The sequence below is a fragment of the Muscardinus avellanarius genome (genome assembly GCF_963383645.1).
Source record: "Muscardinus avellanarius genome assembly, chromosome: 4".
Taxonomy (NCBI): Eukaryota; Metazoa; Chordata; class Mammalia; order Rodentia; family Gliridae; genus Muscardinus; species Muscardinus avellanarius.
The window spans coordinates 134,834,275-134,976,686 of NC_137789.1; the positions used below are offsets into that span (position 1 = coordinate 134,834,275).

At 46.7% G+C, this 142,412-nt stretch overlaps 4 protein-coding genes across 13 annotated transcripts in view; 3 read left to right on the plus strand and 1 right to left on the minus strand.

The window, feature by feature from the left end:
• Window positions 1-23,344: 23,344 nt before the first annotated feature.
• On the minus strand, window positions 23,345-37,337 carry LDB1 (LIM domain binding 1; the record flags this gene model as incomplete). 2 transcript variants are annotated; one of them, XM_080694684.1, is made up of 11 exons in its annotated part: window positions 23,345-23,575; window positions 24,290-24,438; window positions 24,734-24,857; window positions 24,950-25,033; window positions 25,706-25,828; window positions 26,444-26,616; window positions 26,768-26,870; window positions 26,978-27,053; window positions 27,163-27,207; window positions 27,328-27,430; window positions 37,268-37,337. In XM_080694684.1, the coding sequence occupies 11 exons, from the start codon at window positions 37,290-37,292 to the stop codon at window positions 23,345-23,347; spliced, it is 1,236 nt and encodes a 411-aa protein (XP_080550810.1). The 2 variants fall into 2 exon arrangements, with proteins under 2 accessions (XP_080550810.1, XP_080550809.1); XM_080694683.1 differs by having other exon boundaries at window positions 24,296-24,438; window positions 37,268-37,292.
• Window positions 37,338-47,043: 9,706 nt separating this feature from the next.
• On the plus strand, window positions 47,044-71,125 carry PPRC1 (PPARG related coactivator 1; the record flags this gene model as incomplete). 4 transcript variants are annotated; one of them, XM_080695205.1, is made up of 14 exons in its annotated part: window positions 47,044-47,196; window positions 58,514-58,702; window positions 59,263-59,409; window positions 59,535-59,636; window positions 59,750-62,615; window positions 62,900-62,953; window positions 65,611-65,668; window positions 66,898-66,968; window positions 67,901-68,618; window positions 69,773-69,913; window positions 70,020-70,086; window positions 70,202-70,323; window positions 70,509-70,660; window positions 70,938-71,125. In XM_080695205.1, the coding sequence occupies 14 exons, from the start codon at window positions 47,044-47,046 to the stop codon at window positions 71,039-71,041; spliced, it is 4,944 nt and encodes a 1,647-aa protein (XP_080551331.1). In that variant the 3' UTR covers window positions 71,042-71,125. The 4 variants fall into 4 exon arrangements, with proteins under 4 accessions (XP_080551331.1, XP_080551332.1, XP_080551334.1 ...); XM_080695206.1 differs by having other exon boundaries at window positions 66,901-66,968; XM_080695207.1 differs by lacking the exon at window positions 47,044-47,196 and having other exon boundaries at window positions 58,620-58,702; window positions 59,364-59,409; window positions 70,026-70,086.
• Window positions 71,126-74,995: 3,870 nt separating this feature from the next.
• Window positions 74,996-84,061, plus strand: NOLC1 (nucleolar and coiled-body phosphoprotein 1; the record flags this gene model as incomplete). 6 transcript variants are annotated; one of them, XM_080693694.1, is made up of 13 exons in its annotated part: window positions 74,996-75,115; window positions 78,523-78,578; window positions 78,697-78,839; window positions 78,939-79,075; window positions 79,865-80,030; window positions 80,818-80,936; window positions 81,061-81,196; window positions 81,754-81,882; window positions 82,303-82,437; window positions 82,527-83,198; window positions 83,374-83,465; window positions 83,639-83,731; window positions 83,903-84,061. In XM_080693694.1, 13 exons carry the CDS (start codon window positions 74,996-74,998, stop codon window positions 84,059-84,061), a joined length of 2,157 nt encoding a protein of 718 aa, XP_080549820.1. The 6 variants fall into 6 exon arrangements, with proteins under 6 accessions (XP_080549820.1, XP_080549821.1, XP_080549823.1 ...); XM_080693695.1 differs by having other exon boundaries at window positions 82,315-82,437; XM_080693697.1 differs by having other exon boundaries at window positions 80,827-80,936; window positions 82,315-82,437.
• A 57,593-nt stretch (window positions 84,062-141,654) lies between these two features.
• The window catches only part of ELOVL3 (ELOVL fatty acid elongase 3), a gene marked incomplete at both ends in the record, with an annotated part of 3,051 nt that continues 2,293 nt past the window's right edge, over window positions 141,655-142,412 (plus strand). Inside the window, one exon of the mRNA XM_080694502.1 lies at window positions 141,655-141,746. Within this exon, the coding sequence (XP_080550628.1) occupies window positions 141,655-141,746 (92 nt within the window). The remainder of the gene's footprint in view (window positions 141,747-142,412) is intronic.

Consider the following 142,412-nt stretch of genomic DNA (forward strand, 5'->3'; position numbering starts at 1 on the left):
CTCAGAACTAAAGAACACCATTAATCATATGGACCTGTTGGACACATATAGAATATTTCACCCAACTACAGTTGAGTTTACATTTTTCTCAGCTGCTCAAGGAACCTTCTCCAAAATAGATCACATCCTAGGACACAAAATGACCACTAGCAAATTCAAAAAATGTCACATACTTCCCTGTGTCATTTCAGACCATAATGGAATGAAACTAGAAATCAACTATAAGAAGACCCAGAGAAACAACATAAACATGTGGAGACTGAACACCACACTTTTTTTTGGTGGTACTGGGGTTCCTGGAAGCCCTTCTACCTCCGGGCTACACTCCCAGACCTATTTTATATTTTTTTTATTTGGAAACAGGGTTTCTTAAGCCAGTGAGGCTGGCTCCGAACCAGCATGATCCTCCTGTCTCCAACTCCCAAGCACGGGGATTACAAGCATGTACCACCATGTCCTGCTGAACACCACACTTCTGAATGAAGAATGGGTCATAGAAGATGTAAGAGGTGAAATCAAGAAATTTCTAGAAACAAATGAAAATAATGAAATGACATATCAAATCTTCTGGGACACTTTGAAGGCAGTATTAAGAGGAAAATTTATAGCACAGAGTACTCACATAAGAAAAATAGAATATTTTCAAATAAATAACCTAACAACACGCTTCAAAGCCCTTGAAAAACAGGAACAATCGAACCCCAAAGCCAGTAGAAGACAGAAAATTATTAAAATTAGAGCAGAATTTAAGGAAATAGAGAATAAAAAACAATACAGAAAATCAACCAAACCAAAAGCTGGTTTCTTAAAAAAATTAACAAGATAGATAAACCACTAGCCAACCTAACTAAAAAAAAAAGAGAGAATCAACCCAAATTATGAAGATAAGAGATGAAAAAGGAGACATTACTACTGACAGTGTAGAAATCCAGAGGATTATCAGAAACTACTTTGAAAAACTATACTCCAACAAAATGGAAAATCTCAGGGAAATTGACAACTTCCTAGATAAATTCAACCTTCTTAAATGGAGTCAAGAAGATATAGAACACTTAAACCAACCAATAACAATCAAAGAGATTGAAACAGCAATAAAGAGCTTACCATCAAAGAAAAGCCCAGGACCAGATGGTTTTCCAAGTGAATTCTATAAAACCTTTATAGAAGACCTAACCCCAATACTCCTCAAACTATTTTGTGAAATGGAAAAAACGGGGACTTTCTCAAATACATTCTAAGAAGCCAACATCACACTAATACCCAAACTGAATAAAGACAGTTCAAGGAAGGAAAACTACAGGCCTATATCTCTGATGAACTTGGATGCAAAACTATTAAAGAAAATACTAGCAACACACATTCAAAACCACATAAAGAAAATCATAGCCGGGCGTGGTGGTGCACGCTTGTAATCCCCACGCTTGGGAGGCAGAGACAGGAGGATCATGCAGGTTTGAAGCCAGCCGCACTGGCTTAAGAGACCCTGTTTCCAAATAAAAATATAAAAAATAGGTCTGGGAGTATAGCCCAGAGGTAGAAGGGCTTCCAGGAACCCCAGTACCACAAAAAAAAAAAAAGAAAGAAAAAAAGAAAATAATATATAATATACCATGACCAGGTAGGGTTCATCCCAGGGATACAAGGCTGGTTCAACATACAAAAATCAATCCATGTAATTCATCATATAAACAGAATCAAATACAAAAATCACATGATCATTTCAATAGACGCTGAAAAAGCATTTGATAAAATCCAACATCCATTTATGATAAAAACACTGCAGAGAATTGGAATAGGAGGAACATATCTCAACATCATAAAGGCAATCTACAATAAGCCCACTGCCAACATCATATTAAATGGGGAAAAACTTCAAGAATTCCCCCTAAAAACAGGAAGAAGACAAAGATGTCGCCCGGCATGGTGGCGCAGGCTTGTAATCCCTGCGCTTGGGAGGTGGACACAGGAGGATCGTGCAGGTTCTAAGTCAGCTGCGCTGGCTTAAGAGACCTTGTTTCCAAATAAAAATAATATAAAAATAGGTCTGGGAGTGTAGCACGAAGGTAGAAGGGTTTCCAGAAACACCAGTACCACATAAATAAATAAATAAATAAATAAATAAATAAATAAATAAATAAATAAATACAGGAACAAGACAAGGATGTCCATTATCACCACTTCTTTTCAATATAGTACTAGAGACTCTAGCCAGAGCAATAAGGCAAGAAAAGGAAATCAAAGGAGTACAAATAGGAAAAGAAGAACTCAAACTTTCACTATTTGCAGATGACATGATACTATACTTAAAAAACCCAACATACTCAACCAAAAAGCTTATAGAACTGATCAACAAATTCAGCAAAGTGTCTGGATACAAAATCAATCTTAAAAAATCAGAAGCTTAGAGCCGGGTGTGGTGGCGCACACTTGTAATCCCCGCGCTTGGCAGGCTGAGAAAGGAGGATCACGCAGGTTCGAAGCCAGCCTCAGCTATTTAGTGAGGCTCTCAGCAACTTAGTGAGACCCTGTTTCCAAATAAAATATAAAATGGGTCTGGGAGTATAGCCTGGAGGTAGAAAGCCTCTGGGTTCCGCCCCCAGTACCACCAAAAAATAAATAAAAATAAATAAATAATAAATCAGAAGCTTTCCTACACACCAACCATAAATCCACTGAAAAAGAAATTCAGAAAACACTTCCACTCAGGATCTCCCACAAAAAAAAATAAAATACTTAACCAAGGAGGTAAAAGATCTCTACAAAGAAAATTATAAAACACTGAAAAAAGAAATCGAAGATCTTAGAAGATGGAAAGATCTTCCATGTTCATGGATTGGCAGAATAAATATCATTAAAATGGCCATCCTTCCAAAAATGATCTACAGATTCAATGAAATGCCCATTAAACTACCAAGATCATTCCTCACAGACAGAAAAATCAGTCCTTAAATGTATTTGGAATAACAAAAAGCCCAGAATAGCCAAAGTAGTTCTCAGCAACAAAAACCATGCAGGAGGAATCACAATACCTGACTATAAACTATACTACAAAGCCATTGTAATAAAAACAGCATGGTACTGGCACAAATCAGATACATAGACCAATGGAGCAGAATTGAAGACCCACAAACAAGTCCACACACTTTCAGCCAATTGATTTTTTACAAAGATGCCAAAAACATACACTGGAAAAAAGCCTGTTCAACAAATGGTGTTGGCAAAACTGGTTAACCATATACAGACATTTGGAAATTAATCCCAATTTCTCACCCTGCACAAAAGTCAACTCAAGATGGATCAAAGACTTGGAAATCAAACCAGAGACCTTGAAGCTCCTTGAAGAGGGCATAGGTCCAACACTGCAACACATAGGCACAGATAAACACTTTCTCAACAAGACCCCAAAGGCACAACAAATTAAAAGGCAAATCAATACGTGGGATTGCATGAAACTGAAAAGCTTCTGTTCAGCAAAGGTAACTATCAAGAACCTCAATTGAGAGCCAACAGAATGGGAGAAGATTTTTGCCACATAAACCACCGAAAGAGGACTAATATCTAGAATATATAGAGAACTCAAGAAACTCAACACTAAGAAAACAAAGCATCCAATAACAAAATGGGCAAGTGAACTAAATAGACACTTCATGAAAGAAGAAATTCAAATGGCCAATAAATGCATGAAAAAATGCTCAACATCATTGGCAATCAGAGAGATGCAAATCAAAACTACCCTGAGATTTCACCTAACTCCAACTAGAATTGCAATCATTCAAAACACAAACAACAACAGATGCTGGCGAGGATGTGGAGAAGTGGGAACTCTAAAACATTGTTGGTGGGATTGCAAATTAGAGCAGCCAATTTGGAAAAGAGTATGGAGAATCCTCAGAAGAATGGGAACAAATCTAACATTTGATCCAGCAATACCACTTCTGGGTATCTACCCAAAAGAAAAGAAACCAAACTACCAAACTAATGCATGTGTATCTATGTTCATAGCTGCACAATTCACCATAGCCAAACTATGGAACCAGCCAAGATGTCCATCAACAGATGAATGGATTACAAAACTGTGGGATATGTACACAATGGAATTTTACTCAGACATTAAAAAAAAACACCCAAAAAACTCAATTACATCATTTTCAGGGAAATGGATGGAACTGGAGGACATTATGCTAAGTGAGATTAGTTAGTCACAAAAAATAAGAAATCAGAGCTTTCCCTAATATGTGAAAGCTAAGAAGAAATGGGTCATAGGAGGAACTCTAGATGAAAAAGGAAATCCTATAGAGGAGCAAACAAAACAACCTAAATGAGGGGATGGGAGGGGAGAAGAAGGAAACTCTCTAAAACACACAATGTACTTAAACATATCGAAGTCAACCACTAAGCCAAGCAAGGGAAGGAGGGATGGGGAGGGAATGGGATGGGAATTGGGTAGGGGTTAAATTGGTGATGTGTACATGTATGTCCACACAAGGTTTTTACCCCAATATGATGTATGAATATAATGACACAAGGTTTTTACCCCAATATGATGGATGAATATAATGCACCAATAAAAAATTTTAAAAAAAGGATGAGGTGCCTGGTGTGGTGGTGCACGCTTGTAATCCCAGCATTCGGGAGGTTGAGACCTGAGGATCACGGTTCGTGGACAGCCTCAGCTACTTAGTGAGGCCCTCTGCAACTCAGGGATACCCTGTTTCAAAATAAAGAATTTTTAAAAAATGGGGCAGGGGGTGTAGCTTGGAAGTCAAATGCCTCTGGGTTCCATCCCCAGACCCGCAAAAAAAAAAAAAAGGATGAGGTGTGGTGACAGTATTTGGGAAGTTGATACAGGAGGATCTCAGCTTTGAGGACAGTCTCGGCAATTTAGTGAGACCTTGTTTCAAAACAAAAAATAACCAGGTGTGGTGGCGCACACTTGTAATCCCAGATTTGGGAGGCTGAGACAGGAGGATCCCGATTCATGGACAGCCTCAGCTACTTAGTGAGGCCCTTTGCAACTCAGTGAGACCCTGTTTCAAAATAAAGAATAAAAATAGGGCTGGGGGTTTAGCTTGAAGGTAGAATGCCCCTGGGTTCAATCCCCATGACCATAAATAAATAAATAAAAATTTAAAAAAAGGATGCCTGGCGTGGTGGCACATGCTTATAATGCCAGCTTTCTGGAGGCTGAGACAGGAGGAGCAAGGCTCAAGGATAGCCTCAGCTACTACTTAGTGAGGCCCTTTGCAACTCAGTAAGACCCTGCTTCAAAATAAAGAATAATAAAAGAATAAAAAATATGGCTAGGGATATAGCTCAGAGGTAGAATGCCCCTGGGTTCTATCCCCAGTACCGCAAATAAAATAAAATAATAAAAAGGAGCCGGTCATGGTAGCACATGCTTGTAATTCCATTACTTGGGAAGCTGAGACAGGAGGACCTGAGGTTTGTAGTCAGCCTCAACTACTTAGTGAGGCCCTCTGAAACTTCATGAGACCCTGTTTCATTTATATATAAAAATAGGCTGGGAGGCTAAGACAGGAGGATGGCAGTTCAAGGGCAGCCTTAGCTACTTAGGCCCTTTGCAACTCAGTGAGACCCTGTTTCAAAATAAAGAATAAAAAATAGGGCTGGGTGTGTAGCTCAGAGGTAGAATGCCCCCTGGGTTCCATCCCTAGACCACAAAAAAAAAAAGAGGGGCTGGGATGTAGCTCAGTGGTAGAACACCCCAGTGTTCAATTCCCTAGTACTTCAAAATAATGATAATAATAAAAAGGGGTGCAGATTGTACATGTTGTTCCTGAGGGAATATCTGCAGAAAATGGCCTCATATAGCTGTTCTTTCCTTATGGAAGCACAGATGTTAGCCAGGCGTGGAGGTACTCACCTATAATCCTAGTATTTGGTAGGCTGAGACAGGAGGATCACAGCCAGCCTTGGCAATTTAGCGAGGCCCTCCACAACTTAGTAAGATCCTGTTTCCGAATAAGAGATAAAATTGGGCTGGGGGAAGCAGAATGCCTCTGGGTTCAATCCCTAGACCCTCCCCCCCCCCAAAAAAAAAAGCACAGATATTCCAGCCCCTGGGAGAGAAAACTGAAGATTGTGTTAGACTAGGGAGAGGGGTAAAGAGCCCAAAAAGGAGAAGAGAGTCAGAAACAGGTGGAGGTCTGGAAGTGAGGAGGGAATGGGTGGAAATAGGGAAGTCACAAATGAGAGAGGAAAATGGAAGAGGGGTCATGGCTAGAGGATGTAGAACATGGACAAGGATTCATTTGGAGGTGTTCTGATTGAAAGGGGACAGCTCTGGGAGAGCTGAGACAGATAAGCTCAAGTAGGGAAGGAATTGCACAGGTGTGGAAGGTGTCCCAGGTTAGGACTGGATCTCCCTGAGGAGATGGGAGGTGCCCTTATCCTGAGGGATTAGCAGTGAGAGATTAGGAGTAGGTGCTGGGTAGGAGAAGGGAGCAAGGGGAGTGTGGTCCCAGCCAGCAGGAAGCCGCGGGCCAGGTGGTGGTGCTGGGAACCAGGCCAATGGAACAAGAGATGCTGCAGAAACCCACATGGTGGCAGCAGAACAGGCTAAAACCAGACAGGAAGAACAGCAAGCAGAGATGAAGACACAGGCCAGCACAGCGCGTGCCAGCAAACCTCGTATTTCATGACCAGGGAGGAACTGGGTGCAGTGGTGTGGTCCCATAATCCTAGCCCCAGTCAATACCTGGGAGGCTGAGACAGGAAGATCAAAGGTTCAAGTCCAGCCTTAGCAAGATCCTGTCTCAAAATTAAAAACAAAAAGAGCTAGGGGTATAGCTCAGTGGTACAGTCCCCCGGGTTCAACCCCCAGTCCCAGAAACAAAGACCTGGGAGGGGCGCAGAGAAATGTGGTCTTGGGCTTCAGCTAGACACCAGGGCACTGCTCATGCATCTCCTGAGTGTACAGAGCGGGGAGGCAGTGGCCACAAAAGAGACTGGAAGCAGAGTTCAGGGTTTTTCTCCCCTCATCTCTTTCTTTTATTTATTTTTCTTTTGGAACTAGGGATTGAACCTAGGGATATTCTACTTCCAAACTATACTTCCAGCACTATTTTATTTATTATTCATTTATTTACTTGTTTTATTTACATACATATATACGTGTGTGTGTGTGTGTGTGTGTGTGTGTGTGTGTGTTACTGAGGATTGAATCTAAGGGCATTCTACCTCTGAGCTACACCCCCAGTCCTATTTTTTATTCTTTATTTTTGAAACAGGTGTTATACTCAAAGTCCGGGACCCCAGGGTGACAGAGACCACCACCACACACAATAATGGAAACACAGGAAGGGGTTTATTGGGGAACTAGCTCGAGCTGGGGTCCAAGTCCCTCCAACACAGTGGAGTCTTGACAAGGACCCCGAGTCTTTGTTCCAAGGCAGTTTTATACATTTCAGTCACTAGGGCTGTGATTTACAAAGGAGTTATCTTTAAACCAAAAGGAATTTTTACTGCTCTTATCACAAGCAACTGACAGGATACTTGGTGCCTCCCATTTGGTTCGTGCCTCCTGGGGTTGACTGGGAGTTTTTCATCCTGACCCAGGTGCCAAAACTGGCACTTAACTGTTAGTTGTATTCTGGGAAACTGAAATTTAGGCCTAGCATGTTTACTGTATGGATGAAGCCTGTCATGGCTCCACTTTGGTCCTACACAGTGTGTCACTAAGTTGCCGAGGACTTCACTAAGTAGTTGAGGCTGGCTACAAACCTGCAATCCTCCTGTCTTAGCCTCCCAAATACTGGGATTATAAGTGTGTGCCACCAGGGCCAGCTTTTTTTTTTTTTTTTTTTTTTTGGTACTGGGAATGGAACTCAGGGGAATTCTACCTTCAAGCTATACCTCCCAGCCCTATTTTTGTTTTTGTTTTTGTTTTTGTGGGTCTGGGGATGGAACCCAGGGGCATTCGACCCCCCAGCTACACCTCCTGCACTGTTTCATATTCTTTATTTTGAAATAGGCTCTCATTAAGTTGCAGAGGGCCTCACTAAGAAGCTGAGGGTGTCCATGAACCGCAGTCCCCCTGTCTCAGCCTCCCGAATGCTGGGATTGTAAACTAGCACCACCATGCCCGGCTCCTATTTTTTATTCTTTATTTTGAAACAGGGTCTCAAAGAGTTGCAAAGGGCTCACTAACTAGTAACTGAGGCTATCCTTGAACCATGATCCTCCTGTCTCAGCCTCCCAAATGCTGGGATTACAGGTGTGCACCACCACACCCAGCTTTATTTTTTTTTTATTTCAAAACAAGTTCTCACTAAATTACTGAGGCTGGGCTGGGCATGGTGGCCCATGCTTGTAATCCCAGCATTTGGGAGGTGGAGACTGGAGGATACAGGTTCAAAGACAGTCTTAACTACTCGACAAGGCATTCACAACCCACTGACACCTTGTTCAAAAAATAAGAATAAAATATAGGACGGGGTGCCAGGTGTGATGGTGCACGCTTGTAATCCCAGCATTCGGGAGGCTGAGACCAGAGGATCGCGGTTCGTGGACAGCCTCAGCTACTTAGTGAGGTCCTCTCCAACTTAGTGAGAACCTGTTTCAAACATAAAAAATAAAAAATAGGACAGAGGGTGTAGCTTGGAAGTCAAATGCCCCTGGGTTCCATCCCCAAACCCATAAAAATAAATAAATAAATAAATAAATAAAAATAAATAAATAAAATGTAGGATGGGGATGTACCACAGAGGTATAATGTCCCTGGTTTCCATCACCAGTAATACAAAAATAAAATAAAATAAAATAAAATACTGAGGATGGTCTCGAACATGTAATCCTCCCATCTTAGCCTCCAAAGTACTGGAATTACAAGCGTGTGCCACCCTGCCGGGCTTGCTAAGAGTGTCACTAAAAGCTGGGCATGGTGGTGCACGCTTGTAATCCCAGCATTTGTGAGGCTGAGACAGGACGATTGTGGTCCAAGGACAGCCTCACCTACTTAGCAAGGCCCTTTGCAACTCAGTGAGACCCTGCTTCAAAATAAAGAATAAAAAATAGGACTGGGGACAGCCGGGCGTGGTGGAGCATACTTGTAATCCCAGCATTTGGGAGGCTGAGATCAGAGGATCGTGGTTTGTGGACAGCCTCAGCTACTTAGTGAGGCCCTCCCGCAACTTAGTGAGACCCTGTCTCAAAATAAAGAATAAAGAATAGTGCAGGAGGTGTAGCTCAGAGGTTGATGCCCCTGGGTTCCATCCCCAGACCCACAAAAAATAAAAATAAAAAATAGGGCTGGGGGTTTAGCTTGGGGGTCGAATGCTCCTGGTTTCCATTCTCAGACACACACACACACACACACACACACACACACACACACACACACAGAGTTTCACTAATTTGCTGCAGCTGGTCTTAAACCTGCTATCTTTCTGTCTCAGCCTCCTAAGTACTGGGATCACAGGCATAGACTACCATGCTTGGCCAGTTCCAGTAACGGTTTATGAAAGTTCGTCTTTACTTGCTCCCTAGCCAACACTGCACCAAGCTGATCCTTTACTACGTGGATAAATAAAAATACTATTAAATTATTGGTTTGGGCTTTTTGTATTATTTTTTTTTTCCTGTGGCGCTAGGGATTGAACCCAGGGACATTCTACCTCTGAGCTACACTCCCAGCTCTACTTTATTTTAATTAATTAATTAATTTATTTATTTATTTATTTTGCGGGTCTGGGAATGGAACCCAAGGGCATTTTACCTCCAAGCTACACCCCCTGCCCTTCTTTTATTCTTTATTTTGAAACAGGGTCTCACTGAGTTGCAAAGGGCCTTGCTAAGTAGCTGAGGCTGTCTGCGAACCGCGATCCTCCAGTCTCAGCTCCCCCGAAGCTGGGATTACAAGTGTGCACCACCACGCCCGGCCTATTTTTTTTTTTTTAAACAGTTTCACTAGGTTTATGAGAGTATCACTACTTGCTGAGGTTGTTCTCTAACCAGCAATCCTCCTATCTCAGCCTCTCAAGTACTGGAATTGCAAGTGTGTGCCAATATATCTGGCTTCTATTTTATATTTTATTTTGAAAGAGCATCTCACCAAGTTGCAGAAGGCCTTGCTAAGTTGCTGAGGCTGGCCTTGAACACATGATCATCCTGTCTCAGTCTCCCAAATACTGGAATTAGAAGCATGCACTACCACACCTGGCTCCCAGGGAATTCTACCTCTGAGTTATACCTACAGCCCTTTTTACGTTTCATTTTTATTAGTAGTACTAGGGATTTTATCTCTATGCTATACCCCCAAGCCATTTTTGGTAATATTATTAATTTTTTTGAAACAGGGTCTCACTAAGTTGCAGAGAGCCTCTCACGAGTTGCTGAGGCCATCCTCAAACCTGTGATCCTCCTGTCTCAGCCTCCCAAGTACTGGGATTTACAGGGATATACCACCATTCCCAGCTAGTATTCTCTTATAATAAGGTAAAAACAGCTGGGTGTGGTGACACATGCTTGTAATCCCAGTACTTGGAAGACTGAGACAAGAGGATGTGGGTTTGTGGCCAGTCTCAGCTACTTAGTGAGGCCCTTCACAATTTAGTAAGACCCTGTTTCAAAATCAAGAATAAAAAATTGGGCTGGGGGTATAACTCAGAGGTAGAATACCCCTAGGATTAATCCTCAGCACCACACAGGCATACAAAAAAATAATAAGATAAAAAGGCAGGGTATGCTGGCACATACCTGTAATCCCAGGACTTGGGAGGGTGAAACAGTAAGATCACAGGTACAAATGACAGACTCAGAAAGTAGTGAGAATCTCATCAATCTAGTGAGACCATATTTCATAATAAAAATAAAATAAAGTCCGAAGTGGTGGTGCACGCTTGTAATCCCAGTATTCGGGCTGAGACAAGAGGATCGTGGTTCGCGGACAGCCTCAGCTACTTAGTGCGGCCCTTCATAATTTAGTGAGACCCTGTTTCAAAATAAAGAATAAAAAACAGGGCAGGGGGTGTAGCTCGGAGGTCGAATGCCCCTGGGTTTCATCCCCAGACCCGCAAAAAAATTAATCAATTATTTAATTAATTTAATTTAATAGGACAGCTGGGCATGGTGGCACATGCTTGCAATCTCAGCATTCAGGAGGCTGAGACCAGAGGACTGTGGTTCGCAGACAGCCTCAGAAACTTAGTGAGGCCCTTTGCAACTCAGTTAAACTCTGTTTCAAAATAAAGAATAAAAAATAGGGCTGAGAGCCGGGGCGTGGTGGGGCACTCTTGTAATCCCAGCATTCGGGAGGCTGAGACCTAAGGATCGCGGTTCACAGACAGCCTCAGCTATTTACTGAGGCTGTCCACAACTTAGTGAGACCCTGTTTCACAGGTCCAAGATTACCCTTAGCAAGTAGAGAGACTTTCATCAACCTAGCAATACCCTGTTTCCAAAAAAAATAAATAAATAAATAAGGCTTCAATGCCCCTGGTTCAATCCCCAGTGCCCCCCCACAAATATTAAAAAGAGTAGATTTGTGTGTGTGTGGTACTGGGGATTGAACCCAGATGTAATCTATCTTCAAGCTACCTTCAAATCTCTCTTCTTGCTGAGGCTGTCCTCGAACCTACAATCCTCTTGTCTCAGCCTCCCAAGTACTGGGAATACAGGCATGTGCCAACACAACAGGCTAAAAGGAACTGGAATTTAAAAAATTCCTACAGGTATTTATAAATAGAAAATATAAATATATAAAAGAAAATTATGGATACCTTGGGAGAAGACTGGGAGGGGGATGGATCACATAATAGATTTCAGTATTGCCACGGACCTAGCTTCCATGATGAAGAGTTCTGTGACTGTATAATAAGCGAGGTGCACTGTGTGTGGTGCAGTGACGAGCGTGTGTTACAGTTACTTCTACACACCTGAGGTGCAATAAAGGCAAAGGAGAGAAATTATATCTACCTCTTCCATGCAGCCTTAGTTACGGTGGGGAAAAGATTCTTCTCACAACTTCTGGGACTTTGCTCCGGGGAGTACCAGGCGTTTTCTAAAGGGAGTCCCCTTCAGTGGAGCTGAGCTGGTGGCTTAAAACTGAAGCAACAGAGAGGGGAGTCATCTAAGGTTTTTTTTGTTGTTTGTTTATTTTGGTGTGTGTGTGTGTGTGTGTGTGTGTGTGTGTGTGTGTGTGTGTGTTACTGGGGATTGAACTCAGGAGCATTCTACCTGGGAGTTACACTCCCTAGCCCTTTCTTTTCTTTTTTTCATTTTTTGTGGGTCTAGGGATGGAACCCAGGGGCATTCGACCTCCGAGCTACACCCCCTGCCCTATTTTTTTTATTCTTTATTTTGAAACCGGGTCTCATTGAGTTGCAGAGGGCCTCACTAAGTAGCTGAGGTTGTTAGCGAACCGCGATCCTCCCATCTCAGCCTCCCAAATGCTGGGATTACAAGCTTGTGCCACCACACCCCACTTTTGCCCTTTTCCTTTTTTTTTTTTTTTTTTGGTGGTACTGGGGGTGGAACCCAGAGGCTTTCTACCTTTGGACTATACTCCCGACCTTTTTTTTTATATATTTTATTTGGAAACAGGGTCTCACTAAGTTGCTGAAAGCCTCACTAAGTAGCTGAGGCTGGCTTCGAACCCGTGCGATCCTCCTGTCTCAGCCTCCCAAGCGCGGGGATTACAAGTGTGCGCCACCACACCCGGCTTTTTTTTTTTAATTTTGAAACAGTCTCTATTGGTTGTTGAGAGTCTTGCTACATTGATAAGGTTGTCCTTGAACCTACTATCCTCCTTTCTTAGCCTCCCAAATAGGGATTACAGGTATGGGCCACCAATCTGGCTCTAAGGTTTAGCTACTTCAGAGAAGGGTTCAGGAATTGGTGGGAAAATATCTTCTTCCTTGCCAGGCGTGGTGGCGCATGCTTGTAATCCCAGCATTCAGGAGACTGAGACCGGAGGATCGTGGTTCATGTACAGCCTCAGCTACTTAGTGAGGCCCTCTGCAACTCAATGAGACCCTGTTTCAAAAAAAAAAAAAAAATAGGGCAGGAGGTGTATCTCAGAGGTCGAATGCTCCTGAGTTTCATCCCCAGACCCGCAAAAAAAAAAAAAAAAAAAAAAAAAGAGTTATATACAATAGCGTTTCATTTGAACCTGCACAGCAGGGCTCAGGAGTAGGTCAGGAGTAGGTGCAGTTCTTATCCTCCTTGTAAAGATTGGAAGACTAGCTGGGTGCGGTGGCGGTGCACACTGCTAACCATAGTTCTTGGAAGGCTAAGACAGGAGGATTGCAAGTTTGAGCAACTTAGTAAGACCCTGTTTCAAAATAAGAAAAAAAAATGAGGCTGGGTGTGATGGCGCACGCTTGTAATCCCAGCATTCGGGAGGCTGAGACCGGAGGATCGCGGTTCGTGAACAGCCTCAACTACTTAGTGAGGCCCTCTGCAACTCAGTGAGACACGGTTTCAAAATAAAGAATAAAAAAAGAAAATAGGGCAGGGGGTGTAGCTCGGAGGTCGAATGCACCCGGCCCTGGCTGACATCTTGAGAGATAATAAACTAGAACCACTAACTAAGCAGCTCCCAGATTCCTGACTGCCAGAAACTGTAGAAAACTTTTTTTAGTTTTTAGGCTACCATAATTTTTGGTAATTTGTCAGACATCAATAGATAACACCAGAGCTGGGCATGGTGGCGCACGCTTGTAATCCCAGCATTCGGGAGGCTGAGACCAGAGGATCGCGGTTCGCGGACAGCTTCAGCTACTTAGTGAGGCCCTCTGCAACTCAGTGAGACCCTGTTTCAAAATAAAGAATAAAAAATAGGGCAGAGGGTGTAGCTCAGAGATCGAATGCTCCTGAGTTCCATTCCCAGTACCTAAAAAAAAAAAAAGAAAAAGAAAAAGAAAAGAAAAGAAAAAATTAAAAGAAAGCTTCTTCCTGAGGCTGGAAAAGGAACCAGGAGGTGTGGATCATCTTCTGTTCCCAATTAGCTTGTCCTGGTCCCCCAGCTAAGACTACAGCATGTGCTCTCCCACCCATTTTCTTGAGGCCTTCTGAAAATTTGTGAGACCCTGTTTTAAAATAAAATATAAGCCGGGCATGGTGGCACACACTTGTAATCCCCGTGCTTGGGAGGCTGAGACAGGAGGATTGAACAGGTTCGAAGCCAGCCTCAGCTACTTAGTGAGGCTCTCAGCAACTTAGTGAGACCCTGTTTCCAAATAAAGTATAAAATAGGTCTGGGAGTATAGCCTGGAGGCTGAAAAACCCCTGGGTTCTACCTCCAGTACCACAAAAAAATAAACAAATAAAATAAAATAAAATAAAATATAAGCCGGGCATGGTGGCGCATGCTTATAATCCCAGCATTTGGGAGGCTGAGACTGGAGGATCCCAGTTCGCAGACAGCCACAGCTACTTAGGCCCTTTGCAACTCAGTGAGACCCTTTTTCAAAATCAAGAATAAAAAGTAGCCAGGCATGGTGGCGCACGCTTGTAATCCCCGCGCTTGGGAGGGAGAGACAAGAGGATCGTGCAGGTCGAAGCCAGCCGCATGTGCTTGCTTAGGAGACCCTGTTTCCAAATTTTAAAAAATGTAAAAATAGGTCTGGGAGTGTAGCCTGAAGGTAGAAGGGCTTCCAGGAACCCCAGTACCACCACCAAAAAAATAAATAAATAAAAAATAGAGCTGGAGGTGTAGCTCAGAGGTAGAATGCCCCTGGGTTCCATCCCCAGGACCGCAAAAAAGAATAATAAAATAAAATATAAATTAGGAGCTGGGTGTGGTGGCGCATGCTTGTAATCCCAGTACTTGGGAGGCAGAGAGATGAGGATCATAGGTTCACAGCCAGCCTCAGCTACTTAGTGAGGCCCTCCTCAATTTAGTGAGACCCTTTTTCAAAACAAACAATAAGAGCCGGGCATGGTGGTGCACACTTTTAATCCCCGCATTTAAGAGGGTGAGACCTGGAGGATCATGGTTCGCGGACAGCCTCAGCTACTTAGTGAGGCCCTCTGCAACTCAGTTTCAGTGAGACCCAGTTTCAAAATAAAGAATAAAAAATAGGGCAGGGGGTGTAGCTCAGAGGTCAAATGCCCCTGGGTTCCATCCCCAGACCCCCCAAAAAATAATAATAATAATAATAATAAGCTTGGCATGGTGGTGCATGTTTATAATCCCATTACTTGGGAGGCTGAGAAAGGAAGATTGAAGGCTCATGGCCAGTGTCAGCTACTTAGTAAGGCCCTCTGCAACTTAGTGAGACCCTGTTTTCAAATAAAACAAAAAAATAAGGGCTGGGGGTATAGCTTGGAGGTAGAATGCCCCTCGATTTAATCACCAGCACTGAAAAAAAAAAAAAAAACACCAATAAAAAATAGAGCTGAAGGTGAAGCTCAGAAGTAGAATGTCCTTGGGTTCAATCTCCAGTACCGAAAAAATAAACAAAATAGTACTAGGGAGTATAGCTCAGAGATAGAATGAATGCCTGACCAAGGGCCTCAGTAATTGTTGCAGGTCTCTTTGCTAGCCTCCATCCTCCTATCTCAGCCTCCCAAGCACTAGGATACAGGCATGTGTGACCAAACCAAGCTTACTTTATTTTTGTTCTGAAACAGTGTCTCACTGAATTGTTAAGGCTCAAATAAATCCTCTTGTCTCAGCCTCCCAAATTCTGGGGTTACAAACACATACCACCATGCCTGGCTTGGGGTTCTCCCTTTGAAGAAGGGTTAGAGGTCTGATTGGGCTGAGCTAAAGTTATCAGAAGAGCTGGAGGTCTTGCTGGACTAGAGTAGAGTCCTAGGAAAGGGTCTGGAGCTCAGGCTGGATTAGACCAGACCAGGAAACTGGGATCAGATGAGTGGGAGTTGTGGTTGAAGGGAAAGAGCTTGGGAGATGTGTTCAGAGCCAAGCCTCTGTGGCTCAGGGGCCCTGGAGGGTACACAGTCAGGCTGAAGCGTCTTTCAGCAGCCTGGCCGGGACTGGGTCCACACCTGCACCTAGGAATAGAGGACATGAGGGCCAGGGAAGGGCTCTCCCTTTCTTTACCTCAGCAAATAGTCCTCACCAGGGGCCTCCCCACAAGGCCTGCTGGAGGAAAATGGGGAGGAGCCATATCTGGGACTCCAGAGGAAGTTGCTGGCCATTGTGCTTCCTGGGTTCAAAGAGTGGGCTCCCCCATCTCTCTGGCCTGCCTCCCTCCCTGAAGCGTGGCAGGGTCCAGGCCTGGAAATATACCTCTTCCCTGACCTCCTCCTATAGATACACACATAAGCACACGCATTCAGGATATGTACCTGGAAATGCCCAACCATCATACAACTGCTGCCCCAGCAGCCAGAAACCAAACATGGTCTCACTCTCAAGCCATGTTTTTTTTATTTTTGGTAATAGGGATTGAACCCAGCGGCATTGTGCCTCTGAGCTACACTCCCAAACTTTTTATTTTTTTATTTTTGTGTGTTGTACTGGGATGGAAACCAGGGGCATTCTTTTTTTTTTTTTTTTTTTTTTTTTCCGGGTCTGGGGATGGAACCCAGGGGCATTCAACCTCTGAGCTACACCCTCTGCCCTGTTTTTTATTTTGAAACAGGGTCTCACTAAGTTGTGGAGGGCCTCACTAAGTAGCTGAGGCTGTCCATGAACCATGATCCTCTGGTCTCAGCCTCCTGAATGCTGGGATTGCAAGCGTGCGCCACCACACCTTTGAGCTACAACTTGTGCCCTAGTTTTTTCTTTTCTTTTTTTGGTGGTACTGCAGTTCCTGGAAACCCTTCTACCTCTGGGCTTCACTCCCAGACACCTAACTTTTATATTTTTTTATTTGGAAACTGGGTCTCTTAAGCCAGCGAAGCTGGCTTCGAACCTGTGTGATCCTCCTGTCTCTGCCTCCCAAGCGCAGGGATTACAAGCGTGCGCCACCTCACCCGGCTTTTTCTTTTTTAACAACCAGCATTTTGTTTTCTTTATTATTGGTGGTACCAGGGATTGAATCCAGGGTGTTGCACATGGTAGGCAAGTGTTCTACCACTGAGGTACATCCCTAGCTCCTTTTCTTTTCTTTTCTTCTTTTTTCTTTTCTTTTCTCTCTTGTGGTACTGGGGATGGAACCCAGGGGCATTCTACCTCCAAGCTACACCCCAGCCCTATTTTTAATTCTTTATTTTGAAACAGGGTCTCACTGAGTTGCAAACGGCCTCAAAAGTAGCTGAGGCTGTCCACGAACCCTGATCCTCCTGTCTCAGCCTCCCAAATGCTGGGATTACAAGCATGTGCCACCAAGCCTGGCTTATTCTTTTATTCAGGGTCTTACTAAATTACAGCCTCACCAAGTTACTGAGGCTGACCAGGAACCTGTGATCTTCCTGTCTCAACCTCCCCAGTACTAAGATTACAGCATGCACCACCACGCCTGGCTTTATTTTTTATTTTGAAACAGGGTCTCACTAAATTGCTGAGGCTGACCTCAAACCTGTGATCCTTCTATATCAGCTTCCCAAGTACTAAGATTACAGGTGTGTGCCACCAGCCAGGCAATGCTTTTAACAACATGTCGTCATTATATACCCATCTTCTCTGCTTACCCGGCTGTCATGCTTTGTCTTGTTCAACACCATTTCCTCAGCACCTAGAATTGGGTTTGGTAAATAAACATTTAGAAACCAACTGACACATATGTAAACATGCATATACATGTCCACATGCATAATCACATGTATGCACTCCCTTACATACACTCATATATCCAGGCCCTCTCCCAGCTCTGTAAAATCATGCATACACACACTGACATACACTCAGGTAAAAAGCTAGATGTGCACCCAGTGCCAGACCCAGAGCCCTACAGGGGTTACCAGGCACTCTTGGAATGAATTGGTAGTACTAGCTGGCTGGCATGTGTCCTTGTTAGGCTAGGCCTACAGCAGAAGGGTGGTGTGCAAATACAGTCCTTGGCTCAGCATGGCGGGCACACCTATAATACTAGTATTTGGGAGGCTGAGACAGAAAAATTGCAGGACAGCCTCTGCAAGTAGTGAGACTCTCATCAACCTAGTGAGACCCTGTTTCAAAATAAAAAGGGATGGAGGGTGTAAGCTTGGAGGTAGAATACCCCTGGGTTCAATCCCCAGTACCACACACACACACACACACACACACACACACACACACACACAATGTAGTCCTTGGAGCCAGGCATGGTAGCACATGTTTGTAATTCCAGTACTTGAGAGACTGAGACAGGAGGATCTGGGTTCACGACCAGCCTCAGCTACTTAGCGAAGCTCTCTGTAACTTAGTGAGACCCTGTTTAAAAAAAAAAAATCAGGCTAGGGGTATAGCTTAGAAATAGAATGCCCCTAGGTTTAATCCCCAGCACCACATACACACATAAAAAATGTAGTCCTTGGTGTCCTGAAGCACTGGGGCTAAGAGGAGGAGTGGGCTGGCAGCAGACCCTGGCCAAATTATCTATGTGGATTGGAGAGGGGTGGGGCAGGCTGGCCAGTAATTTTCTCCTGTCTTCCTGCCAGCTAGGGAGGTGAGGTGGAGGTACACAGTTCTACAGTTCTATCAGGCTTTACTTCAGATTCAGAATTTTTTTTTTTTTTGGTGGTACTGGGGATTGAAACCAGAGACATTCTACCTCCAAGTTACAACCCCAATCCTGTTTTTTATTCTTTATTCTTTTCTTTACCCCACCATGCCCAGCTTTTTTATTTTTGAAACAGGGTCTCACCAAGTTGCAGAAGGCCTCACCAAGTCCCTGAGGCTGTCCTCAAACCTGCAAGACTCCTATCTCAGTCTCCCAAGTGCTGCGATCACAGGTATGTATCACTGCATCCAGTTTTATTTATTTTTTGCGGTACTGGGCTTGGAACCCAGAGGTATTCTACCTTTGAGCTATACGCCCAGCACTATTTTTTATTCTTTACTTTTTTTTTTTTTTTTTTTTTTTTTTTGCGGGTCTGGGGATGGAACTCCAAGCTACATGCCCTGCCCTACTTTTTTATTCTTTATTTCCAAACAGGGTCTCACTAAGTTGCAGAGAGCCTCACCAAGTAGCTGAGGCTGTCCGCGAACCACGATCCTCCACATCTCAGCCTCCTGAATGTTGGAATTACAAGCGTGCGCCACCACGCCTGGCTTTATTCTTTACTTTCGAAATAGGGTCCCACTGAGTTGCAAAGGGCCTAAGTAGCTGAGGTTGCCTGCTAAGTGTGATCCTCCTGTCTCAGCCTCCAAAATGCTGGCTGGGATTAAAGCATACGCCACCATGCTCGGCTCAGCTTTATTTTTAAAATATTTATTTATTTGGTGGTATTGGGGATGGAACTATTCTACCTCCGGGCTACACTCCCAGACCTATTTTATATTTTATTTGGAAAAAGGTCTCTTAAGCCAATGAGGCTGGCTTTGAACCTGCGCGATCCTCCTGTCTCTGCCTCCCAAGTGTGGGGATTACAAGCGTGCGCCACCACACCCAACTTATTTATTTTTGCAGAACTGGGGATGGAACCCAGGGGCATTCAACCTCCAAGCTACATCCCATGCCCTATTTTTTTATTCTTTATTTTGAAACAGGGTCTCACCGAGTTGCAGAGGGCCTCACTAATTACCTGAGGTCCTAATCCTCTGGTGTCAGCCTCCTGAATGCTGGCATTACAATCATGCGCTGCGCTGGGTGTGGTGGCGCACGCTTGTAATCCCAGCATTTGGGAGGCTGAGACAGGAGGATCGCGGCTCGCGGACAGCCTCAGCTACTTAGTGAGGCCCTCTGCAACTCAGTGAGACCCGGTTTCAAATAAAGAATAAAAAATAGGGCAGTAGTGTAGCTCGGAGGTAGAATGCCCCTGAGCTCCATCCCCAAACCCGCAAAATAAATAAAATAAATAAATAAATAAATAAATAAAATCATGCCCCACCACGCCCAGCTTTTTTGTGGAGGGGGGGTACCAAGGATGGAACCCAGGGGCATTGTACCTCCGAACTATACCCCCACCCCTATTGTTTAAGTCTATTTATTTATTTATTTTTATTTTTGCGGGTCTGGGGATTGAACCCAGGGGCATTTAACCTCCGAGCTACACCCCCTGTCCTATTTTTTAATTCTTTATTTTGAAACAGGGTCTCACTAAATTGCGGAAGGCCTAAGTAGCTGAGACTGTCCGCGAACTGCAATCCTCCTGTCTCAGCCTCCTGAATACTAGGATTACAAGGCTGTGCCACCACACCCGGCTTCCCTGCCCTATTTTTTATTCTTTATTTTGAAACAGAGTCACTGAGTTGAGGAGGGCTCAGGTCCTGATCCTTCTGTCTCAGCCTCTCAAATGCTGGGATTACAAGCATGTGCCATCATGCTCGGCTCCTATTTTTTTATTCTTTATTTTTTATTTATTATTATTATTTGGTGGTACTGGGGTTCCTGGAAGCCCTTCTACCTCCGGGCTATGCTCCCAGACCTATTTTATACTTTTTATTAATTTGGAAACAGGGTCTCTTAAGCAAGTGCGGCTGGCTTCGAAACTGCGCGATCCTTCTGTCTCTGCCTCCCAAGCGTGGGGATTACAAGCGTGCGCCACCACACCCGGTTTATTCTTTATTTTGAAACAGGGTTTTGTTACCTGGCAGTGAACCTGTGATCCTTCTAGACTTAGGCTCCCAAATAGAGATTACAAATTACAAAAAAAAGATAAAGCCAGGCACACCTGGCTCCTGGCTCCATCTTTTTTTTTTTTTTTAAAGGATCTCATTGAGTTGCAGAGGACTTAACTAGTTTTGAGACTAGCTGCAAACCTGTCACATTCTGGCTCAGCCTCCCAACTACTGGGAATGAATACACACATGCACCACTTCTCCCCATTTATTTGTGGTACTCAAAAAAAATTAATTTGCAAGCCGGGTGTGGCGGCGCACGCTTGTAATCCCCACGCTTGGGAGGCTGAGACAGGAGGACCATGCAGGTTTGAAGCTAGCCTTAGCTGTCTTAAGAGACCCTGTCTCCAAAATAAAATATAAAAATAGGTCTGGGAGTGTAGCCCAGAGGTAGAGGGGGCCCCTGGGTTCCATTCCCAGTACCACCAAAAAAAAAAAAATTTTTTTAATTTGCCAGGTGTGATGGCGCACGCTTGTAATCCCAGCTAAGACAGGAGGATTGCAGTTCGAGGACATCTCAGCTATTTAGTGAGGCCCACTGCAACTCAGTGAGACTCTGTTTCAAAATAAAGAATAAAAAATAGGGCTGGGGGTGTCACTCAGAGGTAGAATGTCCCTGGGTTCCATCCACAGTACTGCCAAAAAAAAAAAAAAAAAAAAATGCTGAGGCTGGCCTCAAACGTGTGATCTTCCTGTCTCAGCCTCCACCTGGGGATAAACTCCAGGATTGGGGTAAATTAGTGTGACTCAGTGAAACAACTCCAGAAGAGTGACTAGAAATGTGAGACGGGAGGGAAACTGGGTGCAATTTATACCCTCCTCCAGTAACTTTGTGTGTGTGTGTGTGTGTGTGTGTGTGTGTGTCACTGAGGATTCTATCTCTGAGCTACAGCCCCAGTCATATTTTTCATTTTATTTTGAAACAAGATCTCATAAGGTTGACGAGTCTCACTACTTGCTGAGGCTGTCCTCGAACCTGTGATCTTCTTGTTTCAGCCTCCCAAGTACTGGGATTACAAGCTTGCGGTACCACACTCCCGGCTTCCCAGTGGCTGTTCTTAGGAACTGCCAAGATAGAAACAATTTTCTTGAACTGAGTCATTATTAGATATCAATGACCAACCAGGACACTCTCAAACCAAAAAGTCTCTTTATTAATTGGTACCATACATGACTCAAATGGCCAAAAAAAAAAAAAAAAAAAAAAAGTATTACAGTTGGGTGCGGGCCATCCACCTTCCTCACTCCTTCCCTCAACTCCTGACTTGGTACCTTCCCCTAAGTGGCAGTTGGAGTGGAGGAAATGGCATGGAGGACCCCATCATCCACAGGGAAAAATGAGAGGGACGCGGACACTTCCTAGAACTAGCCACAGGAAAAGGCAGCCAAGCTGCGAGCTGGTCCAGCCTCAGGAGCCCGGCTCTCAGCCACCCGATCGATGGTCCCGAGCTTCCGCACGTCTCAGGGTGAAATGGAGCTGAGGCTCCTGGCTGCCCCCTCCTCCCCTCTATGAGGAAGGAGGGGGAGGAGGTATTGGGTGATGAAGACCCTCTACCTCAGCTGGGGGGACAGAGGCTTCCCCCTCCCTGGTGGGCCTAGTGCTAGGATGTCTTCAGAGGCTCCTTCCCTCTGTGGAATGAGGAGTGAGATATGTATTTGAGGGGTTGGGAGAAGAAGGTTCTAGAGGAGCAGATGAGCCCCTCTCCCATCCCATGCCTGCCCAACTAAGACAAAACAAAACACACAACAACAAACATGGCTGCTCCCTTCCCTCCACACTCCCTGAGGGAGGACATCCAACACAGCTGCTCTAGTGGAGGACAGGTAAAGAATATACACGCCATGGGGTGGGGGGGACAGAGGGAGTCACACGTACCAGGGCAGGCTAGACTCCTGGAGACGGGGAGACAGAGACAACAGCAGGGGACTGTCACCAAGATGTGGCCATCAGTGGCCCCCACTCATGGCATGCCTTCCCCAGCTCGTCATCCCAGAAAGGGAAGAGATGGCAAAGCGTGTCCTTGGTCTGAAGCTCTCAAACTGTATAAAATGGTATGCATGCCCCCTGCCCCACGGTTACCCTCACCTAGACCCTAGGCCCTTCGTCTCCCAGGAGAAGGGAGATAGCTGGATTTTTAATAAGGGGAAGAGGGGAAACATGAGTGATTTTTTTTAAACTTACATTTTTAATAATATTATTAAAAAAAAAAAAAAAAACTTGGAGTTGGGATAAGTGGCAGAAGGGATGAGGAGCCCAGAGCTTTACCCCTCTATTGTCAGCCACCTAGGGGGAGGGGCATTCAACCAAGCCCCATTAACCTTAAGCCCCTAAGGGCCATGAGTACAGACAACCCCGGGTTTGAAGGGGCTACTTCAGGAGGAAGGGGAATCCAGAACTTGGGGTAAGGATGGAGGCAAACACCCTGGGGGAGGGCAGGTGGTCGGGACATTTCTCAAAGGCCCAGGGTCCACACAGGCATCCATATGAGTACCCCCTTCCCCCAAAAAGGCTCTGCAGGGGCCAGGCCCAGCCCAGGGCCATAGGGGGGCAAATCTTGGCACCTGCCCCCAGCGAGTCCAGTTCCTCCCTGAAGTGGGTGGTTGGAGGATGCCCATTTCAGATGCTTAGTCTCTTCTGTTCTGTCTTCTGCTCCCTGGGGCTACGAGGGGTGGGGCAGGCAGGCAGAGCGCTGGGTGACCATGGCAGGGCCTTTACTGGGAGGCCTGTGACGTGGGGTTTTCTGATTTGCTTTCTTGGCTGGACGGAGGCTTGCTGTTCCAGGGGCTGTTGGCGCCCAGTGCAGGGGAGTTGTTAAAGCTGTCCTCGTCGTCAATGCCGTTGGCCGCGTCAAACTGGGTGTTCTCCAGCCGGGTGATGAGTCTCTCGTCCTCGTCCCCGAACTCCCCGCCCATCAGGGTGGGCTCCCCCACCACCATCACATCCTGAGAGTGGCGGAGGTCCCCAAACATAATCGGGGTAGGGGCTTGCCCGGCCCAGGGCAGCAGACACCCCCAGAACCCCCAAACCCACCCTGGAAGTTCAAACAACCCCCACCCCCTTCTCATACCAACTCCTCTGATACCCTCAGCTCCTGGAATCCTTCCCTTTGAAGGACACCAGGGCACCATGGCCTTTAGCCCACATCCATCACATTTGGGAAGATACATCAAACTACTCCCCTTGTTCCCTAATCCATCTCCTGCATATTTTAGGGGGCTCCTAAGCTTTCATCTACATGTAAGAGAAATGGAACAGATCAAAAATATGAAGGAGGAAAATGTGTGTGTGTACGTGTGCATGTGTATGTTCTCAATATCTGCAAACAATCAAGTCTGCGTGTCCCTCCATCAGTGTGTGTGCATTTCTCATGGTGTGTGCCCCAAGCTCTCTGCCCTGAACCTCCATATGTTTTCATGGCTGTCTTCATCCCTTTGTGCTGCTCTATGTGCCTGTGCCCGTGGCGGGGTCTGTGTAATCACAGCCATGCATGTGCCTGCCAGGGATTCTCCATCAGTGAAAGGAGTCAGCTCATGCTGGCAGAATACATGAGGAAAACTGTCTTTTCTTTTATGCCTGCTAGTGAGCTCAGGCTTGGACCGGGGTCAGGGGTGACTGGTGGGGCAGCCCAGAAGAGAGAAGAAAGCCGAGATGCTTACAGGTACCTGGCTGGAGAGGGCGAAGGTGCTGGCTGGGCTCTTCTTCTTGCTGTTGCTGTTGTTGGCGTTGCCACCCCCAGAGCTCATGGTGCTGCCCCCTGACATCTTCCGTTTCCGCCGTTTGCTGGGCTGCTGCCGCGCAGGCTCCGCTGTGCCAAGAAAAGGAAACTCAGGTGGGAAAGTGTCCTGTGCTCCAGTTCAGGACCCTTTCTGGCTACTCAGGAGACTGAGCCTACTCTCTCAAGTGTGAGTGAGTGTGTGTGTGTGTGTGTGTGTGTGTGTGTGTGTGTGTGTGGCTATGGGAATGTGCTATCATGTCCAGCTCTCTGTCCCCAGTTTTGTAGACCTGGGAGCAAGAAAGGGACAAAAGAAATGTCATATGAAGATAAGAGAGCTTTGGGGAACTGTGTCAGGTCCTAGTAAGAGCAGGTGCAAGGCACTTACCAGGGGGTGCTACCATGCGCTGCCACTTCTGGAAAAGGCAGGTCTTGAGGCAGTCTCGGGGGCTGAGGCTGTAGGTCTTGTGGCGGGACATGAGCTCCTGCATGGGCTCGAGTATCACACAGAGCTGGGGATAGACCAGGAGGCAGTTCATCAGGGGAGAGCCACAGAACCAAAACCAAATGGAACCGGGCAAAAACGAGGTGATCGGAGACTCACTCGGAGGTAGTTGAGAGTGGAATTGGATAGCCCACACCGGGTGATGTTTTTGGAGAGCTGATCCAACATCTGAGGATCCTGGGCCTAGAAGGGAGGAAAAAGAACACTGGCTTCTGGGATGCCTCTGCTCACTGGCCCTATCGTGTGAGCATCATGACACTCCTGAGAGAAGGGCTAGCATTAAACCTGGTGGGGTTTGTTTGGGCCCTGGGTATTGAACCCAGAGGCCATTCTATCTTCAAGCTATACCCCATCCCTTGTTATTTTTTTTATTTGAAACAGGGTCTCCATAGGTTGAGAGTCTCACTACAGTGCTGAAGTTCTTAAACCTGTGATTCTATGTCAGCCTCCCCTCCCACATACTGAGATTACAGGTGTGCACCACCATGCCCAGCTCATATTTGTTTTTCTGTGTATGTGTGGCATGCTGAGAACAGAACTCACGGGCATTCTACCTGCAACTTACACCCCCAGTCCTCTTTTATTTTTCATTTTGAAACAGGTCTCACTAAATTTCTGGCAACCTCACTAAGTTGCCGAGTCTTGCTTTGAACCTGCAATGCTCCTGTCTCAGCCTCTCAAGTACTGGGATACAGGTGTGTGCCACCACACTTGGCTTTAGGCCTGTTTTTCAAGTGAAAAAAACTCCTGCCCTCTAAGGCCACAGCTAGGAAGCGGCCTTCCCGCTCCAACCTTCCCGCTGCCAGCCTTCCCGCTCCAACCTTCCCTGTGTCTTGGGTCCTTTCCACAACTCACATGCATGGCAAGGATGCTCCGCGGGATGAGCTCTCGGTGCTGCCGGATGCTGAAGTGCCACGTCTTTATCCGCATCATGTCATCAAACATGAACTCCAGGTACAACCGGCCTTCCACACATACCTGGGGATAGGCTTGTCACAACCTTGTCCCATCCCCACATAACATACGTGAAAATGTGCCTGTTACAGTTTTCTCATTTATTCACAACTCTCCCACTGCATATACTTCTGCTACCTGCACATAAACCTGGATGCACAAGTTATCACAACATGGCCTCGACCCTCATACCTGGCCCTTACACACACATACATGCACACAGGAGGAAAGCTTAACACCGGGGCCCAGAAAATTGTCACATACAAAGCTGATGAATGTTTGCTGAAAGCTGCAGCATGCCTGCCTTCCCTTCTTCTTCTTCTTTTTTTTTGGTGGTACTGGGGTTTCTGGAAGCCCTTCTACCTCCGGGCTACACTCCCAGACACCTATTTTTGTGTTTTTATTTGGAAACAGGGTCCCTTAAGCCAGCAAGGCTGGCTTCGAACCTGTGTGATCCTCCTATCTCCGCCTCCCAAGCGTGGGGATTACAAGCGTGCGCCACCACGCCCGGCGCCTGCCTTCCCTTCTTATTCTGCCACTTTCCATTATGCCTCCTTGAAGAACAGCTGGGAGTGTATGTTGGAGATAGGAAATCAAACCCAGATACCCCTGTGTTCCACATCCTGCTGGATTGCTGACCTGGGTGAACATGGGTTTGCCGTGCTGGGTCACCATGCTGCCCTGGTCACAGTCGAGGGACACAAAGTTGCTGTGGAATGCCTCCTTGGGGTGCTTAAGCACATAATACAGCTCCGTAGCACCCCCCTCAAAAATGCTGCGGAAGTAGCGTGGGATCAAGGTCCGGCCGATGGCTGCAGAAATGGGACAAACTTTAGGACTGAGGGACCTCAAAAGGGGCTAGGCAGATGCCTCCCCTGCCAAGATAGAGTCTTTGGCACTTCCAGACTCAAAACTATACAGGAGGTAAACATTCCCTGAGCAAGAGCCCCAGGGGCCACTCACTATATCTCTTTGGTCCATCCTCCAGGCAGAAAGTGATGGTCAACATTGCATCGTCCTCAAAGAACTCAGTCGTGAAAGCATCCCACCAGAGATTGTCACACTCCTAGGAAGCACAGGGAAGGGGGTGTGTATGTGTCCTAAGACATCCCGCATGGTGCCCAGATGGGGCTCCCACTGCTGAAAGTAGTCTTTCTTCTCCCTTGGTCATACCTCTGTCCAGTTCTGAAGCCGTTTGTTAAGTTCAAATATTCTGTAGTCAGTTTGGTTGCCATACGGTGTATGCCTCCTGGGAAAGTGGAGAAGGGAATTCAACAGGAACACAGCCATCCCACACCCCTTCTCTTCTTTCACCCAGGTAATGGAAAGCACCTCCTTTCCTGCTGGACTCCACTTACCCAATCCCAGGCTCCAGGTACGTAGGCGGGTACATGGGAGTTGGGCTGTGTAAAGGAAGAGGCTATGAGAATGGGATGGAAGATAGGAATGATTGGGGGGCACTCCCTTCCCTTTCCTGGCAGGTTCTCATCTGAATAGAGATGAGGAGTTGGCAAGGGACTCACCCCACATCCCGATCTAGCATGGTGCCGGGATGAAAGGGAGGGAAGGCGTTGCCGTTCGGGGGCTCCTTCGGCGAGTACAGCTTGAATGACTTTGAGGAACAACCTAAAAGAGAAAGAAAGAGTGAGTTCCATAAACCCCTCTTGGGAGTTGTCTGGGAAGCCTGCTGGACCAGATATACAGACTGGCAGACTAAGAGAGGGGACTGCTCTAGGGAGCACCTATTACTCCATGTAACTCTAGCTCCAGTCTTGCTTAATTAAGAAACCAGGAGTGGGGTACATGTCTATGAATGGTAAAGCACTTGCCTAGCATGTATAAGCCCTGGGTTCAAACCTCAGAACTGGAGCCGGGCGTGGTGGCGCGCGCTTGTAATCCCCGCGCTTGGGAGGCTGAGACAGGAGGATTGCACAGGTTTGAAGCCAGCCTCAGCTACTTAGTGAGGCTCTCAGCAACTTAGTGAGACCCTGTTTCCAAATGAAGTATAAAATAGGTCTGGGAATATAGCCCGGAGTGGTAGAAAGCCAAAAACAAACCAAAAACAAACAAACAAACAAACAAACCTCAGAACTGCACAAAAACAAAAAAATGAAGTGTTTAGCCCTAATCTCAGTCCATAAAATGGAGTATTTAGCCCTAATCTCATTCCATACTCAAGACCCTATTTCTTCATTTGGCTCAGCCCTAAATGACAGAACTGAAGCTAGGAAGAAATGTCAATATCAATATCATAGAATAAATAATCCTCTAAATATTAAACCCCAGCTACCTCCTGAGGCAGGAAGACTGCAAGTTCAGGGCCAGCCTGGCAACCTAGTGGAACCCTGTCTCAAAATAAAAAATAAGCTGGGCGTGGTGGCGCACGCTTGTAATCCAAGCATTTGGGAGGCTGAGACAGGAGGTCGCGGTTCGCAGCCAGACTCAGCTACTTAGTGAGGCCCTTTGCAACTCAGTGAGACCTGGTTTCAAAAAAAAATAGGGCTGGAGGTGTAGCTTGGCAGTAGAATGCCCCTGGGTTCAACTCCCAGCACTGCAATAAATAAATAAATAAATAAATAAATAAATAAGTAAGTAAGTAAAATTAGAAAGGGCTGAGGATGTAGCTCAGCGAGAGAGCACCCTTGGGTACTATACTAGTACTACAAAAAAATTAAATTAATTTATTTATTTTTGTGGTACTGGAAATCAAGCCCAGGGCCATTCTACCTTTGAACTATCCCCCAGCCCTATTTTATTTTTTGTTCTGAAACAGGGTCTCACTAGGTTGCCAAGAGTCTCCCTTCCCTATATTGCTGAGGATGTCCTCAAATCTTGACTTTCCTGTCATAGCCTCTCAAGTACTGGTATTACAGGCATGTGCCACCACACCTGGCTTAGAATTCAATTTTAATAAACTGCCTTTTTTGTGTGTGCTGGGAATTGAACTCAGGGACATTCCTCTGAGCTACACCCCCAGCCCAATTTTATTTCTTATTTGGAAATAGGATCTCACTAGGTTGCTGAGAGCCTCGGTAAGTTGCCGAGGCTGGCTATGAACCTACAATCCTCCTGCCTCAGCCTCCTAAGTACAGGATTACAAGCATGCATCACAACACACGGCTAATAAACTGCCTTTTTATCTACATTCAATCATCACAACCACCCTGTGAGGCAGCATGATTGACAGTAGCATTCCCATTTTATAGGTGAGGCAACTAGGGGCTCAAAGGGACTTGCCAAGATCATAAAGCCAGTAACTGGCAGAGCCAGGACTTGAGCCCAGATATTCTGATTCCCATATGCCATTTCTTTTCTTTTCTTTTCGTGTGGGTCTGGGGATGAAACACAGGGGCATTCGACCTCTGAGTTACACCTCCTGCCCTGTTCTTTATTCTTTATTTTGAAACAGGGTCTCACTGAGTTGCAGAGGGCCTCACTAAGTAGCTGAGGCTGTCTGCAACTGCGATCCTCCGGTCTCACATATGCTGTATTGCTATCATCCAACCCCTTTACTGCCCTCTGGAAACTAAGATGGGGGAGGAAAGGGGGAATTTTGGGAACTCTGTCCCTTCCACCCCAGGGTCTCAGGAGAGCAGAAGACAGAAAGATAAAGAGGAGTGGGTGCCTGTTGGGTGTCTCGCACCAGATAACCAGTAGAGCCTTCAGCCTCCCCCACCAACAGCCACTCCCTTATCAGCCCAGCCCCCAAGCCCACACCCACCATGGGTAAAGTATTGTCTCCCAGGAGAAGCCCAAGCCTCAACCCCCTTTCTCTAGAGACTTGCAGTGAGGGAGGGAGGCTGAAGTGCCTCCAGCAGATTGTACTCAGGAGTGGAGCACAGGAGGCCTGGGTACAAGCCTAGGTTCCATGAGGCTCAGTCTGGGAGGCAGGTGGTAACTAGAAAGAGGCCTCTGTTGTATATCTGGGCACGTGCACATGGAAGCTCAGCCTCCACCTCATATAACAAGCATGTACAATTCCTGGCATACTATTTCCTGACTGGAAGAGTTAAGATTCACAGTTGAACAGAAGCCAGGTAACCATGCAATGCTATTCTTCCTATCCTCATCAAAACGGGAAACTGAGGCAAGACCCCAAAGATTCTGGCCCTAGTCACATTCACTTTCTCAGGTGCCCAAAACTTGATTGCACGCAGAAGGGTAGCTGCACCAGTTGTATGGCTGTATCTGAATCTCCTTCTCAATTTAGATACAAGATCTATTTTGTTCCTTGGGGGGAAGAGACAAAGGAAGACCCTGTGCCAATATGTGTCATTTAATTCTCTCCCCAGGGGCCCCTCCTCATGCTGTGGGCAAAAGGAGGGTCCCAGAGGGGCCCAGGCTCCATGGTCCCTGAAGGTGCCAAGAGTCCAAGCCTGTGTGTGCCTGAACACGTGTGCCTCCATCCTGCCTAGCAAGCTTCCACCCTCAGCTCGTCCCAACATGCCTACCAGGGCTGGAACCTGGCCGCCCTGGGCAGGATCAGGGTGCCCACAAAGGCCCTCACACCACCATATATGAACTCTCACAGGCCACATCCACATGTTCCAAGCACAGCACACACTGCCTCCACATGCCAGGCTCACACTGAGCCCGTGTCTCATGAAAGTCCCTACCCAGGTCCACAAACAGGTGGACCAAGGCTACCTAGGAAGCCCATGCTCATGTAGCCCACCAGAAGCCAATTCTTAGGACTGGCCCTCATCCCCTAACCAGGCCATCCTGTCTTCAAAAGCAGAACTACTCCTGCCCCCTTAGTCTCAGGGCCACTTGAAGAAATGTGCCAGCTCAAGAACCTGCAGAGAAGGAAAGCAGAACACCTGAGTTCCTCTCCAATCCCCAAACACCTCAGAGCCTTATTTTCTCTTTCTAGAGAAGGACAGGCATTGTCTGGGGCTGTGTAATAGTTCTGAGGAGCTAAAGCCTAAAGTTCTGGGACCTCTATTTACACCTCCAGTGAATGGACACAAATCTGGCCTTTCTCCAGAGCCATAGCAACTCCCAGTAGCCCCAGCACAAGGGGCTGGGAGTGAGAAGGGGAGGGACACCACCCAGACCATCTGTCCCAGTTGCTGCCTATCCCCAGCAGCAGGGGTAGAGGGAGCAAGGTGGGGGTGGGGGTGAAGGGAATGTGTCATCCAACCAGGGAGTCAGACACCCCCCTCCCAGCAATCTGGGAGGCTTTAGGAAGGGGGAGAGGAAGAGAGTCCAGGACTAGCAAAGTTTTCTCAGGATGGCAGCTGCATCCTGGGCCGAAGTGGGTACCTCCAGTTGGGCATTCCCATGGTAACCAGTCTGACCTAGGGGCAGGCCCCCTCCCATTAGGGGCTGAGCAGAGGTTAGCAGCCCCGGCCTCTGAGCTGGGGCACTTCTCTCCCTGCCAGCACACCAGGCCTGGGCCAGACGGAGGGCCTTCCGCCCACCCCCGACAAGCTTTACAGGGTGCCCAGACTTACCTGGGAGAACTGAGGGGGCCAGGAGAGGTGTGGGGAGCGTCTAGAAGCCAGAGGGGCCCTGGCAGGGGTGAGGACTAAGGTGCAGCCAACTTCAGCCGCTCATGTCCCGAGTGGGACAGGTCGGCCTGGCAGGGAGCTCCACTCCGCCGGCCGCACAAAGACTCTCACGCACAGCCTCCGCCCGCCCCGCCGCGGCCACAGCCCCGGGGGAAAGTTACAATGGCCACAGGGCCGGGGGCCGGGGGCCAGGGGGCCGGCCTGGGGGGCGGGGGGCCGTGGGGAGTCCGGAGCCTTCTTTGTTTGCAAGGTTTCCCTCAACAATGGCTGCTCCGCTCTTTCCTCTCTCCTCCTCCTCGGCTCTCCCCGCCGCCGCCTCTCTGCCTCTGCCTCGGAGCAGCCCGCCCGCCCTCCCCAGGCCACCGGGCCCGTCCGCTGGGGGCAGCAGGAGAGGCAGGGCCCAGCACTCACACTCACTCACACTCGCACACTCAGACACACGCAGCGCCCGCCGGCTCCTTCCTTTCTCCCTTTCTCTCCCTCCTCCCTCCCTCTCCTCCCCGTTCGCTCTCCCAGCTTCTCTCCGAATGAGGCCCCAGGGCGGGCGGAGGGTGGAGCTGCCCCGCCGGCCCCGCCCCCTCCCAGCGAACGAGGAGGAAGAGGAGGAGGGAGGGAGGAGGGACTGCTGAGAAAAACAAAAGAGAGGCGAGGAGGGAGACCGGGACGCGGAGTGGGCCTGGAGGGACCTGGGTGGAGAGGCGGCCCGAGGGGCCAGCCGCGAAGAGCACCCACCCCTGTCCCAGGCGCAGTGCTGAGGAGTGGGCAGGGGAGCCAAAGCCACAGGCAGCGATGGAGGAGGGTGCTGGCCTCTGCGGGATTCTAGTATCTTCAACCTGCTTGCCAACCCCCCCCCCCCAAGTGTCTCCTGCTGGCCTCAGTGATCTCTCGGGTTGAAGGCCAGACTGGGCTGCCCCTGGTGAAATCCCGGAGCAGCTGGGGGCAGGCTCCCGGGGGTTATTTTTGACAGAGACACTGTCTGACTTCAGCCCGTAAACACTGATTGGAGGAAGGGGGAACACTTCAGTGTTCGCCACCCCCAACTAGGTAATTTCCAAGCCCAGGCTTAGATCCCCTTAACAGGAAACAACGGTCCCCAAGACCACCCTGAAGCTATGTGGGTGCCGGGGAAAGAAGAGTTGTCAGAGATAGGGAAGGCAAACTTGCCCATCCAACCATCTCCAGAAGGGGCTCCTGAGTCGTCCCCAAGACCCCAGACTTTAAAAAGTCTATTAACGTGGTTAATAGGGTACATTTGACTGTTATCCAGCCCAACAGGAGGTAGCTCAAGGGAGAAGATACTTGTGAAACTTGGGTAGTTGTCCAGGCTACCTAGACAGGGAGAAACATATGTGCGCACACATGGGAGGGAGAATTCCTACTTTTTCTTTGCAATTTGAGTGTCCTCCTTACTTTCCACCTCCCTCCAAAATGTACTCACACATAACCCCAAGAACAGGATTTCTTTCTTTTCTTCTTCTTCTTTTTTTTTTTTTTTTTGTACCTAGGATTAAACCCAGGAGCATCCGACTTCCAGCTACGTTCCTGCCCTTTTTTGTTTTGAAACTGAGTTACTGAGGGTCTCACTAAATTCCTGAGGCTGGCCTCAAACCTGCAATCCTCTGGTCTTAACCTCCCAAATACTGGGATAACAGGCAAGGACAGGATTTCTCACAACATACACACTGGTTAACTATAATATTGTACCTGTGAACATCCTCCACACATAAATAACACTTCTTACTGTCACATCCATCAGTCCTGATACACACTTCCACCTGTGATATACTTCAAACCCTAAAAATGCCCCAAACCTGGATACAGACATGCAGACAGACACACATATACATGGTCTTTGTCAGGTCCTGACTTCTATATACATTGGGACCTGTGACAGGCAGCCTGATCCCACTACACACACCAAAACTGTTATATTCCCTAAACCTATGTATACCATCACATACAAAGAGTGCAGGGGAGTTATTTATGATTATATGTTATACAGAGATTTATCCCATAAACCTCTTTCTTTCTTTACTTTGTGGTACTGGGGATGGAACTCAGGGGCATTCTACCTCCAAGACCCACCACAGCCCTATTTTTCATTCTATTATTGTATTTATTTTATTTATTTTGTGGGTCTGGGGATGGAACCCAGAGGCATTTGACCTACAAGCTACATCCCCTGCCCTATTTTTTTATTCTTTATTTTGAAACAGGGTCTCACTAAGTTGCAAAGAGCCTCACTAAGTAGCTGAGGCTGTCCGCTCCGCTAACAGTGATCCTCCTCTGTCTCAGCCTCCCAGATGCTGGGATTACAAGTGTGCTCCACTACGCCTGGCTCTTTCTATTTTTGAAACAGGGTCTTAATGGGTTGCAAAGGGCCTCACTAAGTAGCTGAAGCTGTCCAGGAGCTGTGACCCTCCTGTCTCAGCCTCCGGAAAGCTGGGATTACAAGTGTGCGGCACCACGCCTGGCTTCCGTAAACTCCACTCTTGAAACGTGTACACCATTCTCTATTGCAGCCTAGCTAAATGGTGTACTCAGCTTACACAAACATTGAACTAACTCTATGACATTCTGCCATACCCTACAACACACAGCCAGCTACCTGGACTTAAGACATTCCTCCTGACTCCCAGCCCAACTCTGGAATAGCCACACTCCTCCACTGACAGGACCATTCCTGTCAATGTTTTCTGCCTTTGAACTTTTCAAAGTGTGCCGACAGGTAGTGCCTAAAGTGGCTGTTAGTGTGCTACACACACAGTCCCTCCACAGTGAGACAGGAGGGGCTGAGGTTGGAACCTTGGACTTCTAAGTCCACTTGATACCAGTCAGCCTCCCGGCACTGAAGCCTAGATTCCCACTCCTGTGCCCTCCAGCCCTCAAATGACTATCCGCACTGAGGGGAGAAGTGTGAGCTCTGGCTTCTGCCTGCAGCCCAGAATCCCTACTCAGCCTGTCTCTTCAGACAGAAGCCACAACGGGCCTCCCCTCTCACTGTGGAGAGGGCCCCTCAATGCCAAGACCACCAAGATTCGGCGAATCATTCAAAATGGGCGCCCCCTCAGTCCCCTTCCCTAGTGTGTCTGCTCCTGCTCTGACCCAGTTCCCCCAGTGCACAGGGCAAAGAGGTCCAGCTAAAGGGAGCAAGTCTGAGTTAGAAGGCTCTAAAATTGGTGGTGGTGGTGGGGGGGGAGGCAGCAAAGAATGACAAAGGTGATGAGGGAGAGAAGCTGAAGAGTACTCCTCCTGGAGGCGGGAACTCAAAGCACAGCAGCCAGGCCCCAAGCCACAGGATGAGGTACCAGCACTGCCCCCTGCCCGGGCCCCTGACCCAGGCCTCCAGTGTGCCTGCCCCCCTTCCTTTGTCTGTGCCCGGCCTCCCGTTGGCCTGGCGCTCTGCCATCCTCCTCTCCTGGCTCCCAGCCGCCACCACTGCTGCCTCCTCCCCTCCCCCTACTCCTCCTGCCTTAACCCTTCTGAGCCAAGGGCTGCCCCAGACAGGCCCCGGCCACCTCAGCATCCTGCCCAGGTAGATGCCCCTTAGCAGAGCTTGTCCCTGCTTCTGGCCATTTCAGCCCCAGAAGCGTTTCCCACCCCAGGAGTACTAAGGGAGCTGGGGGTGTGTACGCATGTGTACCTTGTAGTGTTTCCGCATGTGCATGTGTGTGGGTCTGCATGTGCTCTGGCTTCCCTCAGTCACATGTGTGGGGCATGTGCTGTCTCTGCTGGGCTGGGGGAGGAGGAGGAGGAGCCGGGAGACAGCAGAGCACAAAGGAGAGACTCAGACAGGCAGGCAGGCAGGCAAGCGGCAGGAGGCCTGCTAGGGTGCCTGGGCTCTCACCCCAGGGCTGCACAGGGGTGCAAGATGGTGGTGAGGGCCTTTGGGTCAGAACTGCTACATGTTGCCAGGCTGCCCTTGTGTTAAGCATGTGCTTTCCCACCCACCTACCTACCTACCTGTGCAACTCTGGTTCTCTCTCTCACCCCAACTTCTACCATTCCCTCTGGCCCTTCGTGAGCCTCTCCCATGTGGTTCTCCTTGAAGTCTAACCTCCAGCCGTCCTCTGTGGCATCCACCCATAAAACTTCATCACAGCCAGGAAAGACTCCCTACTTTTAGCCATCTTTTGACCCCCATTCCTCAGCCAGGCCACCAGATACACAAAATGAACTTGCCTTTTGAGACACTGACTTAAGTCCCCCCTCCACAGGCACACCCCTGGGCAACGGCCCTCTTTCTGTCCCCATGCTACTCACAGAGAGACAGAGGGTAAACTTTTTCCTCCTCCCACTGGACCTGGCACCCTGTCACAACTTAAAAGGCCAAGATCCCATCCACCTCCAGCCTGACAACCCCTCCACACACATCCCTCACCCACTATTTGTAGGAACTAAGAATCAAAATTTAAGGCAGCCTTCTAACTTGTTTGAACCTTAGGTTTTGCTTTGCTCATGTGTGCTGATAGAGTGTCAGGGCCTGGGGTGGGCTCTGAGCTTAGATGGATCTGAACTGGGGCACCCAGCACAGCATGGGCCAGTTATAAAGGATAAAATGTGTATACAATGTGCACCCCAAGCTGGCAGAAGGAGGGATGGTGGGGCCAGGCAGGATTCCAGCTTGGCAAGCTCTTCCCTCCCCTCCTCTTCCCCACCCACAGCAGGAGCCAGGGTTCCCACACCCAGTTATTCGAGGATCTTCAGGCTCTCCTAGCCCTCCCTCTGGGCCCTGTGCCCCTTAAACGTCAGCCTCAGCGGGCACTTGAAATGTGTGCCCAGCAGCCCGGCCCAGCTTGGTCTGGGTCACGTGATCTTCAAGGAAGCTTCTGCACTGCCAGCTTCCCTTAGAGAGAGAGAGAGAGAGAGAGCGAGAGAGAGAGAGAGAGAGAGAGAGAGAGAGAGAGTGTGTGTGTGTGTGTGTGTGTGTGTGTTGGGGGGTCCAGTTGTGGAGTATGGGCCTCCCAGAGAACAGGACATCTAGAGCGGCAAAGGGTCCAAAAACCAGGCTAGACTCAGGGACATTGACTTCCTGGAGAAAGCTGAGTCTAGCCTGTGATGGGAGGGCCAATATGAAGACCAGAGTCCTGGGGATGGAGATAGACAGTGTTCTGAGGCCCTCTGTAGACAACTGCTCCAGTCACATGGCTCTTCTTTTTCCTCCTGGCAGTTGAGGTTAAGCTACTTCTCCCCCAGGAAAAAAATTCAAACATAGGCTGTCCCTGGCAAGAGGAGTCAAGTGTTTTGGGGAAGCAGGGTCCTCTCAAGTTCTCACGTTGAGGGTCAAGCTTTGCTCCCCCTAACTCAACTCTGCAGATCACTATTTCCTAGCCTTCCTGGAGCTGCCACGTTGCCCCTCTCACTAAAGCAGAAATGCCAGACCCAAGGGCTTAATTATCTAGCACCCCAGGAGTATCTCCTGTCCCTTAGGAGGCCCAACCTTCCCTAGCAACAGGCAGGAAAAGTTGGAGGGGGGTCAAGATGGGTCCCAATCAACCCTTCCCCCAAAACAGCGTCCTCAAAAACAGCCAGAGGGATGGGTGTCACAGGATATTAAGAAGCAATAGACAGCATCGAAGGGGGGGGTAACCCAAACCAACCAATCACAACTCCATGATGACCTGAGGGGGGGGTCAAAAGTCCAGAGTCACTTCTGATTGGCTAATATCCTGGAATTCTGGGAATTTCAGTCCCCCCCAACACCTTCTCAATTAGCCTCCCCCACCAAAAAAATAAAACACCATACTCACAAACTCCCCAGCGCCCCCTCCCCGTGCCTCTGGGCTGCTGCGTATTTACACGGTGGAGAAAACCCTTCCCCCGACCGAGGCCCCGCTAACCCCTTACAGCTCCCCGCCTTCGATGCCCCCCACGCAAGTTCTCGCCAAACAAGGGGTGGGGGCCACGGGGAAGGGCAGGCAGGGAGGGAGGCCCGGGCGCCCGCACTCACCAGGACAGGCACAGCCCACTGACATCTTCACATCGCCCGCCGCTGGGGGCCCAGCCGAGTCACGGTGCCCGCCCCTCGCAGGGACAGGCCGGGCATGAGCCGCCGCCGCCGCCCGCGGCCCCGCCGCCCTCGCCCCGGCCCGGCCCGGGCGCCCGCCTGCGGAGAGGGCCTGTCAGGCGCCGCGCGGAGGAAGCCCGGCAGGAAGGCGGCCGCTGCGTGTGCGTCCCCGGGCGGCCGCGTGTGCGCGTGTGCGTGTGCGTGTCTGCGGCCCGCCGCGCCCGCTCGCCGGCGCCGCCCCCCCGCGCTGGGCCGGGCTTATTAATATGCTAATCGCCTGCCGGTGGGAGGGGAGAGCGCGTCAAAGTGACCCGGGCGGCGGCGGCGGCGGCGGCGGCGGCGAGGCGCCGAGCGGCCCGGGGGCGGCGGGCTGTGACGCAGCGTAAAAGGAGCCGGAGCCCGAGACCCCGGGCGGCGGGCGGCGGGCGGCGCGCCTGCGGGTGCGGGGTGGCCGCCGAGCGGGAGCGGGAGCCGGGCCTGGGGGAGGCGGAGCCTGGCGGGGCAGTGAGGTGTAGCTTTCTCTCCACCCCGGGCCGCGCTCGGGGAGGCGAAGGACCGCCGACCCCTGCCCGCACGCCCGGGCGCCTCCAGGGCTATTCTAGAGACCTCGCGGGGCGCCCCCCCCCCCACGCTGGGTGGGAAAAGAAGCACTGTCCCTGATGCGCCACCCTGGACTCACCCCCTCTCTAAATTAACCATTCCTCCCTTGCCTGCTAAACCTGTTGGGGCTGGAGCTAAAGGGGTTAATTAAGTGGGGTACCCGCCCTCCTCCGCCTCAGGGTCTAGGATCTGCGTTTTGCTGGGGGGAGGGGGCTGCGGAATGACCACCAGGTCGGACCTGGGAGAGGGGATACGCAGGACGTCCTTCCCCCTAGCAGGCTGACGCACCAGCCGAGAAACTCTTCCCTTCCCCCTATCTCCATCCAGCCTTGGCGCCTTCTCTCCCCGCCCTCCGCCCCCGGCCTAGAAGCTGCTCTCTTCGGAGGGCTTCGGAGATTCAAACAGGAAGCCGACCCCTCCATTGCCCCCTACCCATTGAGGCAGAGGCCATGGATGAGTGTGTGTGTATGTGTGTGTGTGTGTGCGCGCGCGCGCGTGTGTGTTCTGTGTAAAAAACGCTCCTAGGGAGGAGCCTCCCAACCTTCAGGCACTCCTCAAGGACTCCCCTACCCAGCCCTAGGAGGGGAGGGGCTCCATCCCTCCCAAACGCCCAGCCCTAGCTGCCTCATAAACAGGAAATACCTATTAGCAGGGAGGAGGGAGTGGAGGGTAGCTGTGCGGAGAAGACAGTTCCTGGGGGTCTCCAGCTGCTAGCTTCTCTTCTTTAAGCTTCAGGGTGGGCTCCGAGGGTAGACACTAGGGACCTGGGCTAGTGTCCCTTCTAGGGCATCTGGCCCAGACTAGGTAGGAGGTCCTCTCCTTTGTTACTTTGTTGGTTGAGAAGTCTGATTCCCTTGCTCTGACTCGGAATCTGCACAGCTGGCTTGAATAGCTGGGGGAGGGTTACAGATGTGGAGGCTGAAGTGTTTCATGAGACCCCCTTCTCTCCACCTTAGATTTTTGCTGAGAGAGCACAGAATGAGGGAAGAATGAAGAGGCAGGAGATTGAAGAGAAGGCCTGCCTAGGAATGGGGACCCCCACCTCTTACCACGGCGAAGCCCCGCATTGTGGAGCGAGCCACCTCCAGCTTTCCCCGTCCCCACCAAGGGCACAAAGGGATGTGACTGAAGCCATGTACGATCAACATGAGTCTTTCTTTGGCAGCGTCCCTTGTCTCCCAGACAGAGGTCAGCACTAGAGGAAGCAGAGGGGACCTTAAGCAAAGAACACTAGCCTGGAATCCTGGATATCCAGGTTTGAATCCTAGTTTTGCTTCTCACTAGCTCAAGGACCTCTGAGACAAACAACTGCTCCACTCTGAGCTTCTGCTTTACCATCTATGTTTGGTAACTGTAGACTTAAGCCAGGCAGTGTATGCCTAGTCACCTCGCCTTCAGCCCCATATGTAGTAAGTACTCAATAGACATTAGTGCTTTTCTGACATTTTGGGGGGCAGGGTAATGGGGATTGAACCCAGGTCTACCTCCAAGCTACACCCCCACCCCAGCCCTATTTTATCTTTTATTTTGAAACAGGGTCTAAGTTGCTGAAGCTGACTGAGAATCTGTGATCCTTCTTTCTCTGTCTCCCAGGTACTGGGATTACAAACATGCATGGCCACACCTGCCTACCTTCCTGACTTTTTGAGGTTGTTAGTCCCAAGAGTGTCAGGAGAGGGTTGCATTCGCTGGACAGCATCAGGTGGCCTGGAGGAAGGAGAATGCCTGCCTTGAGAAGCATACCTCTTCTCTCTCTACAGTCATGAATTTACCTTTTCCCAGTCCTGGGACCACTTACCCCTAAGGCAAACTCATTCCCAACAACTAGCTTGGCCAGATTCCATGGTGAAAATGATCATTTGGGTGGATAATGAGGATTACAGCCTATCCTAAAGAGGTCTTTGCATCCTCTGAATCTGAGGTTTCCTTCTAGATTACATGTGAAAGATGGAAGGCAAGAGAGAAAGGGGGGAAAAAAACACAACCTCACTCTTGAGTTGTGAGCCAGGTCTGTGCCAAAGTTTCACACCTGTGGTCACAATTGTGATGACATTTGAAAGGGAGCACTTTTTGTGTGTGTGAGATTCTGGGACTTGTACCCAGAGCTTGTGCATGTTACACAAAATCCCAGCCTCTTTCTTTCCTTCTTTTTTTCTTTCCTTTTTTGCGGTACAGGGGATTGAACCCAGGGGCTTTCTACTTCCAAGCTACACCCTCAGTCCTATATTTTTAATTCTTTGTTTGTTTGTTTGTGATACTGGGGGTGGAACCCAGGGACTTTCTACCTTCAGGCTATACTCCCAGACCTATTTTATACTTTATTTGGAAACAGGGTCTCACTAAGTTGCTGAGAGCCTAAGTAGCTGAGGCTGGTTTCCAATCTGTATGATCCTCCTGTCTCTGCCTCCCAAGCGCGGGGATTACAAGCGTGCGCCACCACGCCAGGCTCAATCCTTTCTTTTAAATGGAGGTTTCACTATATTGTTCAGCTGGTTTAGAACTCCTGGACTGAAAGAGCTCTTCCTACTCAGCCTCTTGGGTGTTAATGCCCAAGCTACAATAGTTAATCTCTGAATTTCACCCCACACGCACATAAGAATACTGAGTGTTTCTTTATCCAAATCAGCTAAGTCACCTGTCTTCCAGGATGCTGTCACCATGTCCTTCCACATAAGCTCCACCCCTCTCTACTACATCCCAGGTCTATCTGTCAGGCATATGTGACCTCCCTTTCCATTTTTTCCCCTGTACCACAATTCCCAGAGATGCTCCAAAGGTGTCATCCTCCAGGCCTGACTCATACTAGAAGTGAAGCAGGGAGTGGAACTCTGGATAGAGTGCTTGCTAGTTGTTTGACCTTAGGCAAGTTAAAGTTACTAAGTTCCCCAGGCCTGATTTCTCTGGGAGCCAAAATCATTTGCCTTAAGTCACTCACACTATAGAGATAGGATTTCCTTAAAAACTGGACCCCCAAGCCAGGTATGGTGGCACACGTTTGTAATCCCAGCATTTGGGAGGCTGAGACAGGAGGATCACGGTTCTCAGCCAGCCTCAGATACTTACTGAGGCCCTTTGCAACTCAGTGAGACCCTGTTTCAAAATAAAGAATAAAAATAGGGGTGGGAGTGTAGCTTGGTGGTAGAATGCTCCTGGGTTCAATCCCCAGTACCACAAAGAAAAATAAAAACTGGACCCCCCAGATCACCTATATAAAATGGGGAGAGCTGGGGGTAATCCCAGTACTTGGGAGGCTGAAACAGGGAGATTTTAGATTTGCAGCCAGCCTCAGCAACTTAGGCCCTCTGAAATTTAGTGAGACCCTGTTTCAAAATAAAAAATAAACTGGAGCCGGGTGTGGTAGCTCATGCTTGTAATCCCAGCAATTGGAGGCTTAGACAGGAGGACCTCAGGTTCACAGCCACCCTCAGCTACTTAGTGAGGCTGTCAGCAATTTAGTGAGACCCTGTTTCCAAATAAGAAAAATAAGCCGGGCGTGGTGGCACATGCTTGTAATCCCAGCATTTGGGAGGCTGAGACTGGAGGATCGCGGTTCGCAGACAGCCTCAGCTACTTAGTGAGGCCCTCTGCAACTCAGTGAGACCCTGTTTTAAAATAAAGAATAAAAAATAGGGCAGGGAGTGTAGCTCGAAGGTCAAATGCCCCTGGGTTCCATCCCTAAACCCTCCAAAAAATATATATATAAAATAGGTCTGGGGGTATAGCCTAGAGGTAGAAGACCCCTGGGTTCCATCCCCAGTACCACAAAGAAAGAAAAGAAAAAAAAAAAAAAAAGAGGAAGAAGAAACCAGGCATGGTGGCACATGTTTGTAACTCCAGTACTTGGGAGGCTGAGACAGGAGGATGTTACAGGTTAGAAGCCAGCCTCAGCTTACTTGTTTTTGTTTTTTCCTTTTTGCAGTACTGGGGATGGAACCCAGGGGCATTCTACCTCGGAGCCACACCCTCAGCCCTACTTTTGGTTCTTTATTTTGAAACAGAGTTTCACTGAGTTACAAAAGGCCTTACTAAGTAGCTAAGGTTGGCTGGGAATCAGGATGCTTCTGTCTCAGCCTTCCAAATGCTGGGATTACAAATGTGGGCCACCATGCCTGACTCCTTTATGTTTTTTTAAGAATGCACCTGCAAGTCAGGCATGGTGGGGCAGGCTTTTAATCCCAGTACTTTGGAGGCTGAGACAGGAGGCTCACAAGCTCATGGCCAGCCTCAGGTAATTAGTGGGCCCTTCTGTGACAGTGAGACCCTGTTTCAAAAAAACAACAAACCCATTGCAATTTAGTGACACCCTGTTTCAAAATAAAGAGTAAAAAGGCTGGAAGTGGTGGGTATGCTTATAATCCCAACACTTGGGAGGCTGAGACAGGTTTGTGCAGGTTTGAAGCCAGGTGGAATGCCCCTGGATTTCATTCCATGTACCCTCCAAAAAAGTGCACCATCATTCCTGGCTAGTTCTCTGTCTCTGTCTGTCTGTCTGTCTGTCTGTCTGTCTGTCTGTCTGTCTGTCTGTCTCTGTCTCTGTGTCTCTGTGTATGGTACTAGAGATTGAACCCAGGGGTATTCTACCTTTGAGATATACCCTCAGTCCAATTAAATTTCTTATTTGGCAGGGTGTGGTGGCACACACTTGTAATCCCAGCATTCGGGATGCTAAAACCGGGAGGCTAAAACCGGAGGATCACAGTTCGTGGACAGTCTCAGCTACTACTTAGTGAGGCCCTCTGCAACTTAGTGAAACCCTGTTTCAAATTAAAGAATAAAAAATAGGGCAGGGATGTAGCTCAGAGGTTGAATGCCCCTGGGTTCCATCCCCAGACCTGCAAAAAAAAAAAAAAAAAAAAAAAAAAAAATAGGGCAGGGGTGTAGCTTGGAGGTCAAATGACTCTGGGTTCCATCCCCAGACCTGGAAAAAAAAAATTCTTTTTTGGAAACTGGGTATCACTAGGTTTCACTACTTGCTGAGGCTGTCCTCGAAACTGTCATCTTCTTGTCACAGCCTCCTAAGTACTAGGGATTACAGGCATGGACCACCATGCCCAGCTTTGAATTTTTTCTTATTTTTCTTATTTGAAATTTTTTTGGTGGTACTTGGGTACTGCTACAAAGCTGAAGTTATCCTCAAACTCTGGATCCTCCCGTTCAAATACTGAAATTACAGGCATGTACCACTATGCTCACCAACTGAATTTTAAGGAAATTATTCTATAGAAAGGATACATAAAAATTATTCTATAGAAAGGTTACATAAAAATGCAAAGATAAAGCCGGGTATGGTGGCACACGCTTTTTATCCCAGAATTCCGGAAGCTGAGACCAGAGGATCGCTGTTCATGGACAGCCTCAGCCACTTAGTGAGGCCCTCTGCAACTCAGTGAGACCCGGTTTCAATATAAAGAATAAAAAATAGAGCAGGGGGTATAGCTCAGAGGTCGAATGCCGTGGGGTTCCATCCCCTGCAAAAAAAAAAAAAAAAAAAAAACAAAGATAACCAGGAGTGGTGGCACACACTTGTAATTACATCTTTGGGAACCTGAGATGGAAGGCTGAGAGAGGAGGATCTCAGGTTTGTGGTCAGCCTCAGCTACTTAGTGAGGCCCTCCGCAATTTAGTGAGACCCAGTTTTAAATTAAAGAATAAAAAAATTAGGGCAAGGGGTGTAACTTGGAGGCTGAATGCCTCTGGGATCCATCCTCAGACCCACAAAAACAAACAAAACAACCTGCTGGGAGTGGTGGCGCACCCTTGTAATCCCATCGCTTGGGAGGCTGAGACAGGAGGATCACACAGGTTCGAAGCTAGCCTCAGCTACTTAGTGAAGCTCTTGGCAACTTAGTAAACCCTGTTTCTAATAAAATATATTAAAAAATAGATCTGGGAGTGTAGCCCAGAGGTAGAAAGCCCCTGGGTTCCATGCCCAGTACTACAAACAACAAAAACAAAAACACCCTAAGCTGGGCATAGTGGTGCACCCTTGGAATCCCAGCATTTGGGAGGCTGAGACAGGAGGGTTGCGGTTCATGGACAGCCTCAGCTACTACTTAGTGAGGTCCTTTGCTACTCAGTGAGACCCTGTTTCAAAATAAAGAATAAAAAACAGGGATAGGGGTATATCTCAGAGGTATATGCCCCTGGGTTCAATTCCCAGTACCACAAAACAAAACAACCCAAAAAATGAAAAACCTGCATAATGATGTTCACAATAACTTCATATGTAGTGGCGGAAGACTGGAAGCAATTTAAAATATCTAAGTAGTGATATATTAATATAATTGTTATTCAGAGTTTAGGAAATATTTGACCAGCAATGGATTAACACTGTTACGTGAAAAAAGTAGCTAGGTGTGGTGGCATACCTGTAATCCTAGTATTTATGAGGGAAGAGGATTTCTTCAGATTTGAAGCCAGCCTCAGCAACTAAATGAGATTTTCAGCAATTTAGTGATACCCTGCTTTCAAACAAAAAATAAAGAGATGGGGGCGTAGCCTGGAGGTAGAAGGTAGAAGTTGTCCCCTGGGTTTTATCACTAGTAATGCACATGCACGTGCGCACGCGCGCGCGGACACACACACACACACACACACACACACACACACAGAGGTAAATTGTAAAAATTGTAGAAACATACATAACAATGACCACATTTTTAAAATGGTACTGGGGCCGGGCGTGGTGGCTCACGCTTGTAATTTCCATGCTTGGGAGGCTGAGACAGGAGGATCGCACAGGTTCGAAGCCAGCCTCAGCTACTTATGCTCTCAGCAACTTAGTGAGACCCTGTTTCCAAATAAAATACAAAATAGGTCTGGGAGTATAGCCCAAAGGTTAAAAGCCCCTGGGTTCCACCCCCAGTACCACCAAAAAAAAAAAAATGGTTTTGGGGGTTGAACTCAGGGGGATTCTACCTCTGAGCTACATCCCAATACCTTTTTTTTTTTTTTTTTTTTTTTGCAGTATTGGGGATGGAACTCAGGGGTATTCTACTTCTAAGCTACATCCCCAGCCCCATTTTTATTCTCTATTTTGAAACAATTCTAAGTTGGGGAGGGCCTCACTAAGTACCTGAGGCTGGCTGTGGACCTGCGATGCTCATGTCTCAGCTTCCCAAGTACTGGGATTATAACTGTGCGCCATCATGCCAGGCTTATACTTTATTTTGAAACAGGATCTCACTGAGCTGCGAAGGGCCTCAGTAGCTGAGGCTGTCTGCGAACCATGATCCTCCTATCTCAACCTCCTGAATGCTGGGATTACAAGTGTGCGCCACCACGCCTGAATCAGAGAATGGCTTTAAACTTGGATTTATTTCCGAGTAACACACACACACACACACACACACACACACACACACACACACACACAGATTTTGAAATATTGGAAAACAATATGAAGTAGTTTATAAGTGGCACATGAGTTGAACAGAAGGGACAATGATGGACTGTAAAAAGAGAGTGACCACAGTTGGCTGGGATAATCTAAGGGATTTCCTAGATTAAATAAAGTATGAAAGCTGGTACTTTGGGAGGCTGAGACAGGAGGATTGTGAGGCCCTCTGCAATTTAGTGAGATCCTGTTTCAAAATAAAGAATAATATGGAGCTGAGGGTGCAACTCAGAGATAGAATGCCCCTGGGTTCTGGGTTCTATTCCCAGTACCACATACACACACAAAAGGGTTATGAAAGTTATTTCGAGGCTCAAGTATTTCAGGAAGAAAAACAAAAGTAGGAGAACACTTGTCTTTGGAGGACAGTAAGGAGATCTGCAGCAGTAGAAAATAAACTTGGCAATGAGGAATGAGGACCCAACATAAGCTTTTTTTTTCTTTCTTTCTTTCTTTTTTTTTTTTTTTTGTTGTGGTACTGGGGATGGAACCCAGGGACATTTTATCTCTGAGTTACACCCCTAGCCCTATTTTTTATTCCTTATTTTGAAACAGGGTCTCACTGAGTTGCAAAGGGCCTCACTAAGTAGCTGAAGAGACTACTTATTTTATTTAAAAAAATGAAATAGGGCTATTGGGCGTGGTGGCGCACGCTTGTAATCCCAGCGCTTGGGAGGCTGAGACGGAGGATCGCACAGGTTCAAAGCCAGCATCAACTCTTAGTGAGACTCTCAGTAACTTAGTGAGACCCTGTTTCCAAATAAAGTATATGTAAAAAATAGGTCTGGAAGTATAGCCCGGAGGTAGAAAAGCCCCTGGGTTCCACCCCAAGTACCACACACACACACACACACACACACACACACACACACACACACACACACAATTATAATAAAATAAAATAGGGCTGGGGGTATCTCAGACGTGGAATGCCTCAGGGTTCAATCCCACACATAAAAAATAATATAGGGATGCCGGGCGTGGTGGTGCACGCTTGTAATCCCAGAGTTTGGGAGGCTGAACAGGAGAAACACACAGGTTCGAAGCCAGCCTCAGCCTACTTAGTGAGGCTCTCAGCAATTTAGTGAGAGCCTGTTTCCAAATAAAATATAAAATAGGTCTGGGAGTGTAGCCTGGGGGTAGAAAGCCCCTGGGTTCTATCCCAGTACCACACAAATTATATATATAGTTAGTTAGTTAGGGATAGAATGCATACACACATATACACACATACACACACGTACATTTGCAGTACAGCTTCAGTATGAGAATTTGGTTTGGGTTAGCGCCTTATAGTGCAGGTGTCCACCAGGGGCGCTGTTTCAAAGCCGTCCCACTTTGTACTAAGGTGAAAGGAACCGGCAACAGGTAGAACGTCAGACAAAGAAGGCGTTCCAACAGTTAGAAATATATAACAACACTCAAATGTTAACTCTTCCCCTTATTGCTACGCTTTGCCCAGCTCATCCTCTCCGCGCAACATAAAACCAAGCACCACCGTACACCAGAGCCCGTGCCTCCCGGCCTCCGTTCCAAGCGACTACCACTCCCAGGAGTCCTCGCGCGAGCCCAGCGCCTCCCGCGGGTGCTGGAGGCCCGGCAGAACGGCCTTCTGGGACCCGTAGTACTGCACTGTCCTTCGGGAGATGTAGTTCTCTCCCCACAATCGGCTGGGCGAGGCGGCGCCGGCGATCAGAGCAACGCTGGGTGTTCTGGAGCCAAGATGGCGGCGCGCCGGGGCCGGAGAGACGGAGTCGCGCCGCCCCCGACGGGGGGCCCCGGCCCTGATCCGGGCGGCGGGGTCCGCGGCAGCGGTCGGGGGAGTCGGGGCCAAGCGCCCTATGGGGCCGTGGGCGCCGTGAGCTGCGGGGAGCAGGTGAGGGGCTGGCGGGCGGCCCGCGCCTGGCAGCAGAGCGGCGTGTGCCGGCGGTGACACGTGGACGCCACAGGAAAGGGAGGAAGCGCTTGGGAGGCGATGCCGGGTGGCTGCCGGAGTCGGGTCGGGCCGAGTGGACTTGAGCCGTTTGTCGGAGGTCCGCCGGCAGAGGCAGGGTCCTTACAGCTGTTCCTGGGAACGCCGGAGGGGAAAAGGCGAGTGTCGGAAACATGGCCTGCGGTTGGGGGTTAAGGGATTTAAGTCGCAGTCGAAGGCTAAGACCTCTTACAAGGATGCCGAGGAAGGCTCCACGAGGTTGGCGCCGCAGTTCTCTTTTTTGAAGCACGTGGGGTGGGGGGAGCTATTTTCCCGGGAGAACTTGTCTGCCTCCCCTCCCCCTCCAGGCGGCACGGGCACCCACGTGCGCCGCGCTCCGGGTGTTGGGTAGGGCGCGGGCCGCGGGTCCACTTGGGGGCGGGGAAGGGATGTCCACGTGGCTCGGGTCCCGGGCTGTCCGGCATCTAGTTTCGGCGCCGGAGCCGCAGTGCTGGGAACTGGGTGTGTCTCAGCTGATCCCGCCATTCCCGGCAGGGGCTGGGGCCCCTGGCTAGAAAGGAAAGTAGGGGCTGTAGTTTAAACTTCGCCGGAGCTTTGGAGTTTTTCCTTTTTTGCATGCGTCTGTGTAGCCCCGTTCGACAGCGGATGGTGGACTTTCCAGATGTTCGGGGAGTGTGTTCCCTGCAGATGGCAGTGTGATGGGGAAGGCAGAAGGTTGAGGCTGAAGGGCTGTGGAGGAGTGAGCTTGTGGCGGCTTCTGTCTGACCGGCTTGGGGGGGGGGGGCTGAGTCACTGACACTGGCGTTTTAGTTGCATACAGTCCTGCCCTATTTGTGATTCAGGAGCATGGGGAGTGGCAGCGTATACCTGGGACAAACTTAAAAGTAGGGAGAGGGAATTCTGTCCCCCTTTTCATCTAGCATCTTTTTGAGGAGGCGGCTAAGGACTGATCCTATGAACCGACACACAGGAACTGGGGTGTCTTGTATTTAAGGCTGTTTGGAGTTTTTGCTGGGATTGGGAAAAGTTGGAGGCAATTTAAGACCTACTCAGTGTTCACCATGAGATGAACATTTATTAGGTGAGGGAAAATACTTTCGTCAGATTATATTTTCTTGGATTTCAGCTCTCTACATCTAAAAAGTATTATTGTCTGACTCTTCAGTGGAGGGCTTATTAAAAGTTCCCACCCAGCTTGGCAGTGGGCAGGAATTAGTTTGAAGTGTTATCTCTTTTCAGCAATTACGCTGAGTCTTTGACAGCATCCTTCCTCCCTCCTCCCAGGCAGGAGTTAGGTTTTAGAGTGCCTGGTAATATAAGGTCCAGCAGACCAATCCAGGCCCCTGCCCAGGGGAGAATGACTTTTGGGGCATGACTTTGGGAGCAACCCATCCTTTTCCCTTCATCTTTCCAGAGGTCACATCTTTTTTTTTTTTTTTTTTTTCCTTTCGGTACTAGGGATTTAATCCAGAGGCATTCTACCTCTGAGTTAAACCCTCAGCCGTATTTTTTTGTGTGTATGGGTCTGGGGATGGAATCCAGGGGCATCTGACTTCCAAGCTACACCCCGTACCCTCTTTTTTTTTTTTTTGGTGGTACTGGGGGTGGAACCCAGAGGCTTTCTACCTCCGGACTATACTCCCAGACCTTTTTTATATTCTTATTGGAAACAGGGTCTCACTAAGTTGCTGAAAGCCTCACTAAGTAGCTGAGGCTGGCTTCGAACCTGTGAGATCCTCCTGTCTCAGCCTCCCAAGCGCTGGATTACAAGCATACACCACCATGCCGGCTCCCTCCTACCCTATTTATTTTTGAAACATGGTCTCACTAAGTTGCAGAGGGCCTCACTAAGTAGCTAAGGCTGCCGGCAAACAGCAATACTCCCGGAATCAGCCTCCCGAATGCTGGGATTACAAGCGTGCGACACCATGTCTGACTCCTCAGCCCTATTTTTTTATTCTTCATTTTGAAACAGGGTCTTACTAAGTTGTGGAGGACCTCACTAAATAGCTGAGGTTGGCCACAAACCTGTGATCCTCCTGTCTCAGCCTCGCAAGTACTTGGATTATAATTGTGTGCTTGGCCAGAGGTCACATCTTTCGTGGCTGGTACTGCCAATCCACGGGGAGAAGCAGGATGGATCCAAGACCCAGTTGTATAAGTTAGATGGTCATTTGGGAAAGACCATGGAAGGATTCCCTTGCTTCCAACAAAAGATGGGTGTGTGTGACCTAATCAACCAGCTGGTTACAGGCACAGGGTATATACTAACAAAACACACAAATGTGGTCTTGTCCTCTAGGATTTCTTTCTTTCTTTCTCTCTTTCTTTTTCTTTCTTTTTGCGTGGTACTGGGGCATTCTACCTCTGGTACACCCCAGCCTTTTATTTTTATATTTATTTATCTATTTATTTATTTATTTTTGCATTACCAGGGATGGAACCCAGAGGGCATTCTACCTCTGAGCCACACCTCCAGGTGTATTTTTTGAAACAGGGTCTCACTGAGTTGCAAAGGGCCTCACCAAGTAGCTGAGGCTGTCTGAGAACCACTATCCTCCTGTCTCAGCCTCCAAAATGCTGGGATTACAAGTGTGTGCCCTGACACCCAGTTTCTATTCTTTATTTTGAAACAAGGTCTCACTGAGTTGCAAAGGGCCTCACTTAGTAGTTGAGGCTGTTCAAAAACTGTGATCCTCCTGTCTCAGCTTCCCAAATGCTGGGGTTACAAGAGTGTGCCACCATGCCTGGCTGTTTTTTATTCTTTATTTTTTAAATTATTTTATTTATTTTGGTGGTACTGGGGTTCCTGGAAACCCTTCTACCTCAAGGCTATACTCCATGACACTATTTTTTAAATATATATGTTTTATTATTTGGAAACAGGGTCTCTTAAGCCAGTGAGGCTGGCTTCGAAACTGCGCGATCCTCCTGTCTCCGCCTCCCAAGTGCGGGGATTACAAGCTTGCTCCACCACGACCGGCTTATTCTTTATTTTGAAACGGTCTCACTAAATTGCTGAGGTCTTCACAAAGTTGCTGAGGCTGGCTATGAACCTTCAAACGTTCTGTCTCAACCTCTTAAAGTACAGAGATTACAAGTGTGTGCCATCACACCTGGTTTTATTTTAATTATTTTTATTTTTATTTGTGGTGCTGGGGGTGAGACCCAGGAACATTCTAGCTCCGAACTATATATACCTCAATCATACTTTTCTTTATTTTGAAATAGGGTCTCACTAAGTCACGGAAGGCCTCACTAAGTAGTTGAGGCTGACCAGGAACCCAGATCCTCTTTGTTAGTACTGGGATTACAAGTGAGCACCACCACACCCAGCTTATTTTTTGTTTTAAAACTGGTTTGAAAGCCGGGCATCAAACCCCAGTATTGTCAGGTGTGGTGGCGCACGCTTGTAATCCCCGGGTTTGGGAGGCTGAGACAGGAGGATTGCACAGGTTCAAAGCCAGCCTCAGCAACTTAGTGAGACCCTGTTTCCAAATAAAATATAAAATAGGGCTGGGAGTATAGCCTGGAGGTAGGAAGCCTCTGGGTTCCACCCCCAGTACCACTAAAAACAAAACAAAACAAAAAAAACTGGTTTGAGCCCGGGCACCACGCTTGTAATACCCACACTTGGGAGGCTGAGACAGGAGGATCCCGCAGGTTCAAAGCCAGCCTCAGCTGGCTTAAGAGACCCTGTTTCCAAATAAACTGGTTTGTCCCCACACTTGGGAGGCTGAGATAGGAGGATACTACTTAGTGAGGCTCTCAGCAACTTAGTGAGACCCTGTTTCCAAATAAAATATAAAATAGGGCTGGAGTATAGCCTGGAGGTAGAAAGCCTCTGGGTTCCACCCGCAGTACCACAAAAAACAAAACAAACAAACAAAAAAAACTGGTGTGGTTGGGTCGGGCATGGTGGCGCACACTTGTAATCCCAGCGCTTGGGAGGCCAAGACAGGAGGATCACACAGGTTCAAAGCCAGCTTCAGCTACTTAGTGAAGCCCTCTGCAACTTAGTGAGACCCCCATTTCCAAATAAAGTATAAAAATAGGTCTGGGAGTATAGACCGGAGGTAGAAAAGCCCCTTGGATTTCACCCCCAGTACCACCAAAACAAAACAAAACACCAAACTGGTGTGGTTGTGCACACCTTTAATCCTAGTACTTCGGTGGGTGAGACAGGATTGCAGATTTGAGGACAACATTGGCAAGTAGTGAGACTCTCATGAACCTAGCAAGAACCTGTTTCAAAATAAAGATAAAAATAAGACTGGAGGTGCAGCTCAAAGATAGAATGCCCCTGGGTTCAATCCTAGTACCAATCAATCAATCAATCAATCAATATAAAATAAGGTCTTAGTCTGTCATGGTGGCACACGCCTATTACCTGGGAGGCTGAAACAGGTGGATTACAGGTCAGGATAGCCTCAACAAGTAGTGAGACTGTCATCAACCTAGTGAGACTCTTTCAAAATTAAAATTAAAAATAGGGTTAGAGGTGTATCTTGATAGTAGAATGCTCCTGGGCTCAATCCCCAGTACTGCAAAAGTAAAAAAAAGGGTCTTGGCCGGGCGTGGTGGCTCACGCTTGTAATCCCCGCGCTTGGGAGGCAGAGACAGGAGGATCGCGCAGGTTCGAAGCCAGCCGCGCACGCAGGTTCGAAGCCAGCCGTGCGCGCTGGCTTAGGAGACCCTGTTTCCAAAATGAAAATGTAAAAAATAGGTCTGGGAGTGTAGCCCGGAGGTAGAAGGGCTTCCAGGAACCCCAGTACCACCAAAAAAAAAAAAAAAGGGGGTCTTGTTAGGTTGCTGAGAACCTTGCTATGTTGTGTATCCTTGAACCTTTGATAACCATGTCTCAGCCTCTCAATACTGGGATTACTTCAATGTGTCACCCCAGCTGGCTTGATATCTTGTTTTAATCAGGCTAGACAGATTAATAATGAATGGGACAAAAGGAGAGTGCAGGATTTTATTTGTGATTATATAACTGACTAGAGTAATCTACTTTGGAGGGTCTGGGAAGGGACATTTTATTTATTTATTTATTTATTTATTTATTTATTTATTTATTTTTTGGTGGTACTGGGGGTGGAACCCAGAGGGTTTGTACCTCCAGGCTATACTCCCAGACCTATTTTCTATTTTATTTGGAAACAGGGTCTCACTAAGTTGCTGAGAGCCTCACTAAGTAGCTGAGGCTGGCTTCGAACCTGTGATCCTCCTGTCTCAGCCTCCCAAGCATGGGGATTACAAGTGTGTGCCACCACGCCCGGCTTTGGGAAGGGACATTTTAAACTGAGACCCAGGATTAAAAATGTAAAAGTGCTAGGCGAGGTGGTGCATGCTTGTAATCCCAGTGCTCGGGAGGCTGAGACAGGAGGATTGCACAGGTTCAAAGCCAGTCTCAGCTACTGAGTGAGGCTCTCAGCAACTTAGTGAGATCCTCTTTCCAATAAAGTAGAAAATAGGTCTGGGAGTATCGTCCGGAGGTAGAAAAGCCCCTGGGTTTCACCCCCAGTACCATAAAAAAAATGTAAAAAAACTCTCCTTAGGAGGAATGTGTGAGGCCTTGAGAAGAGAGAGAACATGGCTTATTGGAGGAAATGAGACCTGTATGGCAGAGGAGTGGGAGAGGACAAGCTAGAGCAGGACAGCCTGCTAGGGAAGACCAGAGCCCCTATAAACCATATTAAAGAGTTCAGAGTTCAGGAAGTGATGTGCATTTAAAAAACTTTCTAAGCTGGGCATGGTGGCGCATGCTTGTAATATAAGTGTTCTTCAAGCATTCAGGAGGCTAAGATAGGATCTCGGTTCTCGGAGTGAGGCCGTCCGCAACTTAGTGAGACCCTGTTTCAAAATAAAGAATGAAAAGTAGGTCAGGGGGTGTAGCTCGGAGGTCGAATGCCCCTGGGTTCTATCCTCATACCTGCAAAAACAACAACAATAACAACAAAAAACTTTCTGGCCAGCTCTGGTGGTGCACACCTCTCATCCCAATACTTGGGAGGCTGAGACAGGAGGATCACAGTTTTGAGGACATCCTCAGCAACTTAACAAGGCCCTGTTTTATTTATTTATTTATTTATTTATTTATTTATTTATTTATTTATTTATTTGGTGGTATTGGGGTTCCTGGAAGCCCTTCTACCTCCGGGCTACACTCCCAGACCTATTTTTACATTTTTTTATTTGGAAACAGGGTCTCGACTAAGCCAGCGCGCGGCTGGCTTCGAACCTGCACCATCCTCCTGTCTCTGCCTCCCAAGTGTGGGGATTACAAACGTGCGCCACCACGCCCAGCTAACAAGGCCCTGTTTTAGATTAAAAAAATAAAAATGTCTGGGGGTAGCTCAGGTAGAATGCTCCTGGGTTCAACTTCCAGCAACAAAACAACAGCAACAAAAACTTTCTGGCTGGTAGCCAGGCATGTTGACACATGATTGCAATCTCAGTACTTGGGGGGCTGAGATGGGAAGATTGCAGGTTCGAGGCCAGCCTCAGATACTTAGTGAGGCCCTCTGCAGCTTAGTGAGACCCTGTTTCACAATAAAGAATTAAAAAATAGGGCTGGGGTGTAGCTCGGAATCCCTAGTACTGCAAAAACACACACAAAAAAACAAAAACCAAAAATTTCTGGCTGGTTTTACAGTGTTACGGTTGTAACGGTCCTGTGGGCTCTTTTCCTCTATTCAAGTAGAATTTGTTGAATAGGGAAATTAAAACTAATAGATACCTTGGTGCAGCTTTAACAATTCTTTATTATAAAATCGGTAGGAAAATAGAAAGGGAAGAGAAGGAAAAGTGTGCCTGGCAGGTAAACTAGAGAGCTGGAAAATGGAACTTTTTGCAGTTCTGAGTATGGAACCCAGGGACATTGTACCATGAGCTACTCCCCCAGCCCTATTTTTCATTCTTTATTTTGAAACAGGGTCTCATTGAGTTGCAAAGGGCCTCACTAAGTAGCTGAAGCTGGCCGTGACCCTTGATCCTCCTGTCTCAGCCTCCCAAATGCTGGGATTAGAAGTGTGCACCACCAGGTCTGGATTTTAAAATACAATTTTATTGTATTGGTATGTTCTTATCAGCATTGTGGAGGCACAAGGCTAGTAGCTTTTTTTTTTTTTTTTTGCCAGGTGGTTCCTCTTTGTCTCTGGACAGTGCACTTAATTTACCATCTGTCCACCTCTATTATATTGAGCTGTATTGTTTACTCATCAGTTATTGGTGCTTAGAAGCAGCATGCAGAGATTACCTTTTCTTTTTTTTTTTTTTTTGCAGTACTGTGGATGGAACCCAGGGGCATTGTGCCTTCAAGCTACACCCTAGCCTTATTTATTTATTTATTTATTTATTTATTTATTTATTTATATTTTTGTGGTACTAGAGATGGAACCCAGGGGCTTTCTACCTCTGGGCTATAGTCCCAGACCTATTTTATATTTTATTTGGAAACAGGGTCTCACTAAGTTGCTGAGAGCCTCACTAAGTAGCTGAGGCTGGCTTCGAACCTGTGTGATCTCCTGTCTCAGCCTCCCAAGTACTGAGATTACAAGGGTGTGCCACCACACCTAGCTTTTATTTAGTCTTTTTATTTTGAAAACAGTTTCACTGAGTTGCAAAGGGCCTCCTAAGTAGCTGAGGCGGTCAGAACCATGATCCTCCAATTTCAGCCTCCCAGATGCTGGGATTACAAGCGTGCACCACCATGCCCAGTTTGAGTTTACCTTTTTTTTTTTTTTTTTTTTTGCGGGTCTGGGGATGGAACCCAGGAGCATTTGACCTCCAAGCTACACCCCCTGCCCTAATTTTGATTCTTTATTTTGAAACAGGGTCTCACTAAGTTGCGGAGGGCCTCACTAAGTAGCTGAGGCTGTCCGTGAACCGCGATCCTCTGGGCTCAGCCTCCAGAATGCTGGGATTACAAGTAGGTGCCACCACTCTTGGCTGAGTTCATCTTTTCTATACACATGCTGGGTCACAAAGAAGAGGTAAACAGAGATGCTTTTTAAGACTAAAGGCTTCAATTGTCTATTGGCTTTTAAGGCTAGAGGCCTTAATTTTCTTTACATTCTTACTGTAGGTTAATCATTAAAACAAAGAGCAGAGAGGGGAGCTCTGCAGTGTAACAACTGCCTGAGAGTGCCTGTGTAGCACCCAGACTCTGATAGCCTTTTTTTTTTTTTTTTTTTTTTTTTTGGTGGTACTGGGGCTGGAACCCAGGGGCCCTCTACCTCCGGGCTACACTCCCAGACCTATTTTATATTTGGAAACAGGGTTTTTTAAGCCAGCCTCTGAATCTGCACGATCCTCCTGTCTCAGCCTCCCAAGCGCAGGGATTACAAGTGTGCGCTACCATTCCCGGCCTCTGACAGCCTTTTTATGTTTTATTTATTTATTTACTTTTTTGGGTGGTACTGAGGGTGGAACCCAGGGGCTTTCTACCTTTGGTCTATACTCCCAGACTTATTTTGTATTTTATTTGGAAACGGGGGTCTCACAAAATTGCTGAGAGCATCACTAAGTAGCTGAGGCTGGTTTCAAACCTGTGATATCTTCCTGTCTCAGCTTCCCAAGTGTAGGAATTATAAGCATGAGCCACCATGCCCGGCTGTCTTATTCATTTATTTATTTTTGTGGTACTGGCAATGGAACCCAGGGGCATTCTACCTCTGAGCTACACCTCCAGTCCTTTTTTTATTCTTTATTTTGAAACAGGGTCTCACTGAGTTGTAAAGTAGCTGAGGCTGTCCACAAAACGCGATCCTCCTTTCGCAGCCTCCCGAATGCTGCGGTTACAAGCCTGTGCCACCAGTCCTAGTTTATGACTGCTTTTTCACATTGGAAATTAATACTGGTGCAATTTTCCAGTACCAGCACAACAGGACAGTACTGATGTGAGAAAGACAGCTAGGGGGTTGGTGAATTTAGAGGTTATTGCTGGTGGCTGGCTCACTTTTAGTCTGGGCGTAGCTGGTGGATGATCTTGTTCTCTGGGAACTGTGCTGTTTGAGGATTGAAGGATAGTGAGGTCATGTAGAGAGAGGTGTCTCTGATCTGGGCCCCTGTACCTGCCGTATGGAGGTGGCAGTGAACAGTTCCTAGAGCTAGGCATCATCCTGAGATTCTGGCTTGGTGGCTTGTGTTCTGGAAGGGAGGTGGCAGGGCAGGTAGAGATGCGGCTTCTTGCTTGCCTAGGACTGTTTGCTGAGCCAAGTGCTATTCACAGTTGCTGTTTGTAATTACAGGATTGTGAAGTTCTGGGAGGGGTTAGTGCTTAAAACGTGCTGCTTTTCACTTCATCTCCAGGCTTGGCCTCCTAAAAGTATCCCTAACCAACCTGTTTTCCTCGTGGGCCCTAGAACTCCTCGGCTTTTTAGGAGGATGTGAGGAGGAGTGATAGGAGTCACACCTGTTGCTTTTTTCTTTTGGAGGTTTGGTGCTGAATATCCCTTTGCTGCATGGAAGGGAAATCTGGTTTGTCTGTGTCTATCATGTACTTGGGCTTTTGCACCATTTCCAGTAGTGGAGAGAGCTAGCCAGTTCCTGTCCTCTGGCCTCACCAGTCCCTTTCTAGCCACTTCAGGGTCTGCCCACATCCCCACTCTTGACAGATTTGGACTGGCCACTTTTGCCTTCTGACAAGGCTGAAGGTGTTGCTGCTTCTCAAAGGAGTATGGGACAGGGCTCTCCATCTACAGATCCAGCTTTTTCTTTTGGCTCTAATCTGGTGGTGGGGGAAGAGACACTTCCCTTGGAACTATCATTGAGAGGCTGGGTGGTACACTGTTGGGGCTGGGAATATAGCTTAGTGGTAGGGCATACTGAATCTCCAGCACCAGACCAAAAAACTTGTGGACTGTGAATATTGTATATAGGACATAGTTGGGCATCATGAGTAACTGGGAGGTATAAACACACCTTTCTGGGAGCCAGGAAACACATAAGGTAATAGAATACAAGGTGTTACTCGCATCCAGACACAGTGGTGCAGGTCTGTACTTAGTAGGTTGAGTTAGAAGGATCACAAGTTTGAGACCAGCCTTGCCAACTAAAGGAGATTTTGTTTCAAAATAAAAAGATCTGAGGGTATAACTTGTAGGTAAAATACCATTGGGTTCAATCTCCATTACCAAAATAAACAAATAAAATGAAAAGGGCTGGGCATGGTGGTGCATGCTTGCAATTCCAGCATTTGAGAACCTGAGACAGGATTGTGGTTCTCAGCCTCCGCTACTAAATTAGAGAGGCCCTTGGCAACTCAGTGAGACCCTCTTTCAAAATAAAGATTAAAAACTAGGGCTGGGGGTGTATGTAGCTCAGAGGTAGAATGCCCTTGGGTTTCATTCCCAGTACTGTAAAAAAAAAGAAAAAAGAAAAGGGCTTGGGATGCCCGGTGTGGAGGCTCATGCTTGTAATCCTTGTACTTGGGAGGCTGAGACAGGAAGATCACAGGTTCGCAGCCATCCTCAACTACTTAACGAGGCCTCCACAATTTTAGTGAGGCCCTGTTTCAAAATAAAGAATAAAAAAATAGGGCTGGGGGTTGTAGCTCAGAGGTAGAATGCCCCTGGCTTCAATCTCCAGTACCTCCGGAAAAAAAGAAAAAAGGCTGGGGGTGTAGCTCAGAAGTATAATGCCCCTGGGCTCAATCCCCAAGGAGTTATTTTTGTCAAAGAAATTTGGAATCCAGTTTTCATGGAGATGCAAGGAATGTCATGGAGTTGGAGGGTCAGGACGTGATTGTCAGAAAAGTACATGCTACAGAAAAATAGGTGAATTGGTGTGAGGGGAGGTCAGCTTAGGCTGGGGAAGTCTGAGGTAGCTTGATGAAGGATAGGATTTGCACTTAGCTGAGAAGAGAAGCAGAAGTGGGACGTGAGGTAGTTCAGGTTGTTGTAGATGAACTGTCTCTGGGCTGACTTTTCCTCTGATGTACTCCTCAGGCTGGGGTCCTACCCATTGCCAGCAGATGAACTGAGCTATCTTGGTTGTTTTTACTCCCTAGATTGGTCTCCTGTGACTCTCCTCTGAATGGAGTCCGAACTGCCTAGAATACTACTATTTTTGTTTGGGTTTTTGCTTATTTATGGGTTTTTCTTCTTTCTGCCTAGCTCGCCCAGAGACTTAGTGATGGTGAAGCTGCAGCTGAGTTAGGGTCTATTGGTGTGGGGCTGCATATCTGGCTTATGGAACATACTAATCGGCTACCCCCAGAGGGCCTGTGCCCTTCTGACCCTCCTCCCTTTTGTCCCAGGTCCTTCTGCATGAAGAGGGGGACGACGCTGGCTTTGTCAATTTGTCTCGGCTGGGCCCATCTCTGAGGGACAAAGACCTAGAAATGGAGGAGTTGATACTGCAGGATGAGACACTGCTGGGGACCATGCAGAGCTACATGGATGCCTCCCTCATCTCTCTCATTGAGGATTTTGGGAGCCTTGGAGAGGTGAGTTGGGGACTGGACTTGGAGCATTACTTGGGAGGTTTTTACCTCAAATCCTTGGAGTTGTTTTAGGCATGGCTTTGTCCTAGGTCCTTGGCTGCCAGGTGCCTAACCTGGTTTTGGTTGCTAGGTGGGAGTTCGCCTGAAAGCTGCCCAATTATATCCCATGTGAGGACGCTTTGGCTAGCTTGGACTGTAGTATGAGAACTTTCCTTCTGTCTGGGCCCTTGACCTACATGTCTAGAGGGTTCTGATCTCTGTTTTGAGCTCAGTTACAATCTAAGTTGTTTGCTGAGCATCCGCCATTTTTACCTGAAGATGAGAGAGTGTGGAACCTAGCTTAAGACTCAAGTCTAAAAGGTCTCTGTTGGCAGTAGAGAGGTGATGGATGATAAGTGAGATTGGAACCCGTTTTTCCTTGTACTCATGACCCCTCTTACTGGGATGTGAGTACAAGGAGTACAAATTGAATTGAGATGAACTCTGGAGACTCATCCCTTCTCAGTGGCCCAGTAGGTCATGACAGAAATTGTTTGAACCTTTCTGTTGTGTTTCTGGAGCAGAGCAAATTATCTCTGGAAGAACAGAATGAAGTGTCACTGCTCACAGCTCTAACGGAGATCTTGGACAACGCAGATTCTGAGAACTTGTCTCCTTTTGACAGTATTCCTGACTCAGAGCTGCTCGTGTCACCTCGGGAAGGCGCCTCTGTGAGTGAGGGGCCAGAGAGAGGGGACATGGAGCTGGTGCAAAGGGTTACAACCATGCCTGTGGATTTCTTCACATTGCTCTGAAGCACAGACTAATCTCAGGTCTTTTCTTTCTCTCCTCTCAGCTGCACAAGCTACTCACTCTCTCTCGGACACCTCCGGAACGCGACCTTATCACCCCAATTGACTCATTGGGGCCCAGCACAGGCAGTAGTAAAGTAAGTGGGGTAAGCCTGACCTGGAAATCTTAACTTGCAGATGGGGTGTGTGTGTGTGGGGGGGGACAGGTCTGGAAAGTACTTTCCTGAAGAAAACTGCTCCTGAATCTTCTCTCCTGCAGGTTGAGATGTCTCTTTCAGATCCTCCTTGGGACTTCTCTCCACCTTCCTTCTTGGAGACCTCATCTCCCAAGCTTTCTAGCTGGAGACCCCCCAGATCGAGACCACGCTGGGGCCAGTCTCCTCCGCCCCAGCAGCGCAGTGATGGAGAAGAAGAGGAGGAGGTGGCTAGCTTCAGTGGTCAGATGCTTGATGGGGAGCTCGACAACTCTGTGAGCACCATCCCGGACTTCCCCATGTACCTGGCCTGCCCCGAGGAGGAAGACAGGGCATCAGCAGCAGAGGCGGCAGCACCAACAGCTGGTGACGAGAGCATCTCCTCCTTGAGTGAGCTGGTTCGGGCCATGCACCCCTACTGCTTACCCAACCTCACTCACCTGGCATCACTTGAGGATGAGCTTCAGGAACAGCCAGATGATTTGACACTCCCTGAGGGTTGTGTGGTCCTGGAGATTGTGGGCCAGGCGGCCACAGCTGGTGATGACCTGGAGATCCCAGTTGTGGTACGGCAGATTCCTCCTGGACCCCAGCCAGTGCTCCTGGATGATTCACTAGAGGATGGTCCTGCCTTGCAGCTGCTTATGCCAACAGTAGAGTCAGAGACGGAGGCTGCTATGCCCAAGACGACCCCCTGCTCTGAGAAAGAGGCATTGTTGCTCGACTCAGCCTGCAAGAAGGTCATGGAGCCAGTGGCACCAAGGGGGCTTCAGAATCCTCCTGTCAATGCAGTTCTGGGTTCCCAGAGAGCTCGAAAGGGTAGAAGGAAGAAGAACAAGGAGCAGCAGGCAGCCAGTGTGGAAGGCTATGCTAGGAGGCTGAGGTCATCCTCTCGTGGTCAGTCTTCTGTGGCCACAGAAGTGATCTCTCAGGCAGGCAACTTGCAGAAACAGCCTCAGGAGGAACTTCAGAGAAAGGGTGGGCCTCCCCAGGGTAGGGGTAAGCCACGGGCTTGGGCTCGGGCCTGGGCAGCTGCTTTGGACAAACCTAGCTCTGGGAACGTGGAGAAAAGTGATGGACAAGGTAGTCCTGCTAAAGAAAGTCCTCTAGACTTGTATTCCAAACTGGTTGAAACAAAGTCTGTTCCAAGTCATATATCATTGGTCGACTCTGCACAAGCTGATCCCATGCCAGTTGACTCTGTTGAAGCTAATCCCACTGCAGCTGGCCTTGCTCTGGCTGACCTGGTACCTGCTGACCTGGCTTCAGCCAGCTCAGAGCTGGTTGATCCGCTCCCAGCTGACCCAGGGTTGGCTGACCCGGCAGCAGTTGACTCCACTGTAGTTATTCCTATCTCTGATAACAGGTCATCAGTTGATGCTGTTACAGTTGACCCAGAGCCAGTTGACTCTGTTCCTAATGACCTGGTTCCAGTAGACCCTGTGCTAGTTAAGTCCAGACCAACTGACCCCAGGCGTGGTGCGGTGTCATCAGCCCAGGGTAGTCCAGCTTCCCAGCTCCTTCTGGACTCAGAGTCCTCAGACCCCCAAAAAATCATCATCCCTGAAGTCAAGGAGGCCATAGGTCCTCAGAAGGTGGAAAGTGGTACCAGTTCCACAGCCCAGGAAGCCAGGCCTCGGCCTCTCAGCCTATCTGAGTACCGGCGACGAAGACAGCAACGGCAAGCAGAGGCAGAAGAGAAGAGTTCCCAGTCCCCAGCTGGGAAGTGGCCCAGCCTCCCAGAGACCCCCACAGGACTGGCAGACATCCCTTGTCTTGTCATCCCACCAGCCCCAGCCAAGAAGGCAGTTTTGCAGAGAAGCCCTGAAGCTCCTTCTGAGACTTGCTTTGTGCCTGCGGGTCCTAGCCCTGCTTCTCCTAGTCCTGAGCCATCTACAAGCAAACCTGTGGTCTCAACTCCCATTGAACAGGTGCCATCCCAAGAGATGCCACTGCCAGCAAGACCTCCCCCTCCTACTGTGCAGTCTGTGTCACCTGCTGGGCCCGTGGCTCCCACAACAATGCCCACTCCTTTGCCTTTTCCCCCAGGTGGGCTGGGCATGCCTCCCATGCTGCCTCTTCCTTCAAGTGGACAAGGAGTCCCCAGTTTGCCCCCACCTCCTTTGCAGGCTTCAGGTCTTCCAGTGTCTGTGGGGCCAGTGCCACCTGATCCCTATACTCACTATGCCCCTGTGCCACCCTGGCCTTGCTATCCGCCTGTGTCCCCTTCTGGCTACCCTTGCCTGCCACCCCCACCAGCAGTGCCCCTGGTGTCTGGTACTCCTGGCGCTTATGCTGTGCCTCCCACCTGCAATGTGCCTTGGGTACCCCCTCCTGCCCAAGTCTCCCCTTATAGCTCCAACTGTACCTATGGCCCCATGGGGTGGGGTCCAGGGTTACAACACCCTCCATTTTGGTCTGCTGTTCCCCCACCTCCTTTGCCTCCACCCTCTGCTGGGAGAGCTGTTCCCCCTCCTAAGGTAGAACCCAGTGGCATTGCAGCTAGTCCTCCTGAAAATGTACTTCCTGCACCCGTGACTCCTTCCCTCAGTCTTGGGCCAACCAGCCATGGAGCTCCACAAATAGAGCCCTCCAAGGTGGAGGTCAAGCCAGTGCCTGTCTCTCCCCATCTGAAACACAAGGCATCCTCCCTGGTGCAGAGCCCCCAGATCAAGGCCCCACGGTGCCCATCTCCTGACGATGCAGCTGTTGAGGAGCCTGTGTCGGAGAGGCTAAAGCCTGAAACCCAGGAGACCAGGCCCAAGGAGAAGCCCCCCTCTCCTGCTATTAAGGCTGGTCCTATACCAAGGCAGAGCATTGTCCCCAAGCTGCCTGCTGTCCATCCAGCCCGCCTAAGGAAGCTGTCCTTCCTGCCCGCCCCACGTACCCAGGGTCCTGAGGACGTGGTCCAGGCTTTCATCAGTGAGATTGGTGAGTGGCTCACATGTAGCTGCTGTGAGGAGGGTACAGGAGTTGGCTGGGAGTGTTCTTCCTAGATGGGAGGAGTCACCTCGAGGAGGTGTGTGTTGTAGCGTTCTGTAGGGTTTTTGAGAGATGGAGCTCTGGGTTTGTTTGGCTCTGTAGAGTTTTGTGCTGCTGCCTTGGTTCACTTAGTATGGTGGGCAGGGGAGAAGTGAGTGAAGGGGGGGTCTCCTGTGACCTGTGTATGCAATGGATAGGGTCTGTGTTTTTAATTCTGTTATGTGCCTCCACAGGAATTGAGGCATCAGACTTGTCCAGTCTGCTGGAGCAATTTGAAAAATCAGAAGGTGAGGGAACCTGTGTAGTTTTGTTCCAACCCTTTTTTGTTTCTATTTCCTTTGGGCTCAATTCTATGGTTGCTTCTACTGTGGTAGAAGAGAGGTGCAGTCACTGCTAGTAGAGTGGTCCCCTAGTTGGAATGGGGAGACAGGAGTCATCTTGATAGTAATCTAACCAGGAGCACTGGTATGTATGGAGCTCCATGGCTGGTTGGCCCAAGACTGAGGGAAGGAGTCATGGGTGCAGGAAGTACATGGCAAGTACGAAAGAGTAGACGGGCTGGAGTGTCTGGTGTGCCCTGGGTTTGATCCCTGGTACCACAAAAATGCAGATAAACAGGAGATCTAGGTAGGTTCGAATTGTTCGGGGACATTTTTCTAGCGGCTCTCAAACCGTCTTTTTAAAGATGGGATTTCAAAGGGAGAAGGTGTGTGATGAATAAGGCAGAGATGAAGTATAGGAAGGATCCTGTGGGTATATTTGAGAAAGGTCCGCTTTCTCAAGGCATGGCTCTAGGTATGTAAGAAGCTACTGTGAACTATTTTCAAGGAGCCTATGGTCTAATTAGGGATAAGAATCTGCAGAAATGACTCTTGAGTTGGAACCAGGTATCTATAGTACAAGACAAAATATAAGATACAAGTGTGGGACAAGATTAGCCTATGGATTGAGATGTAGTTCAGTGGTAGGATGTGCAGACGCAGCATGCACAGGCCCTGGGTTTAATTCAGCACCACAAACCAGTGGGCTAGGAAGTTAGGCAGCTCACGTAGAGCCTTCAGAAAGCGCGTGTGTGTGTGTTCTTTTTGTGGTACTGGGGTTGAACCCAGGGGCATTTTACCTCTGAGCTAAATCCCCAGTCCTGTTTATTATTCTTTTTTTTTTCTTCTTTTTTGGCAGGTCTAGGGATGGATTTATTTATTTATTTATTTTGGTGGTACTGGGGTTCCTGGGAACCCTTCAACCTTCGGGCTACACTCCCAGACCTATTTTATATTTTTTTATTTGGAAGCAGGGTCTCTTAAGCCAGTGAGGCTGGCTTCGAACCAGTGCAATCCTCCTGTCTCTGCCTCCCAAGTGCGGGGATTACAAGCATGCGCCACCATGCTCGGCACTTTTTATTTATTTTTAATTTTTTAATTATTTTGTAGGTCTGAGGATGAAACCCAGGGGCATTCGATCTCCGAGCTACACCCCCAGCCCTAAATTTTGTTCTTTAATTTTTTGTTTTCTTGTGGTACTGAAGTTGGAACGCAGGGGCTTTTCTACCTCCAGGCTATACTCTCTAGACCTGTTTTATACTTTATTTGGAAACAGGGTCTCACTAAGTTGCTGAGAGCCTCACTAAGTAGCTGAGGCTGGCTTGGAACCTGGGTGATCCTCCAGTTTCAGCCTCCCAAGCACTGGGATTACAAGTGTGCGCCACCACGCCCGACTTTATTCTTTATTTTGAAATAGGGTCTCACTAAGTTGTAAAGGGCCTCACTAAGTAGCTGAGGCTGTCCGTGAACTGCGATCCTCCTGTCTCAGCCCCCTGAATGCTGGGATTACAAATGTGGGCCACCACGCCTGGCTTCCCCCAGCCCTTTTTATTTTTTATTTATTTATTTTTTATTTTACTTTATTTTTTTGCTGGTCTGGGGATGGAACCTAGGGGTATTCAACTTCTGAGCTGCACCTCCTGCCCTAATTTTTATTCTTTATTTTGAAACCTGGTCTCACTGAGTTGCAGAGGGCCGCACTAAGTAGCTGAGGCTGTCGGCGAACTGCGATCCTCCGGTCTCAGCCTCCCGAATGCTGGGATTACAAGCGTGCGCCGCCACATCTGGCTTTCCTTTTAAGTTTTTTTTTTTTTTTTTTTACTTTATTTACTTATTTTTGTGGTACTAGGGATTGAACCCAGAGGCATTCTCCCTCCGAGTTATACCCCAGCCCTACACTTTTTCATTTTTATTTTGAAACAGTCTCCCTAGGTTGATGAGCATTGCACTATTTTCTGAGTCCTTCCTCAAACCTGTGATCTTCCTGTCTCAGCCTACCAAGTTTTGGGATTACAAGCATGGGCCACCACATGTGCCTTATTTTTTGTTTTGAAACAGGGTCTCACTAGGCTGCTGAGAGTCTCACTACATTGCTGCGTTCTGTCTTAGCCTCCCAAGTACTGGAATTACAGGCATGTGCCGCAATGCCTGGCTTAATGTTAAGCTTATAAATTTGGGCTCAATGTCAGTAGAAAGTGTATGTTTCAAAGCAGAAGAAACATGATTAAGCTTGATACCTGGACACCCACTTGAGGAGTCTCTCTCTTTGGGGACTTTGGAGGAGAACTCAATAGGAAAGCTGTGGGCAAAGTGGACTTCTTTCTTAAAATAAGCCCTTCTTACCAGGTGTGATGGTGTACACTTGTAATCCCAGTACTTGGGAAGCTGAGACAGGAGGATCACAAGTTCAAAGTCAGCCTCTGTTACTTAGATTCTCCGCAACTTAGCAAGACCCTGTTTCCAAATCAAATGTAAAAAATAGGTCTAGAGGTATACATATCCTGGGTTCCATCCCCAGTACTACAAAATGAATGAATGAATTAATTAATTAATGGCCTTCTTTGCTAACTTAGTTTGGAACGTCTAGTTTATTTAGGCTTTTAACTAGTATGGTTTCTTTGCAGCCAAAAAGGAGTGCCCTCCCCCTGCTCCTGCTGACAGCTTGGCTATAGGAAACTCCGGGTAAGTATGGAGACATGTGAGCGAGTTATCTTACTGATGGTCAGCAACCTGGCCAGTGCCCGGGACCATTGACTAGATCCTCAGTTTCAGGGACATTCAGTCAGCTCTAGCTTCCTCCTCGTTACTCTACCCCTGCTCTTTTTTTTATGACGGGCACAGAGTAGTGGTGAATTGAGAAGGTGTGTATTGCCCTCCAGCTGGTTCCAGTCAGGGATTCCAATTGCCTTGGGGGTGGCTTTATCATTTTTTTTGACAAATTATGCCTTTATGAATTTCCTTCACTTAACAAATCTTAAGCTTGGTCAGTATTGGTGAAGGGGTAATTTTAAGTGAGGAAAGCCAGGCATGGTTGCTCACGCCTGTAATCCCAGTACTAGGGAGGCTGAGACATGAGGATTGCAGGTTTAAGGCTAGCTTCAGCAACTTAGTGAGACTCATTAACCTAGCGAGAACCTGTTTCAAAACAAAAAGTTAAGGTGGGCATGGTGGCTCATGCTTGTAATCCCAGCACTTGGGAGGCTGAGACAGGAGGTTTGCTCAGGTGTGAAGCCAGCCTCAGCTACTTAGTGAGGCTCTCAGCAATTTAGTGAGACCCTGTTTCCAAATAAAATATAAAATAGGTCTGGGAGTATAGCCTGGGGGTAGAAAGCCCCTGGGTTTCATCCCCAGTACCACACACACAAACACACACAAAAAACACCAAAAAGTTAAAAATGGGCTGGGTGTGTAGCTTGAAGGTAGAATGCTCCTGGATTCAATCCCCAGTACCACTAGCAAATGAAGAAAAGAAAAAAAAAACAAAAAGAACCCACAAAGTGGGAAACAATACTAATGGCTAGGGCTTCCCTGACTCCTTGGAGTGTATGGCCACCTTGGACCTCATTGCGCCACAAGTCCACAGCAGTGAGAGCCCTTTTTCATTTCTCATGTTCATGGTACACCATTCTGTTTTGCTAAGCATGTTCCCTTCATGTTGGTGTTAGGTTGGTTTTAGCTGATTTGAAGGAAGTGGGGGGGGCAATTTGAGGTCAAAGCCAGCCTATCCTCTGGGATCTGGCAAGCTGAGACCCAATCTATAGTCACTGAAGTTCCTTTTGTGCTGGAGGATGAGGGCAGTTTGAACATCCCGTTCTCTGCACGCACCCCTCACCCATTGCTTTGTGAGGAAAGCAGATGTACAGAATGCTGAGGAGGCAATGAACCAGGCTCTCCATTTTCCCCCCTGCCAGCAGCGTTGACACTCCCCAGGAGAAGAGGCCCCTAGACCGGTTACAAGCCCCAGAACTGGCCAACGTGGCAGGTGGGTTCAGGTTGGGGAACTCTGCCTATGATTAGTTTGTGTGGCAAATGTGCAGCGCCTGCTCTGCATCAAGTGTGTGTAGGCATGTAGAGATACGCTCTTCATTTTTGAGGTGCTCACAGTCTAGGGAGCAGATGTGTAAACAAAGGAGCATATTGACTATCGGAGATGGTGTTAAAGAAGCCTGTGGTTTCCAGTGAGATCTGAGGGCAGTCAGGGAAGGGTTACGAATAGAAGGTTGTCTCCTAAACTGAGGCTTGAGAAAATCACTGACATCAGTTAGGTGGTAGATTTAGGGGACCAGATACTCTAAGCAGATGGAGCAGCTGGAATGAACTGAAGAAGCAACCAGCTCAGTTGACTGAAGCGCAGTGGCCGATTTGGGTGGTGGGCAGAACAAAAGAAGATGGAGTTTGAGTTGTAAACAGGAGTTAAGATTATGGGAACTTTGAATGCCATTTTAAGATGTTTGGACTTCATTGAAGAAGTCATTTGTTTTGGATGGCTGGTCCAGTAGGATTGTAGAAGGGTGGACAGGCAGGAAGCTGGAAGTAGGGAGAGAAAGTTACTGCATGAGTCCAAGCAAGATGCAGTCTGTTTGCAACTTCTAGAGGTTGCTGGGTGGAGGGAGGTAGGTCTAAGGATGGAGCGGCAGAGCACATAAGACCTGGTTACCAGCTAGATTTGGGTAGTTGAGAGTCTGAGGGGTTTAGGAGAGGACACTAGTTCTAGTTGACTGGGTTTCTATTGCTGGTTCCCAGGTTGGGGAACATTGGGGGAAGGAACAGTTAAACAGAGGGAAAAGTTGGGTTATTGGCTGTCCTTCATGTACCCTGTGAGAAGTGGGGGCCTCTGGACCCTAGATACACAGGATTTGGAAGTATAGAATCGGATCTCACCGTGCTATCTCCATCCTCCCTCCCCCCCAACAGGGCTCACCCCTCCAGCTACCCCTCCCCACCAGTTATGGAAGCCCCTGGCTGCTGTCTCACTGCTGGCCAAAGCCAGATCTAAGTCCACCGCCCAGGAGGGATCCCTGAAGCCTGAAGGAGTTACAGAGGCCAAACATCCAGCTGCAGCCTGCCTCCAAGAAGGGGTCCATGGCCCTAGTCCAGTCCATGTGGGCTCTGGGGACCATGACTATTGTGTCCGGAGCAGGACACCCCCAAAAAAGATGCCTGCCCTGGTCATTCCAGGGGTGGGCTCCCGATGGAATGTCAAACGCCATCAGGATATCACTATCAAACCTGTGTTGTCCCTGGGCCCAGCTGCTCCCCTATTCCCATGTACACCTGATTCCCAGGAGCCACTTGATCACAGGACTAGCAGTGAGCAGGCAGATCCCTCAGCACCTTGCCTTGCCCCATCTACCTTGCTGTCTCCTGAGGCTTCGCCCTGCCGGAATGACATGAACACTAGGACTCCCCCTGACCCCCCAGCCAAGCAGCCATCAGTGCGCTGTTACCGAAAAGCCTGCAGGTCAGCCAGTCCCCCAAGCCCGGGCTGGCAGGGCCGGCGAGGCCGCAGCAACCGTTCTGTCAGCTCTGGGTCCACCCGGACCAGTGAAGCATCTTCCTCATCCTCATCGTCGTCTTCCTCATCCCGATCCCGGTCCAGGTCCCTCTCCCCCCCACACAAGAGGTGGCGAAGGTGAGCTCTGATGGCCTGCTAGGTCCTCTCATACAGGAAGTTTGGGCACTCTCTTCTGTGGTTTACTTTGAAAATTGTACATATTGACCTGGATACTTTCAGGCACTATAGCTTATATTTCTGTCTTTGTCTTTTTCTTTCCCTTTTGTGGGTTTTTGGAGGAGGCAAGCTGTGAGACTTGGAGTTTGGGGTATACCAGAGCTTCCCTGCTTCCCTGAGACATGCCTTGGGGAGACTATTAGGGCATGGTATTGACTGTGTTGGTTGGTTTCTTTATATACTGTATCAGTCCCCACTTACAGTATTTTATTTGTAGGATAATGGGCTAATTTTTAACGGGGAAACAGTTCTTCCCCTAATCATCTGTCCAAGAAAAGTGACTGGGGCAGTTTTTAGGCTTCCACTGTGACCGCATGTAATTCCTGGCATGTAATTTTTTTCTCACTTATAGACCCAAGTTTTCTATCTATTCATTGAATTCTTGGGGTTCGGCCTTGATGCATATTTCCAGAGATGGTCTTTACTCCACGTATAGCAGTCACCTTTCTTTGTGCCATTGGCACAGTATTCCTGTGAGACATGGTTGGGAGTACTTGTTACCCATAATCACAGGCTTGGCCCCAGTCTTTTATCTCCCTGATCCTCTATTTATTTTCCTTCATCTTCCCGATTTTTAAAAGGGCTTTCAGTTTTCAGTTTTGCAATTGAAAATGTGATGTCTGCCAAAATATTCCACATCTATCCATAGTTCCACGAAGAGCCTCAGTTTGTTCATCTGTGAAGAAAACCCTTTCAGCCAGGCGTGGTGGCGCACGCTTGTAATCCCAGTACTTGGGAGGCTGAGACAGGAGGATCACAGGTTTACGGCCAGCCTCAGCTACTTAGTGAGGCCCTCCACAATTTAGTGAGACCCTGTTTCAAAACAAAGGATAAAATAGGTCTGGAGCTGTAGCTTGGCAGTAGAATGCCTCTGTGTTCAATCCCCCATACTGAAAAACAAAAAAAAAAACACCTCAAAACATTTCTCCTGGACTTCTGCTCTGCTTCTTTGGTCCTGAGCTTCCTCACAGGGTGGCAGGGCTGGGGCCTGGGTGAGGTGAGTGGGTTTTACCTGCACTGCTCCCAGCATTTCCACATGCCCTTTCATTCTCTAGGTCCAGCTGCAGTTCCTCTGGACGTTCCCGAAGATGCTCTTCCTCTTCTTCCTCATCTTCTTCTTCCTCATCCTCATCATCTAGTTCCCGAAGCCGCTCTCGCTCCCCATCCCCCCGCCGGAGAAGCGACAGGAGGCGGCGGTGAGCACCCTTCGGGAAGCCATACATCTGGGATGCCGGTGCCTGTGAGTTCTGAGTCTTGAGTTGTCCTGTTTCTGGGAGTGCTGATCACACCTTCTCTTGTCAGGTACAGCTCGTATCGTTCACAAGACCATTACCAAAGGCAGAGAGTGCTGCAGAAGGAGCGTGCAATAGTGAGTGGAGCAGCAGGTCGTGGGAGGAGACGGCTTGCCCTGAGCTGTGAGCTGAGTCTTCTGTGGCTGCAGCTCTGGCTCATAGTCTGTTGCTTTTCCTTGCTATCCCACATAGGAAGAGAGAAGGGTGGTCTTCATTGGGAAGATACCTGGTCGCATGACTCGATCAGAGCTGAAACAAAGGTTCTCTGTTTTTGGAGAGATCGAGGAGTGCACCATCCACTTCCGTGTCCAAGGGTAAGTTTTCTGTCCATTTTTCTGCCTTGTTTCTTTGCCTTTCCTCCTCCTCAGAGTAGGCTGAGCAGTGTGGGACACTTCATTTCTACCCAGAGGGTTGGCCATTGGGGAGTGAGATTTCCTCTGTACCCTGGGGACTGTTTCTTCTCCATACGTTGTGCCCAAATGGCTCGCCCTCCCACCAGTGATAACTACGGCTTCGTCACTTACCGCTATGCTGAGGAGGCATTTGCAGCCATCGAGAGTGGCCATAAGCTGCGGCAGGCAGATGAGCAGCCCTTTGATCTCTGCTTTGGGGGCCGCAGGCAGTTCTGCAAGAGGAGTTACTCTGATCTTGGTGAGTTCAGGGAGGGGAACGAGGCTTTGGCATACTTCAACTTCATTCCTGCCCCATAAGGATACCTACCCCTTTGAAAGTGGACCTTGGCAGGCTTAGCACCTGATATACGTAAGGAGTGGGGTGAGAAGCAGAGACTTGCCCATATTTTGACTTGAAATGGGGTGATTTTAGCTCCACTTGACTCCACTAGATTTGGGTGGGTATTGGTTGGCCATTTAAACTTGTGAGTGGGAAGTGTGGTCAGAGAAATTGATGTTTGTCTCTACCTTTGTAGATTCCAATCGGGAAGACTTTGACCCTGCTCCTGTAAAGAGCAAATTTGACTCTCTTGACTTTGACACATTGTTGAAACAGGCCCAGAAGAACCTCAGGAGGTAACCCTGGGCCCTTTCCCATTCCCTTTTTCCTTCTTCCTTGGAGGTGCGCAACCTTCGCCCCCCCCTCCCCGACTCTAGGGGAGAGCTGCTAGTGAGGAGATGACTGTTTTATAAAGAAATGGAAAAAAAGTGAAATAAAAATTGTGTTAAATCAGATTTTTTTAAAGGGGTATTTTTTTTTTTTTATAACAGGTTGTTAAAACAAGTTAACTTACATTCCTATGTAAGATGGTTGGGGCTGAAGGGTTTCCCCAGTGTTTGGAACATCAAAGTCACTATGCAGACTAATAAACACGAACTAGAGAGAACTTCAAGTGTTACTGTGCTTTTTTTCTATGATGTTAGTGTAAAACATTCATTTTTCCTCTGTGAATATAATTGGAGATTTCCTTACCTCCCTTGAGTTCCTAGGGCCTCCTCTGGTCATATGCAAGATCCCACTAGACTTGAAAGCTGGCTCCCTCAGGTGGACTGTGTGAGATGAATCTGGGCATTGCTTTTCCAACTAGGAACAGCGTTTGCTGGAGATCTTTTTATTTTTTATGTTTTATTTATTTATTTTTGCGGTGCTGGGGATGGAACCCAGGGGCATACGACCTCCGAGCTACACCCCCTGCCCTATTTTTTATTCTTTATTTTGAGAAAGGGTCTCACTGAGTTGCAGAGGGCCTTGCTAAGTAGCTGATCCTCTGGTCTCAGCCTCCTGAATGCTGGAATTACAAGTGTACACCACCACACCCGGCTTGGAGATCTTTAGAATGCAGATCCTGATTTCTAGGATCGACCTGGGATTCTGCATTTCAAACTATGAGTGATGATACTAATCTAGGAAAGGATTTTGATAAAAGGAAGCTCATATATGTTGCAAATTCCGGTTTTTTTCTTTTGTTTTTATGGTACTGGAAATTAAACCTAAGACATTCTACCTCTCAGCTCTGCCCTCCAGCCCTATTTTATTACATATTTGTTTTTGGTGCTAGGGATTGAACCCAGGGGCAGTCTACCTCTAAGATACACCCCAGCCCTATTTTATTTATTTATATATATTTTTTGTGGGTCTGGGATGGAACCCAGAGGCATTTGACCTCCAAGCTATATACCCTGCCCTATTTTTTATTCTTTTATGTTGAAACAGGGTCTCACTGCCAGGCATGGTGGTTCACGCTTATAATCCCCATGCTTGGGAGACAAAGACAGGAGGATCGCGCAGGTTCGAAGCCAGCTACGATGGCTTAAGAGACCCTGTTTCCAAATAAAAAAATATAAAATAGGTCTGGGAGTGTACCCCAGAGGAAGAAGGGCTTCCAAGAACCCCAGTACCACCAAAAAAGAAAAAAGAAAGAAACAGGGTCTCACTGAGTTGCAGAGGGCCTCACTAAGTAGCTGAGGCTGTCCATGAACCTCGATCCTCCGGTCTCAGCCTCCCAATGTTGGGATTACAAGCGTGCGCCACCACGCCTGGCTCAGCCCTATTTTATTTTGAAACAGTCTCACTGAGTTGTTGAGCTGGCCATGAACCTGCACTCCTATCTCAGCCTCCCAAGTACTGGGATTATAAGCATGTGCTACCAAGCAGACCTTTTATTTTTTGTTTTTGTTTTATTAATTTTTTTTTTTTTTAATTTGAAACATGGTCTTGCAGCCTAGCATGGTGGTGTATACCTGTAATCCCTGTACTTGGGAGGCTGAGATAGGAAGATCCACAAGTTCAAAAACCAGTGTGGGCAATTTAGTGAGATTTTCAGCAGTGTAACAATACCTTGTTTCAAAATACAGAAGGTTTGGAAGTGAAGCTTGGATATAGAATGCTCTGGGTTCAATCCCCATTACCTAAAAAAGGAAAGAAAAGAATGAAAGAAAAATAACAGGGCTTTGCTAAATTGCTAAAGATGTCCTCAAACCTGTGATCCTTCTGGATCAGTTCTTCCAAAATACTGGGATTACAGACATGCACTACCACATCTGACTTGAAATTTTTATTTTTAAATAGATCTTATTCAGCCGAGCATGGTGGCGCACACTTGTAATCCCCATGCTTGGGAGGCTGAGACGAGGATTGCGCAGGTTTGAAGCCAGTCTTAGCTGGCTTAGAGACCCTGTTTCCAAATAAAATATAAAATAGGTCTGGGAGGGTAGCCCGGAAGTAGAAGGCCCCTGGGTTCCACCCCCAGTACCACCAATAAATAAATAAATAATCATAGCCGGGTGTGGTGGCGCACGCTTGTAATCCCCGCACTTGGGAGGCAGAGATAGGATTGTGCAGGTTCGAAGCCAGCCCCGCTGGCTTAAGAGACCCTTTTTCCAAAACTTAAAAAATATAAAATAGGTTTGGGAGTGTAGCCCAGAGGTAGAAGGGCTTGCAGGAATCCCAATACCACCAAAACAAACAAGGCTGGGGGGGGTATACTGAGAGGTAGAATATAGCCCCTGGGTTCAATCCCTAGTACTACAAAAAGACAAAAAAGCGTGTTTGTGCCTGCCACATACCTATAATTCTAGTACTTGGGAGGCTGAGACAGGAGTGTTACAGTCTCAAGGCCAGTTTAAGCAATTTAGCCAGATCCTGTTTACAAGTTTTAAAAGCAGCTGGGTTATAGCTTAGAGGTAAAATGTCCCTGGGTGTGTGGATAGAACTGTCCAAAGATGAGGGAAATAGTGGAATCTTTGGAGAAGGTGCCTGTTTTGAGAAAGGAAAAGAACTCTCCCATGTGAGTGAAAGTGGATTGTGTGTTATGGTACTGAGGATTGAACTCAGGGACATTCTGTCTCTGAGCTATACCCCCAACCCTGGGTTATTATTTTTTTTTTAATTTGAAACAGGTTCTCACTAAGTTGCAGAGGGTCTCCCCAAATTGGCTGGAGGCTGGCTGCGAACCTGTGATCTTGTCTCAGCCTCCTAAATAGTGGAAAACCACAGGTGTACCAAGCAGGAAGTGGATCTTATCCTCCTCCCGAGGAAGATTAATTGGAAGGAAAGGGTGGAAGGGATTGTTGACTACTAATGTGACCTTAAGATTCGTAGATAATGGGCACCGACACCGGAATTATTCTTGAAATACTTAGGTTGTAAACTGAACCAGGAAGGGGGAAGAAACGGGTTAATTTCAGGACTCAGGCATCGAGGTTCAATGATGCAGGTTTGGTGCACGACTCCCCCTTTCCCCCCCCCCAGGAGCTGAATCAGGGCTGAATGGGTGGTGTGTCTTACAGGCAAGTCATGATTGAGGGAGGGTCAATTTGGGGTATAAACAACTTGTCACCACCTTGTCACCTGCAGCTGAGGAGGGAGTTCCCAAACTAAGGTGGTATCAGGTCCTCCCTGATTGTTGGAATGAAGGATGGGAAGTGGCATTGTAATCACTTATAGAAAGGTGACCAGCAGCTGGAGCCTGCCCACCCACTCATTACTGAGAAAAATCCCTGCTGAGCCGGGCTTGGTGGCGCACGCTTGTTATCCCCAGGCTTGGGAGGCTGAGACAGGATTGCACAGGTTCGAAGCTTTCTGTAATTTAGTGAGACCCTGTTTTCAAATAAAATAAAAAATAGGTCTGGGAGTATAGCTTGGAGGTAGAAAGCCTCTGGGTTCCACCCATTGTACCATCCAAAGGAAAAAAAAAATCCTTGCTACATGGAAAAAATGTTTCCTGTAAAGAACGCGCGTGAAGCTCTAAGTTTTCCCGCCACAACAGGGAGCGTGATCCCTGACGTCAGAGCTCCGCCTCCGCAAAGGCGCCCGTGGGCCCCTCCCTGACCAAAATGGCGACATCTGTGGAACCAAAAATGGCTCATCGGCTTCGCCCCGCCTGCCTGGGTGGGGCGGGACTTCCTCTCGGAGCCCCGCCTCTTCCGCTGCTCGCCCGCGCGACCCGATGACGTCGCAGCACCGCCCCCGGTGCTGGTTGGGTTCCTGACTCGAGCTGCGTCGGCAACGGTAGTGACGCGCCTTGCCGGGAGGATGGCGGACGCCGGCTTGCGCCGCGTGGTTCCCAGTGACCTGTATCCCCTAGTGCTCGGCTTTCTGCGCGATAACCAACTCTCGGAGGTGGCAAATAAGTTCGCCAAAGCGACGGGCGCTGTGAGTCCTGGGACTGGGACGCAGGCCTGGGTGGGACGCCGCAAGGCCCTGACGCGCTTAGGTGTCGGGTGCGGAGGTCTGTGGGGTCCGCCGGTCCAGGTCTGCGAGCCACCTTTGTGCGGACTCCTCGAGGGTGACTGGAGACGGCGGGGCCTGCGCGCCTCCTTTCCCACCCGGTCAGAGTAGGTAGGGCTGAGTCTTGTTTTTTTCTGGGGAGCCGGCAGCGGTGGCAGCGTGGGACCCGCGTGGCCCAGGTCACATGGTTGGCAGAGTGCAGTGAGGAACTAGCGCCGCGTCCCACCACGGATTTTGATTCCCTCTGGTTCTTCTGGGTTTTCTTTGTTTCGTAGGCAAAGGGTGATCTGACCTTAACCTGGGTTGCGTTTACCTGGGACCTGAGGAGAAATGAAATTGTGCCCGAAACGAAGGCTGAGATTTTCTAAAATGAATGAGAGAAGGAGCAGGAATCTGCTTTCGGAACTCATGCGTTTTGAACAGAGCACCGAGATTGCTATTTTGCATATTTTATCTTCATAAAACAAACAAACAAAAAAATCCTACGAAGTGGATGATCACATCCCTGTAAAAAAGAAACAAAATCTAAGCAAACTTTTTATTCCGAAAGAGAAAACTGAACATCATACACAGACTTACCAAACTCGCATAGTGCCGGGCTTAGACCTTTGGCTAATGGCTTTAAATAAATTTAGGTTTGGGACCAGGCTCTGTTGATTTTTAGATGTCAGCTTAAACTTTGTTGGTCTGTTTCTTTTTTACAGTCATCCACTTCTTGGGGTTTTTGTTTCTAGTAAAAGAAAAGTATACAAAATAACAAACCCAGTGCTGGTATACAGGAAGCATGGGATGAGTGACAACTGTTAACTTTTTTTTTTTTGGTGGTGGTACTGGGGATGGAATCCAGTGGCCTTCTACCTCCCAGCTACACTCCCAGACCTCTTTTATTTGGAAACAGGGTCTCACTAAGTTGCTGAGAGCCTCACTAAGTAGTTGAGGCTGGCTTTGAACCTGCGGGATCCTCCTATCTCAGCCTCCCAAGCACCGAGATTACAAGCCTGTGCCACCACGCCTGGCCCAGCTGTTATCTTATTCATGACACTTGAGTATGTTCTAAATACCTGTCAGAAGGCTGGGCATGGTGGCCCACACTTGTAATCCCAGCATTTAGGAGGCTGAGACAGGAGGATCTGGGTTTGCAATCAGGCTCAGCTACTTATTGAGGCCCTCTGCAACTCAGTGAGACCCTGTATCAAAATAAAGAATAAAATAGGGCTGGGGGTATAGTTTGGAGGTAGAATACTCCTAGGTTTCACCCCCAGTACTGCAAAAAAAGAAAGAAAGACAAAAGAAAAGAACCCGTAAGAGCAAGATTAGGAATGTGAAAGGTTTCAAATCTACATCTCAAGAAAAACATTTGTTCCTGCATGGAAACACAGCTTGAGAGACAGTAGAGTGGTAGTCTTTGTTAGCAAGACCAAAAAGATAGGCTTGATTTTTTTTTTCTTTTCTTTTTTTTTGGTGGTACTTGGGGTGGAACCCAGAGGCTCTTCTACCTCTGGGCTATAGTCTCAGACCTATTTTATATTTTATTTGGAAATAGGGTCTCACTAAGTTGCTGAGAGCCTCACTAAGTAGCTGTGGCTGGCTTCAAATCTGTGTGATACTCCTGTCTCAGCCTCCCAAGCGCTGGGATTACAAGCTTATGCCACCATGCCAGGAAGCTTGATCTTTTGTAGCAGAATCAGGCCGTAAAAAGAGGGAATCTGATGAGCCTATAAAGGACTTTCCTAAGCTGGACAGCCTTCCATGTCATCTACTCCCAACTTTTGTTGTAATTGTTTTGAGTTACCAATACTGCAAAGACTTGTCATTTCAGAATTAGAATTCTTTGTGATTAGTTAATCTTTACTAAGGACCAAAGGCTGCTTCCAGATGCTAAGCCCTTTCTTTGGCATTATTTCTCATCCTAGCAACAATTTAATGAAACCTAGAGTGTTATCCCCATTTTTATAGATAAGACAACAATCTAAAATTAATTTTCCTAGGACCACACAGTAATAACAGGTGAGTTCACATCTGTACTCATCTGATTAAGCATATCCTCATATGTGTATGTGTGTTTGCTGGCAGTCAGGGCTATCAAACCTAGGGCCTTATACATGTTAAGCATATACTCTACCATTGAGCTACACAGCTATCCACTGAGCCTATACTCTGCCCCTGTCCTGTTTTTTTTGTTTGTTTGTTTTTTGTTTTTTGTTTGTTTTTGATGTATGTGTGTGTGTTCTTGGAGATTGAACCCTGGGGCATTCTACCAGCTATACTCTAGCCCTATTTTTATTTTTATTTGGAAGCATGGTCTCACTAAGTTGCTCAGGCTGACTTTGAACCTGTAGTCCACCCTGTCTAAGCTTCCCAAGTACTGGGTTTACAGGTGTGTGCTGCCATGTCCAGCTCCCCACATGTTTTACTTTATTTTGTACAGGGCCTCATTAAATTGCCCATCTTGACCTCAAACCTGTGATCTTCCTGTCTTCCAAATTACAGGGATTACAGGCATGTGCTACTGTGCCTGACAAGATTAAATTCTGTAATTCTGTGGTTGGTTGGTTTGTTTGTTTGGTACTGGGGGTAGAACCCAGGGGCTTTTCTTACTCTGGGCTATAATTTTAGACCTATCTTTTTTCATATACTTTATTTGGAAACAGGGTCTCAACTCACTAAGTTGCTGAGAGCCTCACTCAGTAGCTGAGGCTGGCTTCAAACCTGTGCGGTCCTGTCTCAGCCTCCCAAGTGCTGGGATTACAAGCGTGTGCCACCATGCTTGACAGGAATGTACTTTTTAAAGATTTTGATAAATGTGGGTTGGCCAGCAGAGGGATAGGATGGAGCCACAAACTGTTGGGCCATTATGAGGAATATGGTTCCAAAAATTAGGAGATATGTAAGTAGGAATTTTTTTTAATTTATGTCAATAGGAAAAATTTTATGTAACATTCATTCCAAATTGGGTAGATGCATAACATCACATTTAATGAAAGATTAACACAATAGCCAGGCGTGGATCTGCATGCCTGTAATCCTAGTACTTGGGAGGCTGAGACAGGAAAATCACAAGTTTGAGGTCAAGCTGGGCAATTTAGTGAGACCCTGAAACAAGGATTACAGGTTCAAAGATAACCTCAGCAAGTAGTAAGACTCTTAAACTTAGACACCCAGTACTGCAAATAAAAAATAAAACAGCTAGGGGTGTGGCTCAGCGGTAGAATGCCCCTGGGCTCAATCCTCAGTGCCAAAAAGAAAAAAAGATTAAGACTTAAAACACAAAATCTGATCTCTCTTAGAGTATCAGAAAAACACTTCCTTACCCAGCTCTTTCTCCTCTACAGACGCAGCAGGATGCCAATGCCTCTTCCCTCTTGGACATCTATAGCTTCTGGCTGAAGTAAGCCTTCCCTGTTCAAACACCTTGGGTTATTTTCTCCCCTCAGGTGGGCTGGGCGAATGTGTTCCTTGGTTTGAGAAGGTACTGATCCCCCACAAGTGAGCCCACTCTACATCAGCAGGTCCACTAAGGCCCCAAAGCGGAAGTTACAAACAAATGGACCCGTGGCCAAGAAAGCCAAGAAGAGCTCATCCAGTGACAGCAGTGAGGACAGCAGTGAGGAGGAGGAAGAGGCTCGAGGGCCTCCAGCTAAGAGGGCTGGTAAGGCAGAGCAAGGGCCAGCCTGCTGGCACCAAGAAGACACTGCTTCTGCCTGGACCATGTGACTTGATTTTTACTGGGACCTATGCTTTTGTTCAGCTGTTCCTGCCAAGCGGGCCAGTCTGCCTCAGAATCCTGGAAAGGCTGTGGCCAAAGCTTCTGAGAGCAGCAGCAGCAGTGAAGAATCTAGTGATGAGGAGGAGGAAGAGAAGGACAAAAAGAAAAAGACTGTCCAGGTTTGCAATCGTGGGGAAAGGGATTGCTTAAGAATTTGGTGTGGTGACACATGCCTATAAACCCAGTACTTGGGAGGATCACAGTTTTGAGGCCAGCCTCAGCAACATACTGAGTCTTTTTCAAAATAAAAAAATAAAGCAAGGCTGGAGGTGTAGCACAGCGGTAGAATGCTCCTGGATTCATTCCCCCAGGACCACACACAAAAAAGCAAGTAAGCAAGCTAAAATTGGCCTCCAGCTCATGACCAAGAGCTATTGGTAGTTGTTCAGTGGGTGATTATGAGCCAGGCATGGTGGCGCACGCTTGTAATCCCAGCATTCAGGAAACAGACTGAGAATCACCATTCGCGGACAGCCTCAGCTACTTAGGGAGGCCATTAGCAACTCAGTGAGACCCTGTTTCAAAATAAAGAATAAAAAATAGGGCTGCGGGTGTTGCTCGGAAGTAGTTGATTATGGGGAAGAAAATCTGAGGGCTTTTAGGGACATGATAGAAGTTTGAGGTCTGGAAAGGATGTATGAAGTTGAAGTTGGGCATTGAATCCAAAGGAAATCCAGCTCCTCTGCCTGAGGGGTTTGGATTCTTTTGGGGGATACTGTTTAGAGCTCCTTAGAGAGTGTGTTATTATTTCATATTGAGTATATTTGGCCTTTGCCATATTCTGCCCTATTTGGGTTTTCCTCATCCATAGTATTGTATTAGGCTCCTGAAAAATAAAAGGAATCCAGGATCTCCTTTGGGTACCTGAAAACTCTTGATGATTCCTCTCCTTGTGTGTTTTCTAACAGAAGGCAGTCAAGCCCCAAGCCAAGGCTGCCAGAGCTCCTCCTAAGAAGACCCAGAGCTCAGAGTCTGATTCTGACTCAAGCTCAGAGGATGAGGCACCAAAGAACCAGAAGCCAAAGACAACACCTGTGGCAGCAAAAGCTCAGAAAAAAGCCTCAGCCAAACCAGGTACTATTTCTGTTCCCGAGAGTAGACTGGGGACCACAGCACCTTGAGAACTGGTATTACAATTGCTCATTAGCTGGCTTGGTGGTACATGCCTGTGGTCCCAGTTCTTGGAAGGCTGAGACAGGAGGATCACAGGTTCAAGGACAGATTCAGCAAGTAGTGAGACTCATCAACCCAGTAAGACCCTGTTTCAAAATAAAATGGGGCTGGGAGTGTAGCTCAGAGGTAGATGCCCCTGGGTTCATTCTGCAGTGCCACCCAAAAAAACAGATCATTAAAGTTGGGGCATGGTAGCACACCCAGTAATTCCAGTACTTGGGAGGATGGGACAGGAGGATCACAGGTTTGCAGCCAGTCTCAGCTACTTAGTGAAGTCCTCTGCTACTTAGTGAGACCATGTTTCAAAATAAAGAAGAAATAGGGCTGAGGGTGTAGCTGAGAGGTGTAGTTTAGAGGTAGAATACCCCTGGGTTTTATCCCTAGTTTTGGGGCGGGGGAGAAAAAAAGAACAAAATAGGGCCAGGGGTATATTCCCCTGGGTTCCATCCTCAGTACCACATAGGAAAATAAGACTTGTCTCATACACTCTTTTTCTTTTAATAATTATGTTCCTGACATTGGACAGGAAAGTCATCCTTTTTCCAGAGAAGCTTTGGCTTTCTCTTTTATGGGTACTCTGATGTTAAAACAAATTGCTAGTCTCACGTTCTGTCCTGGTAGGAAGGAGTTTTTTGTGGTCCCTTTTCTTGCCTTTACTATTCCTTGTCTTGTTTCTTTTTCTTCTTAGGTACACCAGCTCGAATAGCACCTAAGGTAGCCAATGGTAAAGCAGCCAGCAGCAGCAGCAGCAGCAGCAGCAGCAGTGAGGACTCGGAGGAAGAGAAGGCAGCAGCCATCCCCCAAAAGGTCTGGGCTGTAAATTTTGCCAGGGAAGAGGTGACTGTGGTGGAGCATTTATGTGTTTCCATTTCCAGGCAGGACTTTTGGGGTCCGTGTTTGCCTGTGATGATGAGTTTTCTTTCTGATGCAGACTGTACCTAAAAAGCAAGTCATAGCCAAGGTCCCAGTGAAAGCAACTGTTACCCCTACCCAGAAGAGTTCTAGCAGTGAAGATTCCTCCAGTGAGGAGGAAGAGGAGCAGAAGAAACCCATGAAGAAAAAGCCAGGTGATCGGACATGGGGAGTGAAGCTGTGTGGCTGGCCAGAGCTCACTAGCAGTCACCACATGGGTCTTTCCAGAGAGCAGCTTTAGTGTCTTCATGACATGAAAACTAACTTCTCCCAGTTAGGGATCTAAGCAAGCAAGGAAGAGCCCAGAAAGATTTGTATAACATAGAATGGAAAATGACATACCATCATCTCCGCCATGTTTTGCTGGAAATGAGTCACTAATTCTCAAGTGGAGCACGCTTGTAATGCCAGCATTTGGGAGGCTGAGACTGGAGGATCGCGCTTCGCGGACAGCCTCAGCTCCTTAGTGAGGCCCTCCGCAACTTAGTGAGACCCTGTCTCAAAATAAAGAATTAAAAAAAGAGAGAAATGAGTCACTAATTCTGGCCACGTTTAAGAGAAAAAATTAAGCCCTGTTTCTAGAAGGGCACGGTATTTGAGAATTCAAGAACATATTTTGATTGATTGCTGTGTTGAAAATTGAACTTAGGTTCTTTTTTGTGCTGTACCTATGAGTTATATCCCTATCCCTTGTGAACTTTTTTTTTTACAGGTCCCTACAGTTCAGTCCCTCCACCTTCTGCCCCCCTACCAAAGAAGTCCCTAGGAACCCAGCCTCCTAAGAAAGCTGTGGAGAAGAAACAGCCTGTGGAAAGCAGTGAAGACAGTAGTGAAGAATCTGGTGAGTCAAAGGAATTCAGTTGCCAGGCGATGTGGTGCACGCTTATAATCCCAGTATTTAGGAGGCTGAGACAAGAAGATTGCATACTCTAAGCCAGCCTCAGCTACTTAGTGAGGCACTCAGCAACTTAAGTGTTACTCTGTTTCAAGATAAAAGTAAAATCCAACTAGGGGTTTGGCTCAGAGGTAGGGGTAGAATGCTCCTTGGTTCAATCCTCAGCAACACGCAAGGCGCGCGCACGCGCACACACACACACACACATTCTACTTTTGATCTGGGGGAGTGTAGAAGGGAAAGGGAGAGAGAAAATCTGTCTCTCCATTGATTTTGGCTGAGGTAAAACAGGGCTAAGGAATTGGGTGTTTTTGTTTTCTTTTTATTGTTCTCTTGGTTGGGATGCTGGACCCAGCATAATACCAGTTGTTCTCCTAGATTCAAGTTCTGAGGAAGAGAAGAAACCTCCAACTAAGGCAGTCATTCCCAAAGCAAAACCGGCTCCAGCCACTAAGCCAGCTCCGGCAAAGAAGACAGCAGAGAGTTCTTCGGACAGCTCGGGTGAGGCATATGGATGCACTCAGGGCAGTGGGATGCTCTCTCTCAGGCATCTGATTTGAGGAGCTGATCATTTCCTCTCCTCTGTCTAGACACTGACAGCTCTGAGGATGAAGCTCCCTCCAAGCCAGTCAGTACCACCAAGACTTCCTTAAGTAAGCCAGCTGCTACTCCCAAGACAGCTGTGGCTAAGCCATCTGCAACTCCTAAGCAACCTGCTGCCACTGGCCAGAAGCCTCTGACCAGAAAGGCTGATAGCAGCTCCAGTGAGGAGGAGAGCAGCTCCAGTGAGGAGGAGAAGACAAAGAAGACCATGGCCACCCCTAAGTCCAAGGTGACTGCCAAAGCTGCACCTGTGCCTGCCAAAGCTGTACCTGTGCCTGCCAAAAAGGCTTCTCAGGGTGGTGGGGACAGCAGCTCTGATTCAGACAGCTCCAGCAGTGAAGAGGAGGAGGAGGAGGAGGCGGAGGAGGAGAAGAAGATGACATCTAAATCCCCAGTCAAGAAGAAGCCCCAGAAGGCAACTGGAGGCGCTGCCCCTCCTAAGCCAGCTGTAGCAAAAAAAGTAAAGGCGGAAAGCAGCAGCAGTTCTTCCTCAGATGATTCCAGTGAGGAGGAAGAGAAGCCCACGGGCAAGGGCACTCCACGACCACAAGCCCCAAAGGCCAATGGCACCTCTGCACTGACTGCCCAGAATGGAAAAGCTGGCCAGGACAGCGAGGAGGAAGAGGAGGGAAAGGCCGCAGTGGCAGTTTCCAAGCCAGGTTAGCCTCCAGAGAACCTGCCCTTGGTTTTGTCCCCCAAGTCCAGTAGGATGTTCTCTTGGGGGTTGGGTGGGGAGAGGAGGCTCACCACCAGGCTTCCAGTTGTGGACCCTCTGAGGGAAATTGAGTGGGAGGAACAGGAAAGTGGTCTGGAGTCTGACTCTCTGTTATGTAGGTTCTGGGAAGAAGCGGAAGCAGAAAGAGGCAGCAACTCCTCAAGCCAAGGTTAAGTTGCAGACTCCTAACACCTTTCCAAAAAGGAAGAAAGTAAGTTGTTTCCGTTTTTTTTTTTTTTTTTTTTTTTTTTTTTTTTGTTGTTGTTGTTTTCCAGGAGCCAGCCCTTTAAAGAAATATCTACAGTTCTCAGTTTGGCCTGGCACCATTTGGAAGAACTGTCAGATGACCACTCATTTTTCATTTCCTACTTCATTCTTCTCTAGGGAGAAAAAAGGGCATCTTCCCCATTCCGAAGAGTCAGGGAGGAGGAAATAGAGGTGGATTCAAGAGTAGCAGATAATTCCTTTGATGCCAAGGTGAGAGAGAAGTTTGCTGTTCTTGGGTGGGGGAGATGCGGGGACAGAATTTGGTTCACATTTGGTGGGAAGCTCTCTGGGTCCCAGTTGCTTTGAGCAGAGGAGTAGAAACAGAAGGGAACAGGTCCCTGTCATTGTTCTTATGTGTTGACTGTTTCACTCTATTTCCAGCGAGGTGCAGCTGGAGACTGGGGAGAGCGAGCCAATCAGGTCCTGAAGTTCACCAAAGGCAAATCCTTCCGGCACGAGAAAACCAAGAAGAAACGGGGCAGCTACCGGGGTGGCTCCATCTCTGTCCAAGTCAATTCCATCAAGTTTGACAGCGAGTGACCCGGGGCCGCCTTTGGTGAAGCAAGGGTGAGGACAGGAGGCCACTTACCTCCCCAGTGGACCTGGGAAGCCTCTACTCTGTTAGGGCAACGTCTTGGTGAGGACAGAAATTAAAAGTAGGTCCTGGGACTGCAACATAACATCCTCTTTGGTCTTTTTGTGAGTTTGTGTGTGTTCCTAGTTTTGTATAGATTGTTTCGAGTGTTGGGTGTCAAGGACAAGGTAAGAAGAATGTTGTATTTTAAGAAAACCCTTAATTGTCGTTCCTGTGTTCCTGTTTTGTGTAAGTCCTCATACTGGAAATTTCGTATTTTATATTAAATCATTTCTTATTGCTTTTTGTTGTGACTTTTAGAGGTGATTCCCACTGATAAAACCTTAGATATTTCTCAAGACATAATAAAGGGTTATACGTATGGATTTTTTTATAATTGGAGGATTCTGCCCATGTGAATACACATGTCCACACTTCACCCCTGGTGAGGGGCATTTAAAGAACACTTAACGTGTATGTATATGTCTTTTAAGCATGTACTGTGTAGTTCTCATTCATTGGGTTTGGGACAAGCTTTCAGCCAGCATGGACCGACCTACTTTTTTGGGGAAAAATTCAGACAAAAATTCTAGTGTGATGCAGATGTCCTGGGTTGATCTGAATATTTTGTTTTCTGTTAGTTTTATCATTATTACATGTTTGTCATACATTTTGAAAATGTATGACAAACATTTTAATTTGAAAAGCAAACTTGTACTGTTCAAATGCATTTTCAACGATTTGACCCTTACTAGTATTGTACTAAGTTGAGGACTAGACTGCATCTTCTGTTTTTATATCGTTGAGAACAAAATAACATTAATTTTGTGTGAAAAGTACATTTTACTTGGTTTTTCTGTCTTGAGAGCAGTGGTAATGCAGAATTGGTTTCATTAATTTCTACATGGTTGGGAATAGCTGATGAAATTGGGGGGGGAACTGATTGAAAACTTCAGTCCTCACTAGAAGTAGGTAACCTTAGGTGAATTCATAGGTAACTTTTATATGTGCTAATGGAGGTGGAAAAGAACCTTTATAAAGCAGATGATCTGATAAAACTTCTTTAAAGTGGAATTGGGAGAGCATACTAACAGGATTGTGTCTTCAAATTGGCACATGCCCTCTTCAGAAGCTTAACATTGAGGTTAATAAAAACCAGTGGATGGCCTGGGGGTGGAGCGCCAGTGGTAGAACCTATTATGTATGAGACACACGGAGTTCTATCCCCAGCACTGCAAAAACAACCAGTGATCAGAGACGTGACTCCTAGGCAGGCAGACTGACTGAGGCTGTGGCTATAGAAGGTGCTTAGCCAGAACCAAGGGGACCGAAGAGTCACTGAGCTTTCAGGAAGCTGAGTGTCCCTGTCTTGGGAACGTGTGCCCCAAGCTTTCATGGATGAGGCATAGATTTTAAAAGTACCCTCTCCTAACTTGGATTGTATACTCACTAAGTAACCTGATAAAACCTGGTTTTCCAAATAACTGCTCTAGGAAGAAATGATGCGCTATTCATGCTGACAGGTATTTGAGTCTGCATGATAAAAGTTCTGTGTCCTACTACAAAATAATAAATATGATGGTTTATACTGTGTCTTGGGAGTTTTATTATGAGACTAAAACCCTCCTACCCAAACCAGAGCAAGTTGGGTATGAGAGAGCCAGGGTCCAGCCCTGTGACCCATGCAGAGGCCTCAGCTGCTTGCTGGCTCATGACCCAGCTTGTCTCCTACTGTCTTCCAGGCTTTATTCCAGTGTTATGCATAGACTAGATTAAGGGTTGGCAAAGTAGCTTACAGGTCAAATTCAGCCCATGCCTTTTTTTCTTTTTTATTGGTACTGGGGATTAAACCCAGAGCATTCTACCTCTGAAGTATACTCCCAGTTCTTATTTTCTTCTTGCTAAATTGGTGAGGCTAGCTTGTGTGTGTGTGTGTGTGTTGCTTGGGGTGGAACCCCGGGGCTTTCCTACCTCCAGGTTATATTCCCAGACCTATTTTATACTTTATTTGGAAATAGGGTCTCACCAGCCTCATTAAGTACCTGAGGGTGGCTTCGAACCTGTACAATCCTCCTATCTCAGCTTCCCAAGTGCTGGGATTACAAGCATGTGGCACTATGCCTGGCTAAATTTTCTTTTCTTTTTTCTTTCTTTTTTTTGTGGTACTAGGGATGGAACTCGGAGGCAGTCTACCTCTGAGCTACAACCCCAGCCCTTTTTTTTTCTTTTTTTTCCCCCCTTTTACTTTGCAGTAATAGGGCTAGAACTCAAGGGCATTTTACTTCTGAGTGATACCTCCAGCCCTATTTTTAATTTATTTAATTTATTTATTTATTTGTTTGTTTGTTTATTTATTTATTTATTTTGGTGGTACTGGGGTTCCTGGAAGCCCTTCTACCTCCGGGCTACACTCCCAGACCTATTTTTACATTTTTATTTGGAAACAGGGTCTCCTAAGCCAGCGCGCGGCTGGCTTTGAACCTGCGCGATCCTCCTGTCTCTGCCTCCCAAGCGCAGGGATTACAAGCGTGTGCCACCACGCCCGGCCTATTTTTTTATTTTGAAAGGGCCTCACAAGTAGCTAAGGCTGTCTGAAAACTGGAATCCTCCTATCTCAACCTCCCAAATGCTGATACAAGTATGGATCACCACGCCCAGCTCCAAACACTATTTTTTATTCTTTATTTTGAAACAGTCTAAGTTGCACAGGATCTCATTAAGTAGCTTAGGCTGGGTGCCAACAGTGAACCTCCTGTCTCAGCCTCCAAAGTACTGGGATTGCACCACCACTCCCAGTTTAGATTTTTAAAAGAAGCTAGGTGTGGTACATGCCTGTAATCCCAGTATTTAGGAGGCTAATATAGGAGGATTTCAGGTTTGAGGACAACCTTGATGACAAATACCCAACATTCTAGTGAGATCCTGTTTCGAAAAGGGCTGGGGTTTTATCTCAGAGGCAGAATGTACCTGGGTTAAATCCCCAGTACTGGAAAAATAAGTAAATAAATCACAATCTAGCCAGGTATGGTGCTGCATGCTTATAATCCTAGTACTTGAGGGGCTGAGACAGGAGGATCGCAGGTTCAAAGCCAGCCTCAGCAATTTAGTGAAACCCTGTTTCCAAATAAAATCAGACTGGGGGTATAGATAGATTGCCTATGGGTTCAATCCTTAGTACCAAAATAAATCATAGCCTAACCTTTACCACAAAAGAATGCTACGGAAGCTTTCATCAAGAACAGAAAGGCCTACTGGGCATGGTGCATGCCTGTAATTCCAGTATATGGGAGGTTGACACAGGAGGATTGAAGGTTTGTGGTCTTAGCTACTTAGGCCCTTCCCAACTTAATGAGACCCTGTTTCAAAATAAAAGAATAAAATAGTACTGGGGTGTAGTTCAGAGGCAGAATGCCTCTGGATTCAATCCCCAGTATCTTTTACACACACACACACACACACACGCAGAATGCCTCTGGATTCAATCCCCAGTATCTTACACACACACATGCACACATACACACACACGCTTTACCCTGATACCTTAATGAGTACTTTGGTGGGGTAGGGTGTACTGTGGATTGAACCCAGGGAAATTCTATCTCCAAACTACACCTCCAACTCCATTCTTTCATTTATTGATGCTGGGGTTTGATCTCAGGGGCTTTCTACCTCTCAACTATACTCCCGCCAACCTTATTTTATTTTGTTTTATTTTATTTTATTTTATTGTGGTACTGGGAATGGAGCCCAGGGGCATTCTACCTCTGAGCTACACTCCCAGCTCTATTTTGTATTCTTTTTTAAAAATTTTTATTTATTATTTTTTTGGTGGTACTGGGGTTCCTAGAAACCCTTCTACCTCTGGGCTATACTTCCAGACCCATTTTTATATTTTTATATTTGGAAACAGGGTCTCTTAAGCCAGCACAGCTGACTGAACCTGTGCGATCCTCCTGTCTCCACCTCCCAACACAGGGATTACAAGCATGCGCCACCACACCCGGCTGTATTCTTTAATTTGAAACAGGGTCTCACCAAGTTGCAGAGGACCTCACTAAGTAGCTGAGGCTGGACACAAACCTGGATCCTGTCTCAGCTTCCCAAGTACTGGGATTATAAACATGTACCACCACGCCCAGCTCAGCCCCACTTTTTATTTATTTTTTGTGTGTGTGTGGTATTGGGGATGGAACCCAGGGGCATTCTACCTCCAAGCTACACATCCAGCCCTATTTTGTATCCTTTATTTTGAAACAGGGTCTCACCAAGTTGCAGAGGGCTTCACTAAGTAGCTGAGGCTGAACCGCGAGCCTCCTGTTTCAGTCTCCCATATGCTGGAATTACAAGTGTGTGCCACAATGAAATAAAATACTTCTTGACACCTATTCTTTCTTTTCCTTTTCTTACCCCTCTCCTTTGGTACTGGGTATTAGATTCAGTGGCATTCTACCTCTAAGCTACACCCCACTCCTTTATGTATGCATGTTTGTATCTATGTATTTATTTACTTGCAGTACTGGGGATGGAACCCAGAGGGATTCTACCTCAGAGCTATACCCCCAGCCCTATTTTTTGTTCTTTATTTTGAGACAGGGTCTTACCAAGTTGTGGCGACCCTCACTAAGTAGCTGAGGCTGTCTGCAAACTCAGATAGATCCTCCTGTCTCAGCATCCCAAATGCTGGGATTACAAGCGTGTGCCACCATGCCCGCTCTGTATCTATATAAGTATATATGTAATACTGGGGACTGAACCCAGATATTCTACTTCTGAGTTACATACTCTGAGACCAGTTTTATTTCTGTCTCAGTAGGTTGCTGAGAGCCTCACTAAGTTGCTACGGCTGGCTTTGAATCTGCATCAGCCTCCCAAATACTGAAATTACAAGCACGTGCCACCACATACCTGGCTTTTTTTTGTTCTGAGATAGTCTCATTAGGTTGCTGAGTCTTGCCATGCTTCTGAGGCTGTCCTCAGACCTGCGATCTCCTGTCTCCGCCTTCCTGTGTCGCCACTTCTGGATGAAACTTGTTTCTTGTGTCTTTGTCCAGAGTTTTTGTGTTTCTCTGTACAGGCATTCCTCAGTACCTGTGGAAGATGGGTTTCAGATCTCCTACACTTCTGCAGATACCAAAATCTGTGATGCTTGAGTCTCATGTATACAATGGCTTAGTGTGTATAACCTATGTATATTGCTTAAAATAACTAGTAACTCAGCCGGGCGTGGTGGTGCACTCTTGTAATCCCTGTACTTGGGAGGCAGAGACTGGCTTAAGAGACCCTGTTTCCAAAAATATGAGAATAGGTCTGGGAGTATAGCCCAGAAAAAGGCTTCCAGAAACCCCAGTACCACCAAAAAAACAAAAAACGAAAAACTAGTAATTCTAATAACTGCTGGTTCAGAACATGTGTGCAGTGTGTGTGTGTGTGTGTGTGTGTGTGTGTGTGTGAGAGAGTGTGTGAGTGACTGGGGATTGAACCAAGAGGCATTTTAAGAAGCATTCTCGGGAGGCTGAGACCTGAGGCTCGCAGTTCGTGGACAGCCTCAACTACTTAGCAAGGCCCTTCACAACTTAGTAAGACCCTATTTCAAACATAAAGAATAAAAAATAGGGCAGGGGGGTGTAGCTCGGAGGTCGAATGTCCCTGGGTTCCATCCCCAGTCCCGCAAAAAAAAAAAAAAAAAAGAGGCATTCTACCTTCGATCTATACCCCAGCCCAATTATATTATTTTTTATTTTATTTTGTTTTATTGCAGTACTGAGGATTGAACCCAGGGGCATTCTACTTCTGAGCTACATCCCCAGCCCTATTTTGTATTCTTTATTTTGAAACAGGGTCTCACCAAGTTGCAGAGGACCTCATTAAGTAGCTGAGGCTGGCAGTGAACCTGTGATCCTCCTGTCTCAGCCTCCCAAGTGCTGGGGTTACAAGTATGCGCCACCTCCCCTGGCTGCTTCCTCCTCCTCCTCCTCCTCCTCCTCCTCCTCCTCCTCCTCCTCCTCCTCCTCTTCCTCCTCCTCCTCCTTTTTCTTCTTCAATTATTATTTCTTTGGTAGTAGGGATTCTACTACCAAAGAAATCCAGGGGCATTCTATCTCTGAGCTACACTCCCAACTCTGATTTATTTATTTATTTATTTATTTATTTATTTATTTATTTATTTATGTGGTACTGGGGTTCCTGGAAGCCCTTCTACCTCCGGGCTACTCTCCCAGACCTATTTTGTTTTTTGGAAACAGGGTCTCTTAAGCCAGCACGGCTAGCTTCGAACTTGCGCGATCCTCCTGTCTCCACCTCCCAAGCGTGCGCCACCAAGCCCGGCTCCCAGCTCTGTTTTAATTAATTAATTTAGTGCGTGTGGTACTGGCGATTGAACATGGGCATTCTACCTCCAACTCTTATTTTTTTGTTTTTGAAACAGAGACTCTTTAGGTTGATAAGAGTCTTATGACTTGCTGAGGCTGTTCTCAGATTGGCAATCCTCCTATCTCAGTCTCTCAAGAACTGGGATTACAAGCTTGCATCACCACACCTGGCTTTTATATTTTATTTTTTTATTTTTTGCGGTACCGGGGATGGAACCCAGGGCCATTGTACCTCCTAGCTACAAAGCCAGCCCAATTTTTTATTCTTTATTTTTATTCATTATTTTGAAACAGGGTCTCACTGAGTTGTGAAGGGCCTCACTAAGTAGCTGAGACTGTCCGTGAACCTCGATCCTCTGGTCTCTGCCTCCCGAATGCTGGGATTACAAGCATGCACCACCACGCCCAGCATTTTATATTTTATTTTGAAACTGAGTCTAACCAACTTGCAGAGGGCTTTGCTAAGTTGCTGAGGCTGGCCTTGAATTTTTTTTTTTTTTTGATACTTTGGATGAAACCCCGGGACATTCTACTGAGCTACACCCCCAGACCTATGTTTTTTATTCTTTACTTTGAAACAGGGTTTCACTGAGTTGCAAAGACCCTCACTAAGTAGCTGAGGCTGTCTGTGAACCACCATCCTCCTATTTCAGCCTCCTGAATGCTGGGATTACAAGCGTGCATTACCATGCCTGGCATTTATTTATTTATTTATTTATTGGTGGTACTGGGGGTGGAACCCAGAGGCTTTCTACCTCCGGGCTAAACTCCCAGACCTTTTTAATATTTTTTTTATTTGGAAACAGGGTCTCACTAAGTTGCTGAGATCCTCACTAAGTAGCTGAGGCTGGCTTCAAACCCGTGCAATCCTCCTGTCTCAGCCTCCCAAGCACGGGGATTACAAGCATGCGCCACCACGCCTGGCTTTCAGCTCAATTTTTTTATAAAAAGTTTGAAACAGGGTCTGGCTAAGTTTCTAAGGGCCTCACTATGTTGTTGAGGCTGATCTCCAACCTGCAGTCCTCCTGTCGCAGACTCCCAAGTACAAGTATTGCATATGTGCACCACTATACCTGACTGAGATCCTGTTAAAAAAAAAAAAAAATTAGCCAAGCATGGTGGGGCACGCTTGTAATCCCAGCATTTGGGAGGCTGAGACAGGAGGATCATGGTTCATAGTCAGCCTCACCTACTTAGTGAGGCCCTTTGCAACTCAGTGAAACCCTGTTTCAAAAATAAAGAATAGCTGGGTGTGGTGGCACATGCTTGTAATCCCCATCTTTGAGAGGCGGAGACAGGAGGATCGCGCAGGTTTGAAGTTGTTCTCTCCAGTTTAAGAGACCCTGTTTCCTGTTTCCAAATAAAAATATTAAAAAAAATAGCCGTTGTGGTGGTGCACGCTTGTAATCCCCACACTTGGGAGGCGGAGACAGGAGGATTGCGCTGGTTCGAAGCCAGCCGCGCTGGCTTAAGAGACCCTGTTTCCAAATAAAAAATATAAAAAAGTAAGTAGGTCTGGGAGTGTAACCCGAAGATAACCCCAGTACCACCAAAAATAAATAAATATATATATATATATAGTATCTGGGAGTGTAGTCCGGAGGTAGAAGGGTTTTCAGAAACCCTGGTACCACCAAAAAAATAAAAAAAATAAATAAAAAATAGGGCTGAGGGTGTAGCTCAGAAGTAGAATGCCCCTGGTTCTATCCCCAGTACTGCTGCAAAAAGAAAAAAGGAAAAAAAAAATTTGGTTGGGGTATAGCCCAGAGGTAGAATACCTGTGGGTTCAATCTCCTGTAGAAAGAAAAGGAAGAAAGAAGGAAGGAAAGCAAGCAAGCGAAGAAACAGGATTTTGCCAAGTTGATGAATCTCGCTAATTTTCTAACTGGCCTTCCACCTAGCTAGGATCCTCCTGTCTCAGCCTCTCAAGTACTGAGTTTCACAGGAGGTTTGTCTGCAGTATTTTTGGATGCCACTAGGTGGTGCTCTTGTCCATTGCTTAGGGAGCTAGACTAGCTTAATTAGTCCTTATAACCCGTTTCATTCAACAAACTACAAGCTGGAAGCTTCTGGTAGGTGCCCCCAGGACTCTTAGTGGAGTTAGAACCTACTGTGATTGTCTGGATAAAGAGAAGAATGACACAGACCCTCATTTGAAGTTTCTTTGTTTTAGAAAGTAGTGAAGAGGGGCCCTTCTGGGCATTGAGGGGTCACCTGTTACCTGAAAGCCAGTTGCAGGTAACATGGCTTGTAGGAGTCAGGATGCTCACCATGGAACCCCCAGCCCTTCCAAGATGGAGATATAAAGAGGGAAAAAGAATGATTACCATGACAGGCATGGGGCACACTTATAATCCCAGTATTTGGAAAGTTGAGACAGGAGGATGGCAGGTTCAAAGCCACCCTCAGCAAGTAGTGAGATGCTCATCAACCTAGCAAGACCCTATTTCAAAATAAAAATAAGTTGGGTGTGGTGGCACATGCTTGTAATCCCAGCATTTTGGAGTCTGAAGTAGGAGGATCATAGTTCATGGACAGTCTCAGCTACTTAGTGAGGCCCTTTGCAATTTAGTGAGACCCTGTTTCAAAATAAAGAATAAAAAATAGGGCTGGGGGTGTAGCTCAGAGGTAGAATGCCCCTGGGATCCATCCCCAGACCTGCAAAAATAAATAAAAATAAAAATAAAAATAAAATGAGGTTGTGAGTTTAGGTCAGAGGTAGAATGCCCCTGGGTTCAGTTCCCAGTATAACACACACACACACACACACACACACACACACGGAATAAATTTATCAAGCATGGTGGTATATCCCTGTAATCCTAGCACTTGGGAGGTTGAGACAAAAGGCTCAGTTTTCAGGCCAGCCTTAGCAACTTGTGAGACCTTGTTTTTGTTTTTGTTGTTGTTTCCCCCCCCCCCCTCCTCTCTTTCCTTTTTTGTGGAACTGGGGACTAAAACCAGGAGCCTTCTACGGCTGAGCTTCACCATCAGTCCTATTTTTTTTTTTTTTTTTTTTTGGTGGTACTGAGGATGGAACCCAGGGGCATTCTACCTCTGAGCTACACCACCAGTCCTATTTTTATTCTTTATTTTGAAACAGGGTCTTACTGAGTTGCATGGGGCTTCACTACGTAGCTGAGGCTAGCTGCGAACCCAGATCCTCCTACTTCAGCCTCCCAAATGCTGGAATTATAAGCATGTGCCACCATGCCAGGCTACCTATTTTATTCTTTATTTTGAGACAGGTTTTCACTTAGTTGTAGAGGGCCTCACTAAGTAGCTGAGGCTGGCTGAAACCTGGCATCCTCCTGTTTCAGCCTCCCAAGTACTGGGGTTACAAGCATGCACCACCAGCCTGGCTTAGTGAGACCTTGTTTCCAAATTAAAAAGAAAATAGGGCTGGGGATGTAGCTCAGATGCAGAATGCCCCTGGGTTCAGTACCCAGCACCACACATAACATACCACCACCACCACCACCAAGCTGCACTTTTATGCTTGTTACTTTTCTATACATGCACGATTTTGGGGGGGTATTACTGAGATTGAACCCATAGGCATTCTACCACCATCAGCTCATTTTATTTTGAAACAGGTTCTCTTCAATGTGTGTGTGTGTGTGTGTGTGTGTGTGTGTGTGTGTGTGTGTGTTTGCTGGAGATTTAACCTAGAGGCATTCTACCTCCAAGCTATATCCCCAGCCCAATTTTTTATTATTTATATTGAAACAGGATCTCACTAAGTTGCAGAAGGCTGAGGCTAAGTAGCTGAGGCTGGCCTTGAACCATGATCCTCCTGTCTCAGTCTCCCAAGTACTGGGATTACAAGCATTGAATCATCATGCCTGGTTGTCTTCAGTTTTTGAAGCTGACCTCAATATTATAATCCTTTCTCAACCTCCCAAGGACTGAGGTCATAGGTGTGTACCTCAACACTTTTTTTTTTTTTTTTTTAATTTGGATTGAACCCAGGAGCATTCTACCTTTTTTTCTTTTTTTTTTTTTTTCAGGTCTGGGGATGGAACCCAGAGGCATTTGACCTCTGAGCTATACCTCCTGTCCAATTTTTTTTATTCTTTATTTTGAAACAGGGTCTCACTAAGTTGCAGAGGGCCTCACTAAGTAGCTGAGGATGTCCGCGAACCGTGATCCTCTGGTCTCAGCCTTCCAAATGCTGGGATTACAAGCGTGTGCCAACACGCCCGCCTGGAGCATTCTACCTTTGAGCTACACTCCAAGCCCTATTTTATTTTTTTATTTGGGAACAGGGTCTTGCTAAGTTGTGCAGGGCCTCACTAAATTGCTGAGGCTGTCCTTGAACCTGTGGTCCTCTTGTCTCAGCCTCCCAAGAACTGGAATTGTAGGCTTGCAGCACCATGCCCTGCTCTAAAATAGCTACTGTATGTTTGTTTAGAAGGTGCTGTGTTTCCTTGGCAGACATGAAATGAGTAGAGAAATTTAGAAGGAGAGAGTTGGGGTGGGGGTAGAAGAAGCTTTTTCAGGAATCAATAACAAAGTGAAAAGGATGGCTGGGGCCCAGAGACCTTGAGAAGGTGTTCCAAAGGCTAATGAAAAGTGAGACCAAATCTTACACCTGCAAGCCCAAGCAAGAACTCTAGCTTCTGGAGAGGTCTTTAGAGAGCAGGACCAGGAAAATAGCCCAGGACCATGGTAGTGAATGGTAGTTGGGGACACAGAAACTTCAGGACAACAGAAAAGGAAACTGAGATGTTTAGGAAACTTTCTTTTTGTTGTTCTTTCTTCTCTTACACCGTGTCCTGTGGAAAGAGCCAAATAAACCCGCATTTATTTATTTTATTGTCTTATTTACTTTGTGTGCATGCCACATGATTCTCTACCATTGAGCCATACCTCCAATTATGGACCTGTATTTGAACTGAGCCACTACTAGATGTGCCATATGGTAGGCTGTCTGACTGTATTTCTGGTGCAACCTGTACCCAGTGTACAAGAGTCAGGGTGGCACAAAAGATAATAAAAACTGATCCTGCTCCCCAAATACTGGAGACCTAGCCTGGTGTGGTGGTATACACCTGTGATCCCAGTGCTTGGGAGGCTGAGACAGGTCTTGCTAGGTTGCTGAGAGTCACTCTCTTGCTGAGGCTGTCCTCTAACCTGCGGTTTTCCTTTATCAGCCTATCAACTACTGAGATTACGGGGATACACCACCGTGCCTGGCTAGTCATTCTTTATGTTAAACTTTCTCCCAAATAACCCACTGCATGATTTCTATCTCCTGATAATGAGACTAGAGCCCAGCTATGTCCTGGAAGATGAATCTTGGCTAAAAGCCTAGGGACAAGATAAGAGATAAAGTCTTCTTTGTTTTATTCTTTGAAGTAAACAAAGAAGGATCTCTCCCCTGAAGCTAAGTCTACAAGATAAGGCAACTAAATCCAGCAAGATGACACTGCCCAGTCACAACCACACGGAGGCCAAGATGGCACCTCCCAGACCTGGCCATGTGGAGGCTAATATAGGAAATCTATCTCAGGAAGCAGAAATGAAACCTGACCAAGCCCCTCTATTGGTGCCTCTGCCTGTTATGGATCCAATCAAAATCTGTATTATTGTGGCTATATAATCTGTATGATAACACATTTGGGGCTCAGATTCAAAGCTTTGCTCACTGGGCCTTCACCAGAAAACAAGAAACCTGTTTTTATCCTATTATGGCCTCTGTGAACCAAGCCTCTTGCAACATTTTGGCGAGCCAGTCAGTAGGCACTTTTGGGACAGTCTGGTCTGGAGATGGGACCCAGGGTGCTTTGCCTCCCTCCTCCGGTCTATGTCTTGGGAATTGGCCTTCCCAATTCACATATGTTAGTTCACTGAGTGCACTGGAGGCCCCTTTTTGCCGTTGTGTGGAGACCTCACCCAGAGGTGGTCAACTCTGAGACTAACAGCTACTGAGGTTTTAGGTTAGAGATGGATCATTGTCCAGTGCTGATGTCTGAATCACAGTAAGCTTCCCCAGGGCTCAGTCAAGTCTCACTATTAGAATAGCAGAAGAGGGGGGCTGATCACCTCCTAGGGAATTTCTTGAGTACTGTCCAAGGGACAGGAAACCAGGCTTCGGTTCAGGATTTGGGTTGGGTGTATGTGAATAGTGTGTGACTAAGATGGTCATTGAGGTAGGTCATTGAGGTCAGACTCCAGTTTGCATTTCACCAGGCTGAAATGAGCATTGACTTTGCTGCCTGGATCTAGGGCCATCCTGTAATGGCTAAGTAGCAATCCAGCAAGGACTTAAAAGTCTTTGGTCTGACCAGATCGGAGGTTGATACTAATTTGCCTATGTCAAGGGATGGGAGAAATACCTCTGAGGGGGGACAGCTGGGCATGGGTGAAATCACTACTATCTCTAATTTATTTTAGGCATCCCAGTGTCATGGGAAAACACAGTATTTTCGTGGAGATTCCTGAGGAGTTCCCAGATCTGGGAATGGGAAACTCACCTCAGGACCTTCCATGTTAAAAAGAATTTCAGCATGCACCAGTCAGAGACAAAGACAGAGATTTTATTTAGGAAAAGTGGGGATACACATTCAAGTGAGAATGTAGGCCACCTTGAGGGTATGAGAGGCTCTTGGGCTCTTTGTCATCTTTCTTTTATAGGGGACCTCAAAAGGGGCTTGCTAGGGATACTTGGCAGGGATGAGGTCACATAGGATGTCCCGTCTCCTTTCCCTGAATCCTCAGGTTCTTGCCATTTCATTGGTGGGTGCTGGATGATGCTTTGGTTTGACAAAAAAAAAAAAAAAAAAAAAAAAAAAAAAACCTTCCTTTGAGATTTTGTTTGTTTGTTTGTCAAGAATTTCAGGAATTCAGGTGTGAAGATAGGCTATTATGATTAAAAGTGTAGGCCTGAGCTGGGTGTGATGTCACACACTTGTAATCCCAGTACTTGGGAGGCTGAGACAGGAGGAGCACAGGTTCATGGCCAGCTGCAGTTATTTAGTGAGGCCCTCTGCAACTTAGTGAGACCCTGTTTAAAAAATAAAGAATAGAGCCAGACATGGTGGTGTATGCTTGTAATTCCAGCATTTGGGAGGCTGAGACAGGAGAATCCAGGTTTGCAGACAGCCACAGCTACTTAGTGAGGCCCTCTGCAACTTAGTGAGACCCTGTTTCAAAAATAAAGAATAAAAAACCAGGCTGGGGGTGTAGCTCAGAAGTAGAATGCCCCTGGATTCAATCCCTAGTACTGCCAAAAATAAATAAATAAATAAATAAATAAATAAATAAATAAATAAGAATAAAAATCCGGCTGGGGGTGTAGCTTAGAGGTAGAATGCCTCTGGGTTCCATATCTAGTACCGCAAAGGAAAAAAAAGTATAGGCCTGGTCTCTTGAGGACCTACGAAATGTACAGGCCAGAAGAACTATTATAATTTAAAGTGTGGCCCAGCTGGGCGAGGTGGTGCATGCTTGTAATCCCAGCGCTTAGAAGGCAGAGACAGGAGGATCATGCAGGTTTGGAGCCAGCTGCGGGCGCTGGCTTAGGAGACCCTGTTTCCAAAAAAAAAATGTAAAAAAATAGGTCTGGGAGTGTAGCCCGGAGGTAGAAGGGCTTCCAGGAACCATAGTACCACACACACACACACACACACACACACACACACACACACACACAAAGTGTAGCCCAGCTGGGTGTGGTGGTACATGCTTGTAACCCCAGTATTTGGGAGATTGAGACAGGAGGATCACGGTTTGCAGACAGCCTCAGCTATTATTTAGTAAGGCCTTTTGAAACTCAGTGAGACCCTGTTTCAAAATAAAGAATAAAAAAATAGGGCTAGGAGTATAGCTCGGAGGTAGAATGCCCCTGGGTTCATCCCCAGTACCACCAAAAAAAAAAAAAAAAAAAAAAAAAAAAAAAAAAAAGTGTGGCCCATTAAGGGCTTTTGTCTAATAAAGAGAAGACACTGTAAAGTGAAGTTAAGGATTATGAAGTTTCTAGATTTAAAAACTATGCTTTCCTTTTTCTTCCCAACGTGTCTCCTTTCTACCTAATATTTTATTTCTCCTATCCTACCTCGCTGGTACCAGTCTAAACTCTCTAGGCAGAAATGGGAGGAAAACAGAGTAAGCTCACTCTCCTTGGCCTCATGGTCAGAAATTTTGGAAAGGCTTACAGGTGTTTGTGGATCCAAACTAACCCCAGGAAGATTGCACTCTGTATGAGGTAAAATGGCCAATCTTTGGAGAAGATTTGCCATCAAAAGTTTCATTAGAGCCGGGCGTGGTGGCGCACACTTGTAATCCCCGCGCTTGGGAGGCTGAGACAGGAGGATAGTGCAGGTTCGAAGCCAGCCTCAGCTACTTAGTGAGGCTCTCGGGAACTTAGTGAGACCCTGTTTCCAAATAAGTATAAAATAGGTCTGGGAGTATAGCCCTGGGTTCCACCCCCAGTACCTAAAAAAAAAAAAAAAAAAGTTTCATTAGATTCAGGCATTTGGAATCAAGTCCCCGGCAGCCCAGAATGCTCAGATAATTTCCCTTACTTTGACACTTGGCGTCAGCTGATTCAGAACACCCCTTCCCCAATCTCACTCCCATGGCTGGAATGTCCGTTCTCCCAGATCATGGTTTCCAAAAGGCAGGACTCTAGTGATCAGTAAGGAATTCAGTCACTTAAGGTAGTAACCAAGTAAAGCACAACCACCACTCACTTTGGAAGGTCCCCTGTTGCAGACTAAACTCAGTCGGGTCGTTATTGTCCGCTCCCGGTCAAATCCTCAGAAAGATGGGGCAAAAGGCAGGTGAAGTTCTGCAGAAACTTATCTGCAGCGATTCTTTCCCTTTAGGGACTGAATTTTCTTTAGGTCCCTAAATGACGACGCTTTGGAAAGAACCTGAGGTGGACAAAGGCTTTTTGAGCCAATGACACTTTATTACAGAAACCCCAAGAAATTTATACCCTTCACCAGTAAAGTTAATAATAAGAGAAAAAGGGGGTGGGTGTCTTTCAGCTGGCTGTTGGCCTTCGAAAGATTAATTCCTGATCCTCTCCAAGGTCTCGCAGATAAGCAGTTCCAGGTGGCAACCTCCCAGAATAAACTGGCATAGTCAAGGCTTGGGAGCTTCTCGGGGAATCTTCTTTAACTTTTCCTGGAACTTTCCATCTTTTGGGCTCAGTTCATATAGCAAGTGTGGGGAAATGTGGTGATTCAGGTGGATGTGATGGAGTTTCTTCAGGTGTTGGCATCTTATCTTCTAAATCTGAAAGCTTAAGCATACTCACAACACAGTTTGGCAGACAAAATACCACAAACAACACCACAAGGTTCTTAGTTTTAATTGTCAGATGTATTTCCTTAACTGCTGAGCAATCTTCTTTAGACAACAAGCCTATTAAAAGCCTACTCATTTTTAATAATCCACTTCCCTGTCACAAACTCTCTGCAGCCTGCTTCTAACTTTCTAATTCCTTTCTTTCCCAGTTGGGACTTTCTTATGATAAGCTCTTCTTCATGCAAAAATGCTTTTCTTACTCTTACGGTATTTCCTTTCCTTCATACATATATATTTAGAACGTCTGTCCTTTATTTTGTCATATTTATTTCTAACCATGCAGCCAGTCTCCCTATCTCCAGGAATGCTCACACTGAGGTAAAAGTCAACAATCTTTTTCCTTGGGTCTATTGTATTTGGGCAGCTAAGTTGTTTATCAACTAAACTGCTTTAAGGTCACACACAAGGTTTTTATCTTCTCTGTCTCTAGACAGGATTTCAAGGGTAAACAATTACTTTGAACTGAGCTACTTTACCGGAGTTAATGGCTTAACCTAAATTAGTGATAGAAATGAGGGTCGGAGGCCATTTGTGATTGCTGCAGCTGGAATGCTTATCACAGCGTCTGAGTTCTGGCCAGTTTTTCATTATTTTTGAGCAGAGCCAAGGATGTTTAGACAAATTATTAGAGAATTTATTTCCACGGACTCAATTTCATAGTCCTGATCTCACATCACTGGAGCAATTCATGTAGAGAGTTAAAAGGAATCATTACCAAGAAAATAATAGTCATGAAGGGTATCTAAAAGTGGGGGGTACTTTGGCCAGAGACGACACCTCCTTCTCAGGGCTTGTTGCCAATTAACTATGTGGAGTGGGGTCTCAACACATAGATGCCAAGGCAGCAGGCAGTCTTGGCAGTCCCCCAGAGGAACCAGACCTGCTACTACCAAGTCTTCCAGACACGACAGCCACACCGGCACCTTCAGCACCTCCTCAGTCATCACCACCTCCTGGTTCATCACACCAGCCATCCATTCTGGCAGGTGGGACACCAACTCCACCATCCTCCTGGCCAGCTCCACAGCAAAATCTGAGTGGGCCACAGATGAGTCCTCCCCTCCACCATCACCACTATTCCACCACTGCCAAGGCCAGCACTGGTAGGCCCTACTTAAAAACTTAAGGTCTAGTAATCAACCTCATAAAATCCCTGTTCATGAAACTCCACTGCCATTTGGTGGCCAGTTCCCTCTAAGGCTAGTTCAGGGGAGTCCCCATCATAGATGGACATGGACAGTTGCAGCGTAGGCCACTGACATTTGTGTACCAACCTTTGACTACAACAGATCTCCTGAAGTGGAAACATCATACTCCCTCCTTTACTGAGAGGCCATAGATAGGCCCTGGCCAACCTTCTCCAGTCCATCTTCCAAATGCACAGTTTTATTTGGTTTGATGGTTGCCAACTTCTCCTGAGTCTTTTCAACATTGAAGAAAGATGCCATGTTCTGCAGGCAGCATCCCTCTGGGCTGAGGGAAATGCAGAAGCCCCAAACCCTCAAGCTTATGCTCAAAAACGCTTGTCAGCAATAGACCCCCAATGAAACCCCAATGATCCCAGAGACACGGCATAACTAGAAGCATGTCGAGAAGCCCTTCTCCAGGGACTTCAGAAGGGGGGCACCAAGGCCACCGACACTGGCAAGACCGGGGAGGTCTTTCAGAAGCCTGATGAGAGTCCCAGTGCCATTTATGAGTACCTCTGCGAAGTTTATCACAGCTTTACTCCATGTGACCCTGACGCATCTGAAAACCAGGGAACGGTTAACACCATCTTTATTAGAGTGTTAGTAGCATCTGTTGCCAGCTACAGAGGCTGGAGGGATTTGCAGGAATAAATGCTTCCCAACTCCTTGAGGTAACAAGCAGGTAACAGCAGCAAGGAGTGAAGTGCTCCATGGCCAGCCAAACCAAAAATCAACTGATCGAGGGCCTCCTCAGCCCTGACACTCAGGACCACCCAGAGGAAACAGGGCTCCTCTTCATCGTGACCAGTGGGCATTCTGCAAGAAAATTGGACAATGGAAGAATGAATGCCCTAAGAAAGGTTGGAGCCCATGAGGAGCCACCAGGCCTTTCTCCAGCTCCTCTCCTGGCAGTCAGCCAGACTGGTTTTGTTTTTGTTTTTGTTTTTTTTTTTTGTGTGTGTGGGTCTGAGGATGGAACCCAGGGCATTAGACCTCTGAGCTACACTCCCTGCTCTATTTTTTTTTTTTTTTGTGGTGGTACTGGGGTTCCTGGAAGCCCTTCTACCTCCGGGCTACACTCCCAGACCTATTTTATACTTTTTATTTGGAAACAGTGTCTCTTAAGGCAGCGCAGCTGGCTCCGAACCTGAGCAATCCTCCTGTTTTCGCCTCCCAAGTGTGGGAATTACAAGCACGCGCCACCACACCTGACCCTGCTCTTTTTTTTATTCTTTATTTTGAAACAGGATTTCACTGAGTTGCAGAGGGCCTCATAAATAGCTGAGGCTGTCTGCAAACTGCGATCCTCCGGTCTCAGTTTCCTGAATGTTGGGATTACAAGCGTGCACCACCACACCCGGCCTATTTATTTATTTATTTATTTATTTATTTATTTATTTTTTGGTGCTGGGGATGAAATCCAGGGGCCTTCTATCTCTGGATTACACTCCCAGACCTCTTTTATATTTTATTTGGAAACAGGGTCTCACTAAGTTGCTGAGAGCCTCATTAAGTAGCTGAGGCTGGCTTCGAACCTGTGCAATCCTCTTGTCTCAGCCTTCCAAGTACTGGGAGTACAAGAGTGCTCCACCACGCCCAGCCCAGCCTATTTTTTTTTTTTTTTTGTACTGGGGATGGAACGCAGGGGCATTGTACCTCTGAGCTACACGCCATCCCTATTTTGTAGTTTTTAAAAATATTTGAAACAGGGTCTCACTGAGTTGTGAAGGGCCTCGCTAGTAACTGAGGCTGTCCTTGAACCACGATCCTCTGGTCTCAGCCTCCTGAATGCTGGGATTACAAGTGTGTGCCGCCACGCCCGGCCCTTTTTTTTTTTATTTTATTTTTATGACTGAAGAGGACTGGGTCCCAAAGCCTCCAAGGGGCTCATGGTCTGAACGACAGTGTGTGGGGAGCACGTTCTTTAGTTTTTTGTCAACACCAGGGAAGAACATTCAGTGGTAACCAGTCCATAGCCCCCCTCACTAACCAACATGCACGACATAATTGAAACGACATGAAAAACCTCACAGCAGACATTTTCCACCCCCTCCACAAATGCACCCTAGGGGGAAGAGGAGTTATTCATCAATTCCTGTATATGCCAGACTGTCCAGTTTCACTGCTGAGTCAGGACCTCTTCAGCAAACTCAGAGCAACATCACTTTCTCAGAAAAGGGTAAATTGAAGTTCTTAGTGCCCTCTCAGCTGATTTGCTTCCTGCAAATGGCATGGGAGGAAGAGTGGAGATGGAGGGCCAGAAGGAGGGGCAGGGTCCATCAGCCCAGGGGTAGCAGCTCAGTGGCCCACTATATGGCTTGAGGATAATCCACCAGGAATGGCCAGATTCCAGGCACCAGTAGTCATTAAACTTCACCCTGATGCCTGACCAGCATGGTTATGGCAACACTCAATCCCCTGACTGATTCTGGAGGGAATCCAGCCTGACTTAAAGAGACTTCAACAACATGGTAGTATCATGTCATGCCAGTCCCAGTAGAACAGTCCTCTCTTGCCAGTCAAAAAGCTGGAAACCCAGGGCTACCAGCCAGTGAAGGACTTGAGAGCTGTCAACACACCACTGTCACCGTACATTCTACTGTGCCTAACCCATACATGCTCCTGTTTTCTCCCAGCCACTACAACCTGGTTCACATATCTGGATCTAAAAGATGTTTTCTTCAGTATCTATCTGGCTCCTGTGAACCAAAAAAAAGGTTTGCTTTTGAGTGGGAGAATCCAAAAACAGAAATCAAAAGTCAGTTCACCTGGATCTGATTGCCTCAAGGATTAAAAAAAAAAAACCCACCATTCTTGGAGAAGTACTGGCTCATGACCTCAAGTCTTTTCCTTCTTACACCTTGGGCTACACCCTCCTCCAATATGTTGATAACCTCCTCCTTGGACATAAGACTCTTAAGGGCTGTGCCAAAGGAACAAGCCACCACTGTGGTTATAGTCTCTAAAACGAAAGCTCTGGCCTGTCAACAAAAAGTGAAAATCTGGGATTCACCATCCAGAGAGGGGAAAGACAATTAGGGCCAGGATGAAAAGAGGTAGGTCAAGCTATCCTAGTGCCCACTAGCCAGAGAGCCCTCCAGAGTTTCTGGGAGCAGTAGGGTTCTGTTGCATATAGATTCTAAATCTTGCTGTCACGGCAAAACCTCTCTATGAATCTACAAAGGGGGAAAAAAAGACCCCTTTGTTTAAAAAAAAAAAAAGAACAATAGGCCTTTCATCAACTCAAAAGGGAACTGCTGACCACCCCTATTCAGACCCTGACTTAAAAATGTTAGTGAAAGTTGGACATTGTGACACATGCCTGTAATCCCAATAATTGGGAGGCTGAGACAGGAGGATCATAGGTTTGAGGATAGCCTCAGTAATTTCGTGAGGCTTTCATCAACTTAGTGAAACCCTGTTTCAAAATTAAAAAATAAAATTGGGCTGGGGGTATAGCTCAGAGGTAGAATGTTCCTAGGTTCAATGTTTGTTTATGGGAGAAGTTCCATAATCCAACAGGAAAAATGGCAAGCCAGATATGCTGTTGTAACCTTGGACAGAGTCTTAAAGGCAGAGTCTCCTGTCTGGTATGTCTACTCAATAGGCTGAGTTACTTGCCCTCTCCTGAGCACTTAGAGTTGGGAGCAGACCAAGTAGTTAACATCTACACACACTCTAAGTATGCCTATTTATTTATTTATTTATTTATTTATTTACTTATTTATTGGTTGTACTGGGGATGGAACCCAGAGGCCTTCTACCTCCAGGCTACATTCCCAGACCTATTTTTATATTTAATTTGGAAACAGGGTCTCTTAAGCCAGCTGAGGCTGGCTTCGAACCTGTGCGATCCTCCTGTCTCAGCCTCCCAAGCGCGACGGGGATTACAAGCGTGCGCCACCATGCCCAGCTTAAGTATGCCTTTTAAAACTCTACATGTCTACAGAGCTCTTACAAAGAAACATATAGAGTTTTACAAAACTCTACATGTCCACAGAGCTCTTTACAAAAAAAAAAAAAGACTGTTAAGTTCTGAAGTTGGGCGTGGTGGCACATGTTTGCAATCCCAGTACTTAGGAGGTTGAGACAGGAGGAGTGCAGGTTTGCGGCCAGCCTCAGCAACCTTGTAAGTTCCTCCACAACTTAGTGAGACCTGTTTCAAAATAAAAATAGAAAATAGGGCTGAGAGTATAGCCTGGAGGTGGAATGTCCTTGAGTTCAATCCTAGTAACACACACACACACACACACACACACACACACACACACACACACACAAATGTGGAGGAAAGGACCTAAAACACCCTTAAGGGATCCTAAAACTCTGTAAAGCTGCTTGAAAATCAGCTGTAGAGATCATCAAAGAGAAGCAAGCCTCAAGATGCAAGGGAACCCCAAGGTTGACAGTAAAGCAAAAAAGGCTGCTCAGAAGTCTCTGAAAATCCCTGCTCCTGCCCTGGGTACCTGACCATGTGCCCTCCTACAAGCCCCAAGACAACTGAAAAGACAACTGAAAACCCAGAAAAATGGATGCTGCCGCCTGATACCACACAGACATTCCTTACAAGCTTGGACCAATTATTGTGCAGGAGCACGTGAATCTACCCACACTGGGTGAAGATACCTTAGAAAGCTTCTTGGATGGTACTATTACATACCCACTTGGCAGCTTTAGCAAATAAAGTAATGTAGTGATGTGTGACTTGCAGCAGAAAAAACCCTAAGCAAGGACCCGAGATTCCTCCTGGAATATAGGCAGTGAGAGCAGCCCATTTATTTATTTATTTATTTATTTATTTATTTATTTATTATTTGTTTATTTATTGTGGTACTGGGAGTGGAACCCAGGGGCTTTTCTACCTCTGGGCTATAATCTCAGACCTATTTTATACTTTACTTGGGAACAGGGCCTCACTAAGTTGCTGAGAGCTCACTAAGTAGCTGAGCCTGGCTTTGAACCTACACAATCCTCCTGTCTCAGCTTCCCAAGCACTAGGATTAGAAGCTTGTACCACCACGCTTGTCAACCCCCTTAAAAATGTGCAAATTAATCCGGGTGTGGTGGTGCACGCTTGTAATCTCAGTACTTGGGAGCCTGAGACAGGAGGATCGCAGGTTTGAGGTCATTGTGTGATGTGGGGGGATAACTTAGCAAGACCCTATTTTAACAACCCCTACAAAAGGGCTGTGATATAGCTCAGAGATAGAACCCTACTGGATTCAATCCACAGTGTCAAAAAGAAAAGACTACTTTGGCGGCTATAAGGAAACCAGACCATAGGTTAAGATGACTGAAATAATCAAGGTTAAAGATCGCCTCCGCTTGCCTGCAGGTGCACTCCTCCATCCTTCCGCCAGAAGTGCTCCTGATTAACGGGCTCCTCACCCCCCCACAAGCCCCAGGCTTCTGCTTGAATTTGGCCAATGTGGCAAATAGTCAGGGTAGTCAGAGGCAGAGGAGAGTGAGCTCAGCTGTCCTGGCTCCTGGCTCGCGGTCACAGGCTGTTGTCCTGACCCAAAGCCCAGCTCCTGTTAGGCAGCCCTCTCCACTAAGCTTCTCTCTTTGTAACCTGGCAATGGCTCCCTTTTCCCGTTCCTCCTTAGGGCAACACGGTCCCTTGTGAAATGGGTTTACCTCTACACATATTTTTTTTAGTTTAATAGTTAAGTTTTCCCTTGAATTACCCAATTTGAGTATCTTGCCTTAGACCAGAGTGGGTCAGTGGAGAAAGCAGTGAATATCTTTGGAGAAAGAGTCTGAGGTTTTCTTTTTTTCTTTTTTTTTCTTTTCTTTTTTTTTTTTTTTTTTTTGGTGGTACTGGGGGTGGAACCCAGAGGCTTTCTACCTCTGGGCTATACACCCAGACCTTTTTTAATATTTTATTTGGAAACAGGGTCTCACTAAGTTGCTGAAAGCCTCACTAAGTAGTTGAGGCTGGCTTCGAACCCGTGCGATCCTCCTGCCTCAGCCTCCCAAGCGCAGGGATTACAAGCGTGTGCCACCACACCCGGCAAGTCTGAGGTTTTCTATTTGTGTTTTGTGGTACTGGAAATGGAACCCAGGAACATACTACTTCCAAGCTATACCCCAACCCTATTTTATTTTGGTACTGGGGATGAAACCGGGGGCATTCTACTTCTGAGCTACACCCCCAGGCCTATTTATTTATTTATTTTTTATATTTTTACGGGTCTGGGGATGGAACCCAGAGGCATTTGACCTCTGAGCTACACCCCTGGCCCATTTTTTTATTCTTTATTTTGAAACAGGGTCTCACTGATTTACAGAGGGCCTCACTAAGTAGCTGAGACTGTCCGCGAACTGGGATCCTCCGGTCTCAGCCTCCCGAATGCTGGGATTACAAGCGTGTGCCACCACGTCTGGCTTTATTCTTTATTTTGAAACAGGGTCTCACTGAATTGCAAAGGGCTTCACTAAGTAGTAGCTGAGACTGTCTGCAAACTGCGATTCTCCTGTCACAGCCTCTTGAAGCTGGGATTACAAGCGTGCGCCACCACATCCAGCTTATGTATGTATGTATGCATGTATTTATTTATATTTATCTATTTATTTACTTATTTATTTTGTGGTGCTGGAGATTGAACCCAGCGGCATTTGACCTCCGAGCTACACCCCCAGCCCTATTTTTTATTTATTTATTTATTTTTGGTGGTACTGGGGGTGGAACCCAGGGGCTTTCCATCTCTAGGCTATACTCCCAGACCTATTTTTATATTTTATTTGGAAACAGGGTCTTACTAAGTTGCTGAGAGCCTCACTAAGTAGCTGAGGCTGGCTTTGAACCTGGGCGATCCTCCTATCTCAGCCTTCCAAACACAGGGATTACAAGCGTGCGCCACCACACCCGGCTTTTATTCTTTATTTTGAAACAAGATCTCACTGAATTGCGGAGGGCCTCACTAAGTAGCTGGGGCTGGCCATGAATTAATATCCTCCTGTCTCAGCCTCCCAAGTGCTGGGATTACAAGAGTGCACCACTATGCCTGGCTATTCCCAGTTTTTGTTTTTTTTGTTTTTTTTTTTGAAACAGGTCTCACTGAGTTGTGAAGGGCCTCCCTAAGTAGCTGAGGCTGTCCTCAAACCACTATCCTCAGGTCTCTGCCTCCTAAATGCTGGGATTACAAGTGTGTGGCACCAGGCCTGGCTCTCCTATGCCCAGCGAGATAGGATCTCGCTATGTTTCTCAGGCTGACCTGGACTCCTAGGCTCAGGAGATCCTCCTGCCTCAGCCTTCTGTGTGGCTGGTACTACAGGTGCCTGGCACCATGCCCAGCTTTAGAATTTTTTTTCTTTTTGTGGTGCCGGAAATTGAACCAAGCTATACCCCCAGTCCTATTTTATTCTTTACTTTGAAACACAGTTTCACTAAGTTGTGGAGGGGCTCACAAGTTGCTGAGAATGGCCTCGAACCTGTGATCCTTCTGTCTCAGCCTCTCAAGTACTGGGATCACAAGTGTGCACCACCATATCTGGCTTAGAATTTTTTTTTTTATAAATTGGGGGAAGATGGGCATGGTGGCACATACACTGTAATCCTAGTACTTGGGAGTCTGAGACAGGAGAAATGTTGGTTGGAGGACAGCCTCAGCAACTTAATGAGACTCTTAGTAACCTACCAAGACCCTGTTTAAAAACAAAAAATAGAAAAGCATACACCTGAAGTCCCAGTCCTTGGGAGGCTGAGACAGGAGAATTGCATGTTTGGGGACAGCCTCAGCAAATAGTGAGACTCTGATCATCAACCTACCCAGACCCTGGGAGGCTGAGACAGGAGGATCGCGGTTCGAGGACAGCCTCAGCTACTACTTAGTGAGGCCCTTTGCAACTCAGTAAGACCCTGTTTCAAAATAAAAAGAATTTAAAAATACGGCTGTGAGTGTAGCTTGGGGGTAGAATGCCCCTGAATTCCATCCTCAGTACCGCAAAAATAAGTAAGTAAATAAATAAATAAAAATAAAGTAGGGCTGTGGGTATAGCTCAGAGGTAAAATGCTCTTGGGTTCAATCCCTGTGACACACGCACGCACACACACGCACGGGCGCGGCCTGGGGTTGTAGATCAGAGGTTGAAGGCTCCAGGGTTCAATACTTGGTCCCACAAAGAAATAAATACATAAATTAAAAATAGGATTCTGAAGCCGGGCGTGGTGGCGCACACTTGTAAGCCCAGCACTTGGGAGGCTGAGACCGGAGGATCGCTGTTCGCAGACAGCCTCAGCTACTTAGTGAGGCCCTCTGCAACTCAGTGAGACCCGGTTTCAAAATAAAGAATAAAAAATTGGGCAGGGGGTATAGCTTGGATGTCAAGTGCCTCTGGGTTCCAGCCCCAGACCCACAAAAAAATAAAAAATAAAAAAAACAAAATAGGCTTCCGACTCATAGCAACTGATCAGAGAGAAGCCTGACTGTAGGCAGAGCTCCCAAGCTGTTGGAAGCAGGTATGTACTTCCTGCACTAGTCTGTTCATTGCCCTTCTTGGGGACAGAATAGACTCTGTGTGCTTTAGATAAACAGGAGGGAAGTTGGAGAGAACTGGCTGGTTTTCACAGAGGAATCAGAAAACAGGTGTCTCGGGAAGCAGTAGAGATAGAGGTTCTTGGAAATGATCCCAGAAAACAGGTCTAACTAATTGGGTGAAATGTCAGGATCCAGACAGTCACTTGCAGTGACTTTGCCTCCAACTGGTGAGCCCGAGCTGAATGAGAACCAGGCCTGGAGGCCCGGGGGGGGGGGGTGTTCTGAAGCAACACCTCTTACATCAGCAGCTGTCTTCCACGCATGCCCTCCCTGAAGCCACAGCCAGAGCAAACGGGACAATTTCTCCATCATAGATGGCTTCTCACATGTACCCCCAGTTACTTCCCCACTTTGCCTTTTCTCTGAAAGCTGCTCTTCCTCCCTGGCTGAGAGGCACACATCAAACACAGCCCGGCTGGGAGGCAGAGGAACCACGCTGGAGGCCTGACCACGCCTTGGGGTTTCCTGGGTCACAGTGGAAACCCTCGAGGGCTGCCTAGCATCTTCCCCGTGATTCAACCTGGAAAACTGATTAGGATGTAAGTCTTTGGGCTGGGGATGTAGGTCAGTAATAGATGCTTGCCTGATGTGGTGAGGCTCCCAGCACACACACACACACAAATAAATAAATAAATAAAAGGAAGGAAGGAAGGAAGGAGGGAAAGAAAGAAAGAAAGAAAGAGAGAGAGGAAGAGAGAAAGAGAGAAAGAAAGAATGAGAGAATCAGTTCCCCAATCCCACAACTTGATTCTTGGGATCTCGGGCTCTGGAACCATTCTTTGAAGCCTGATGTTTCTTCACCCCGGGCCTTCAAGGTCTCATGAATGGGTGTGACCAGTACAACGGTACACTCTCTTTTCGTTCTCTCTGTGATACTGAGGATTGAACCCAAACTCATTCTACCTCCAAACTATACTGCCAGCCCCTTTTAAATGTTTTGTTTTGAAGAAGGGTCTCACCACGTTGCTGAGAGTCGTGCTAAGTTGCTGAGGCTGGTACCAAAGCTGCCATCCTCCTACTTCGGTGAGCCTCCTGACTTGGCTCCCCAAGCACTGGCACTACAGCCGTGTGCCACCACACCTGGCTGGCTGGCTTCCTTCACCCCCTTCCTCCCTCACTTCCTTTCTTTACTTTTTCCTTTTACTAGGTATTAAACCCAGAGGCTTTCTGCCTTCACTAGCCCTTTTTTAGTTCTTGTTTTGAAATAATATCTCACTCGGCTGCTAAGAGTCTCACTACGATGCCAAGGCTGCCCTTAAACGTGTGATCCTCCTGATTCAACTTCCCAAGTCCTGGCAGCACAGGCGTGTGCCACCATACCCGGCTTTACCTTATTTTTGTTGTTGTTACACTGACTTTATTTTCAGAAGAGGCACTTCTCTGCTCCGTCTTGTTTTCTTCCTTGCTGTGAGGACCTAGGACTATTTATTTATTTATTTATTTTTGTGGTACTGAGGATTAAACCTAAGGGCATTCTACCTCTGAGCTATATCCTCATACCTTTTTCTGTTTTGTTTTGTTTTGAAACAGGGTCTCTGTAAGTTGCTGAGTAAATGATAGCACTACTTGCTGAGGCTGTTGTTAAATTTGTGATCCTCCTGCCTCAGCCCCAAGCACTGGGATTACAGGCATGCACCCCAGTGCCTGGCTTCCAAGACACTTTAGACAGTCAAAGCTTCTACCTAGCTGCATGATCTTCGGTGGATAACTTCTGTATGGTTCAATTTATTATTATTAAGTTCTTAGCCAATGCCTGGCCCATGACCAAACTCAGTAAATGATTGATATTATTATTATTATTATTAGCAGTATTGGGGATGGAACCCAGGAACATTCTACCTCTGAGCTACACCCCCAGCCCTAATTTTTATTCTTTTATTTTGAAACAGGGTCTCACTGAGTTGCAGAGGCCTCACTAAGTAGCTGAGACTGTCGAGGAACCGCAATCCTCCTGTCTCAGCCTTTCAAATGCTGGGATTACAAGCCTGTGCCACCACATCTGGCTTGATATCATTATTATTACTATTAGATTTAAAAAACACCAATATGATCCAGGCGTGGTGGCATACTCCTGTAATCCCAGTACTTGGAAGACTAAGACAGAAGGATCACAGGTTTGAGACTAGCCTCAGCAACTTAGCAAGACCTTGTTTAAAAAAAAACAAAAAGCCTTTAAAGGGGGAGCTATAGCCAGGCATGGTAGAAAACTCCTATAATCCCCATACTTGGGAAGCTGAGACAGGAGGATCACAGGTTTGAGGACAGCCTCGGTAAGTGACACTCTGTTCAACTTAGCAAGACCCTATTTAAAAATAAAAATAGCGGGGCGCAATGGCACATGCTTGTAATCCCCACACTTGGGAGGTGGAGACAGGAGGATCATGCTGATTCGAAGCCAGCTGCACTGGCTTAAGATACCCTATTTCCAAATAAAAACGTATAAAAAAGGTCTGGGAGTGTAACGTGGAAGTAGAAGGGTTTCCAGGATCCCCAGTACCACAGATAAATAAATAAATAAATAAATAAATAAATAAATAAATAAATAAATATAAAAAATAAGGCTGGGGGTATAGCTTGGAAATAGAATGCCTCTGGGTTCAATCCCCAGTAACATTAGAAAAAAAAAAAAGGGGAGAAGCCAGGCATGGTGGCGCACCTAAGGAATTCCAGAATTTGAGAGGTGAGACGGGAGGATCGCAGTTCATGACTAGCCTCAGCTACTTAGTGAGGCCCTTGGCAACTCAGTGAGACCCTGTTTCTAAATAAAGAATAAAAAATAGGGCTGGGGGTTTAGCTCAGAGGTAGAATGTCCCTGGGTTCCATTCCTAGTACTGCAAAAAGGGGTTGGGAGTGGCTGTGGATGTAGCTTAGAGGTAGTACCAAATTTGAATCTTTAAAAATGGTTATTTTTGCCGGGCGTGGTGGTGCATGCTTGTAATTCCAGCATTTGGGAGGCTGAGACCAGAGGATCACAGTTTGCGGACAGCCTCAGCTACTTAGTGAGGCCCTCCGCAACTTAGTGATACCCTGTTTCCAAACAAAGAATAAAAAATAGGGCAGGGGTTGAAGCTCAGAGGTCCAATGCCCCTGGGTTTTATCTCCAGACCTGCAAGAAAGAAAAGGAAAGAAAAGAAGTAAAATGTAATTTTTATAAAATAAAATTTATCCATTTCAGCTGTACAGTTTGATAAATCTTGGCAATTCCATACTGCCAGGTAATGCTCACTACAATTAAAATATAAAATGTTCATCACATTTTAGAAAAGTTCTGAAGAAGCCGGGTGTGTTGGTACATGCTTGTAATCCCAGTACTTGAGAGGCTGAGACAGTTGGATTGCAGGTTTAAAGGCAGCTTCAGCAAGTAGTGAGACTCTTATCAGCCTAGTGAGACCCTGTTTCCAAATAAGAAACAAAATCAGGTTGGGGGGTAGCTTAAAGGTAGTATGCCTCTGGGGTCATTATTCAGTGAAACAAACAAACAAAAGAGAGAGAGAGAGAGAGGGAAAAAATGTTCTAAAGAAATTCTGAACCACGCTGGGGTGTGGTGGCACATACCTCTAATCCTGAGGATGACACTGGAGGATCTCAGGTTTGCAGCTAGCCTCAGCAAATTAGCAAGTCCCTTTTCAACTTAGTAAGACCCTATTACAAAAATAAAAATATGCCGGGCATGGTGGCGCACGCTTGTAATCCCAGCATTTGGGAGGCTGAGACCAGAGGATCACGGTTCGTGGACAGCCTCAGCTACTTAGTGAGGCCCTCTGCAACTCAGTGAGACCCTGTTTCAAAAGAAAGAATAAAGCCGGGCGTGGTGGCGCACGCTTGTAATCCCCTCGCTTGGGAGGCGGAGACAGAAGAATCGCGCAGGTTCTAAGCCAGCTGCGCTGGTTTAAGAGACCCTGTTTCCACGTGAAAATGTATAAAATAGGTCTGGGAGTGTAGCCCAGAGGTAGAAGGGCTTCCAGGAACCCTGGTATCACCAAAAAAAAATAAATAAATAAATAAAATAAAATAAAGAATAAAAAATTGGGCAGGGGGTGTAGCTCAGAGGTCGAATGCCCCTGGCTGCCATTCCCAGACCCTCAAAAATAAATAAATAAATAAATAAATAAATAAATAAATAAATAAAATAAAAAATATATAAAATAGGGTGGGGGTGTATTTTGGAGGTAAAATGCTTCTGGGTTTAATCTCCAGCACCAAAAAACAATTGTTTTGTTCTTCTAGCGGGGCATTGTGATGTACATCTATAACTTTAGTACTTTTGAGGCTGAGATAGGATCGCAGGTGTGAGGACAGCCTCAGCAATTTAGCAAGGCCCTCAACAACTTAGTGAGGACCTGTTTCAATATAAAAAATAATACAGGGCTAGAGATGTAGCGTGGAGGTACATCTGAAAATTAAAAATTAAATATAAGAAAATTATTACCAAAAATTAAAAATAAGAAAAATTCCTCTTGCCCCACCATAGTCAATCCTGTCACCTAATTCTAGGCAACCAGTGACTTGCTTTATATATAATTTTATATAAAGGAATCATAAAATATGTAGTCCTTTGTGTGTGTGTGTGTGTGTGTGTGTGTGTGTGTGTGTTACTGGAGATTAAACCCAACAGCATTCTACCTCCAAGCTACAACCCCAGCCCTATTTTAATTTTTTTTTTTTTTTGTGGTACTGGGGGTAGAACCCAGGGGAATTCTACCTTTGAGCTACACTCCCAGCCCTATTTTTTATTCTTTATTTTGAAACAGGGTCTCACTGAGTTGCAAAGTAGCTGAGGCTGTCCTCGAGCCATGATCATCCTGTTTCATCCTCCCAAATGCTGGAATTACAAGCCTGTGTCACCATGCCCAGCCCAATTTTAATTTTGAAACTGCGTCTCATTAGGTTGAGAAGAGTTTCACTACTTGAGACTATCCTCGAACCTGGGATCTTCCTGTCTCAGCTTCCCAAACCCTAAGATTAGAGGCCTATGTCACCATACCTGGCTTGTAGTCCTTTTTTTTTAAATTTTTTTATTGGTGCACTGTATTCATACATCATAATGAGATAAAAAAAAACTTTTGTAGACATACATGCACACCTCGCCCAGTTAGCCCCTACCCAATCCCCACCCAATCCCCACCATTCCCTCCCCATCCCTCCTTTCCGTGCTTGGCTTAGTGGTTGACATCTAGTATTGTAGCAATTTATCCAAAATTAACAATGATAATCTCACATAACAGATTCATTTGTCTGATACCAAGCTTTTGATGACTTAGAGATAACATTTCAATATTTCTTTTTGCTTTCTTTCTTACCAGAGGATATTTTTTTCTTTTTTTTAAGGTGAAATTATCATACATTTATTTATTTTTCAGAAAAAAATCTATACTAGCCGGGCATGGTGGCTCACGCTTGTAATCCCCGCGCTTGGGAGGCGGAGACAGGAGGATTGCGCAGGTTCATAGCCAGCCAGGCTGGTTTAAGAGACCCTGTTTCAAAAATATAAAATAGGTCTGGGAGTATAGCCCGGAGGTAGAAGGGCTTCCAGGAACCCCAGTACCACCAAAAAAAAAAAAAAAAAAGAAAAAAAGAAAAAAATCTATCCTAACATGAAATATGAACTCTAAATACCCAAAACGATCTCGAAAAAGAACAAAGCTAGAAGATGCATATTTTCTGATTTCAAACCATATAAAGCTACAATAATTGAAACAGTGTAGTACTGCTATAAAGGCAGTTATATAAACTATTGGAGTTAAATAAAAGCCTAGAGATACATTCTTCCATATATTGTCAAGTTATTTTTGACAAGGTTTCCATGAACATTTGGTGGAGGAAATAATAATCTTTTGACTAAAGATTGTTGAAAAATAATAATTACATGAAAAAGAATAAAATTGGACCCTTACCTAACACCATATACAAATATTAACTCAAAATAGATAAAAGACCTAAATATAAATCTTAAGACTATAAACTTTTAGAAGAAAATCTGGGTCATAAAACTTCACAACATTGAAATTGGCAGTGATTTCTTGGATATGATTTCAAAGGCACAGGCAACAGAAGGGTAAACAAACTCCCTAAAAAATAAAAAAAATATATTGTACATCCAAAGACAATGTAAACAGAGTGAAAAGTTACTGATAAGCCGGGCATGGTGGCACATGCTTGTAATCCCCATGCTTGGGAGGCTGAGACAGGAGGATCGCATGGGTTCGAAGCCAGCCTCAGCTACTTAGTGAGGCTTTTAGCAACTTAGTGAGACCCTGTTTCCAAATAAAATATAAGAAAGGTCTGGGAGTATAGCCCAGAGGTAGAAAGCTTCTGGGTTCCACCCCCAGTACCATCCAAAAAAAAAAAAAAAAAGGTTACTGATAGAATGGGATAAAATATTTCCAAATGCTATATCTGAAGGTATATTAATATTCCAAATAGAAATCCTAAAAATTAGCAACAATAAAAGCAAACAATACAATTTAGAAATAGGTAAAAGACTAGCATAAATAATGAATCTCCAAAGATAACCAATCTTAGTTGTCTGCAGGATGGAAAATCTTGTTTCTCTGGTTCTGGTGTGTGTTACCTATTTCTTCTTTGTAGTTAATCTCTTTGAGTATTTTCTCTAGCGCTGGTTTTGAAGACATAAATTCCTTCAGTTTCTGTTTGTCATGGAAGCTTCTTATTTCCCCATCTAATTTGATAGAAAGTTTTGCTGGGTAGGAAAGTTTTGGCTGGAAGTTGTTTTCTTTCAGAGTTTGGAATATGTTACTCCAAGCCCTTCTGGCTCTCATGACTTGGTTTGGGAAGTCTGGAGTGATTCTAATTATTTTGCCTCTGAATGTCACATGGCCCTTTGTTTTTGTTGCCTTTAAGATTCTCTGCTTGGCTTCCACATTGGTCATTTTGACAATTATGTGGCGTGGGGATCCTCTTCTCCGATCCTGTCTAAAGAGAGTTCTATAAGTTTCCTGGACCTGTGTATCGACCTCTTGCTTTATGTTTGGAAAATTTTCTGCTATTACTTCCTTGAAGAGATTGTTGATCCTTTTGGTTTCACCTTCTTTTCTCTCCTCTCTTCCAATTATTCTTAGGTTAGCTCTCTTAAAATGGGCCCATATTTCTTTAATGCCAGATTCCTGCTGTTGGATTTTTTTTTCTAAATTAGAAACTATGCGTTCATTTTTGGAGTGATCATCTTCTAGGAGCGAGATTCTATTCTCCATGTGGTCTAATCAGTTGTTTATACTTTGAATTGAGGCCTTTACTTCAATGATTACATCCTTTATCTCTTTTTGACTCTCTCTGAATTCTTTTAGAAACTCCTCTATTATTACTACAGTTATTTTCCTGATTTGATCTTCTAGAAATCTCTGAATTTCTGTTTTATCAGGTTCTGATGTTGTGGGGTTGTGGGCATTCATTGCTCCATTGTTATTCCTCTTTCCCATGATTTCGGAAGTTTGTGCCTTCTCTGGGTTCTTCCCTTGGGTCACTACGACTTCACTTAAGGTGCTCTGGATCTCCAGTCTGTGGTATCTCAGTCCCCACTACTCCTTTACTGGGTTGTATCGCAGTGTCTCAGACCCAGGGAGTCTATAGAGGCTGCTTTAGACTATGGGGGGTGCCAGGTTGGGCGTTGTCCTATGGTGTGATATCTCTGCCACCGCCACTTCCCCACTGGGTCAAGTCCCTGGGAGTACAGTACTGGGATTTCTCCTCTAGGGGCCACAATTTGACTCACTGTTGTTGAGTGCGCTGATGGAGCTGTAGTGGACTCGGTGAATTTGCTACTGCTGCTGCCGCTGGCAATATGGCACCGCTGCCACACCCTTGGCCGTGAGGCTGGTGTATTTCTTCTCTGTTTTTGAGCTCTGCTCTGAGTCCCTGCAGGGTGTGCTGAGCCCAGCCCCTGGGAGCTTTAGACGCTCCCTGCGCCAAAAAATCTGCCGAATTCCGCCCAGCTGATCCACAGCCGTTCACCTCGGCTTGCTGTCCGCCCCTCCTTTCTGGAGCCTAGTGGGTTGTTGAGTGCATTGGTCTGGAGCCATCCAGTGAACTTGCTGCTGCCACCGGCAGTAAGACACTTCTGCTGCGTCCTCTGCCGTGAGGCCGACATATCTCCTCTCTGGTTTTGAGCTCCATTCTGAGTTCCCCTCCTCGCTGTGGCCTGGTGACACGGCTCCGGCCACAGCACTCAGTCTGGTTTCTTTCTGATGTCTCGTTTTTCCAGTCCTCTTTTTCTCTGTCCCTTGTATTTACAGTCTTTGTTTCTCTGCTGATGGTGTTTTCTGGCTATGAAAGGCGCTGATTTTGTGGTAATAGAGATCGATTGTTAGCAGGACTTGTAAGCACCGCTTTTCTCCATCGCCATCTTCCCGAAAGTTCTGCATTCAATTCTTCATCTTGCCTAAATGTAGAGGGTTTTGGATGTACGGTGCCTGAATCAAGCTGAGCCCCGTTTTGCTGCTGGTGTTCATCATGTTCTTGACAGTGACACTGGCAACCAGGAAGCTGAAGACCAGCTAAAGTTCCTGCTGCCCCTGTGGGGCGCTACTGCTGCTCGGGCCTCTCCCGCCAGGGTGACCAGCCACGCCCACCACCACACCCACTCTAGTACTTTTTTGTTTGACTTCTTTCACTTAAAATTATGCTTCTGCGAGACCCCTGGAGAAACTGGGCCCAGTAAGAAGCTGGGTTCTGGGCAGGGGTCGCGCGCGGAGCACGCCAGATGGGGCCTGGGTCGCGGGACTCTGGGCCCCAGGCTGAACTGCGAGTAGCACGCCAGACCCCTGGAGAAACCGGGCCCAGTAAGACGCTGGGTTCTGGGCGGGGGTCGAGCGCGGGGCACGCCAGCTGGGGCCCGGGTCGCGGGACTCTGGGCCCCGGCCGAACTGCGCGTAGCACGCCAGACCCCTGGAGAAACCGGGCCCAGAACAGAAAAAGATAAAGAAAAATATCGGAGAGGAGGTAAGAAAGCTGTTATGGATGCCAGGACACTGGAGATGCAGATAAAACTTATCTAAATGCACTGGAACTTATGGAAAAATTCGCCGTGAAAGAGGACTGCTATTTCTCTATATTGTTAAGAATCTCAGACATCACATGTAAGGAGAGAGTTTAGCGGAGACCAAGGAGAAATGCGGTGTTGAAAGAGTTCTCTGCGATGGTGGTGGAGACTTGCATTCAGGAGAAGCAGAAACCGGATCTTACCAACTTTATTATTTTGGAGAAATTACACCAAATGTCGAATGCTACCATCACGCATGCTTAGGAACACTGGACAACATTCAGAGTAAAAAAAAGAGCCTGGGAAGGATTTGAAACGGTGGAGGCAGTGGCAATGCCAGTGGCCAATACTCAGGGGAGGCAGAGATCTGATACATTACACCTGGAACCTTTGAAATAATAACCACAGAGACAGTGATCGGAACCTGCTGAGGGGTTAGGCAGGCGCCGGGGCCAGTGACCAACATCGGAGCTTGCTGTGAGGCAAGGCCACTACTGAGGCCTCCGTGGCCGGGATTGGAACCTGCTGAGGGGTTAGACCGATGCTGGGGCCAGTGAGGCCGGCATTGGAGCCTGCCATGAGGCAAGGCTTGTGCTGGGGCCTCCGAGGTTGGGTCCGGAACTTGCTGAGGGGTTAGGCCGGTGCTGGGGTCAGCGAGGCCAGCATCAGAGCCTGCCATGAGGCAAGGCCGGTACTGGGGCCTCCGAGGTCAGGATAAGAGCCTGCCGAGGGGTTAGGCCGGTGCTGGGGCCAGTGAGGCCAGCATCGGAGCCTGCCATGAGGCATGACCAGTGCTGGGGCCTCCAAGGCCGGGATCGGAGCCTGCCGAGGGGTTAGGCCGGTGCTGGGGCCAGCGAGGCCGGCATAAAAGCCTGCCTTGAGGCAAGGCCGGTACTGGGGCCTCCGAGGCCAGGATAAGAGCCTGCTGAGGGGTTAGGCCGGTGCTGGGGCCAGCGAGGCCGGCATCAGAGCCTGCCGTAAGGCAAGGCCGGTGCTGGGGCCTCCAAGGCCGGCATCAGCCTGCCTTGAGGCAAGGCCGGTACTGGGGCATCCGAGGCCGGGATAAGAGCCTGCCGAGGGGTTAGGCCGGTGCTGGGGCCAGCGAGGCCGGCATCGGAGCCTGCCGTGAGGCATGACCAGTGCTGGGGCCTCCGAGGCCGGGATCGGAGCCTACCGAGGGGTTAGGCCGGTGCTGGGGCCAGTGAGGCCGGTATCGGAGCTTGCCTTGAGGCAAGGCCGGTACTGGGGCCTCCGAGGCCAGGATAAGAGCCTGCCGAGGGGTTAGGCCGGTGCTGGGGCCAGCGAGGCCAGCATCGGAGCCTGCCGTGAAGCAAGGCCGATACTGGGGCCTCCTAGGCCAGGATAAGAGCCTGCTGAGGGGTTAGGCCGGTGCTGGAGCCAGTGAGGCTGGCATCGCAGCCTGCCATGAGGCATGGCCGGTGCTGGGACCTCCAAGGCCAGTATCGGAGCCGTCCGAGTTTTGGCCGGTGCTGGGGCCAGCGAGACCGGCACCGGAGCCTGCCATGAGGCAAGGCTGGTACTGGGGCCTCCGAGCCCGGGATTAGAGCCTGCCGAGGGGTGAGGCCAATGCTGGGGCCAGCGAGGCCGGCATTGGAGCCTGCCGTGAGGCAAGGCCGGTGCTAAGGCCTCCGAGGCCGGGATTGGAGCCTGCTTTGAGGCAAGGCCGGTACTGGGGCCTCCGAGGCCAGGATAAGAGCCTGCTGAGGGGTTAGGCCGGTGGTGGGGCCAGCGAAGCCAGCATCGGAGCCTGCCGTGAGGCAAGGCCGATACTGGGGCCTCCGAGGCCAGGATAAGAGCCTGCCGAGGGGTTAGGCCGGTGCTGGGGCCAGCGAGGCCGGCATCGGAGCCTGCCATGAGGCATGACCAGTGCTGGGGCCTCCAAGGCCGGGATCGGAGCCTGCCGAGGGGTTAGGCCGGTGCTGGGGCCAGTGAGGCCAGCATCGGAGCCTGCCGTGAGGCAAGGCCGGTACTGGGGCCTCCGAGGCCAGGATAAGAGCCTGCTGAGGGGTTAGGCCGGTGGTGGGGCCAGCGAAGCCAGCATCGGAGCCTGCCGTGAGGCAAGGCCGATACTGGGGCCTCCGAGGCCAGGATAAGAGCCTGCCGAGGGGTTAGGCCGGTGCTGGGGCCAGCGAGGCCGGCATCGGAGCCTGCCATGAGGCATGACCAGTGCTGGGGCCTCCAAGGCCGGGATCGGAGCCTGCCGAGGGGTTAGGCCGGTGCTGGGGCCAGTGAGGCCAGCATCGGAGCCTGCCGTGAGGCAAGGCCGGTACTGGGGCCTCCGAGGCCAGGATAACAACCTGCCGAAGAGCCAGACCGGTGCTGGGGCCAGCAAGGCCGGCATCGGAGCCTGCGGTGAGGCAAGGCCATCATCGGAGCCTGCCGTGAGACATGGCCAGTGCTGGGGCCTCCTAACCCGGGAACGGAACCTGCCGAGGGGTTAGGCCGGTGCTGGGGCCAACGAGGCCGGCATTGGAGCCTGCCGTGAGGCTAGGCCGGTGCTGGGGCCTCCGAGGCTGGGATTGGAATCCTGCCAAGGGGTTAGACCGGTGCAGAGGCCAATGGCCAGCATCGGAGCCTGGCGTGAGTCCAGTTCACTCCTGCGGCCTCCAAGGCCGGGACCAAAGCCAGCTTAGGGGTTAGACCGGTGCAGGGGCCAGCGAGACCAGAACTGGGGCCTCCCATGAGGCAAGGCCATTGCTTGAGCCAGCGAGGTCTGGATCAGTCCACTGAGTAGCCAGGTCACTATTGGGACCATCAAGAGTGGGATCGGTACTTGCAACGCAGCATGCACAGAGAAATATCGCAGAAAATATAAATCAGACGCTTCTCTTAATCAGCAATAACTAGGAGGAAAAGGGCAACAGGAAGAGGTTGAACTATAGAAAGGGCCCTATAGTGAAGCAACTAATGTGACCAATCAGAGGGTATGTAATACTGGAGGACGGAGCCTCTTTAAAAAGCAGGAGGTACATAAACAAATGTATCAAAGTAAATCACCAAAGAAGCGTGGGATGGAGGGAGGGGGAGGGAATGGGATGGGGGCTTGAGGATGGCTAATTGGATGATGTGTGCTTGTATATCCTCTCAAGTCTTGTACTCCAATGTGATTGATATATGACTACAATGCACCAATTTAAAAAATAAATTAATAAAAAAAATTATGCTTCTGCCCCGCATGGTGGCGCACGCTTGTAAACCCTGCGTTTGGGAGGCGGAGACAGGAGGATCATGCTGGTTCGGAGCCAGCCTCGCTGGCTTAGGAGACCCTGTTTCCAAATAAAAATATATAAAATAGGTCTGGGAGTGTAGCCCGGAGGTAGAAGGGTTTCCAGGAACCCCAGTACCACACACACACACACACACACACACACACACACACACACACACAAATTATGCTTCTATCTCAGTGAGACTCTCTTTCAAAATAAAGAATAAAAAATAGGGCTGCAGATGTAGCTTGGAGGTAGAATGCCTCTGGGTTCCATCCCCAGGACCACACACACACAAAAAAATTATGTTCTGAGATTCATTCATGTTGCTACCAAAAAATAAAATAAAATAATATTCCATTTATTTTTAGTGCAGAGTAGTAACCCATTGTAAAGAAATTGTTCATTCAGCTGAGCGTGGTGCCACACACCTGCATCCCAGTACCTTGGAGGCTGAGAAAGGGGGATCTCAGATTTGAGGCTAGTCTCAGCAACTTTGTGAGAGACCTTACTTCAAAATAAAAAATAAAAGCCAGGCGTGGTGGCACATGCTTGTATCCCAGCAATCGGGAGGCTGAGACTGGAGGTTCACGGACAGCCTCAGCTACTTAGTGAGGCCCTCTGCAACTCAATGAGACCCTATTTCAAAAGAAAAGAATAAAAAATTGGGCAGGGGGTGTAGCTCAGAGGTCAGATGCCTCTGGGTTCCATCCCCAGACCTGCAAAAATAAATAAATAAATAAATAAATAAATAAATAAATAAATAGTAAAAAGTGATGTGAAATTGTGGAATGTAACTCAGAGGTAGAATGCCCCTGGGCTCAACCCCCAGTACACACACAAAGAAGAAGAAGAAGGAGAAGGAGAAGGAGAAGGAGAAGGAGAAGGAGAAGGAGAAGAAGGAGGAGGAGGAGGAGGAGGAGGAGGAAGAAGAAGAGGAGGAGGAGGAGGAAGAGGAGGCGGAGAAAGAGAGAAATTTTTTATTTATTTAGCATTTGCTGGATATTTTAGCTTGTTTACAGTTTGGGACTATTACAAATAATGCTATCATTTAAATGTGCACATTAGTCGTGTGTGTGTGTGTGTGTGTGTGTGTGTGTGTGTGTGTGTGTGTATAGTGTGTGTAGTGCTGGTGATGGAGCTCAGGGGCATTCTACCTCAGAGCTATACCCCCAGCCCAGCTCTTTGAATTTTTGGTTTTGAAACGTGGTCTCACTAGGTTGCTGAGAGTTTCACTAAGTTGCTGAGACTGGTCTCGAACCTGCAGTCCTGTGTTAGCTTCCCAAGTACTGGCATAGCTGACATGCACCACCACCCCCGGCTCACAGATTAGTCTTTGTGTGGGCGCATATTATCATAAAGCTGTCATTAGTCTTTGTGTGGGCTCCTGTTCTCCTTCATCCTTGGGTAAATATGTAAGAGTGGTATTGTGGGTCATAAGGTAAGTTTGTGTTTACTTTTATAAGCCGTTGCCAAACTGTTTCCCAAGCGTCCATTCTAATCTTCAGTCTCACCTACAATGTATTAGAGTTCCACTAAGACTTTTTTTTGGGAGGGGGTATTGGAAATTGAATTTAGGACATTTTCCTTTTTCAGTACTGGGGATTGAACCCAGGGGTTTTCTACTTCTGAGCTACACCCCTAACCCTATTTCTTATTCTTTATTTTGAAACAAGGTCTCACTAGCCAGGCACAGTAGCACAGGAAGAGACAGGAAGATCTCAGGTTGGAGGCCAGCCTCAGAGACTTGCCAGGCCCTCAGCAACTAAGTGGTTCACAGCCCACCTCAGCTACTTTGTGAGGCTCTCAGCAACTTAGTGAGACCTTGTCTCCAAATAAAGTATAAAAACTAGGTCTGGTAGTATTGCCCGGAGGTAGAAAGCCCCTGGGTTCCACCCTCAGTACCACCAGATATAAAAAACAAATAAAGAATACTCATCAACCTAGCAAGATCCTGTTTCCAAATAAGAAATAAAATTGGTCTGGGAGTGTAACTCAGAGGTAGAATGCCTCTGGGTTCAAATCTCGGTACCACAAAAATAAATAAATAAATAAATAAATAAATAAATAAATAAATGGAGGAAGGAAGGGAGGAAGGAGAGAAGGAAGGGAGGGAGAAAGAATAAAATAGGGCTGGGCATATAGCTTAGAGGTAGCATGCCCCCGGGTTGGATTCCCAGTACCAAAAAATAAATAAATGAAACAGGGGCACACTATGTTGTGAAGGGCCTCACAGTTGTTGAGGCTGGTCCCTAACCTGCGATCCTCCTGCCTCAGCCTCCCAAATTCTAGAATTACTAGTGTGCACCATGGCACCTGGCTTCAGGGGCATTCTTCTGAGCTACACACCCAGCTCCTTTTAGTACTTATTTATTTATTTATTATTATTATTATTATTATTATTAGTAGTAGTAGTAGTAGTAGTAGTAGTACTGGGGGTGGAACCCAGAGGCTTTCTACCTTTGGGCTATACTCCCAGACCCATTTTACATTTTATTTGGAAACAGGGTCTCACTAAGTTGCTGAGAGCTTCACTAAGTAGCTGAGGCTGGCTTCGAACCTGCACGATCCTCTGGTCTCAGCCTCCCAAATGCTGGGATTACAAGTGTGCGCCACCACATCTGGCCTTGACTTATTATTTTTTTTTATTTTTTTTTAGCCAAGTGTGGTGGCACATGCTTATAATCCCAGTACTTGGGAGGCTGAGACCGGAGGATCATAGTTTGCAGACAGCCTCAGCTACTTAATGAAGCGCTTTGCAACTCAGTGAGACCCTGTTTCAAAATAAAGAATAAAAAATAAGCCAGGTGTGATGGTGCACACTTGTAATCCCAGCATTTGGGAGGCTGAGACCAGAGGATCGGGGTTTTCAGACAGCCTCAGCTACTTAGTGAGGCCCTTTGCAACTCAGTGAGACCCGGTTTCAAAATAAAGAATAAAAAATAGGGCAGAGGGTGTAGCTTGGAGGTTGAATGCCCCTAGGTTCCATCCCCAGACCCGCAAAAAATAAAATTAACTTAAATTAAAAATTAAAAAAAAAATAACGCCGGGCGTGGTGGCGCACGCTTGTAATCCCCGCGCTTGGGAGGCGGAGACAGGAGGATCACGCTGGTTCGGAGCCAACCTCGCTGGCTTAAGAGACTCTGTTTCCACATAAAAATGTTAAAAAAAATAGGTCTTGGAGTGTAGGCTGTGGGAGTGTATACCGGAGGTAGAAGGGCTTCCAGGAACCCCAGTACCACCAAAAAAAAAATAAATAAAATAAAAAATAAAAAATAAAAATAAAAATAAAAAAATAAAAATAGGGCTGGGGGTATCACTCAGAGGTAGAATGCCTTGGGTTTCATCCCCAGTACCGCAAATGAATGAATGAATAAATGAATGAATGAATGAGTAAATAAATAAATAAATAAATAAAAATTTAAAATAGGGCTGGAAGTATAGCTCTGAGGTAGAATACCCTCTAGGTTCAATCTTCAGCATTGCAAAAAATCTATATATAAAAAAATATTCTTTTCAGTCGGGTTTGGTGGCACATGCTTGTGATTTTAATACTTGGGAGGCTGAGACAGGAGGATTGCAGGTTGGAGACCAGCCTCAGCAACGTAGTGAGACCTTGTTTCAAAAATAAAATAATATAAGGTTGGGGTATAGAAGACCCTAGATTCAATCACTAGTCACACACACACACACACACACACACACACACATATGTATATATATTATATGTGTGTATATATTATATATATAATATATACACACATATAATATATATGTATATGTGTATATATATATATATATATATATATATATATATATATCAAATGGGCTGGTGGTGTGGTTTAGCTCAGAGGTAGAATGCCCCTGGGATCTATCCCACGTACTAAAAAAAAAAAAACATAAAAATTAAAAGTAATGTCTACAACCTGCCTGTTGAAAAGCCACCGTTCCTTTCATTTTCAGTCATGGTGTTGGAGCTTTGCCTGTTTCCTGCTCAGCACACCATTAAGTGGAATGCATTCACTGTAGTGCTGACAGATCTGCTCTTCAGCACACAATTGAGGTCTTATTTTTAGCTTTATGCAATGCTTTTCTATTTTTCATTAACTTCTGCTCATCACTTTCCGCACAGAAAATCAACAGTTTATCCTTCTCATCTCTCCAGTCATAAATTGTCATTTCAACAACATATTCTTCTCTAAAATTTTTTTTTCCTTAGAGGTGCTGGGTTTGAACCCAGGGGCACTCTACCTCTGACCTACACCCCCATCCGATTGTTTATTCTTTATTTTGAAACAGGGTCTCACTAAGTTGCAGAGGGCCTCACTAAGTTGAGGCTGCTGCAAACTGCAATCCTCCTGTCTCAGCCTCCCAAGTACTGGGATTACAGGTATGCACCACCAAGCCTGGCTAAGATGTTTTATTTTGTTGATATTGGGATTGAATCCACGGGCATTGCACCTCTCAGCTACACCCCCAGTTCTTTTTCCTTTCTTTTATTTGGTACTGGGGGTTGAACCTAGCAGTATTCTTCCTCTCAGCTACACCTCCAGCTTAATTTTTAAATTTATTTTTTATTTATTTATTTTTTGCAGGTTTGGGGATGGAACCCAGGGGCATTTGACCTCCGAGCTACACCCCCTGCCCTATTTTTTATTCTTTATTTTGAAACCGGGTCTCACTGAGTTGCAGAGGGCCTCACTAAGTAGCTGAGGCTGTCCGCGAACCACAATCCTCCAGGTCTCAGCCTCCTGACTGCTGGGATTACAAGCGTGCGCCACCACGCCCGGGATATTTTTTTAAATTTTGAGACAGAGTTTTGCTAAATTGCTGAGGCTGACTTTGAACCTGTGATTCTCTTGTCAGCCTCCAAAGTATTGGGATTACAAGCATGTGCCACCATGCCCAGTTTTTGTTTTGGTTTGTTTGGAACAGGGTCTCACTAAGGTGTGCTGAGGGTTGTCTTTCACTAAATTGCTGAGGCTGGCCTCAAACCTGCCATCATCCTAAGTCTCCCAAGTATTGGCATTATAGGTGTGCACCTTCTCCCCTGACTCTTCTGTAAGATGTTTTACACTTAGAGTGCTACCCAGTAACTCCAATGGCTCGACTCCCAGTGCTACAGATTAAATATAAATGCTTCTTTTGGCCGAGTGTGGTGGCGCACGCTTGTAATCCCAACATTCGGGAGGCTGAGACAGGAGGATTGTGGTTCGTGAACAGCCTCAGCTACTTAGTGAGGCCTTTTGCAACTCAGTGAGACCTTGTTTCAAAATAAGGAATAAAAATAGGGCTGAGGGCATACCTAAAAGGTAGAATGTCCCTGGGTTCAATCTCTAGTAGCACAAAAAATAAAAGAAATAAAAAGTGAAAAGGGCTAGGGGGATAGTTTGGTGGTAGAATGCCCCTGGGTTCAAAAAACAGCTTTGGACTGGGCATGGTGGTGCACACTTGTAATCCCAGCATTTGGGAGGCCGAGACAGGAGGATCACAGGTTCAAGAACAGCATCAGCTACTTAGTGAGGCCCTTTGCAATTCAGTGAGACCCTTTTTCAAAATAAAGAATAAAAAATAGGACAGGAGGTGTATCTCGGAGGTAGAATACCCCTGGGTTTCATATCCCCAGTACCGCAAAAAAAAAAAAAAAAAAAGAATGTTCAACCTATATATGGGAGTGGATTGATTCCAATATTTATCTGGTACAGTGAGACCCTGTTTCAAAAAATAGAAAGAATGGCCGGGCGTGGTGGCACACGCTTGTAATCTCCGCGTTTAGGAGGCGGAGACAGGAGGATGGCGCAGGTTCGAAACCAGCCGCGCTGGTTTAAGAGACCCTGTTTCCAAAAATAAAAAAGTATAAAATAGGTCTGGGAGTGTAGCCCGAGGTACAAGGGCTTCCAGGAACCCCAATACAAACAAACAAACAAACATAAATAAACAAATAAAAAGAATAAAAATAGGTCTGGTGGTATAGCTAAGAGGTAGAATGCCCCTGGGTTCAATCCCCAGTATAACCAAAAAAAAAAGAAAGAAAGAAAGAAAGAAAGGAAGAAAGAAAAGATAAAAATAGTAGGATGATGAGAAATGCCTGTAATCTAGGCTATTCAGGAGGTGGAGGCAGGAAGATCACAAGTTTGAGGACAGCTAGGGTGATTTAGCAAGACCCTATCTTAAAAAATAACAAATAAACCAGGCGTGGTGGTGCACACTTGTTATCTCAGCATTTGGGAGGCTGAGACCCGAGGATCAGGGTTCGTGGACAGCCTCAGCTACTTAGTGAGGCCCTCCTCAACTTAGTGAGACCTTGTTTCAAAATAAAGAATAAAACATAGGGCAGGGGTGTAGCTCGGAGGTCGAATGCCCCTGGGTTCCATCCCCAGACCTGCAAAAAATTAAAAAATTAAAAAAGATAAGCTGGGCATGGTGGCGCACGCTTGCAATCCCAGCATTTGAGAGGCTGAGACCAGAGGATCGTGGTTCGCAGACAGCCTCAGCTACTTAGTGAGGCCCTTTGCAACTCAGTGAGACCCTGTTTCAAAATAAAGAAAAAAAAAATAGGGCAGAAGGTGTAGCTTGGAGGTTGAATGCCCCTGGGTTCCATCCCCAGGGCCGAAAAAAAAAAAAAAAAAAGATAATAAATATCCGGAGCAGTGGTGCACGTTTGTAATCCCAGCCCTCTCACTGTGCGATCCTTCTGTCTCAGCCTCCCAAGTGCTGGGGTTACAAGCGTGTGCCACCACACCCAGCTGGTTTAATCCTATTTGACGTGTTTCAATTAGTTGCAGCTATTACTATCATTGATGTTCCAGTGATATATCTTTGGAACAGTGTTTGTTTAAGTTGGCTACTGAGTCTTTTTTTTTCTTCATAGTACTGGGGATTGAAGCCAGGGCCTCACACATGCCAGGCTATTATCACTGAGTTACAGCCCCAGCCAGCTCTTTTGGTAGGGGGAAACAGGAGCTGAACCCAGAGGCATTCCACCGGTGAGCTACACACCCAGCCTTATATTTTTCTTTTAATTCTGAAGTAAGTTCTTGCTAAATTGCTGAGTCTGACCTTGAACCAGCGATTCTTCGGTATCAGCCTCTCAAGTACCAGGATTACAAACATGTGCCACCTACCCTGGCTCCCAGTCCCCCCTTTTTTGTGAAACTGGGGATAGAACCCGGGGGCATTTTATCTCCAAGCTATAACCCCAACCCCTATTTTGTATTCTTTATTTTGAAATAGGGTCTCACTGAGTTGCAAAAGGCCTCACTAAGTAGCTGAGGCTGTTCGTGAACCAGGATCCTCCTCTCTCAACTTCCCAAATGCTGGGATTACAAGAGTGCGCCACCACGACTGGCTCCATTCATATATTTTAATACATAGATTTTTCTTGTTTTTTGCTTATTTCATTGGGTTAAAACCAGCTGGCTCTTTTCAAGTATTACCTAAGTGGTTTTTTTTTTGTTGTTGTTGTTGTTTTGTTTAGTTTAGTTTTTTTTTTTAATTTATTTTTTATTGGTGCAATGTATTCATACATCATAGTGGTATAAAGAAAATACTTTTGTAGACATACATGCACATCTCGCCCAGTTAGCCCCTACCACGATCCCCACCCCATTCCCTCCTCATCCCCATAGTTTAGTTTTTGTTTTGCGGGTTTGGGGATGGAACCCAGGGGCATTCGACCTCTGAGCTATATCCGCGGCCCTATTTTTTATTCTTTACTTTTTTTTTTGGTGGTACTGAGATTTCTGGAAGCCCTTCTACCTCTGGGCTCCCAGACCTATTTTTTATAATTTTATTTGGAAACAGGGTCTCTTTTTTTTTAAGATTTAAAGAATTTTATTAGAAAGATAGAAATACAGAAAATAGAAATACAGCCCCATGCCAAAATGGCACGGGGAGGGGGGTGGTGACTCGAAATGAATACACCCTGGAAACAGGGTCTCTTAAGCCAGCACGGCTGGCTTTGAACCTGCACGATCCTCCTGTCTCTGCCTCCCAAGGTGGGGATTACAAGCGTGCGCCACCACGCCCGGCTTTATTCTTTATTTTGAAACAGGGTCTCACTAAGTTGCAGAGGGCCTCACTAAGTAGCAGCTGAGGCTGCCCATGAACCGTGATCTTCCTGTCCCAGCCTTCCAAATGCTGGGATTACAAGCGCACACCCGGCTCACCTGAGTGTGTTTTTAAAAGAACTGTGTCAATGTACCTGGCCACTAGCCAGGTTTGAATATACCTGCTCCCTAAAGCTTTGATCAGCGTTAGGTATTTAATTTTTACTTGATTTAATAGCTGTTAATCAGAACGTACTATACGTAGCCTTTAATTTGCATTTCCTTAATTATTAGGAAGTTGAATCTTTAAAAACAATGTGGTTGCTATTTGTATTTCAGCTTAGGTACCTATTCAATTCATAGATGTTTTGAGTGCCCACCAGGTGTCAGGGGCTACATGCTGCCCTCAAGGAGGAGTGATCTGATGAAGGTGGAGAGCCAGGAGAGTGCAGAAAATAGTCCTAACTGCACTTCACAGGGGGAAACATCACATTGGCAGGCATTCGGGGCAATGTCTTTTGGGTGGAAGACAAGGACGGGTTGACAATGTCTCAAACTGACTAGACTTCTTTTGTGTGTGTGGTACTGGGGATGAAACCCAGGGACATTATACCCCCAAGCTACACCCCCAGCCCTATTTTTTTATTCTTTATTTTGAAACAGGGTCTAAGTTGTGTGGGAGGGTCTCACTAAGTAGCTGAGACTGGCTGCAAACCTGCAATCCTCCTCAGCCTCCCAAGTATTGGGATTACAAGCGTGTGCCAACACACCCAGATGAAATTGGCTAGACTTTTGCAAGACAAGCAATTTTAGAGCCAAACAATGGGTTAGGTCTATCCAAGTGAGAAAAATGATGTATTAGGAGAGGGAACCAGAGCTGGGCATTATGGCGCAAGCTTGTAATCCCAGAACTTGAAAGGCTGAGACAGGAGAATTGCAGGTTCACAGCCAGCTTTAGCCACTTAGTGAGGACCTCTGGAACTGAGACCCTATTTCTCTTTTTTTTTTTTTTTTTTTTTTGGTGGTACTGGGGTTCCTGGAAGCCCTTCTACCTCCAGGCTACACTCCCAGACCTATTTTTTTAAAAATATTTTTGAATCAGGGTCTCTCAAGCCAGCGCGGCTGGCTTCGAACCTGCGTGATCCTCCTGTTTCCGCCTCCCAAGCGCGGGGATTACAAGCGTGCGCCACCACACCCGGCTGAGACCCTATTTCAAAATAAAGAATAAAAAATAGGGCTGGGGGTATAGCTTGGAGGTAGAATGTGCCTGAGTTCAAACTCTAGTACCAAAAAAAAAAAAAAAAGAAAGAAAGAAAGAAGAAGAGGAGGAGGAGGAGGAGGAGGAGGAGGAGAAAGAGGAGGAGGAGGAGGAGAAGGAGTTGGAGGAGGAGGGGGAGGAGGAGGAAGAACCAGATAGAGAGAAGCAGAAGTTTAACAACACTAATGAATCTTCCATAAAGCTGAGACGTGGTTTCATGGGGCTGCAGGATGGGAGGACATTGGCTGGAAAAGAATGGTCAGAGCTAAACTCACAAATCTGATATTCATCCTGATGACTTTTTTTTTTTAGTTATTCTTTTTTTTTTTTTTTCTTGCAGTACTGGGGATGGACCCAGGGGCATTCTACCTCTGAGCTATATCCCCAGCCCTAATTTTTTATTCTTTATTTTTTAATCTTTTTTATATTTTATTTGGAAACAAGGTCTCACTAGGTTGCTGACAGCCTCACTAAGTAGCTGAGGCTGGCTCCAAACTTGTGCGATCCTCCTGTCTCAGCCTCCTAAGTACTGGGATTACAAGCGTGCGCCACCATGCCCGGCTTATTCTTTATTTTGAAACAGGATCTCACTGAGTTGCAATGGGCCTCACTAAGTAGTAGCTAAGGCTGGTTGCAAACTGTGATCCTCCTGTCTCGGCCTTCTGAATGCTGGGATTACAAGCGTGCACCACCATGCCCGGCTTGATGTGTATTTAATTAACTGTGGTGTTGGGGATTGAAATAACTGTCTCACTAAATTGGGGAGGGCCTCACAAGTTGCTGAGGCTGGCTAAGAACCTGTGATCCTCCTGTTTCAGCCTCCCAAGTGCTGGGATTGTAAGCATGCACCACCTCGTGGGGCTTGATGTGTATTTTATTTATTTATTTTTGTGGATCTGGGGATGGAACCCAGGAGCATTCAACCTCCAAGCTATACCCCCTTCCCTATTTTTTATTCTTTATTTTGAAACCAGGTCTCACTGAGTTGCAGAGGACCTCACTAAGTAGCTGAGGCTGTCCACGAACCGCGATCCTCCTATCTCAGCCTCCTGAATGCTGGGATTACAAGCGTGCTCCACCATGCCCAGCCTAATGTGTATTTTAGAAAGAACTTTGTGGGTTGGTGTGAACGTGTCTACCTGTAATCTTAGTATCTGGGAGGCTGAGAAAGAAGGATCACAGCTTTGAAGGCAGCCTCAGTAATTTAACGAGATCCTGTTTTCCACCAAAAAAGGGCCAAGTGTGATGGTGCAAGCTTGTAATCCCAGTGACTGGGAGGCTGAGATGGGAGGATCACAGGTTGGAAGACATCCTCAGCAAGTAGTGAGACTCTCACCAACCTAGTGAGACCCTGTTTTGAAAATAAAAATAAAATAGGGTTGGGGATGTACCTTGGAGAAGAATGCCCCCAGGTTCAATCCAAAGTATAAAAAACCGCCACTTCCGGGAAGATGGCGACCGAGAAAAGCGGGGCTTAAGAGCCCCGCTAACAACAAATCTCCATTACCACAAAATCAGCGCCTTTCATAGCCAGAAAACACCATCACCAGTGAAACAAAAAATCACCAGGCTCCAGAGAGAAAGCGGACTGAGAACAGAGCCACAGAGGAGATACACCGGCCTCGCGCCCGAGGACGCAGCAGACGCGGCAGCAGCGCCATACTGCAGGCGGCAGTGGCGAATTCACCAGACGGCCACAGCAAGCCGAGGTGAGCCACTGCGGAACAGCTAGGCTAGGCGAGATTTCTCCGCGCAGAGAGCATCTACAGCTCCCAGTGGCTGAGCTCAGCACACGCTGCAGGGATTCAGAGTAGAAATCAAAATCAAGAAGAAAAACGCCAGCCCCACAGCCGAGGGCGCCATATTGCTACCGGCGGCAGCAGCAGCGAATTCAGCGAGGCCAGTACAGCTACATCTGCGTACTCAAGAACAGTGAGTCAAATTGCGGGCCACAGAGGAGAAATCCCTGGGACTTGACCCAGTGGGGGAGGGGCGGTGGCCGAGATATCACACCATAGGAGAACGTGCAACCTGGCACCCCCCACAGTCTAAAGCAGCCTCTATCGACTCTCTGGGTCGGAGACTCTGTGATAAAACCCAGTAAAGGAGTAGTGGGGTCTGAGATACTACTGACTCGAGATCCAGAACACCTTAAGGGAAGTCATAGTGACCCAAGGGAAGAACCCAGAGAAGGCACAAACATCCGAAATCATGGGAAAGAGGAATAATACTGGAGCAATTAATGCCCACAACCCCACAACATCAGAACCCGATAAAACAGAAAATCAGAGATTTCTAGAAGATCAAATCAGGAAAATAACTGTAGAAATAATAGAGGTGCTTCGAAAAGAACTCAGAGAGAGCCAAAAAGAGATAAAGGATGCAATTAATGAAGTAAAGTCCTCAATTCAAAGCACAAACAACCGATTAGAACACATGGAGAACAGAATCTCGCTCTTAGAAGATGAGCAATCCAAAAATGAATGCATAGTTTCTAATCTTGAAAAAAATATCCGACAGCAGGAATCTGATATTGAAGAAATATGGGCCCATTTTAAGAGAGCTAACCTAAGAATTATTGGAATAGAGGAGGGAAAAGAAAGTGAAACCAAAGGGATCAACAATCTCTTCAAGGAAGTAATAGCAGAAAAATTTCCAAACATAGAGCAAGAGGTTGATACAAAGGTCCAGGAAACTTATAGAACTCCCTTTAGACAGGATCAGAGAAGAGGATCCCCATGCCACATAATTGTCAAAATGACCAATGTGGAAGCCAAGCAGAGAATCTTAAAGGCAACAAAAGCAAAGGGCCAAGTGACATTCAGAGGCAAAACAATTAGAATCACTCCAGACTTCCCAAACCAAGTTATGAGAGCCAGAAGGGCTTGGAGTAACATATTCCCAATTCTGAAAGAAAACAACTTCCAGCCAAAAATTTCCTACCCAGCAAAACTTTCTATCAAATTAGATGGAGAAATAAGAAGCTTCCATGACAAACAGAAACTGAAGGAATTTATGTCTTCAAAACCAGCACTAGAGAAAATACTCAAAGAGATTAACTACAAAGAAGAAATAGGTAACACACTCCAGAACTAGAGAAACAAGATTTTCCATCCAACAGACAACTAAGATTGGTTATCTGTGGAGATTCATTATTTATGTTAGTCTTTTACCTATCTCTAAAGGGTATTGTTTGCCTTTATTGTTGTTAATTTTTAGGATTTCTAGTTGGAATATTAATATACCTTCAGATATAGCATTTGGAAATATTTTATCCCATTCTATTAGTAACTGTTAACTCTGTTTACATTGTCTTTGGATATACAATTTTTTTTTTTTTTTAGGGAGTTTGTATACTCCTCTGTTGCCTGTGCCATTGAAATCATAACCAAGAAATCACTGCCAATTTCAATGTTGTGAGGTTTAATGACCCAGATTTTCTCCTAAAAGTTTATAGTCTTAAGATTTATATTTAGGTCTATTATCTATTTTGAGTTAATATTTGTATATGGGATTAGGTAAGGGTCCAATTTTATTCTTTTCCATGTAATTATTATTTTTTAACAATATTTAGTTAAAAGATTAAAATTTCCACCACCAAATGTTCGTGGAAACCTTGTCAAAAATAACTTGACAATATAGGGAAGAATTTAGCTCTAGGCTTGTATTTAACTCCAATGGTTTATATATCTGCCTTTAGAATAGTACTACACTCTTTCAATTATTGTAGCTTTATATGGTTTGAAATCAGAAAATATATATCTTCTAGCTTTGTTCTTTTTCAAGATCGTTTTGGGTACCTCGAGTCCATATTCCATATTAGGATAGATTTTTTTCTGAAAAATAAATATATAAATATATGATAGTTTCACCTAAAAAAATAGAAAAAATATTCTCTGGTAAGAAAGAAAGCAAAAAGAAATATTGAAATGTTATCTTTAAGTCATCAAAAGCTTGGTATCAGACAAATGAAACTGTTATGTGAGATTATCATTTTTAATTTTAGATAAATTGCCATAATACTAGATGTCAACTACTAAGCCAAGCATGGGAGGGAGGGATAGGGAGAGAATGGGGTGGGGATTGGGTGGGGGCTGACTGGGAAAAGTGTGCATGTATGTCTACAAAAGTATGTATCCTACTATGATGTATGAATACAGTGCACCAATAAAAAAAATAAATTAAAAAAAAAGTATAAAAAACCAAACCAAACCAACCAACCAACCAACAAACAAACAAAAAATAAAACAGGGCTGGACGTGTAGCTCAGAGGTAGAATTCCCCTGGTAGAGTGCCACTAAGTTCAACCTCCAGTACCAAAAAAAAAAAAAAAAAGACCTTTCTGGCAGTAAATAAAAAGTAGATTTGGAGGCACTTGAGCATATAAAATGAACTAGTTGTGATCTTAACTATTTGTCAAGGGTCATAGGACTATAAATAGCTTTTTATTTTTAGTGAGTAGTGTGTGTGTGTGTGTGTGTGTGTGTGTGTGTGTGTGTGTTACTGGGGATTGGACCCAGAGGCATTCTACTACTGAGCTGCATCCCCACTCCCTTTTTTCTTTTTTTCTTTTTTTGGTACGGGGTATTAAACCCAGGGGCATTCTACTTCTGAGCTACACCCCCAGACCTATTTTATTTATTATTATTATTATTATTATTATTATTATTATTATTATATATTTTTTTGGTGGTACTGGGGTTCCTGGAAGCCCTTCTACCTCTGGACTACACTCCCAGACCTATTTTATATTTTTGAAACAGGGTCTCTTACGCCAGCGCGGCTGGCTTCGAACCTGCGCGATCCTCCTGTCTCCGCCTCCCAAGTGCAGGGATTACAGCGTGCACCACCACGCCCGGCCTATTTATTTATTTTTGAAACAGGGTCTCACTAAAGTGGAAAGGGCCTTGCTAAGTAGCTGAGGCTGGCCACGAACCTGTGATTCTCCTGTCTCAGCCTCCCAAGTACTGGAATTACAAGCATGCACTACCACACCCAGCTTCCTCCTTTCTTTCTTTCTTTCTTTCTTTCTTTCTTTCTTTCTTTCTTTCTTTCTTTCTTTCTTTCTTCTTTCTTTCTCTCTTTCTTTCTTTCTTTCTTTCTTCTTCTTTTTGTGGTACTGGGAGTGGAACCCAGGGGCATTCTAACTCTGAGCTACACCCCAGACTGATTTTTTATTCTTTATTTTGAAACAGGGTCTCACTAAATTGAGGAGGACCTCACTAAGTAGCTGAGGCTGGCTGCGAACCTGGATCCTGTCTCAGCCTCCCACATACTGGGATTACAAGCGGGCACCACCACACCCGGTTTTATTCTCCCTTTCTTTCTCTCTTTCTTTCTTTCTTTCTTTCTTTCTTTCTTTCTTTCTTTCTTTCTTTCTTTCTTTCTTCTTTCTTCCTTTCTTTGTGGGTCTGGGGATAGAACCCAGGGGCATTTGACCTCCGAGCTACACCCCCTGCCCAATTTTTTATTCTTTATTTTGAAACAGGGTCTCACTGAGTTGCAAAGGGCCTCACTACGTAGCTGATGCTGTCTGTGAACCGTGATCCTCTGGTCTCAGCCTCCTGAATGCTGGGATTACAAGCGTGTGCCACCATGCCCGGCTTTTAAATTTTGTTCTTTATTTTTAAACAGGGTCTCACTAAGTTACAGAGGGTCTCACTTAAGTAGCTGAGGCTAGCCGAGAACCTGCGAACCTCCTATCTCTGCCTCCCAACTACTGGGATTACAAGTTTGTACCACCGTGCCCATCTTTTTTTGTGTGTGTGTGGTACTGGGGTTCCTGGAAGCCCTTCTACCTCCAGGCTATACTCCCAGACCTACTTTATACTATTTTATTTTTGGAAACAGGGTCTCTTAAGGCAGCGCGGCTGGCTTCGAACCTGTGCAATCCTCCTGTCTCCGCCTCCCAAGTGTGGGGATTACAAGCATGCGCCACCATGCCTGACCTCACAGTGCCCATCTTAAAAAAAAAAAAAAATTTTTTTTAATTTTGAGAGAGCTTTGCTAAATTATCCAGGCTGGCCTTGAATTTACAATTTTTTTCTTCCTCAGCCTCCCAAGTTTCTTGGATTATAGGCATGCACCATTGTGCCAAGTAAGCCTTTTTGATTTTTGATTTTGAGACAGTCTCACTAAGTTTCCCATGCTGGCCTTGAATCGAAGAGTATCGTACAGGTTTATAAGCAAAAGATTTAAGCCAATCAGTCACTTGTGCTAACATTACCTGAGTATGCACTATAGGTCCAGTATTAGGAGGATGATTTTGAATAGACATATTCCCCACATTTCATGGATCTCAGGGACTAGTAGGGAAAATATACAATGATCAAGAAATCTCAAAACAACTATGTAAACTGGGCATGGTGGAGCACGACTGTAATCCCAGTACTTGGAACACTGACATAGGAGGATCGCAGGTTTGAGTGCAGCCTCAGCAAGTAGTGAGAATCTCATTAACCTAGTGAGACCCTGTTTCAAAAGAAAAATAAAACAGGGTTGTGGGGGTAGCTTAGAGGTAGAATGCCTCTGGGCTCAATCTCCACTACCACTAATCTCCACTAAGTAATTATAGACTCTTGCTAAAGAAAAAAAGTGCTAAGTTATTAGAACAGTTTAAGCTGAGTAGTGCATGCCTGTAATCCCATTACTTGGGAGGCTGAGACAGGAGGATCATAGGTTCGAGGACAGCCTCAGTAAGTAGTGAAACTCTCATCAATCTTGTGAGACGCTATTTCAAAATAAAAATAAAAGGTCTGGAGATGTACCTTAGAGGAAGAACACTCCTGGGTCCAATCCCCAGCAACACACAAAATTAATTAATTAATCAAAAGTTAAAAATAGAGCTGGGAGCCAGGCGTGGTGGCACACGCTTGTAATCCCAGCATTCGGGAGGCTGAGACCGGAGGATCATGGTTCTCGGGCAGCCTCAGCTACTTAGTGAGGCCCTTTGCAACTCAGTGAGACCCGGTTTCAAAATAAAGAATAAAAAATAGGGCTGGGGGTACAGCTTGGAGGTAGAAAGTCCCTGGGTTCTATCCGCAGTACCGCAAAAAAAAAAAAAAAAAAAAAAAAAAAAAAAAAAGAGCTGGGATGTAGCTCAGAGAAGAACACCCCTGGGTTCTATCCCCAGTACTACAAAAAATAAAACGAAAACAGTTTGTATATAATAAGAGTACCAGACCAAGTCGAAAGGTGAGAAAATCATTTCTGGACATTTTATTTCTTTCTCTCTTCTACAATTTCTACAATCAACAATTATTATTAGACGGGCGTGGTGGCACATGCTTGTAATCCCAGGCTGAGACAGGAGGATCAGGTTCTTAGCCAGCCTCAGCTACTTAGTGAGGCCCTCTGCAACTTAGTGAGACCCTGTTTCAAAATAAAGAGTAAAAAATAGGGCTGAGGGTGAAACTCAGAGATAGAATGCCCCTGGATTCCATCCCCTGTACTGCATAATAATAATAATAATAATAATAATAATAATAATAATTGTCATTAGACTTCACCATTAGACTTCACAAGGCAAGGTCGTGTAAAATATTTTCATCTGAGCGAGAAACCCAAGACTGCGAGACTGCGTACACCTGTAAAACTCCAATTGACTTGTGCACTGATCCCAACATTATTAGGCAGGCAGGTATAACAGTTTGCATTTTGTTATTGAAGGATGTGGGTCTTAGAAAAGTTAAATAACTTGACTAAAGTCACAAGGCTAGTTAATGGTGGGGCTAGGACTTGAACTCAGGCGTCATAATAACTAAATGGTTGCTGTGGTTTGGATTTTTTTTTTTTTTTTTTTTTTTTTTTGGTACTGGGAATGGAACCTGGGGCCTTCTACTTCTGGGCTATACTCCCAGACCTATTTTATATTTTATTTGGAAACAGGGTCTCACTAAGTTGCTGAGAGCCTCACTCAGTAGCTGAGGCTGGCTTCGAACCTGTGTGATCCACCTGTCTCAGCCTCCCAAGCACGGGGATTACAGGCGTGCGCCACCACGCCCAGCTTTGGATATTGTTTTTGTGTCCTCCAAAGGCTCACATTGTGGAAGCTTGGTCTCCAGTGTAACAGTATTGAGGTAGTGGGGCCTTTAGATCACAGGGACATCAAGCTTAGAAAGAATTAATTAGTTCTTGCAGGACCAAGTTAGTTCCAATGGGAGTGGATTGCTATAAAAGCGTGAGTCTGGCACCTTCCCATTCTCTTGCTTCCTCTCTCACCAAGTGATCACCCTTAGATATATCCTGCCATGTGATGCCACCCACAGTGTTACAGCACAGCCAGATATGACCACCAGATATTGGGCTTTCTGCCTCCAAATTTATCAGTTAAATAAGCCTTTATTAGCTGGGCGTGGTGGTGCACACTTATAATCCTAGCATTCGGGAGGCTGAGACAGGAGGATTGTGGTTTAAAGACAGCCTCAGCTACTTAAGTCCTTTGCAACTCAGTGAGACCCTGATTCAAAATAAAGGATAAAAAATAGGACTGGGGGTTTACCTTGCAGGTAGAATGCCCCTGAGTTCAATCCCCAGTACTGGAAAAAAAGAAAGAAAGAAAGAAAGAAAGAAAGAAAGAAAGAAAGAAAGAAAGAAAGAAAGCCTTTATTTATAAAGTCCCAGCCTCAGGCATTTTGCTATAGCAACACAAAACAGACTGAGACAGTGGCATCATTCTTATAATATTTACTCTTTCATCCTCAAACATACGTTGATTGCCTTTAAATGTCAGGTCATATATGGAGCAATCAGGAGACACTGAAGGATTGCAAGTAGGAAACCACCATAATCCAAGTTAGGCTTTAGACATAACCATCTCTGGATAATAGGACAGAAAGTGTTGGTTTTCAAAGTATGGTTTAGCATTATCTATGGAGCCAGATCTTTTCTCTGGGGTTGGGGGCTCAGGAATTTGGCCACCAGCCATATCTGGAATTTTTTTTTAATTCCAGTTCATTAAAGAGAGAAAAACACTGTATTAAGAGAAGGCGGGCCAGGAGTGGTGGTGCACACTTGTAATCCCCGCACTTGGGAGGCTGAGATAGGAGGATCATGTAGGTTCAAAGACAGCCTCAGCTGGCTTAAGGGACCCTGTTTCCAAAGAAAATATAAAATAGGTCTGGGAGTGTAGCCCGGAGGTAGAAGGTCCCTGGGTTCCATCCCCAGTACCAAAAAAAAAAAAAAAAAAAAAAAAAAGAAGAAGAAGAAGGCAGTTGTACAATCAGTTAAGGTAACTAGCGTGCTGGCTGTGAAACCGGGTGAGAGGTGATGCGGTGCAGAGAGAAAGGGATGAGGGACGCACATTTGCGTCATTTAGATGGACAGGACTTCCCACTCCATCCTCCTATACAGTGGCTGAGGTTAGGAAGTACAGCCAGATTCCAACTTGAGGCTCAGGGCTTTTCTGTATATAGCCAATTAATTACCCATATATTTAAAGTATTTTGTGTTTACTTAGTACCTGACTTGCAAATTTCCATCTTAAACTGCCCCCCAAACCGTGTAGCGTGTAGTCCTTCTCCATCATAAAACTTAGGGAAGAAATAAGGGTCAACTGGGTAAGGTCTCAAAAGTTTTTGAACATTTCTTCCTTTTGGACTGGAAACAGGTGAAGAAGTGGATTTTATTAGACAAACGCACACTGGGGATAGAATACAGCAGGCTTTTGGGAGATGCACTGGATCTCTGGCTCCCTGACTCCTAAGAGGCCTCCAGGAAGTCTGCAGACGCTAATTCCAGAAGCCAGGGGGTGACCCCATTTCCTCTGCAAGGTTATTACTGGGTCTCAGACAGTGCAGGAATGCAGGAAACTGAATAGAAACCACAACTGCCTCAACAACCGCCTCCTCAAACATCAACAACCTCAGCAGTAAAATTCATAGTTTACCTCCCTCCACCCACAGCCACAGACCTGAAGCCTGGAGACAGGACTGCAGGAGAAGCTCTTTGTGACCCAGCTTGGTTCTTTCTCATCCTAGACCTGGTTCTCCCTGAATTCGGGGCGGCCTGGAAAATGACGCCCCATGTTTGGGTGAGGGCACTAGGGCCAAGGACACCTCCGTCGTCTTCTCGCTGCCCCAAAGGTTAAGATTAATAAGCTGAGGCAAAGGCTGCGGTTTCGGTGCCAGGGGAAGACTGGTCTGTCGAGGTACTCGGGGAGGCCTTGGGGGACGAGCCAAGCAGGTGGGGGTGGGGGTGACGCTGGAGAAAAAGGTGGGGAAGTGGGCGGGGCGAGAACCTACCACAGGATTTGGGGCAGGGCTTGACAGGCGCCTGGGGGAGCTGTCCTTGAGAATGACCAATCAGAGGGAAGGATGCGGCTCAGGGGCTGGACATAGGCGTATCTCGGCCGAGATTGGATAACGGCCGAGCGCAGGGAGGGGCCCTAGCGCCGGCCTGAGATCCAGCAATTCGCGTTATAAACCGCATCAGCAGCGACTTGGGAGCTGGGGAGCGGCTCACGTGCTTGCACCGAGGTGCTCCTGCCTCGCCCAGTTCTTTCTGTCCTGGGTCCGTTCCATCCCGCTCGGAGGTTCACTCCATCCTCAGCCCCCTCACCCTCAGCCTCCCGCCCAGCCTCCCGAGCTCTGGACCTCGACGTCTGCAGAACGAAATGGTCACAGCTACGAACGTTTCGGGGCAGTTCTTCCAGCCCTATAACTTCGAGATGTTCCAGGACTTAAGGCCCTTTTTGGAGGAGTACTGGTGAGACCTGGGAAGGGGAAAGGGCCATGCCAGGGGCCAGACACCCCGACTGCTTTGAGGGGAAGAGGGGGAGAGAGAGCAAAAGGTCACTGCATGCCCTCAGAGGTTTTCTTAAAGAACAAAGGTGTAGGGCTCCCAATATTAGCTCCACCCCATCGTTGTCCAAGATTCTGGTTACATGGCACCTTAAAGAGATTAGAGCTGTAAGAGAGGGTGCAGAAATGGGAGGATACAGAGGGGTGTGGAAGAGACAGAAGCCAGGGAGAGTGCAGCGAGAGTTGGTGGCTGAGAAATGAGATTGATCTGAACGCCCAGTAGATAACTCTCCCCTGCCCTTTGGGTCCGTGTGTCTCTGAACCCATGGTGCTCCTGCCCAGGGACAGCCTGCCCTACACAATCATCACCTTCCCCAAGTGCCCCATCACCCCTGCTTTGAAGAAGGAAGCAAAGTCAGGTAGGTCTTCTGAGCTTTCTCCAGGCTCTCTGGCATAACCCTAAAGCTCCCCAGAGGGGTTTGTGGGCTGGTTTTGTGTCCCAGCCAATTTGCCATGACCCAACCATGAAGAAGCTATTGCCACACTCTTCTTACCCCACATCCCTGACCAGGCGTGGGCCAGACCATTGTCATCCACCCCAGACCTAATTGAGAAAGCAATAATCACAGAA